This window comes from Sminthopsis crassicaudata, chromosome 3 (assembly GCF_048593235.1).
Source record: "Sminthopsis crassicaudata isolate SCR6 chromosome 3, ASM4859323v1, whole genome shotgun sequence".
In the NCBI taxonomy this organism is placed as follows: Eukaryota; Metazoa; Chordata; class Mammalia; order Dasyuromorphia; family Dasyuridae; genus Sminthopsis; species Sminthopsis crassicaudata.
Window position 1 is genome coordinate 74,327,137 of NC_133619.1, and position 144,179 is coordinate 74,471,315.

At 32.6% G+C, this 144,179-nt stretch overlaps 1 protein-coding gene across 1 annotated transcript; it reads left to right on the forward strand.

Moving 5' to 3' along the window:
• The first annotated feature begins 6,729 nt into the window (after nt 1-6,729).
• PTH2R (parathyroid hormone 2 receptor) lies at nt 6,730-114,859 on the forward strand. The gene is made up of 13 exons (XM_074307697.1): nt 6,730-7,012; nt 28,918-29,020; nt 42,353-42,463; nt 42,581-42,702; nt 45,335-45,432; nt 47,368-47,554; nt 48,678-48,831; nt 66,592-66,651; nt 79,693-79,781; nt 100,558-100,652; nt 110,610-110,748; nt 111,949-111,990; nt 113,894-114,859. The coding sequence occupies exons 1-13, from the start codon at nt 6,938-6,940 to the stop codon at nt 114,284-114,286; spliced, it is 1,668 nt and encodes a 555-aa protein (XP_074163798.1). The 5' UTR covers nt 6,730-6,937; the 3' UTR covers nt 114,287-114,859.
• The last annotated feature ends 29,320 nt before the right edge of the window (nt 114,860-144,179 follow it).

A 144,179-nucleotide genomic window follows, 5' to 3' on the forward strand; every position in this document is an offset into this window, starting at 1 on the left:
GGCAGAATTTGAGTTTCCCTACAGTTCCTTAGCATTCTCTATTCTTAATCTGATCTGAAATGAGAGATATTAGCCAACAGAGGTGTTTGGGCTATATCTATCATTAATAATACACACAACTGAGATACATTCAGGATTCTGGGGAGTGGAGTCCTTTAATACCTTCTAGGATACTTTCTCAAAGGAGCAGAAAAGAACTCTAGACAAAATAGGAGTCAAGGAGGATTAGCAAAAAGTTACTATTTACCTAGTTTTTTTTTTCTTTTCTTTCAGAATAGGGTAAATTCCTAGAATCATCCTCAATGATTAAGGAATTTTTTCTTGCAATCTTAAAATGACTAATTGCTTCCTAATCATTTTTTTCAAAATTTTGATAATCTGCTAAAATGTTGTTTTAACTTTATTTCTATAGCCTCCAGCTTGGCCAGAACTGAGGTCCACAGGAAGAAATAAGTTTTTTTCCCCCTTTTAAAGTGGAAATCAAGGATGTTAAGAAAACTTTCTTAGCATTCAACTACAGCATAGAAGTTTTTTCTTGCTGGTTGCATTAAAATTTTTCCATGTAACAAAATCTAGCTCACAGAACAAACATAACATAGACATTCTGCACAGAGATGCAGACACAAACAAAAATGACATGAAAAGAGACTGCCCCATTTTTGCTAAAAGCCATAAAATTTTGCCAAAAGCCATCCTATAACACTTCGTTTCCTCTGACATCCCAAAGGTGAAAAGGTGACAAAGGTCTTGGGGGGAGCTTTGCCAAAAATTGCAAGAATTTTCAAGTCTGGACATCCCTAGTCAAGGAAAACTTGCTGAGCAGGGAGCTCACAACAACCCAGACAGGCCTTCTCCCCTTACTTAGGATATCCCATCTATAGGATTGAGAGGGAAAACATGGGGGGCTTATCTTGACAAGGAAGGAATCAAGCCAAGGGAGGCCAGACTCTCTCTATACTAAGCCACCAAATGTTGAGATTGAGAAGGACTCCAAAAGGTTGGGGGGTCACAGACCAGTGTTAGGAGGTATCTAAAAAGAATTTGCAAACCTGAACCCATATCCAAGTCAAGACACAAAGTTTATTCTAATTGTAATACTAATTGAAGTGAGCTAAGATCCAAAAGAATTTAGCAAAAATACCCAAAAGAAAGGAGATAGTTTTATAGGATAAAAGTTAATCAGAGCTTCATGTTACTTATTTGCTAATTTTATGGATTACAAATAGGTTTGAGGGATGGGTGGCATCAGGAACTTGGTTATCACTGACCACAGATTATCTATCTGATAGTCAGTAATGTTTATAGGACTATACTAAGTCCAGAAGACTTTGAAATCGTTGATGGATAGATTTTTAGAACAATAGCATTCTTAGGTTAGAGGGCCTCAGGATCACTGATATATCTTCCCTAACATCTAAAAGAAATATTATTACATTCCTAGGCCAAAGGACTTTTACAATCATTGATGGTCAGATTTCCAGAACAATAGCTTTCTAAGCTTGGGGTAAGGATAAGGCTTGGGATCACAGATTCCAAAGCCAGACAACTTTAGAATCACTGACAGATTGTTAGAACCAGAGGCACCCCAAGGTCAGAGAGATCTCCCTACTACTGTCGCCCATAGAAGCTATATTCCATCAAAGTCATTTACAACTCAGTATAAATTCAGTTTTTCCTGTAAGTCATTCGCCAAGGATCACATGGCTATTAGGTATCTGAAGCTGCATTTGAATTCAAGTTTTCCTGACTCCAGGCTTAGTAGTAGTAGACTTCATCTACTTGCTGTGTCATGTAGTCTGCCCATGTTTTTTCCCTGATATATTTCTTTATAGTCTTTAAATAATTTTGCCTTAGCAGTTTCTTCTTTGTAATATATTGTAGCTTGCTTATGTCCACTATGCACTCCTGCATTGCCCTTGAATGATACTAAATTTTCATTCTAAATGTACCCAGACACTTGCTTCAGATATCTATTTTGCTTTCTACCAATAAATAAGACTTGGATATTTTCTGCAATTCTTTAAATGAACAGGCATTATATTGTTCCTCCATTTTCCTGTTTATAAATGTGACAACCTCACTTTCCACCTTCCTTAAGCAATTTTAAGATTTGAAGTTCCAACATCTCAATAGAGCTTTGATTAAGAAAGTTTCTGAAACAATCTTGAAGAAAGACTAAAGAAATTCAGCCATTAGCAATATATCCTAACACTAAGACTCTTGGTTAATGAAATAATCAAAGCAAAAAAAAAAATATATATATATATATGTGTGTGTGTGTGTGTGTGTGCATATATATATATATATATATATATATATATATATATATATATGAAAGGAATCAACTGGTTGAAGAAACTCTCATGTGAATATAGCCTTAAACTGTACTTTAATTGTGACTTGAGACTTTATAATAACAAATAGAGCTATAGCCAAAAATTGCAGGTGATTATCCCCTCCTATTACCCACTATCCCTTAATCTGCATTTAAATACTTCTTTTAAAGGTGATGATGGCTTTGAATCATATTTACTTTTATGTCAGTTCTCTAGGGAAATTTAAATTAAGAGCTTATTATTATTGACTTATTTTCTTTAGGGGTCAGAATTCCAAAATTAGAATGTAAGTCTGGACTCCCTCAAACAATGGGAGAAAAGGCCAGCTTGGGGGGGGAGCATTTAGTGAGGGAATGCTTCTGCTTTTAGATTATTTAATTTGGTGTTTTGCACTTTATGCTAGACCTGCTTTTCTCTGACAAACATCTTGCCAAATGGGAGATCATAATAAATTGTTTTTTGCTTTTTCTTTCTCTGAAAATCTCTGATTGTTTTTGTGGATAATACTGTCCCTGTCCCACATATACACAATGACTACAGCTATATAAATGGAAAGTAAAAATCTCACAACAAAAAACCAAAAGTGAATATAAAAATTTTCTTAAGATTAAGCAGAATTCAAATGATACCACTAACCCACCTCTTCATGGAGAAGGAAGGTCCACAAATATTACATATTGTACATTCAGATTTTTTTTCAACATATTGATAAGTTTATATACTTTATTATTAAGTATACTATTTTTTTGGCTGAGGCAATTGAGGTTAAATGACTTGTCCAGGGTCACACAGCTAGGAAGTATTAAGTGTTAAGTGTCTGAGGTCAGATTTGAACTGAGGTCTTCCTGACTTCAGGGCTAGAGTTCTTTCTACTGCATTACCTAGCTGCCCCAAATATACTGTTTTTTATGTGGAAGGGCAAAGGGGAAATTACTAAGATAACTATTATGATGTAAAAAGCAGATGATAGAAATATAGATGCTTTTAAAAACTACAGTAAAACCATTGGGATACCCTGCATATGTCTACATCCTCTTCTTTTTCCATCCTCTACCTCTCCCATTCCTTGTCTTCCCCTCTTGTTCCCTTCACTTTTAATAAAAATTTCCTTTTATCCTCTTCTTTTCTCATCTCTTTTCCCCTCCTCTTATTTCTTCTCCTATATCTCTTTGTCTCATGTTGATAGAGTTCTAGTGGCAGTCAGAGAGTTGTGGGAATCCCCTTTTGGTTGGCACAGGTCCTTCATGAAAGAATTCATGAACCCAAAGAATTTTAGGTGGCAAAAATGGAAGTTTATTGTTGGATGAGAAGTAAGCTTTGCTAGAAAAACTGACTTATTCAGTGGCAAAGTCATATTAGGGAACTGAAGGCTGGCACTGAGAAGAGAATGTCTTCACAGGAGGCAAGGTCCTGGCAGCTGTGCCAAAGAAGCAAAGCATGCTACTTTGGACATTTTGCAAAGAAATGAGATAGCAGAAACTTATTTTATAAGCAGATCTTGGAGGGGGGCTGGGGGCAGTTTGAGCTGACCAGATCAAGATCTCCCAACTAAAAGTATTTTGAAGGCTTTTTCAGCCTGAATTTAAATGGAGATCCTGCTATCAATGGGTAGGGGTGATTTGCCTTAGAAATGGCCCAGCCTGAGAAACAAATTCTTTCATAGACTCTCTGGAGTTTGGGAGGCCAGGAATCACAGGGGACAGAATTTCAGTGTTAGTTTTTCAAATCAAAAGGGAACACAGTTTCACACCCCCAACAATGTCAGTTTACCAAAAATATATGGCATTTCCCCCCTTTTTTTTTAAATTTCTAGCAGAATGTTAAAATAGGAAGGAATTGTAAGGATTATCTAATTTAAAGCCTCATTTTACAAGTGAAGAAAGTAAAGTCCAAATAGGACTAATTTTTTTTTCTTTCATCTTAGCTTTCCTCTACCTAATTTTATATTCTTTGAATGTTTGTTTTTGTTGCATCCATATGAATTTAATTGAGAAGGATTTGTAGTACTCTGGGGCTCAATGCAATCACCATAATGCTTTCTCTTAATAGGAACATTTGGGAAATCTTATCTAGATCCAGCAGGATATCATGTATAATAGTAACTATAAGTGAACATGTGGGTAAAGTTTTCTCAGTTTGAGACTGTCACATGGATCCCTATTCCAGGGATCCCTTTAACCCTGGGATGCAAGAAGTCACATGAAGTTAATGAAGTCACAGGAAGTCTCATGACTTGTGGGAAGCAGATAATATTGGTGAGCATTGGTCTAGGATGGTTATGTCCTTTTAGTCTATCCAATGAAAAGGTTTGGGCCTTTTCCTATTTAAGGAGTATTCTATTTCCTGTTGGTCAGGTTGAGCACATGGCAGGAGCTAGGATACATCCTGGGTGTGCTGGGTCTCTCCATGCAGGGACTAGATAAAAACCTTATTTTTGTACCTGAAGATGTCTCTGATTAGTTAATTTGGGAAAGGAAATCTACCACCCATCCCACACAGAGTCAACAGTTTTAACATGGTTATTGCCTTATCATGGGTAAGGTCACTGATCTCAGATTACCTTTGCCATTTCTCACCTTTGTCAATTTCTACCATGCTCCTCTGAGAGTTCACATTCAATTCTTCCTTTAGTCATCCTTGTGGGCTAACCAGGAAATGAAAATTTACTCCAGTATATCTCAAGTATTAGGACTATTAAACATTAAATAATTGTCCTCAAGTTTAGGACTATAGGAGAAAGAGCACACATGACAATGAAATGAAAGACTATAAAAGTTTCTACTATTGTGGAATATGAAGAAATCTATTTTCCAAGTTATTGCTAAGTTATGGGGGAAAAAAAAGAAAAGACCAGATAATTGGCAATATTACATTATTAAGAGATTATAGAACTTAGATAGTACAGTAGCAAATTAATTTCAATATATTTAATTTAACTTAATGTACACAGTTACCATTTTAAAAACAAACATTTTATATGTTTTAATAAAATTCCCTTTATAGGAGGGATGACAAGACAAACATATTTGGAAGGGAAAAATGGATTGTTTTCATGATATGAAGGCCACACAGTTAATATTTGCAGGCATTTAGATGGATCCAATTCAATTGAAAGAACACTACTAATAAACTTTTGGACATAAATACTGAAGAGACTCATTGATCCCAGGGAAATAAAGAAAACAATTTAATGTGTCTGTATTTAAGGAAGTTAAATTTCATTGTCTAGATATAACTCATACATAAGCACAATGGATGCTTAAACTCCAAATAAGAGGTACCCCCCCTTTTTTGTGGTCAGAATTCCAGCAGCATAGTAGTCAAAAACCTAATGGACTATGAAACTTTAAAACCAATCCTCCTTATTCGCACATTTTCAGTATGACAATCTGTCAGTATTCTCTGCAGGCTGGTTAACAGGACTAGTGATTTGATGAGAAATTTAATGTCATAGCTGGCAATTAGTACTTGGGTAAATCTATTTGCTTGAGATACAGAGGATGATCAGAACCAAGCATTTTCCCCCAAAATTAGTTTTACAGACAATGTTAGCTGCTGGGAAACCAATTTATTAAAAAACAAAAAACAAAAACAGCAACCAATCTGACATGTCTACTATTATCTTGGCTCACCTCCTGATTTCTGATCCTTAGAAAAGAAAATCTGCTTTCTTGACAATAGAATTGCTTTGATCTGCCAGAAAGTGCATCTTTTATTTATATTGCATGCCCCTACATATGGAGAATTTTCAGCTAAAGCTTGGAGAGATTGTAACCTACTTCCTAGTAATGAAGAGTACTCATATCAATGAAATCAGGGATATTTAAACAGCATAGGGAAATGTGAAAATTCAGAGGACTTTAAGATACTACTATAACTAAACAGCCTGGGAGAGTCAGGATATAGATTTACTAGAAGATTTCAATTTATAATTGCATCTGCATGCTACCTCAAGTGATTAAGCAGGTTGTGTGGTCATTCAGGGAACTTTCTGGACCAATCCCTGAGAAGAGAGGGTGATAGTAGAGAAATAAAGCAGAGGGACACCCAGAGGAGGTCTCAGCTCAGTTTTCTGACTTAATCCAGTCTGGTCTACTGCCTGAGGTGCTAAGAGAACTCCCGGAGGGCAAGGGCATTTAGGAGAGTTTGTGGAGCTACCTGGCACCAAATACCCGCGGGCGATCTGCGGAGCGATCCACTGGGTGCCACACTTTCCCGCCCTCCCCATTTTCCACCCACCCAGGCACCCTTCTGCTGGCTTTTTCTAGATTTCAGCAAAAGCAGAGCTTTAGGCTGTTTGCTTGTTTACAAACCCTGGGTATGCGTTTCCCGGAAGATGAGAGATCAAGCTAGTAGCTACTGGCTCTGCTGCATACAACGTGGTCCAAAGAGCGAGTTACTAGGGAGCCCAGGCAACTGGGGAAGCAGCGCCTCTACCCACAGTCTGAGAAAACTTGGGCACCGGCTACCCTGGCCCTCTTGGCAATAGGACTGGGGGGCTGGCAGCGCTCCCGGGGGGAAGCACAACTTTGACGACAGTCAAGAAAGTTGTCAACAACCGGGATTGTGGTGAAGCGGAGCTCCTCCTCTAGCTATTAGCCATGGTCAAGCCCCGGGGGTTGCCCTTTCTCTGGGGCTGGATGGCCCTCAGCAGCTGTCTCCTGACTAAAGCACAGGTAAGGGGGGAGCGCCTGTTCACGGAATTCCCTCAGTCCCATGGACTTTAGACAGAGGAGATGAAAGAATGGGTTATTAGAAGGGGATTACCTCCCTATCCTTGAATCTCCAAGGTCTTTTGGAAACTGGGGACTTGAAAACATTGAAACATTCAAGAGAGTAGTGATGAATTGGGATCTGTCCAGGTGCTGACCAAGTACTTGTCCTATGTAGCAGTCCTTGGAGAAAAAGAAGGGGAGAGGGCAGGATATGAGGGAGTTAACATTTCACTTCTTAGGCAACTTCAGTACCAGAGACAGCGATTCCAAAGATCTTGCATATGACTGATCCAAAGAAATCACTTGGAGTTTGGAAGAGTGATGGTATTATTTAAAATCTTAATTATTTTTCTCCTTTTCAAATAGTCACTCTCTAAAAATTAGAGAGACTTGTCAGGAAAACGAGTTTTATTTCTAGTGGTGGCATGTTAAATTGAGGACTTTTGCTATAGTCTAGAGCCTAGAGGTCAGTTTAGGGATTTACTTTGTTGTTTCCTGGTATTACCATGCAGATTTATAGGCCAACTGGATTACCTGCCCAGGACAAAATATCAGGTTTAAACCCAGAGCTTTATGGAGGAATGTGATTTATGTGCTGGTAAGGGCTATGAAGTGGGAACTACAATAATTGTAAATTAATCCTCCGTTCTTTGTCATTTCCCTCCTCAAAGCAGTAGAGGGAGCTCCTTTACTTTCCTATGTAGTGTCTTCACTCACCTTTGCTATTTTAGAAAAACAGTTCCTAGTTCTTGATATAAATCTTTGTCAGTGATAACTAGGCACGCTTGATGACATTATGTTCTCTAATCTCTGATGAGTTTTCAAAAGCCCAATAATTGTAGAAGATCTATTATGGTCTGTTAAAGTAATTGTCATATTTATAATCTAATAAATTATGAACTGAAGGATGGGGGGAGGATTTTGAAGTTGTTTGACTGCTATGCTTTAAGTCTAATGCTTTAAACAAAAGTCAGATCAGTTGTCTCTCACATATTTATGTAAAAATTAGTGAAAATTTTTATAAGGATAGAAAACTTAGAATTCATTGAGGCTTAATAATGCCACCAAAGTTCCTAAGTGGAGTCTGATAGCAGAGATTGCCTGGAAAGTGGAGTAGGCAATAAACTGTGGTTTTGAAAATTGTTAAAAATCATATTTTTTCCTAATGAGACTCTCATTTCTTTTGAAATGTTACCTTCTTCCTAAGACACATTTGATTGTTTATATGGCAAATTAACTGCAAGAAAGGATTATTAAAAATGTCAAGTGCACTTTTTTTATGTTTCTAAAGTGATAAGGAGATATTCTTTACTTTAGTAAATAAGAAGAAAATCCCAGTAGGGTGCTCAATTAAAATGTTCTGCGTTAATAATTGAATTCTGTTTTTAGATTAAATTTTTTTATAACTTGTAGGCTACTGAATTTTAAAGCAAGGCATCAGTTAAATGCTATTTGTGTTTTCTGCTTCAAACTATTAGCCATTTGCAGCTGGAATTAAAATAATCTTTAAAATAATAATCTATGATGATATGAGAAGTTGAACCAAAGATCTTTCCTTTAGAAAAAAAAAATATATTCTAAATATTAAACTGGGACAGTTAAGTGAACAGAATAATGGGCTTTGAATCAGAGAGACTTATATTCATAAGTTCAAACCTGATCTTAGACCCAGATGAGCTGTGTGAACCTGGACAAAGTACTAAACATTGTGGGACTCAGTTTCTCAACTGTAAAATGAGCTAAAAAAAAGAAAATTGTGAACTATTCCAATATAATTGCCAAGAAAACATAACTGAAAAAAATAACAAATAGTTAACTAAAAGATCATATAGAATTCTTATGTGGAAAAAATATATCTAGAAAATGTAAAGATTAATAAACTAAAAATCAGGAGACTAGAATTCTAATTTCAGCTCTGTCATTGTGTAGGTAGTCAAATAATTTCATATCTCTGGGCCTTGGTTTGATTATATGTAAGATAAGAAAACCTCTATTATCCTACTGACTTACAGAAAATGCCTTAACCTGTGACTGATAAAATTTTATAATGCTAATATAAAAAATGAAAAAAGTTGTAAGAAGCAGATGTTGAGTATATTAGAGTTGAGAACATCCTCTGTGGAGAAGTGAGACATTTCTGAGGATGCTAAACTAAGAGTTTACAGAATTTACAAAATGGAATTTAAATGCATTTATGCAATTGATCAATCCTGACTTCTATCTATTATACAAAGACAAATGTAATTAGAATTCTGAAGGTCTGTTTGTCTTCGTTCTTTTCTAATGACATCTAGGACTTTATCCATTTATCTTTTTGTAAGAAATTTATATCCTTGGGGATGGGAGTTGAAGAGGGAAGGGATGGTCTGTGATAGCTAGACCTATTGTTGGCTAAGGCTTCATTCATTCCAGCATCAAGATGAAAAAGAGCCAACAGAAGCACTTTCTCAATTTATTCATGATTTTAAAAATATAAGCCTTTTTAAACAAACATTCATGTGCAATGGGGATTGAAAAAGAGTGTGGTCTTATTTTCCAGTGTGGCGCTTGAATTAGTTTAGAATAGCTAACAAAAGGTCATTGACTTGTTTTTCTTCTTTCCTTCTCTAAGCCTTTTAATGGATCATAATGACAATTTTCTGTGTTTGTATTTTGTTTCCTTCTGATTCCTAATTGTTCTTATCTGATTTTTTCTAAAGAAAAAGTAGTTTTTAAGGAAAAGTCAACCAAATGTTCTAGCTATAATAACTCTATTGATTTTCTTTTTTTTTCTTTTGTCTTTGCAGTTATAAGTAGATTGTGAATTCCCTGGGAGTGGGACTGCTCATTTTACCTTTATTTATTTATTTATTTATTTATTTGTTTGTTTGTTTGTTTATTTATTTATTTGTTTGTTTTATTCATTCATTCATTTATTTATTTTGCTGAGGCAATTGGGGTTAAGTGACTTGCCCAGGATCATACTCATCATAATCAGAAATTATTAAATGACTGAGTTCAGATTTGAACTCAGGTCCTCCTGACTTCAGGGCTGGTGCTTTATCCACTGTACCACTTAGTTGCATCCCCCCTTTACCTTTTTTTTATCCCAAATACAAAACATACTACTTGTCTCATAGAGCATTGATAAATGCTTGTTTATTTAACTTACCAGTCATGATTTTTAAGGTCCTTGAGGATAGCAACTGTCCTTTGCCTCTTTTTGTATTCTGAGCATTTAGCCCATTGCTTGCAAAACATTGCTTTTAAACATGCTTTTTAAAAAAAATGTTTATTGATTGATTGATAGTGTGCTTCAGGATTATTTTTGTTGAAGGATCTGACTATTTAGCTTTCCTTGATCTAAGAACTTAGTCTTCATACCTGGGGTGATAAGGTCCATCTGGCCAACTCACTCTCCAGATTCATAGTAAATTGATTCATAAATCATTCCCTCATTCAAGAAGTCTTTAGTGGAACACAAGGTACACCACAATTTCTCTTTCTATTGGAGATAGTTATCACGATCCCTGCAAGGAAACTGCTGGGACAACTGAATTAAAATTGTGAGTTTTCATAATAAGTAAGGAAGAAAGACAAAATTGAGCATCTTAAGTGAGGATCTGATTGCCTTGTGGCCTAATCAATTATTCCCCCACCACACACTTTAAATTAGCAAACTCCAGTGCATCCTGCTTCTACCATCATTGATTCTTTCCCTGTTCTTTCCTTCTCTTTCCTATGCTTCAAAATATTATGCAATTATTTTCCTTTTTTATTTTTGCTATCGGGATTTTGCTCAAGTTTCTGATTTACATTATTTTTGTCTGGGTAAAATATGTTCACTTCTAGCATAATTTACACTTTTTTTTTCATTTTAACTTTGAAGTACCATCTTAATTTGTATCCATTTCAAGTAAAGAAAATTCTATTTTAGTCTATCTTTTTTAATATTTTGGCCTAGTTTCCAGTTAGAAATTATACCTATAACCTTCTACAGTAAAGGCTCTTAATTAATTTGGGGGAAAAGAGGTTTGTGGTTCTTTTTGACAGTTTGAAGCCTATGAATAATATCTTGGAATATCTTTTTTAAATGCATAAAATATAATTTGTAGGATTAGCAAGGAAACAAATTATATTAAAATATTACCATAACAAGTTCATAGAGCTCATATTCTCTAGTGTTTATCTTAAACAGGGCATCATCTATTTTTCTGGGAAAGAGAAGAGATATTTTGTGTACCAATCATTCTTTTCAGGTGGAATTCATAGTATGGAAAAATAAGGAAAGGATGGTATACATTGTTTGCTCAGTAACACTATAAGAGAACTCAATATTTCAAAAATCCTGTTGTCTATCAGGTAATACTTCATGGAGCCATCATTTTGTATAGTTACTGAATTATTAGTTGATATGGTATGTCATGTATTGTTGATCTTTTAAGATCCCTAAAAGAAAGTTAATCACTTTGTCCCTGTCTTCTCAGCCCCAACTTTTAAGTTTACTATGCCCATATAGAGAGTTAGAATTCCTGTATTATCACTATATAAACAGCACTCTATAGTGGATTTTAAATAAGAAGATAAAGGATTCAAGTGTTTAGTCCATTACTTACTGTATTAATCTGTCTTAGGTTATTTTATCCCAGAACAGAAATGTCAAAGCCACAGCCCACTGTGGCCCAAAATGTAATTAATTGGGAAATATTTAACAAAATTAAGATGCAGTAAAATATTTAACATTAATATGTGAATTTTCTAAGGCTGTAAATAGTCTTCATGGATCCTTATATAGAATTTACTTATTTCTATGTGAGTTTGACCTCACTGCCCCCGAACATCAGTGAAATGGGATAACTTTAATACCCCAGAGAAAGATCAGAAACAATTGATCCTGGCAGGCCTAAATTAAGCCCAGCTCTAAATCCAAGAAGAAAAGCAGCAGACCTAATCCAGCACTCTCAACAATATATCTAGGAAACATTAGCTTCACTTTTAATTTGCCACTCACTATTTATACCTTTGGACTCTTCTATTTCTCTTCCTATCTCTGTACTAATAAATATTGATCATTTAGGAGAAAACTATCCTTATCCTTTCCTACCATTCTATCATTTCTATCCTCCTCAACCTTACTTCATCCATATCTCATTCTAACCCTGAAATCCTCTTCTACTTTGTTCTCTGACATTTATGTCCCATAGGGAATACACTCCCCTTCAATTTGGAACTTTTGATTTCATTCTTCCATCTATTAGCCTTCATTGAGGCCTAACTTCCATCTGGCAATATTGCATGGCTGCAGATCTTTCCCCTAGATGTTCTCATCCTGAAGAGAATCAGAAGACTTTTTCCTGCGTATTGTTACTTTCAGGCTCTTCTTTTTTTTTTTTTTTTAATTTTCCTTAAAAAGCAATCTGTCCTTTTAAATTTACTCAATCAAAAATTTCCACCTAAATGCCATCCTCATACAGACAGAGAACTATGGAGACTTAATATGGATTAAAACATAGATTTTCTTTTTTGTTGTTTATTTCTTTGTTTTTCTTCCTCAGTTTTCTCCTTTTCGTCTACTTTTTCCTCACACAACCATAAAAATATGGAATTATGTTTACAATAATTGCACATATTAAACCTATGTCAAATTACTTGCTATTTGGGGAGGGAAAAGAAATGTAAGGGAGGATGGGAGAAAAAATTTGGAACACAAAGTCTTAGAAAAATGAATGTTGAAAACTATCTTTATATGTATTTAGAAAAAATGAAATACTATTGAAAATCTTACAATAAATAAACAAATAAAGCTTAGAGGAAAAAATTTCCGCACAGCCTAAATTATGCTGGCTAATGGTATACTTGTACTTGTCATTCTCCCTTCTTTCTCAAGGAGATGATCACCTGAATCATCATCTTTCTCTTTCCCATTTCCTGCCCTTACACAAGGAGATTTTAATATCAACTATAAGCCCCTTCAAATTCTAACTTTCTGAATTTTTTAGCTTCCTTATATCCCATTGTCTATAATTTCTTTAATTAGTAACTAATATTTTACTGTTTAGCCATAATGACCTATTATTCTTCCTTTTCTTATGCTTTGCTTCTCCTGAACCTATACTTTTAAAATTGCCATTTTCTTAGCCTTCAGTACTTTATGAGAATATTGCCCTGATTTAAATTTCCCTCCTCTTTAATCTCAACCCAATAGTTAAGGCATCTCAACTTTATATTCTCCTTTACTCTTGTTCCCCCATGTATGTATGTTAAGCTTTAATATTTAAGAGAAAGAACATTGTAAAACCTTAATAAGTTATTATGTAAGCTAGGTAAATGTAAGCAATGATTTAAAAAGTACATATAGATTTTATTTTGAACAAATTGAATGTAGTGTTGCTCAAAAAGTTTATGAATTATATTTACATTAGCCATTCTATTCTTCCTTATCTCCTAATAAAAGCAGCTGGTGAACTTATGAGAAGTTTTTGCAAGAAACTACAGAATTCTTAAAAATAAAAGAAAATAATCAAAAAAACCCAGTAATAGGCCCTGTCAAGCACATTCTAGTCTATTGATTAAAGATGAGCTTGCTACATCTTTAAAATTGCATTCAGATTCTAATTCAAATTACATTTCAAACATCTTTATTGGCATTTCCTAAATGAGAACACTATTGGAATGCTGGTGCCCCTAAGAAAACACTCTTTGCCCTATTTCTAAAATTAGGTTATTGCCATTACCCACAACTGAGAGTTCTGGTTTTGATTTTTTTCCCATGTACTTTTTCAATAAATCATTTAAAAGTCCAAACAAAATTAATGAGTAACATTTTTTTAAGAATCTAGCTAAGGAGTATTTATATGCCTTTATATGCTATGGTTCTTCTACCAAATAAGAATATAGAATTTTATGGTTTCAAAAAAAGGTGCATATACAATGCAATCTAAGAAGTTTAAACTACTACTACTATAAGCCCAGTAATTATATTACTTAAACTGATAAAATATATGTTTTTTAGCTTATTTTTATGATAGTAATGACTCTACAAAATGCCTTACATGATGCTTTAGAAGGAGAATGTGCTTATATGTTATAGATAGGATATATAAGACTCTAGAAATGTTTTTTGGTCCAGATTAGTTACACTAGTTGTCCCCCTTAATATTTGTTACAATTATAGTAATTAGTAAATATTATTTATTATATTACAATTATATTTTAATAATAATTAATTATTTAATATTTCTTACAATTATCATAATTAGTACCTGCTATTTTTTAATCATCAGGAGAGGACAGATGTTCATTTCCAGTCAATATTTTTAAAGAGGTAAACAAAAATGGATGGAGCATTAAATGCCCAACTCACTTTTGTCTGCCTGGATTTCTTTAACTTAAAATGGAAATAATAATAATAGTACCATAACTCTTAGAGTTGTTGTGAGGATCAAATGAGGTAATATGTAGTACAATACTTAGCACTATCCCTGACACATAGTAGGCACTCAATAAGTACTTGTTTCCTTTCTTCATTTAATAACAAGATTTAAGTGTCTTGGGTCCATTTTAATGTTATTTTATATTTCTTTTCCTAAAAAATTCTGCCAATGAAAATGAAGAGTAATTTGAGTTTAGGAGACAAATGGTAGAATAGGAAATGGCACTGCAATTACATTAATATACTACAGTTGCTTATACCAATGCAATTGACAATTTCTCTGCAATGGATAGTATTAAAGAGTTGCCTAGAGCATCAAAAAGTTAAGTATTTTGTGTAGGGTCATATAGCCAGTCATAGGGGTAATATTGTCCAAAGCAATACTGTAGCCTATGACTTACTAGCTTCAAGCTTTCTATTCACTATACCTACATTGCTTCTCATGAATATCAAAACTACACTAATAATACTTTTTTTACCTGTCATTAAATCATTCTTCTTCCCAATATTATTAATTTAGTCATATTTTATAACTGGACTCTGCTTTATATGAAAAAATAATGCTTTGATAGGGGTTGAATTTTTCAAAATCGTACTGATATTTTCATTAGGTTGGAACTAAGTGCCATATTTTACATAATCATAATTTTGAATAGTAAGAACTGAAATTCATGCAACTACTTCAGGGGATTTATTAATCACACTTGTCAAAAATTGTATGCATTGCATGTGAATTTTAAAATTCAGGATAGCTATAAAGGAAAGGTTTAACTTGGGAATCTAAATATTGAAAGTCCCAATTTTATATTGATATGGCTTTAAAAGGTTTTCATGCTAATCTTGGCTATGGAACTATGCAGTCATAGCGAAAATAGTCTATTTAGAATGAAGATTTATTTTCATTATCTGCACATTGAGTGGTTTGATTTAAACACTTTTTACTGTAAGCTCATTGAGGACAAGGACTGTTTTTATTTATTGTATCCTCAGCACTTAGCACAGTGTCTGGCATGTCATAGGCAATTAATTAATGTTTATTGGATTAGATTAGATTGATCTGCACAAAGCCTAAAGGCCCTTCCCTCTGTTATTCAGCAACATTATAAATTGCATAAATTATGAGGAGTAATCATCTAGAACATTTGCTTTATGAACAATGATTCATACATTCATCTTCAATTTTCTCTCATATAACTTCAGATTCATTTTAATCTTCTTTCATGTCCTCCATTTAGGTATTATTCTTTCTGTCAAGCAGAAAGTTCATATCTCAACTTTTTAGAGTTGATTTACACGTGGAGAAAAGAATCAAGTTAAGTTTGAGTCATGATATTATGTCTTTGACTTGCTGAAAGTACAAGTGTGCTGACCATTCTTCCTACAATTTGTTCTGTCTGTAAAGTTAACAGCTATACCATTTCAAATTTTAGATGACAGCTAATAAAACAAACTGTCATATAAATAACTATGCATTAAAGACAGCGCCATAATTGCAAATGCTTGCTTTAAGAATTATTAGAGGAAAGAAATAACTACTGAGTAGGACTAGATATGTAAAATCTATGGCTATGAAGTACTGTTGAGGAGTATCCTCATGAACATGCAAAAATAAAACAACACCTACATGTTTCTATGCTTCAGAAAACATGAAATGAGAATGGCAAAAATGGTAGTTTTAATGACAATGGTATTTGCCTCCACCTCTTTGCTGCCATAGAAACACAGCCTTTTCTGGTTTGCCCATGAATTCCTTTAGTAATCTGCCTGTAAAACAAGTTTTTTTGCATGTTACTGACATAGAAAGATGACTCTTCGTACACATGAGTCATTGTGTTAATTTGACATTCATTTCAGGAATTGTGTCATATTTTGAATCAGCGTTTTTAATGAACTGAAGTATTAAGAATAAATGTTAATTAACCATTTCTTGACTTATGACTGTAAAAATCTGTTATACTTGTTGGATCTAATTGATATCAATATTAACATTATTAAATATTAATAATATTAACACTACTAACTACAGCATCATTGTCATTATTAATTATAATTGTTATATTAATTATAGTTATAATAATTAATTACAATATTAATATTACATACTCATATTAATAAGTATATTTTTCATTTAAAAATGATTTAAGTTTTGACTTTAAGAACTTTTTTCTGTTGTGTGATAACTGGTTTACATTTTTAAAGCTTTTTTATTTCCAAAACATATACACTAGTGTTTTTAACATTCACCCTTGGAAAACTTTTTGTTTCAATGTTTTTCTTCTTCCCTTCTCCTCACCTCTCTCTTAGATGGCAAGCAATCCAATATATGTTAAACATATGCAATTTTTCTATACATATTTCTTCAATTATCATGCTACACAAGAAAAATCAGATCAAAAATAAAAGGAAATGAGAAAGAAAACAAAATGCAAGCAAAAAAAAAAAAAAAACAAAAAAAGTGAAAATACTATATTGTGTTCCACACTCAATCCCAACAGTCCTCTTTTTGAATACAGATGGTTCTCTCCATTGGAACTGGAAAAGAGTCTTGAAAAGACTTGAAAAGAGTCACTTCTATCAGAATTGGTCATTATATAATCTTATTGTTGTGTATAATGTTCTCTTGGTTCTACTCACTTCACTTAGCATCAGTAATCTCAGGACTTTCTGAAATTATTCTACTGATTGTTTCTTATATAATGATAATATTTCATAACTTCTTCAGCCATTCTCCAATTTATGGGCATCCACTCAGTTTCCAGTTCCTTTATTAAAAGGGATGCTACAAACATTTTTACACATATGAGTCCTTTTGGGTGACATTTTTGAACTAACATTTGTTTTCTTTTTTTGTACAAATATAGATAATTATGGGAGAAAACATAAATATAAAATTTCTTTTCCCTTTCTTAAAGTAGCTTTACATGTTTGTTATTTCAGTAATCAGCAGTGTACAAAAATGATATTTCTTTAATATTTTTTCAGGCCATTTTTCTACCTACCTTAGACTCTGTAGAAATCCAAATTAGAGAATATTATGAGTCATACTTCACCTTTAAAAATGGTACTTTTATGCTGCCTGTCTTTCAGTATATCTAGAGAATTCTAAAAGCATTGTTTTATGAGATCTTATAAACTATCTCCCTATTTTCCCCTCCATATAGCCTATTCATATTCACCCCAACCTTATTCTGTGGAGTAAGAATTAGCTTCCTACTTCTGTACTGACCTGGTATAGTACCTTAATTTCTTCATGAACCCTAGACAAGGAACCAAATGGATGGTACTTTTATCTCTACATTATTGATAATGGAGGTTCCTGAGGACTTGGAACAAGGTAGTCCATTTCTCTGAGTCTGATTCTTCATTGGAAAATTCCAGCAGTTCAGTGGAACACCTCCAAAGGTTAGCTACATGTCATGCTAACTGACTCACATGTTCTCACCACCACCACCATAAAAAAGGCCAAAAAGTCTAGCTAAATTCACTGGGGGAATGGTATGTCCTTTGATGAGATGCTGCAATACTATTTTAAAATATCAAATGTCATAAGCAAAGTATCTTTTCATTCTGAAAATAAGAATCTTTTCCTAGGATCCCTTGAAATATCTGGAAGGATCACAAGTATTCTCCTTATTCTCCTTATGTTACATAATGGGAATTACTAAACCAGATCATTAATTAAAATTTATAACCTTTATATTCTTAGCTTTAAAAAGCACAAGCTGTACTATGAAGAATAAATAAATGTTCAGTAGAAATCAATCCCCCCCAAAAAAACCATCAATGTAAAAAAGTTACAAGGTTAAAGGGTTAGGTAGTTAGCTGAATAGTCCTAGATGTGTGACATAGCCTCTTTTCATTTCCAAATGATGTTGCTACAGTGTGAATGATCAAAATTGTTATGGGTATGCTCTGTCCAATTATCTTGCACATGCTGTTTCTACAGTAGGAGCTGTACACATTGCTTTATTCTGAACACTTTTCTAATAATTATGGCTTGATAATTATAGCTCAGTAGTAGTTTAATAAAATGTTCTAAAATGAACATTTTTTTCTCATTTCCCTTTAGTCATGGCCCTCATTTTCTAAATAAATGCTTCCAGAGCAGAGAAGCATTATTTTACTATCCTGTTATTTGGCACATTTTGAAATGCACTCAAATTTTTGGTTCCTGAATTCCAATGTGAATTCCCTCAAATTTCCACTTTTTAAAATGTATATATCACTGTAAGATTTAGGCATTTGAAACTGGTAAAACTCCAAAATTTGGTAAAGAGAGAGGGGAGAGGAAGAGAGAGAGAGGGAGAGGGGCAGAAGGAGAGGAGGGAAAGAAGGAGAAAGAGAAGGAGAGAGAGAGATGGAGGAAAAGGAGAAAGAGAGGGAGAGAGAGAGGGGGAGAGGGAGAGAATAGAGGTATTAGGTATTAGGTATTAGGATCATCAAAAATGGCTTCATTTTCTTCTTTATATAACAGCAGTCACAATTCTAGGCAACATCAAGAAGGAATTTGATCAATTTAATTTAATTTGTTCCAAATATTATTCACATGAAATGAATTTTATTTCTAGGCAATTTATTAATCAGAAAAAAAGAGGGAACCCCCTCAGTGTTTGCTCTAATACTATAGTAATTATATCTATATAATTATATTTGTATAAAAATATATATTTATATATAATATATATGACATATACATGTTATGTATATACATCTGTTATATATGCACACACACATGTGCACGCACACACACACGTGTGTGTGTGTGTGTATGTGCGCGTATGTGTGTGTGAGATAGAAAAGTAGATAAAAAGGGGAAAAAACTTAAAATGCATGAAGCAAACTCACTGTGGTAATGACCGAAGTCTAATATCATGTAATTTTCCTCATTTAACAAAAGAGATTAATTGCATTAAGGTGGCTAAACTGAATAAAATACATATTTAGGGAAAGTTGCCTGCCATTCTACCAAAGTATTATGCTAAACTATAAACCTTTTCCTAAAAGATTCTAGCTGGAACTAACTTTTGTAAGTAATGTATAGTACTTATGCATTTCCAAGTTTTCTCTTATATGATTTTACTAGTAAGTAATGTAGTATAATTTTCAACATATATAACAGATACAACATCATACTATGAAATTTTAATATTATATCTGCTATTTCTCTCCACCATAGCCATAGGAAAATCAACTCCTCTTTAATTTTTTCATTTTTTAAAATATTCAAAATGAGAAATTTGAACCTGATGAACTCTTGAGTTGTTTAATAGTTTTCATCTCTTCCACTTATTTGATTAAGAAGTTGTGCTTTTGTAAATATCCATGGAGATTTTCTCCATTTTATTTTAAAGGGAATTGGGTATTTATTAAGTTGTCACTTTTTCTTGAAGTAAAACTATGTTGTGTGTCAAGAGACAGGTTCAGGATTCACCTTCTCATTAAATATAACAAATTACTTTCTCCTCTTCTCCTTACTCTATATCATTTTAGTAAAGATATTATGAAGATTAATGTACTAATATATTATAAGTGAAGTCAATACTCTGAAAAAATAAAGTTATTATATAAAGGCTGATACCTCTATATAATCTTTTTTTTAGAATTAACTTTTCAAAAGTGTTGAATCATTATATCTAAAAACAACCTATAATATGTACTTTCTCACTTACATTCAATAGTGTTACTATATACTTCTATCTTTGTCCACCTACACCCCCCCAAGCTCCTATTCAGAAACTAAGAATGTTACATCTTGCAAGTAGATTTTGAGAAAAAGACTCAATGAATCTAATAGAATATTATTATTTTATAAGAAATGATGAGCAGGCTGCTTCTAGAAAAGCCTGGAAAGAACTGCATGAAGTGGTGCTGAATGAAGTAAGGAAAGAACATTATACATGGTAACTAGACTCTGGTCAACTGTAATAGTCTTAGCTCTTCTCAACAAGGCAATTTCAGTAAACTTGAATTGGAAAATGTCAATCACAACCAAACAGAGAACTATGGAGACTGGAGCATAGCATTTTCATCTTTTTGTTTCTTTTTTTTTTCTTCCTTTCTTGTGGTTTTTCTCTCTTTAGGTAGGATTTTTCTTGAACAATATGACAAATATGAAAATATGTTTAAAAGGATTGCACATATTTAGCCTATGATTACTTGCTGCCTTGGTTGGTAGAGATATAAAGGGAGTGGGAAAGAAAAATTTAGAATGCAAATTTTTACAAAAATAAATGTTGAAAACTATCTTTGCATGTATTTGGAAAAATAAAATATTATTAAAAATAAAATAAAAAGAAGGAAAACTCCCTCCTCTCCCCAAAAATAAGTGGCTTACCATGAAGCCAATTATTTTTAGCCATTATTTACCCTATGTTTATATGGATGTGTATATATTAGACTCTCCTTGATTTCCCTTAAATATAGTATTATGTTTACGTTGCTAGGAGATCAATGTTTTTTAAAATATATATTTACAGCATTACCATTCCCTTAAAAACCATTTGTTTGCCTATAAGCAAAACATTGAAAATAAAATCAGGAGATATTCTCATAAAAATATACCATCATATTTATAAAATGGCAAAATACCATAGTTAGTGAGTTCTTGCACTTTCGATGCCATCACAATGAGCAATACAAAATTTTTGTTGGTTTCCTTAAGAAAATCCTTAAGAAAAGTGTATGCTTTTAATAGTCTTTAACAAACACCAATTCCTAACCATGCTAATATTAAAAATCATCTCTTTTCCTCTACTGCCCATTGTTCTTTGAAGGAAATTTTCAACAGTTTCCAAAGAGAGTAAGCAGCTAAATTAATATATTTCTATTCATTGCAGAGATGTCCCTTCTTTTAAAAGCTCAAAAAATTTCTTATGTGTGTAGTTTTTAAAAGTGTTCTTATTTGGCAGAATTTTCAATAGGGTTTCTATACTTCAACATTTCAAACATCTGTAAATTTTGTGAAGTGAAGCCTCCAAACAGCAAATGCTAATTATCACTTCTAATTTAGCAGATTGTCTTTTAAGTTTTGTCCTGTGGCCAACCTGATTATGAGCACCTCCAAAACAGAAGTGGAATTTGGACAAAAGAGGTTTTTGGACTGTTGCTGAATATTGGTGGATACGCTCAAAATGTTTCCAGGGCTTGTGTTATATTGGAAAAGCGTCTGAGAATGGGAGTAAGGATAGGGAAGCCCCACCACACTATTGAGTAAAAATGAATATGAAGGCTACTTTACATAAGACCAACATTTTAATGCAATCCCTTGTGTTTTAATTTTCTTTTTTAATTTAAAATTTTCTAAACTAATCTGAGTTCACTTATTCAAAATCATTAAGATAATTTTGATGTTTCTGTATTTTATTTAGAGTAAACAAACAAAACCTGTTTGGGCTCATTGCACTTAATGCAAATTTTAACTAACATTTTTTGCCATGTTAAGTAAATATAAGCAATTTGGTTCTTTTTGAACTTAAACTCTGGGGAATAAGACAAAGAGATTTTCAAATGACTCAAATAGTCAATTTCTAAACTCCTGGATGGAGTCATGATTCAGAAAGATTTAGTGAGAGACTAAAATAGTCTCAAATCATATCTACTTCCATTGGTTATGGAATCTGGTATCCAAATGATATGTGTCATAAATCTGATTATCAAGTGAAGCATAAATATGGACACCTATAATTCACCAAAGCTATTTGCTTGTCATGATGGCTATCTCAATGGAACAGGAATTCTATAGATCAAGTGGGATAATAGTTATCCCTAAGCAAAGTACCTGAATGCCACTTAATAAACATTTGTTCTTCCCATAGAGTGAACTCTATTTGCAGATGAATGACATATCCATGGTTACTATATAATTAAGAGATAGACCAATAAATGAAATAATAAGTTAACCTTATAAATCTGTGTACTCCAAATATAGTGTTAATGAAATGTAAGAAATATCCACATGAAGAATGAGATGTTTTTGGTAGTAATGAATCATACTTTCATAAGGTTCTACAAACAAAGGACAAATTGGCAATCTCCTAGTTGGGTATGTTATGGAAGTGATCTTTGTGCAGGTATGAGTTCAAATGCTAGCCTATAGTTCATTAAAATGTGTCTTCTTTTTTTTTAAAGCAGGAATTGTCTTTTGTCTTTCTTTGTGTCCCAAGTGCTTACCCCAGTTCCTGGTATGCCATTGACATTTAATAAATGTTGATTAATTGTAGGTTTTTATCCAAAAGAGATTTATTTTAAAAGGACCTCCTCGTACAAAAATATTTTAGCAGGTTTCTTTGTGGTAGCTAAGAATGAGAAGTCGAGCAAAAGCCCATCAATTGGGGAATGGCTGAACAAGTTATGGTATGTGATTGTAATGAAATATTATTGGATTATAAGAAATGACAAGCAGGATGATTTCAGATAAACCTGGAAATACTTACATGACTTGATGCTAAGTGAAGTGAGCAAAACCAGGAGAACACTGAATACAGTAATAGCAATAGTGTACAATAAGAACTTTGAATGTCTTAAGTCTTCTCAGCAATGCAGTGATCCCAAACAATCCCAAAGGACTAATGATCAAACATTCGAACAGTCTCCAGAGAAAGAACTAATATTGTCTGACTACAAGTTGAAGTATACTTTTTTCACTTTCTCTCTTCTCCTTATCTCTCTCTTTCTTCACACTTTCCTTCTTTCCTTTCATATATTCCTATACAAAATGATTAATTTGGAAATATTTTACATGATTGCACATATATAATCTGTACCAGATTGCTTAATATTTTAGAGATGGGGAAGAGGAAGAAGGTATAAAATTTGGAATTCAAAACTTTTAAAAATATGTTAAAATTGCTTTGATATATAATTGAAGAAAAATAATATTTAAAAATAAATGCTGTTCTATTGATTGACTTGAAATAGGGGGGCATGTTCACACAGTAGATAGAGGATTGGCCTTAGTCTTGCTTCTGATATTACCTATGTGACCATGAGTAAGTCACTTACTCTATCTGGTCCTTATCTTCCTCACATGAAAAATGGAGATTAAAATAACTGCTTCACTGCTTCACATGTTTGTTGCAAATATCAAATGAAGGGGCAGAAAATAAGCATTTATATAGTACTTACTTTGTTTCTGGCACTGTTCTGAGCACATTACAAATGTCATCTTATTTGATCCTCACAACAATCCTGCAAGATCAATCCTGACATTATCCCCATTTTTCAGTTGATGAAACTGAAGCAAAAAAGGTTGTTACTTGCACAGATTTATAAGTAATTAAGGTCAAATTTGAACTCAGATTTTTCTGGCCCCAGGCTCAGTGCTCTAACACTGTGCTACCAGCTGCCTGAGACATTAAACATGATGTTCTTTTCAAACTTTAAAACACTATAAAAATATCATGCTTATTGTTATTGCTTATTCATTCCTATTTCTTTCTATAAAGTATAGTGATAAATGATTCTTGGATCAATTCTCACATTACTACTACAACTACTACACACACACACACACACACACATATATTTAACATTCTTGGAATATTGAACAGGAAAATAAAATGATTGGGTTTTGCAGTTCAAAAGTGCATTAGGACAAACTCATTAGCTAAGTAAACCTCTTCAGTAACAAAAATGACAAAACAAAGACACACACCTTCCTTCTCTTCATAATTATACATAATCTGCTAGATTTCATTATTTTGAAAACTTTTCATTCTACAAAGTTGTATATTATGAATATTTGATAAGGTGACCAATTCATTAAAATGTTTTTATAAGCTTTGATGAATGTGTTGTGTCCAATTGGATAAGATCAATATTTTGATACATGATGAAGGTCTGATTCTAATAAAGAACACAAGTTAGATATGCTAAGATATTTTGAGGTTGATATTTGTGGTAGTTTTATTGTATGTTAATACCTGAAAGATAGTGAGTTTTTCATGTACAAATCATGTCTTGGATATTTAGTAGATACTAAATTTTTATGGTGTGCAGATGTGTTATACATTTTGCTGTTTCTTGGAATAACCTGCTTCGATCATAAAATCTAGATAGCTTATGGATAATTTCTATAATTTTGGTGGCAATGTCCTAGTACTAATGCAACATCCAAAATCCTTTTATTTCCCCAAGCAAAACTGCATGAAAGACATTAGTTTCATTTTTTAAATAATTTATTATGAAAACCAGAAATTTTGATCAAATCAAAGAAAAAAAACTAATCCATTACTTACAGGCAAAGGATGGGGAATGAGGTAGATTAAACATTGGTAACATATTGATTCAGTTCATGCTAACTATAGAGAAGGCTCTTTTGACTGCCTTCCTTGGATCATAATTCTCTTATCAACTCTATGCAGTAGTCAGCTATTTTCAATCATATTTGATGAAGCCAGTGGCATGTGTCCCTTATCAACATTGGCTGGGCAATAGCTCAAGAAAGTGATGTCAGATTTTTTTTCCAAAAATATTTATATAAGGTAATTTCCCCCCAATTTCTCATTTGTTCTAAGAATGTCCATCAATCTTCCTGTTTTTAAGTGAAGGGATGATATTCTTTCAATAGCTATCTTACTATGATGGATACTGAGATAGGTGAATATTGTACAAGTGTTTACTAGAAGAGTTTCTAATGCTGTTAAAGTCTAATTTACAGTACCAAAGTTTATATTAAATTCCGGTAATACATAGCTTTTAATTGCTTTAAATGTGTTCTTATTCAGTTTTGACTTTAGGATGCCAGTAATTCTCTACCTGTATTCAACCATAGCCTTCTTTTTAATACCTTTATGCTTTTGGTGTCTTTCCTGGATTAGAATAGGATATTTATAGATATTACTTTTACCTATCTGCTCAGTATAGCCTCAAGATTCACACATGGTACCTACAATCTTTAGTATTCCTTGTCCATTAAAGATTCTGCATTTATTAAGCAGAAATTCTATTTTTATTTCATTGGAGGATTCCATGTTTTTAAAAAGCTATTAACATATTTTTTTTCTGTAGACACATATAACTTGATATAATCATATAATCAATTAAATGATTCCTATGATATTTTGATTCTCTCTTTAATTTGGAAGCCATATTCAATTCTTTTTTAGGAAAAGCAATCATGAATTTAAAGGCTAAGCACACTTAAATCATGTTATATTCTTAAAATTATTGTATTGGTAGCATATTCTAAATAAAGAACAGTTTTCTATGTACTTACCAAAACTCTAACAATCAGTATGGCTGTGTTTATTTTATATATTTGTAGCATACAAATAAGTCATGGGCATGGAACTTTATATAAGTAACACCAACCTGTGGGATATTTTGCTCAGTATTTACGGAATCACTAAATTACTCTTCCCTTTCCTACTCAAGAACTCATTTTTCTTTTTATCATGCCTTTTTTTTTTTTACTCCTTAGGCAATGTATTATTTTAAGTGTTCCTAGAAATTTTAGTGATACAGACTATTAATTCTGTTTATGAGCTACACAAACACGTAAATTTTGGTAAAATGTCTTGCTGAGAATTCATTATCCTTATTGCTATTATGATAAAATATAACATTTTATTATGTAGTCTTTAATTATTCGTGAGTTTCAATACACTCAAAGGTAACCCAGTATTTTCCAAAATGTTTTCAGTAAAAAGGAGTCATTGTTTATTAAAGTAGATAGGTTTTTTTTTTAAGTAGGCTTTTGGGAACTTAGTTCTGGAAAATGCAAAGGAAAAACAATTTCCTTGCCATAATCTCTTGAAATATTGTCAATAATGTCTCATTTTCTTCTTTCCACTTGACATGTGGAATTTGGGGCATTCTTTAACATGATTAGACTGACACTTCTCCATCTCTATATAACAGTGTGGGTTGGTGTCTTTATTTGAAAGCTAAACATGTTAGGTATTTAAACATACTTAAAATCCATAATTGAGTTCACTTTTTGGACTTTTTTAATCAAACATTTTTATGAAATGTTAAAAGTAGAGTCTGGTTCAGAACTACCATTAGAATTTATAAAATCTATTAAATAAGTAGGTGTTTGTCTGTTCACTGAGTCAATTAGTCTCACACAAATTCTGAAAAGAATTTTTATTATAATAAAGTTGTTTTATCAACTATAAAATGAGGAGGTTGGAATTAGCTGAACTTCTAAGTTCTTCCAGATTTAAAATTATATGAATTTAATATTCATCAAGGCACAAAGTTTTCTTTTTCCAAAACTGAATTTTGTAATTTCTTCTTTCTCTACTCATATTTCCAATTTCAGATATATTCACTATATTTTATCCTTTAAGTATAACTTTAATATATAAGAAAACTAATTAACTTTGCTTTATTATTATACAACATACACCACAACTACTTCCTCAAAATCTCTCTCTGCATATATACACATGTGTGCTTATATATATATATATATGTATATGTATATACATATATATATATATATATACACACACACTATTACCATCCTTCTTAACAATGTGAAAACCATGACTGACAAAACATGTAACATTTCATTTGCATAACTTCTTACTTCTCTAATCAAAGGAGGGATGTTTATTCTAGTATCTGCAATTTGGAACTGATATCAATCACTGGATCAATATTAAATTCTGGGATTTTTTGGTGTTATCTTCTTATATCTTATAGCAATTGTGCATATAACTCTTCTGTTTTCTTCACTCTGCCTCACTCTATAGAAATCTAACTTTTAAAACTAGATCACAAGTTACTTTTCCAATGTTTTTTTTTTTTTTTTTTTTTCCCCTTTATTCTCTTAACCATAATTTATGGCTAGGCCAAGTTGGCCTTTGTATACTGCCTCATTTAGCACATGCTGCACTTGTGTTTTTGCATGGGCTGTCTCTTTTGCCTAGAATGTAGTCCATTTAATTTCCTCCTATTTCCTTCAAAACTATTGAAACAACACTTTCTACATGAAGCTTTTCCTGATTTTTTCAGTTTTCTTTCCTCCAAAATTTTCTTTAGATTTATTTCACATATACCATGTTGCTTCTGTCATATAATTTAAGTTTCTTGAAGAAAGCGACTACTTCATTTTTGTTTTTATATTCTTAGGAATTACAACAGTTTGGGTACATAATACTTAATAACAATTTGATTTCTATATTTATCTGAATTCCCCATATCTGTCATTTTTCACAGCATTATAATAATCTACTACCTTCATAGTCTACTATGAATTTATTGTGCTAGGTTATTTCAGGCATATTCTTCTCTTTGTGACTTTATTTTGAAGTTTTCTTGGCAAAGATACTAGTTGTTTTCTATTTCCTTCTCTGGCTGATTTTATAGATAAGGAAACAAAGGCAATCAGGGACAAATGATTTGTTCAAGATCACATAACAAGTAAGTGTCTGAGACTTAATTTGAACTCTTGAAGAGGAGTGTTACTGATTTCAAGTCCAGTACTCTATTCACAGTGCTACCTAACTGCCCTACAATGTATTTTGTCATTTCCTAATTGATGGTCATCTACTTTGCAAAAGAGTTTGGTTTTCCTGCTACAAAAAATGCTGCTAGGAATATTTTTATATGGTTGTGTATTTTCTTTCAATATTGATCTTTGGAGAACATATGTCTAGTGCTGGTTTAGATGGATCAAAGAATATTAATTTAGTAACATTTCTCACTTAATATCAAACTGATTTCAAGAGTGGTTGGATAAAAACACATAGTCAGATCAAATGAACAAGTATTTAAGTGCCCACTATGTGTCAGGCACTGGCCTAAGCATGCATTAGTATGCCTGTATTCTAACAGCAATTTCAACATTGACAGTTTTTTTGCTTCTGGAATGGAAGTCTTGATTTTGGATCTGTTGAGCAATTATTTCCCATGGCTTCCTTTTCCTTTATGCAGACAATCTCAAAAGAGTGGCCAATGTAGCCTGCCTGAGATAGAGGACATATTATAAGTTTAGGGTTTTGTAGTTTGATATTACATTAAATAATTATCTTGTTTCTTTGAATTATACATAATACCTAGGATAATGCCTCTACATTGGATAAGCTGAATAAATATTTACTTGGCTGATAAATGGATGAAATCAAGGGAAATCACTCCCTCACAAACACATCCCTGATCAGGCATTCTGTTCTAATCGACTGATACTAACATAAGTCTGAAAATCATAAATTTCATGTTACTCTTCATAAATAAAAACATTTTTAGTTTTTAATAAAGATTTAAGTGTTATCATCTACATATTGCAGTATGAACTTTTCCCCACTTGAAGCTAAAAATCAAAAAAGCATAAAGTCTTTATTTATTATGGCGTCTTTTGACTTTACATTAGATAATGAATACATTGAGCACCAAACTGAAAAACAATGAATAACTCTCTTCCCCTTTTTGACATTGAGACAAAAACAATGCTATTTCTCTAGGGAAATGTGTCCTTCATTTTTTTTCATTCATTTACTTCTTGCAGATCGATTCTGATGGCATGATTACAATGGAGGAACAAATTGTCCTCCTGCTGAAGGCTAAGGTGCAATGTGAACTGAATATCACTGCTCAGCAACAAGAGGGAGGTAAGGATGTTCAAAATACTTCTGTGTAATCTTAGAATACATACAAGTTGCTGTCTTCCTTTCAGTCTCTTTAAAGTGGGATAAAAATTCTGAAATTAAATTCTCATTCATATATAATATACACAGTTTAGATTTCAATCCACCAAGAATGCACAGAATTATTTGAGAAAATTTTAGATATGATTAAACCAGATATAGGAAGGATTGGGAAAATTTATATTTTTAAATAAGGAACTTAAAATAGCTAAATAACTTCACATGCTTTGGGGGGAGTGTAAGGAAAATATGAAATGATAAGCATCTATATATTATAGACACAGTATAAACTAGAGATCAAGAAATCTAGAATTAAGCCCTAGTTCTGCTTCTTAACTGTTATGTGATTTTGGGTAAATCATTACTTTCTTTAGGATTTTGTTTTTATATCTGTGTGATTATTTTGTCATTTTTCAATCAGAATCACTTATAGATTTTTGGGGAGCAAAGATTCTGAAGTGGTTTACCATTTCCTTCTCTAGCTCATTTTGCTAGTGAGAAAAAAGAGGCAACCAGAACTAACTAATTTGCTCAGGATCTTACAGGTAGTGCCTATGACCTGATCTGAATTTGGATCTTGCTGATTCCAGGCTGAGTACTTTATCCACCGTGCCACTTAGTGCCCCTTTTACATCTGCAAAATTGAGGCAATGAAATGAAACTATCTCAAAGAACTGTGAAGAACAAATGAAACTGACATTGTATATGAAAACACTTTTTACATTATTCAGTGCTTTATGAGAGAAAATTATTAATGGTGAAATATAAATTTCTGGAAAAGATACTTTAAAAAAAAGAAATCTTCCAATAAATTAAAAAACTGAAACATAATTGAACATGGGAAATTTTTACACTGATTTTAAACAGATATTTTTGTTGTTATTAGCTGGGATAAATTATTTAATCTCCCCTATTCCTTCCTCAGTTTAGTCCTTTGTAAAATGAGAGGATGAATAGAGCCTTCAAGATAGGACCAAATCAGTATGCAGACAATCCATTTTCCCATCTTTTTCCTTTTAAATAATGGGATAGAAAACCAAAAGAGGGACAACTATAGGAGGGAAGATTGAAGGCAAATACACAATTTAACATTTAAAACCATGACTATGAATGAGATGAATTCACTCACTGAATATAAAGAAATAACACAGTTGAATATAAAGCAAAATCCATTAATGTGAGAACAAAAATATGCATATGACATTAAAATGAGAAGCTAGGAGAAAGTATTTTACTTCAGAAGAAATAAAAAAAATTATAGCTTTGAAAGTTTTTGATGAGGGAGTAATAAAAATAAACCTGATTAAAAACAATAAACAGTGAAACTGGTAAAACACTATCAATAATTTATGTGCACTAAAATAACATCTAAATATATAAGTAAAAGTTAATCAAAATATAGAAAGATACCTGCGGTAATATAATAATAGTGGAGGACCTCATTGTGTGCCTTGTTCAGAAAAATCTAAAAGACAGATGGGAAAGAAGTTAAAGATGCAAATAAATTTTAGAAAAGTTTTATATGATGGACTTCTGATAATTACTGAATGGATTAGAAAGGATAATATAGATTTCTTTTTTGTGTATGAACTTTAAAAAAAACTGGTGATTTATTAGAACCTAAAAACTTTGCAAAGAAATTTTTAAAGTAACTTTATATTTTGCTGATCACAAGTCAATAAAAATTACAAATTAAAGACTACTGAAGAAAGGATTAAAATGTATTGCAAACTAAATAAATCATCTTAAAGAATTGGTGAAGAAAAACCGAGCTATATGATTCTCCTTTTCTATTCTTCTTGGTATATGGAGATATTCTTTATTCTCTGTCCTATTTTGGTAGTGTTAGCTAGGTGAATAGAGTGAATAGAGCACCAGTTTGAAATCAGGAAGACCTGGCTACGTGTGTGAGCCTGGGCAAATTACTTTATATCCATTTGCCTCAGTTTCTTCATCCATAAAATGTATGTATGTAATTGTTGTAGCAAAGAAATAAAACTTAAGGAAATCCATACCAAATGAAGAATGAATAAACCAGTTTTGGTACTTAAATGTAATGTAATTTTATTAGCCTATAAGAAATAATTAAAGGGAATAATTAAGACAAGTCTTACAATACTCAATGAAGTGATACAGTGTGAAGAGGAGAACAATGTATTCCACAACAAACTTGTAAGGAAAATTAACTTTGAAAAAGATTTAAGAACAGGTAAAGAAAAGAGAGGAAAAGAAAGAGAAGGGAAGGGCCAGTGCAGTGGGGGAGAGAACAAAAAGGAACTTTTATCAATGTCTACCATCATGCTAAAAACTTTGCAAATATTTTATTTGATAATCAGATATCTGATAAAGAAGCATTCTTTCTTCTTCCTGACAGAAAAGTGATGGATTTAAGATGCTGAATGTGATATACATTTTATGACAAGACAAAAATGGGAATTTGTTATACCTGACTGGATGTTAGAAAAACAATTTCACTTTTTTTTCAATTTTGGGAGAGAACTGAGAAAAATAGAAGATATGGTGATAGGGTTTCCTTCTTCCTCAAAAAAACAAGAAAAAAAGAGGGTCATTGAGGTTTTGAGAGGATTGGAAGATAGGGATTATTAATGTGTAGAACTAAACAGAAGAAGCATTAATTAAGCAGGATAGCATTAAAAGTTACATGTTGAATTTATTATATATTTAAGAAAAAACAGGCTGTATATACAGTTTCATTTAAGATCTTTTTCCAGTTTAATTTATATACAAAAAGGCTCATTTCATTTGTTATTTACTAAATAATTTTTTACATCTGAAGAGACTATTTTTAAACTTTTTTTTAATAAAGCTTTTTATTTTCCAAACATATGCTTGGATAATTTGACAACATTAAGCCTTGCATAGACTTGTGTTTAAGATTTTTCTCCCTGCCCTAGATGACAAGCAAAACAATATATGTTAAACATGTTAAAAATATATGTTAAATCCAATACATATAAACATATTGATACAATTTTCTTGCTGCACAAGAGAAATCAGATCAAAAAAGAAAATAAATGAATAAGAAAACATAATGCAAATGAACAACAACAAAAAGAGTAAGAATGTTATGTTGTGATCTATATTCGGTTCCTATAATACTCTCTCTAGATGGCTTTCTTCATCACAAGATCATTGTAACTGCCATCAATTACCACATTATTGAAAAAAGTCATGTTCATCAGAATTGATCATCGTATAATATTGATGTTGTCATGTACAATGATCTCCTGGTTCTTCTCATTTCATTTAGCATCAGTTCTCTCCAGGCCTTTCTAAAGTCATCCTCTTGATAATTCCTTATAGAACAATAATATTCTATAACATTCATATACCATAACTTATTCAAACATTCTCCAACTGATGGGTATTCACTCAGTTTCCAATTTCTTCCTACTACAAAAAGGGCTGCCACAAACATTTTTGCACTCTTGGGTCCCTTTTCTTCCTTTAGGATCTCTTTGGGATATAGGCCCAATAGAAACATTGCTAGGTCAAAGGGTATTCACAATTTAATAAGTTTTTTGAACTTAGTTCCAAATTGCTTTCCAGAATGGCTGGATCGCTTCACAACTTCACCAACAATGTATTAGTTTTCCCACATCCCCTGCAACATTTGTCCTTTCCTTTTCCTGTCATCTTAGCCAATCTGAGAGGTGTGTGGTGGTATCGCAGAATTGTCTTAATTTGCATTTCTCTGATCAATAGTAATTTAGAGCATTTTCTCATATGATTAGAAATAGTTTTAATTTATTCATCTGAAAATTGTTCATATCCTTTGATCATTTACAAATTGGAGAATGGCTTAGATGTTTGTAAAATTGAGTCAATTATCTATATATTTTAGAAATGAGGCCTTTATCTGAACTCCTAAATGTAAAAATTATTTCCTAATTTATTGCTTCCAGTCTGATCTTTTCTGCATTAGTTTTGTTTGTACAAAAACTTTTTAACTTAATAAAACCAAAATTATCTATCTGGTATTCAATTATGAGTTCCAGTGCTTCTTTGGATAATAATTCCTTTGTTTCTGAGGTAAACTATCCTATATTCCTCTAATTTGCTTATAATATCACTCTTTATGTCTAAATCATGAACCCATTTCAATTTTATCTTGGTATTTGATGTTAGGTGTAGGTCAAACCCTAATTTATTCCATACTAGTTTCCAATTTTTCCAGCAGTTTTTTGTCAAATAGTGAGTTCTTATTCCAAAAGCTGGGGCCTTTAGGGTTATCAAGCACTAGATTGCTATAGTTATTGCCTATTTTGTCCTGTGATCCTAACATATTCCACTGATATAGCCAGTACCAAATGGTTTTGATGACCACTGCTTTATAATATAGTTTAGATATAGCACAGCTAGGCCACTTTCATTAGCATTTTTTTTCATTAATTCTCTTGAAATTCTTGACCTTTTGTTCTTCCAGATGAACTTTGTTACTATTTTTTCTAGACATGTAAAATAATTTCTTGGGAATTTGATTTGATTCTAAATAAGTATATTAATTTAGGTAGTATTATCATTTTCATTGTATTTGCTTGGCCTATTCATGAGCACTTGATATTTTTCCAACTGATTAAGTAAAGGGCTGAAACTCTGAGCAGATGTACTTGGACAACTTAAGGATAATTACCAATTGGACAATACTCTATTAGCATATGCTTGGAGAATGGCCCTGCCCACTATTCTGTGCTGGCTCAATCTGTTGGTTTATACAGAGAATTGTAAGAGGCATTAGAGGGTAGATTAAGACAAGGGAGAGTTACTTTTTGGTGTTGGAGAGAGAGAAAGAAGGTGTGGAGATTCCTATGTCCATTCCCCTCACTGCTACCCCAAAAGACCAAGAATAAAGATTAAGAACTTTTGCTTATCCTGACTCTGGCTGATTCTAAGGTATCCAAGGTGCTAACACAGTCATCACAGATCTGACTTTATTTGTGTAGAAAGTGTTTTGTAGTTGTGTTTTTACATTTACTGACTTTCCCTTGGCAGAGAGATGCCCAGATATTTTATACTATTGACAGTTATTCTGAATGGAATTTCTTTCTGTATCTCTTGCTGCTGGACTTTGTTAGTAACATATAAAAATGCTGATGGTATATGTGGATTTATTGTGTATCCTGCAACTTTGCTAACATCATGAATTGTTTCTAGTAGTTTTTTAGTTGGTTCTCTAAGGTTCTCTAAGTATATTCATATGATCTACAAAGAGTGATAATTTGGTTTCCTCATGACCTACTCTAATTCCTTTAAACTCTTTTTCTTCTCTTATTGTCAAAGCTGGCATTTCTAATAGTGGGCAACCTTGTTTATCCCCATTAAATATGATGCTTGCTGATGGTTTTAAATAGATGCTACTGATCATTTTAAAGAAAAGTCAATTTATTCCTATACTCTTTAGTGTTTTTAATAGGATGGGTATTGGATATCAAATTTTTTTCTGCATCTATTAAGATAATGACATGACTTTTGTTAGTTTGGTTATTGATATAGTTGATTATACTAATCGTTTTCTAAATATTGAACCAGCCCTGCATTCCTGGTATAAATCCTATTTGGTCATAATATATTATCCTCAGGATGACTTTCTGTAACTTGTTGCTAATAATTTATTTAAGATTTTTACATCAATATTCATTAGGAATATTGGTCTATAGTTTTCTTTCTCTGTTTTCACCCTACCTGGTTTGACTATCAGCACCACATCTATGTCATAAATGGAATTTAGTAGGACTCCTCCATTCCCTATTTTTTCAAATAGTTTATATAGTATTGGAATTAATTGTTCTTTGAATGTTTGGTAGAATTCACATGTAAATTTATCTGGCTCTGTAGATTTTTTCTTAGGGAGTTAATTAATAGCTTGTTCTATTTTTTTTTCTAAAAGAGGATTATTTAAATGATTTATTTCCTCTTCTGTTAACCTGAGCAATGTATATCTTTATAGATATTCCTCCATTTCATTTAGAATATCAAACTTATTGTCACATGTAGTTGGGCAAAATAACTCCTAATTATTGCTCTAATTTCTTCTTCATTGATGGAAAGTTCTCTTTTTTTCATTTTTGAGACTAACAATTTGATTTTCTTTTCTTTTTCTAATCAAATCAACTAAAGGTTTATCTTTTATTTTTCAGGAAAAAACAGCTCTTTTTATTTATTTATTTTATTAATTATTTATTAAATTTATTAATTCAATAATTTTCTTATTTTTGATTTTGTTAATTTCCCATTTTCAGAATTTCAAATTTGGCATTTAACTATGAGTTTTTAATTTGTTCTTTTTCTAGCTTTTTTAGTTGTAAGCCCAATTCATTGATCTCTTTATCTATTTTATGCAAGTAAGCATCTAGAGCTATAAAATCTCCCCTTATAACCACTTTCACTCTAACCCACACATTTTGGTATGTTGTTTCATTATTGTCATTCTCTTGGATGAAATTATTGATTGTGACTATGATATGCTATTTCATCCATTCATTCTTTAGGATTAGATTGTTTAATTTCCAATTAACTTTTTGGTCTCTTTTCTCCTGGCCTTATATTGCATGTGATTTTTATTGCATCATGATCTGAAAAAAAAGTTCATTTACTATTTCTTCCTTTCTGCATTTGATTTTGAGGTTTTTAATGCCCTAATACATGGTGGATAAATTCCATGAACTGCTGAGCAAAAAGTAAACTCCTTTCTGTTTCCATTCAATTTTCTCCTAAGATCTATCATACTAACTTTACTAACATTTTGTTTACCTTCTTAACTTCTTTCTTATTTATTTTGTGTTTTGATTTATCTAGTTTTGAAAGAACAAGGTTGAGATCTCTCACTAGTATAGTTTTGCTATCTATTTCTTCTTGAATCTCTTAATTTTTCCTCTAGGAATTTGGATACTATACTATTTGGTACATATATGTTTAGAATTTATATTTCTTCTTTATCTATGGTACCTTTTAGTAAAATATAGTTTCTTTCCTTTTCTCTTTTAATTAGAGATATCTTTGCTTTGTGTGATATGAGAACAGGATTGCTACCCCTGCTTTTTTATTTCACCTGAAGCATAATAAATTATTTTCCAGTCCTTAACCTTCACTCTGTATGTATCACTATGCTTTAAATGTGTTTCTTGTAAACAACTTATTGTAGGATTCTGGTTTTTAAACCAGTGTGCTATCAGCTTCCATTTTATGGGAGAGTTCATCCTATTCACAATCAAAGCTAAAATAATTAATTCTGTATTTCCTGCCATCTTATTTACCATACTTTTCTCTTTCCTATCCCCCTTCCCTCCTCCCCAGTATTTTGCTTTTGATGATCACCTCCTCAAACAGTCCTGCCCTTTTAGAGCCCCTCCTCCTTTTTTACACCATTCCCCTATTACTTCTGTTTTCTCTTCTATTAGTCTTTCCCTTTCTTTTTCCCTTTTCCCTCATATTTCCTTATAAAGTGAGACATGTTTCTCTGTGAAACCTAATATGTCTGATATTCTCTCTTAGACCCAAATTTAATGAGAGTAAGATTCACACAATGCTCATCCCTCTCCTTTTCCCCCCTCAATTATAGTAGGTTTTCTTTGCCTTTTCGTGAGATATAATTTCCCTTATTTTACCATCTTTTCCATCTTTTTCCAGTATAATCCTCTTTCCATCTCTAGTTTCTTTCTCATATTATTGTAATAAGATCAAATTATGCCTACATTTTCTAAGTATACCCATAACAAAAATACAGTTCTCAAAAAGTTTTATCTTTGTATGGTTCTCTTGAGTTCTGTGTTTAGATTTAATTAACAATTAGACTCAATTAACAAATAAATTTTTTGTTCAGTTCTGGTCTTTTCATTAGAAATAGGTGAAATTCACTTATATCATTCCATCTTCTTCTTCCTTAAAAGATAATGCTCATTTTATCTGGATAGTTTATTCTTGACTGTAATCCAAGTTCCTTTGTCTTTTAAAATATCAGATTCCAGGCCCTTCAGTGCTTTAAGGTGGAAGCTAGTAAGTCCTGGGCAATCCTAATTGTGACTTCTCAGTATTTAAATTATTTCTTTCTGGCTGCTTGCAATATCTTTTCCTTGGGGAGATAGTTCTGAAATTTAGCCATGCTATTCCTTGGGGATTTAATTTTGGGACCTCTTTCAGGAAGTGATTGTTGAATTCATTCACAAATTCAGATGAAAATTGAGAAAAAAAATCTGAATTAATAAAATAAAAATATAAAGGGAAAATGAAAAACAGTTCATTTCTAAATTTCTCTCAAAAATTAAAAAGAAAAACAGAAAAATCTCAAGCCAAGGAAAATGAATGGACATTTCAAGGATTTTACAAAACAACTTTAATTTTGGTCATAGCTTTCATGTCTAATCCTGTCATCCATTCTACAGAAAAAGCTGTGACTTGCCCAGTCACATCAATAGTGAGAAAGTCAAGATTTGAACCCAGAATCTTTAACTCCAAAGTAACAGCTCTTTCTTCTATGCTAGTTATACTATGCATTATGATGGCCAGCAATTATATTACTACTTATACAATTTTTCTTAAAGTAATAAAAGACATAAATATAGCAAGAATGGATGTTCTATTCCCAAGACAGAATATTTCTTTTGATGCCATAGCTTAAAAACTTATATTATTAGTTTTTGTGCTGGCACATATAAAGGTAAGGGTATGATAATTAATGATATAATTTAGGAAGTAAGAATGGTAAGTCATTATGCAACTAATTATAAGAAAGAAGCAATCCATTTTTTCTTGTGATAAGTAATGAATTATAGTTTACTCTTATTGTATATGAAATGATGATGACAGAAAAATTTATTAATTAAAATTTGCACTTAGTTGAGCATTTTCTATAAACTCTCTGAGAAACAGGATCCTCAGTTATAGAAATATCTGATCTTTATTAAAGGGTCAATGTTAGGTTCTTACTAAGTGCTAATGAGATAATGAGATATTAGGTTCTTACTAAGTGCAAAGTCCGTACTTGACAATTCTCTAGTTCCGGCCATGACTGGGAGTTTTACTTGTGAATTTCTGGGGAAGAGCTTGCATGCTTAGGAGGAGCAAGTTCATTGGTTGAAGTAACTTTTCCCAGAAGCCTTTGCATTATCTCACACCCATTCTCTGGGAGGATAAAAGAGAGCAGCTCTGGAGGAAAAGGGAGTCTCTGCTCTAGGCCAGAGTTGAGTCGGCTCTCTACAGGAAGAAGAATCTGTTCGAGAGATTTGAGTTGACACAGCAGATCTCCTCCAAGAGAGCGATTGGCAGCTTCTGGAGACCACAGCACATTACAAATTGGCGCCCAACATGGGGCAAGGACTTTTGCTTATCCTGACAAGGACTTATTCTGAGCCCTTCAGAGGAGCTAGCCCAGACCTTGAATTTAAGGACTTATTCTGAGCCCTTCAGAGGAGCTAGACTGGACCATCGCAATTTGGCGCCTGAACAGGGACAGATACGATCCTGATTCCAGTGGGAAAGCCTCTGATCCAGATCTCAGTCTCTCTGAGCCAGAACTGTGAGTAACAAGGAAACTTTGTTAAAGATTAAGTGAGCATTCTAATAGACAAATAAGGAACTTAACTTGTCAAGGGCTAAACTAGCAATCTCTTATAGTGAAATGGAGCAAACACCTTCTGTTCAAGGAAAATGTTTAGAGAGCATCATCAAGGTTATGAAAAGCCAAGGATTGATTATAATTTTGGAGGATATTACTGAACTTTTAAAAACTGTAAAGGTCATATGTCCTTGTTTTTCTCTGGAAGAAGAATTGGATCCAGATGAATGGGAATTAGTAGGAAAGCAATTAGGTGAACACTACAATTGCCCTTGTGACATTTTGCCCTTTGGTTCCGGACCAAACTCAATTTCCAAAGATACACTTCATACCTACAATTTAATCCAAATGGCTTTAAAAAATGTTATTCTAAAGGAAGAGAAGAAGGAGAAAAATGGGGAAGTGTCAACTAAACTAGGTGAAAAGGATGAATCAGATAATAATGAAGTTAAGTACAATTCTGAGCAACAGGAGCATTTCCTATCTCCTCCCTCAATTAACCCTTCAAGGGTGGAGCAAGAATGTGGAAAGGAAGAGGCAGAAACACAAACAGAATCGCCTGTGAAGCAGCGTAAGCCTATGACAAGATTAGAAAAAGCATTGGTTAAAGCTAAGAGAGAAGGACAGGATATAAGTGATTTTATACATGCATATCCTGTGATTGAAGATATTGACTCTGTAGGTCAAAAAAGAAGAAGATATGCACCTTTAGATTTGAATAAAATTAAAGATTTGAAAAAAGGTTGTACCCTTTATGGAGCTATATTAGCTTATGTTAAAATGGTACTAGATGGTTCAATTAGTCTTTTACCCCTATACCCAGGTCGGATGACCGATTTGCACGTCAGGACCGCTACGGACCTCCACCAGAGTTTCCTCTGGCTTCACCCTGCCCAGGCATAGTTCACCATCTTTTGGGTCCTAACAAGCACACTCATGCTCCACCTCCCTGGCGAGACAGGCTGGTAGTACACCCTTGGCAGGACGGGAAGAAGGACCAAGGCCTCAGGATCCCATCTTGGCCGGCGGAAGCCGGCCTTCACCTTCATTGCGCCACAGGTGGCTTTTGTGCAAGCCCCTGACTCGCACACGTGTTAGACTCCTTGGTCTGTGTTAAATTAAATTAAAATATATTGTTAAGTAACCTTGTCTGTGAATTATTTTGTTTGAAGAAGAGTAACTTTTTGGAAATAGACAAATGTCTAGGAAAGAATTATAGCTAAATCCTTTTGAATATGTTGAGTATCATTAAAAAGTAACTACTGGTTGTAATAGCCATGTAATTAACAAATAAACCAATAACTTAATTTAATATTTATTTGCAGCTTTAAGTACTCATGTAAACCTTGTAAAACGTGCCCCTGCCAGAAAATTTTATGTGACCATGTCATACAATTTTAGAAGGGAAAATAGCTGATAAGAGACATAATTCATAATAATGAATTATGTGGTACAGTAGATGGAAGACTAGAATTAAAGTTAAAAAAGACCTGAGTTCACATCAAATCTCAAGCACTTAATATCTGGATGACTTTGGTCAAGTTATTTAACCTTTCTATCTTAGGTTTCTCATCTGTGAAAGGGGAAAAATAATGGCACCTCCCTCATAGGTGTAGTTGAGAGGATCTACTGAAACAAATGTTGAGGCAACTAGGTTGCACAATGGACAGAGCACCAGCTGTAGAGTCAAGAGAATCTGAGTTCAAATTTGACTTCAGATACTTCACACTTACTAGTTGTGTCACCCTAGGCAACCACTTAATCTTTACTCATCTTGCCAAAAAAAAACAAAAAACATGTCAAGTGCTATGAAAACTTTAAAAGATAATATAACTTCTATTATTATTATCATTATTATCATTATTATTACCATTACAGGTAGAATGTATACAGATATAGTAAAAAAAGATTTAGATAAATCTTGGGTGCTATGAAATAAGTCAGTTATAAATAATGAAGGTGAAAGGATATAATATTTTGTGTAGGAAGAAATTGAGGATGGAGGTTGTTACTTCATAAGAAGCATTTTGAAAGAAGGCAGTAAATCCAGAGTGGGTGGAAACAATGAGAGCATTTCATACAGCTGGAAATAGATGTAGGTGGGTTTGGGCACAGAGAAGGAGGTAGGAACAAAGGTATAAAAATTTGCTAAAGAAACATATTTTAGTTTGCCATACATATTTAGTAATGTCACAATCATTATTTCTTAGTAGGTTAAAATGAAGCTTTCTTCAATAAAATTTTATTTTCTTGGGAAAAAATACTGAAAATAAATTCCCAGAAATAAAACCAAATCATGTTCTTAAGATATTGTCCAAGAAATCAAGGAATATTCATGAATGAACCCTATCAGTAATATGACAGATATCAAGGACACATTTCCTAATGAGAAGATAAATCAAAAGATATTTTTTACATAAGATTTAAGTTGTAAGTAATTTTAAAATTTCTCTTCATTCCACTCCCCCATTAAATTACTAGGCAAACACAATGTTCCCTTCACTTTGAAGCTCCAGTTGTTGTGCCTTCTTAATTGTCTTTTCCAGTTAACAATGTTAGAGTTAAACTTCAGTGTGCTGACTACCCAAAATATATTATAGAGTGCTTCTTCATTTTAAATGAATTAAAAGAATCCAGTTATTAGTGGAATAGAATCTGTGATATAGAGTAAAAATTAGACACTATAGTAAAGTAGATTATTGAGTTATCATTTCAGGTAAATTGTGGGTTGACAATGTCTAAGATGATGTAATATGTGAACAGATGTTTAAAGCCTGTTGTAAATTAGCCCAAACTGTCAGCAAGGATCCTGGGTTCAGACAAGGATACAGTCTATCTTTAAGATGAAATGTTGCATTTCATGGGATTGTTGAAATGACCAGCAAGAAGTTAAGAATAGATTTTAAATCTTAGATGGGATTATTAATCTGTCCCACCTTTTTCCGACATTTCCCGACATTTTGTTTATACGCTAGAAAATAAAGAATTAATATCATAGAACTACAAGTTTAGAGCTAGAAAGAGCCTTAGCAGTCATCTTATCCAGCTTACTCACTTAGATGAGAACAGTGAGGCCAGAGAGATTATGATTTGCTCTCATGGCTACAAAGTTAGTGAGCAATGCTTGGAAGCATATCTAATGGACTCTCCAGTAGATGGAGTTCCTTTGCCAAAAGGATATTTTGAAAATAGTGAGGTCTGCTGCTCATGTTTTAAACTCAATAATAGATATCAAGCAAGTTATTCAGGAATTTTTTGCATCTGGAGCTGTAACCATATCATCTTTGATATTTCATATACACAACTTCCCATTCCTGCTAATATAAAGTTAGCAGTGGTTATGCTTTTAAACAAAAAATCAAGTAGTTTTAGGAACAAGCAAGAGAAATACCTCTATTTCAGAGCAAGAGCCTTTTGGATAAGAGAACTTCATTTCAATATTTATAATATGTAACCCTCGGCTAATTCTTTAACCTCACTAACTCAATTTCTTTTGTCATAAAATAGAGATGATAGCATTTTCTCTGCCTAATTGATAGGATAATTATGTAATAATTTATCAATGACTACTTACTATGATTTCTGCCTCATCCTAATATCCAATATTTTACATCCTCACAGTTTCCTGGATTTTTAAGTAGTCCTATAGATGGCTGCAAAAACTGAAGACCTAGGTTTATATTGCCTAATGTTTTCATTGTCTTATTCTTTCACCTTTCTTCCAGAGGGAAATTGTTTTCCAGAATGGGATGGACTAATTTGCTGGCCCAGAGGCACAGTGGGGAAAATGCTAGCTGTTCCATGTCCTCCTTATATTTATGACTTCAATCATAAAGGTATTAAACTTGTCTATAAATGATTGATCAAAAACATAAAAAAGCTATTTGTTTTATGTTTGTAACAGAATTGATGGGAGATGATCAGACTAAATATGTTTCCTTGCATTTTTACAGGAGTTGCATTCAGATACTGTAACCCCAATGGAACCTGGGATTTTATGCACAGTTTAAATAAAACATGGGTCAATTACTCAGAATGTCTCAGCTACTTCCAACCAGAAAGCAACACAAGAAAGGTATCTGGATGTTGGGCTTTTGAAATATATAATTCATTGACCCTATGACTATTTTTTATATCACCCAATTACATGTAGAACTCATTTTTCTTCTTCCTTCATTAAAAATGTGGAAAACAAAGTAAGAGCAAGAATAAATTATTAGATTCATTTTATTCAATTACGCAGACATTTAGAGCCTACTGAATATAAAAATCACTGTTTTTCTAGATCATGATCATTTCTGACATTGTTTATACTGTATGAGCTTATTTTCTCTTTCATGTATCAATCTCAGAGAACAGGAAATTTATGTTTCTTCCTCAGGTCAGGACCATTTCTAGATATCAACCAAATGGAAAAACAACAATGGCAAATGAATAAATTGAACTATATAGTCTTTTTAAAAGCCCCTTTCTAACCTTTAACTCTATTATCCTATGCTTGCTTCTTATCTCCTCATGAATAGTCTTCATCTACATTCTTTGAAGCTTACAATATTTTAATCTCTGGCTACCCCTCTACCTACCCTGATGGATAAGTCATGATTCCCTTTTCTCTCATTTTCCTTCATACACTGAGAGAGGTCCTATTTTCTATCCACAGAAGACAGTGGGAATACCTTTTGATTTTATAGCCACAGCATATTTTTAAATCTTAGAAAGAATGACTATTTATTAATTTTGTGAATATTTGAAATATTAGAGGCATCTTAGGTTAATGTAGAGTTAGCCCCCATAAAAGTCAAGAATAGCTAGATTCAAGGCTTTTATTCAGAAAAGTACTAGTTGACTGGTTCAGGAATAGATTTGCTTTTATAGAGTTATTTCACTGAAAGTTCTCTAAACCAATGAAATCACAGTTCTGATTGCCAGATTTTAAAAAGTTACAATTGTGAAAACAGAAACTTTCTTCAGCATCTTTAAGATCATCTATTCCTACCCACCACTCACCTCAGCTTTAAGGTGAGGAAACTGAGTACCATAGAAATGAAGTGGTGAAATACCAAGTCATTGGCAGAATTATGAGTGAACCTTGACTTTTTGCCTCCCAGCCCAGTGTTATGACAAAGGAGTGAGTAGCAAGACCTCCAGAATGTTTCACTTCAAATAATATAGTTTGCATATTGTAATGCAATTTATTGTTTTCTCATACTTAATAAAAATGCATATAGTGCCTAATTTATTTATGTAAATGTGATGGACTTCAGTTTCATAAATACCTATTATGTAGAAGGTACATAGAGATGGAATGGAATTAATAAAAGGTATAAATGATATTTTTTTAAGAATAGTGAACAAATTTAAAATCTCTTGCCAATTAAGAAGTCAATTTAATTTGGTAATCTTTTCACAAATCATGACTCAGATGCATTTTGACCTTAACAAATTCATTTAACTCTCCTAAATCTTGGTTGCCTCATGCTATTATAGAAGGATCAATTGAGCCAATATTTGTAAAGCTCTTTAAAAACCTTAAAGCACATAGATGTATAACCAAAAATAAATCTTGTTTTTTTAATCATGTAACTGAGAAAAATACAAATTAAAATAAAATTTTAAAGGTAAACCTTAAAGTATTATATAAGTGTAAACTATTGTGTGATTGGCATTTATTTTTAAAATGTTTTATTTTTTCCCATTTACATGTAAGATAATTTTTAACATTTGTTTTGATATTTAATTTTTAAATACCCAGAAGCTGTTTTTTTACCTCACCTCTTCACAACAACAAAGGATTCTATTCCATAAATTCTTTGGAAAGTTGCTAAATATTTGAACCTATATTTCATTACCAAATATCTCTTTTTAAAAAGTTAGTCTCAGAATTTTTCACAGCTACAATAATGTAATATTCATATTAATATAAGGTACATAAAAAGAAATTTTATCTTACTAAATCCATGATTTTGAATTTTATGTTATACAAATATCTTTATAACAAACTATATATCCATTGCAAAACCATTTTTATTAATCTCAGAAAACAGAGTAATAAGAGGTAGTAAATACACAATGATATTTATTATTTTTAAAAGAATTAAATTAGTTGTAGTCCTAACCAATTTATTCAATTTATTGGTTCAACTGTATTTTTAAGGTTTTCTATATTCTCAAGGTTGAAAATATAATCTCTAAAAAGATTAAAAAATTATTTCTCCTCAAAACTTTACGTTTTGAAATGCTCTGAAGAAAATTCTGGTATAAGTATCATTTATTATTTGTTGTTGCAGAAAAGATATGGCCTTAAGTAATTAGTTTAGAAAAAGAACAATGTAGATTTTGAAGGTTTAGGGAACATCTGTTTTTAAATTTGGGGAAAGATTAGTAAGAAAATGTTTGGCATCTTCCTTCATTCTTTGAAAGATTTCCAAGTATTCCCAAATTACGGGCAAACAAAATAATGGAGTAATTATTTTTAAAAATGGAAAAGAAAAAGGATTCTTTAGATTGAGCACAAGGTGATTAAAATTGTTTAAGGCACAAAGTTCAACCCTGTTTTTAGCATACCAGAAGGTAACAGCATATATTTTGTGCTTTCATATCCAAAGAAAATGTGTCATATTTTCTGGATATATTTTGATTTATAAAGGAGAGAAGGAAAATAAGTAGGGAATAATTAGATAACATAAGCTTGTTTGTTTCTCCTTCAGCAGGAGTTCTTTGAACGTCTCTACATCATGTACACTATTGGATATTCCATCTCCTTCAGTTCCCTAGCTGTAGCTATTTTCATCATTGGCTATTTCCGGTGAGTAGATCAGTCATGATTCCCCTTTTACTCATTTTCCTTCATACACTGAGAGAGGTTCTATTTTTCTATTCACAGAAGACAGCTCAGGGCACTCTATGTTGAAATACATTTATCTCACATGTTATTTTATGTATTCAGTCTTGCATGGTTCTATTATTCAATTTTGGGAAAGCTCTTATCACAGAAGGAAGTTGGTGAATTTTTCAAAATCAACAATGGAGGAAAGCAAACCTACAAACCAGAATATCAATATTGCAACATATTTGTTTGCCAAAGCTGTGTGAGTCATGAAAATTATTATCTGTGGCTTATTGGTATCACTGAACAAATCTTGGGCATACATAAAGTAAAAGCACATGATAATAGTACACAAGGAATTTAATCTGTTAGCATAATACTTGAAGGATACCTGATTTCATTAGTGAAAAGATCATAATTATTCTGCTAATTGGTACATAATCTTTAAGAAATATCAAGGTTAAAAAATTCATCACTCTGTTGCCAACTTTGGAATGGATGAGCTTCTGAATTTACCTGTCTGTCAATGATTTGCAGATCCCTCTTCCATCAGCAGGTCCAAACATGAAGATTTTGTGGCTTAGGACCTATCAAATACTGTGATCTACTAGTATAGATATCAAGAACCCAATGTTACCTCTGATTAGCATCAGAGAAAAACTTCAGCCCTTAGAAGACGAAATTCAAGGACTTTGGAGTAATGGAATGGAGAAAATGTTATTTCCTCAAAACATTATTTTTAAAGAATAATTTCTTAATTAATCTCCTAAATACTCCCTTAACTAGTCCCATAGGGTGCAAATTAGTCCATAGGATGTCTAGAAGACAGGGCTCTTTTTAAATTTTAAAATTTGGATCGATCCCTGCCATGTAGCATAATGCTTGGTATAATATAAATGCTAAATTCCTTGTGTATTTCTATGGTAATTTTCCTTCATGTATAAAATAACAAGTTTTCACAAACACGAAATAATTTGTTCAAACCAACTAATATTTATTATCTACTATGAGTGAAGCAAAAACAATACATCAACCTAGTCTACCAGCATCTGAAGTGTTGTACATTCATAGTCTCACATCTTTGCAAAGATGAGAAGGATGAACTCTTTCATGTATCTTCTTTGGGGACAAATTTAATTATTATAAAGTATTCTTTTTATGTTTTGTTCTTTCCACATATTGTATTATTATTATTACATATGACTTTTTCCTGATTTTATGTCTAGTTCACTTAGCATGAGTCAACAAAATTTTTACCATGGTCCTCCATATTCTTAATTTCCATCATTCCTTATTGCTCACTAATATTCCATTATATTCATCTACTACAATTCACTTGTCTATATGCCAAATAGTGGACACTTTGTTTCCAGTTCTTTGTTGTTATAAAAATAAAACCTACTATAAATATTTTTGGCATATGTAGAATGTTTCCTTCTAGCTTTGACCTCCTTGAGACACATTCCTTTCATTGGGATCTCTAGGTCAAAGGATATGGACATTTTATTAAAGTTTTAACATGTTTCCAAATTTAATTCCAGAATGATTAAATCAACTCACATTGGCTTCTTTTCAAGGTAAATAATTTATTGACTTCAAAGCAAAATTTTGTTTGGATAAATATGAGAGATTCAGTAACATTTAGTCCACATAATTTTTCATTGGACATGATATGAAATTCTTGTTATATTTGAATTGGGGAGATGATATAAATAATTCAAAACATGTAATTAAATTTCAAATAACCCCCAATTTAGTAATGACCCTGCAGTTATATTTAGTATCATAAGCTAAAAGATTTGAAAAAGATTCCATCTTTTTTTAGATTCATAGTATGTCTTGTTTTCTTTTCTCCTTTGTTGTTCCCTCAGTAATTCTTTCCAAATCTTTCACTTTTCTGTTTTCTATTTGCAGGAGACTACATTGTACCAGGAACTATATTCACATGCACTTATTTGTTTCATTCATGCTGAGGGCTTCAAGCATCTTTATTAAGGATAAAGTGGCCCATGATCACGTGAGCATGAAAGAGCTGGAATCATTTATGATGGTTGATCCACAAAATACAATGATAGCACCTTCAATGGACAAATCACAATATGTAAGTATCATCTGTTCCTGACTAATTAGAACCACTTTCTAAACATATATATAAAAAGACACAAGAATGCCACCATTGGGCTGTTACTTGGCTTATCTTGACTGTTTGAAAATACTTCCATGAATACAAAGAGAACATCCAGCACATTTTCTCTGTCATTGATTTTATTGCTTCATCTAATCTCTTTAGATCTCTACTTTGATTTACTCATCCCTTGCTCATTTCCTGCGCAAAAAAAAAAAAAAAAAAAAAAAAAAAAATGGATGGAATTTTCCATTCAGAAAATCTCTGGGGTAACAATAACAAAACAAGACAAAAAAAAAAAAAAAAAAAAGACTGACTTACCGAAATATGTTTCTTATGACATGTATAGAAAATTCAATATCATTATGTGCTCTTTATTCTGAGCTGCTCATCAAATCATAGGACTTCTGGGCTGATAGTGACTGCTCTTGATTAACATGTTCCTATTCTCCTAAAGGTGCTTTCCCTCTCTATTCCATTGTTTCTATATCTATTCTCTAAATAGGAAAAAAAATCTCTAGTCATTACCTAGTTAACATAAAATTAGTATATTGCTCAAATAATGAGCCTGAATTTTCTCAATTAGTAGAGAGTAAAAGCACTCACTCATGAATTCATAATGTTGGGCTTCTGAAGCAATAGTGTGTCCAGGAGAATTCCAGAAATCTGATCCTTAGCAACAAGAGTGACAAAAAGAGATCTTTTTTCAGTCAACACCTGAATTTATTCATCAGTTTGTTAGTTTCCTAGGGGAATGATTTTCTCTCTCCTCACTGATGAATTTGTATTACTAAACAATTAGAATGTAAACTCTTAGGGCCAACACTGTTTCTTCATATCCCTTGTTTATCACAGCGTCAAGAATAGAGTAGGAGCTTAATAAATAAATGCTTGATGACAACTATTATCTTTGAATTTCTTAGAGAAAATATGCTTAAAATGCAATTTTGGTATACATTATTGTGTAAAATGGTACAAAAAAAGCATAAAAAGAAGACCTAGTCCTGAAGGTAGAAGTTTTGAATCGTGTTATGTTATTATTTAATTCAGCTGGGAGTTCTGGCATGAAAAAAATAATCCTTTTCATTATTTTCTACAGGTGTGGTGCAAGATTGCTGTTGTGATGTTTATTTACTTCTTGGCCACAAACTACTATTGGATTCTAGTGGAAGGCCTATACCTACACAGTCTCATCTTTGTGGCTTTCTTTTCAGATACCAAGTATCTTTGGGGCTTCACCTTGGTAGGCTGGGGTAAGGTTTTAACTTTCTTTTTTCATTTGATCTCTAAGATTGAATAATTGTGCTCACACATTTTTTCTCCCTGTCCCTCTTTTCCTTTATCACCTATATGGCCTTGCATCATCTTTCTCTCTGTGATCTCTACCCCCCCCCCGTCTGTGTGCATATAAATATAGATATAGATATAGACATTTGTATATGTGTACATATTATATGTAGGTGTGAATATATATAAATATATATGTGTGTGTGTGTAAAACACCATATATATCCACAGATATGTATTTCTATATCTCTTTGTCCATTTCTTTCCCTAACTTTCTCCTCTGTACTCTTTTTTTGTAATATTTAAAGATATGTAAATACCAAAGAGAAATGAGTCAATCTTTCTTTACAAATAACACAATACTTTTTTGTGTTTCATTTTTAAATCAATGAATATGCTAATACCTTTACTCCCTAATCTGATTAATTAGTACTGAGTCTTTCTAAAGGAAGGAATTTTTTCTACCCAAGGCCATTGAGCAAGAATTTTTTGTAGTAAATATTTGACCGAAATGTTTGCAACTTCTAAATTTGCAAGTTATAAATCTGGTATTTCTTGAGTTATCAAATTAATTCATTCCAGAATCTCAGCAGTTTGTGATGCTAAATCTAGAGGAATTATTGAGAAAGTCCCTCTTTCATTTGTAGACTCCAACAAATAGATTCCCATATTCCTAGGTTATTAAGTCATAATGCCAGAAATTATATTATGGGATTATTTGTCCCTTAAATTACATGAAGAGATTCAAGGAAGACAGTATATAAACACATCCATTGTTGTTGAAGAGAAAGAACAGAATAAAATTTAGTGAAAGGAAGGGGGGGGGAACCAGAGAGAGAGAAAGAGAGACAAAGAGAGAGAAGAAACAAACAAATGAAGGAAAGGAAAAAGAAAGAAGGAAAGAAGAAAGAAATAAGTGATAAAGTAATAAAAATAAATTATACAAGTTATTTCTAAGTGATACAGTGGATAGAGCACTAGGCCTGAAGTTAGGACAATTAATCTCCATGAGTTCAAATCTGGCCTCAGACACTTAGTGGCTATGTGACCCTAGGTAAATTATTTAACTCAGTTTCCCCATCTGTAAAATAAGCTGGAGAAGGAAATGACAAATCATTTCAGTATCTTTGTCAAGAAAATCTCACCTGGTGTAATGAAGAGTCAAATATGATTAAAAAGAATCTGAACAACTTATTGTCACCTCCCCTAAATTATAAGGTTAATGGTCAAGTAATGGAAAGGTAGATGGTTAAGTTACACTGCATAGGACGTGAATTGAAAAGAGAAATCACATATTCCACTATTTCTAAAATGATCAGTTTTTTAAAAAAAGATTATTTATTTATACTTAAATAAGGTATTTAAAGGGATTAGCATAAACCCTCTTCATGACTGATTAATTTTCACAATGAAATTAGCTGGATGTTAATTTTAATAGAAAGCTTAAAAATATCCTTCAAGACATATAGCCTGTCAGTACCTTCCAAAGAATCCTCAAAATAAACTCACCCATTTTATTGCTAATCTTGCTAATTAATTAAAAATCATTAACATAAAATAAGATCAATTGCATGGTTCATTTTGCTATGATACTACATTCATGAAGAAATGATAATGATATAAATAAAAGTATAGTTCCAGAGGCACTCTCCCTTTGTTTAAGAAACCCTCATGAGTTTCATTACTAGGTAATAAAACCAAAGAATATTGCTTTTTATTGTAGCCAAACCCATCTAACCTCTTGTGATATCCTTAATTCTTTCAAACAATTACCCAAAACTCTTACAGTCTCTTACTAATATGCATTCAGTTTGTAGGCTTTGTAAAGAACTGTGCTAATCAACCTGCCTTACTATGATGTGGTTTTCATTAAAACTTGAGATAGATTTTTTTAAAGTGTTCTCAATTTTATTTCTGATTAATTTAGGGTTGGGTTAGATTTCCTGTTGTTTTTTGTTCTTGTTATATGTATTGTGTCTGTTGGTAGCCAATTTGCTCTAGACTGCCTGAAGTTACTTTCTAAGAAAGACTACATTCTGAGAAAGATTTCAAAAATTAAATATACTCCAAAGTGGCTATAAATGATATTTTTAAATTATAAACACAAATGAATACATAAAAGGACACTGTAGTCTAAAGACTTCCCTGCTGTTCAGGCTATTAGCTGTATTGTATGATTATCCTCACCACTTGCTCCTTGGAAAAGTCCCATGATCATATTGTTTGGAAATAAAGTATATGCTTGATAATTAAAGGCATCAATAAAAATATTAAAAACAAATGCAACAAAGGGTCTACTTGTGGAATATTTTATGCAAATTAAACTTGGTTTTTAAAATGTTTATTTTCATTTAAATCTTTTCCTTATTATGTCCCATTAATTTTTAATCAATCCATGCCCTATCCTTGTGAGAAAAAGTAAAGAGAGAGAATTGAATTTTTTTTTCAACAAAACAAAGCAAAACTATATATTGTAACATATGCTGTATCCCTAGTCCTCCATTTCTTCAAGAACAGCAGAAAGTAAATTTTTCTCAACTTTTCACTAGGGCCAATGTTAGTCATTAAACTTACTTTGACTTCAATTTTGGGTTTTGTTCCTTTTATTTATATTTTTGAAGTCACATTTCATATTGCTTTCCCAGTTTTGCTTACTCTATCTTTTTTTTTTAAATGAACACATTTTTATTTAAGGAATTACAGTATTCTGAATAATCTTTCAAGACATAGAGCACTTATTGCTACAGAATATAATGATATGTTTTTCCTTTTACAATTTTGTTGTCAACATCAATGATTTCTATTTATACTTTTCCATACTTAGAAATAAAGGGGGGATGATAAACATATTCCTTGGTGATAAAAACTTTCCAATTACACGAACATCTTTGGATTCCTTTTTTTTTGAATGAAGCATAAACTCATGCAAAATACACATCAGTTCATGTAAATCTTTCCAGGCCTTTCTAAAATCAACTTCATCATGATTTCTATAGAACAATAATATTCCATTACCTTCATGTCAAACTTCGTCAGCCATTCCCCAATTGATGGGCATATACTTCCAATTCTTTGCTAGCAAAAAGAGCTGTTACAAACATTTCACTGTGAGAATGGAAATTTCTCTCTGATTTTAAAGGAAGCATTTCATTTTTTCATAATTGTATCAAGATTAGTATTACTCTTTTTTTCTCTAACAAATTTATTTGTTTTTAAAACATTGTTTTATGAATCATGTTGGGAGAGAAAAGCCAAAGCAAAAGAAAAAAAATCATTGAAGAAGAAGAAGAAGTGAACATGCTTGTGTTGATTTACATTCAGTCACCTTAGTTCTTTTTCTGGTTACACTTGGCATTATCCATTCAAAGTCTAATGAGATTGCTACAGATCATCAAACCAGTGAGAAGAACCAAGTCTTTCATAATTGATTATCACACATTCTTGCTGTTATTGTGTACAATGTATTCTTGGTTCTGCCTGTTTCACTCACATCAGTTCATGTAAATCTTTCTAGGTCTTTCTAAAATTAACTTCATCATGATTTCTATAGAACAATAATATTCCATTACCTTCATGTATCACAACTTCTTCAGTCATTCCCCAACTGATGGGCATATACTTATCTTCCAATTCTTTGCTACCAAAAATAGATGCTACAAACATTTTTGCACATGTGGGTTCTTTCCCCCTTTTATGATTTCCTTGAGGTATAGACACAGTAATGACACTGCCGAGTCAGAGAGTATGCACTGTTTTATAGACCTTTGGGAATAGTTCCAAATTGCTCTCCAGAATGGTTAGATCATTTCACAATGCCACCAACAATGCATTAATGTCCCAGTTTTCCACATCCCCTCCACCATTTATTTTTTCCTGTCATCTTAGCCAAGCAGAGATGTAAGGTGGTATCTCAGAGTTGTTTTAATTTGCATTTCTCTAATCAATAGTGTTTTAGATAATTTCTCATAAAGCTATAGATGGTTTTAATTTCTTCATCTGAAAATTGTCTGTTTATATCTTTTGACCATTTATCAATTGGGGGATGACATATTCTTATAAATTTTGCATAGTCCTTTACATATTTTAAAAATGAGACCTTTAACAGAAATACTGGCTGTAAAGATTTTTTCCCAATTTTGACCTTCCCTTTATCTTGTTTCCATTGGTTTTGTTTGTTCAAAACCTTTTCAATTTAATGTAATCAAAGTTGTCAATTTTACCTTTTATAATGTTCTCTAGTTCATCTTTGCTCATAAATTCCTCTCTTCTCATGATAGGTAAATAATCCCTTGTCATCTTAATTTGTTTATGGCATCATCATTTATGCCCAAATCATGTGCCCATTTTGATCTTATTTTGGTATGGAGTGTGAGATGTAGGTCTATGCCAAGTTTATGACATATTATTTTTTCATTTTCCCAGAACTTTTTGTCAAATAGTGAGTTTTTATTCCAGAAACCAATGTTTGGGGGTTTATGAAATACTAAGTTACTACAGAACTTGATGATTGTGTTGTGTGAGTACAATTTATTCCACTGATCTACCACTCCATTTTTAGCCAGTACCAAATGGTTCTAATGATTGCTGCTTTATAATATGGTGCTGCTAAATATTTTTTTCACTAATTCCTTTGACATTTTGTTCTCCCAGATAAAGTTTGTTACTATATTTTCTAGTTCCATAAAGTAATTTTTGAGTAGTTTGATTGGTATGGTAGTGAACTAGTAGACCAATTTAGGCAGAATTGTCATTTTTATTATATTAGCTCAGCCTACACATAAGAAATTGATATATTTCCAATTGTTTAGATCTGACTTTATTTGTGTAGAAATGTTTTGTAATACCCCAAAGTATTTTATTTTGTCTATAGTAATTAGAAATGTAATTTCTGTATCTCTTGCTGATAGACTTTTTCAGAAAGATATACAAATGCTACTGATCTGAATGGGTTTATTTTACATCGTGCAACTTTGCTAAAAGCCATTAAATGTTTCCGGTACATTTTTGGATAATTATCCAGGATTCTCTAAGTATATCATTAGCAAAGAGTGATAGTTTTAGTTCATCATTGTCTATTGTAACCAAAATTTATAATACAATAGTGAATAATAGTGGTGATAATGGGCATCCTTATTTCACCCCCATCTTATTCTGAATGTGTCCAATTTCTTTTCATTACAAATAAATGCTTGCTGTTGATTTTACATAGATACTACTTGTTATTTTAAGGAAAGCTTCCTTTAACCCTATGCTCTCTAGTGTTTTTAATAGGAATGGGTTCTGTTCTTTGTCAAAAACTCTTTCTGCATCTATTGAGATTATCATATGATTTCTGTTGATGTTGTTAATGATATGGTTGATTATTATGATAATAGTTTTCTTGATATTTAATCAGCCTCCTGGCATAAATCCCAATTGGTCATAGAGTGTTATCCTGCTGTAATCTCTATGCTTTTAGTTTATTTAATATTTTTACAACAATATTCATTAGATAATTTTTCTGTAATTTTCTCTTTCTGTTATGGTTCTTCCTGGCCTGTGTATTAATGCCATCTTTGTGTCATAGAAGGCATTTGGCAGTACTCCTTCTTTACTTGTGTTTGCAAATAATTTACATAATATTGGAATTAATTGTTCTTTAAATGTTTGGTAGAATTCATTTGTGAATCTATCTGGCTCTGGAGATTTTATCTTAGGGAGTTTGTTAATGGCTTATTCATTTTTTTTCTAAAATGGGATTATTTAAGTAGTTTACTTCCTCTTCTGTTAACCTGGGAAATTTATATTTTTGTAAACATTCATCCATTTCAGTTAGATTGTCAGACTTGCTGCCAAACAATTGGGTAAAATATCTGCTAATTGTTTTAATTTCTTTTTCATTGGTGATAAAAATCACCTTTTCATGTTTGGTGCTGGTGATTTGTCTTTTTCTTTCCTTTTTCTGAACAAATTAACCAAAGGTTTATCTATTTTGTTGATTTTTCATAAAACCAACTCAGTTTAATTAATAGTTCAGTAGGTTTCTTAGTTTCAATTTTATTAATCTCTCCTTTGAGTTTCAGAATTTCTAATTGGTAATTAATTGGGGGGGGTATACTTTGTTTTCTTTCTAGCCTTTTTAGTTGCATTTTAATTGCATTTCATTGATCTCCTCTTTCTCTATTTTATTCTTGTAACTATTTAGAGATACAAAATTTCCCCTAAGAACTGATTTGGCAGCATCCTGTAGGTTTTGTTATGTTGTCTCAGAATTGTCATTCTCTCGGATGAAATTATGAATTGTTTCTGTGATTTGTTGTTTAACTCACTCATTTTTTAGAATTAGGTTATTTAATTTCCAATTGGTTTTTAGTCTATCTTTTCATGGCCTTTTATTGAATATAATTTTTATTGTATTGTGGTCTGAAAAGGAAACATTTATTAATTCTACCTTTCTGCATTTGATTGTGAAGTTTTTATGGCATAATATATGGTCATTTTTGTGTAGGTGCCATGTACTACTGAGAAAAAGTGTATTCCTTACTGTCCCTATTCAATTTTCTCCAGAGGTCTATCTTATGTAAGTTTTCTAGGATTCTATTAGCTTTCCTTGTTCCTTTCTTGTTTATTTTGTGGTTAGATTTGTCTGATTCTGAGAGGAGAATGTTGAGATCCCCCACTAGTATAGTTTTGTTGTCTATTTTTTTCTGTAACTGGATTGATATTTTCTAGAAATTTGGTTGTCTACCAATTGATACATATACATTTGGTATAGTTACTATTTCATTGTTTATGGTACTCTATCAAAATGTACTTTCCTTCATATCTATTTTAAGATCTATTTTAAAATTTGCTTTATCTCAGATCAGATTTACTACCCCCGATTTTGTTACTTCAGCTGAAGCATAATAAATTCTGTTGTAGCCTTTTACCTTTACATACATACACACACACACACACACACACACACACACACACACACACACACATACACACACACTCTTTCTCTCTGTATATATATAATGTATCTATATATGTGTGTGTGAAATGTGTTCTGTTAAAACAACATATAAGATTCTGTTTTTAATCTACTCTGCTATTCCATTCCATTTTATAAGAGTTCATTCCATTCACATTCACAGTTATGACTATTAGCTCCATATTTCCCTCCATCCTATTTTTTGTTCTGTCTTTCCACCCTGTCTTTAGTCAGGTTTTGGAATATTCTTCTCTAAAATGTAATCTTCTCTTATTGAGTTTTTCTTGGGATTCTCTGGAAGCAACTTTTCTTTCAAGTTCAGTAATCACCCCAAATGCAGCCAGGGGTTAAACTCCAAATCCTTTATTGTCTCTTTCCAAGTTTTGTTTTCTTTCCTGTGGCCCTTTTGACTTTCTCAGAGGCCTTCTGTAGTTTTGATTCCAAGAGCTTGAGCTCTGACTACTGAATCTCCCCAACTGAATCTGGTTGAGGCTCCTAGCTTATATATGCTCTCTTAAAGGTATGAATCTTATGGAACTATAGTAAGTACTAAATACATGTACTGAACTAGAGAACTATTAAGCACTATGCTAAATTAGATAACTATTGTCTCTATCAATTTCACTGATTTAGCACCTTGTTTCAAGTTCTGGCCCATAACAAGTTTTGTTCATTTTTTTTTTTACCCACCCCACCTACTACCTTATCTCCTATCACCCATCCCCCCTTCTCTTAGTAGTATTTTTAACCCACTCTTCCCACTACATTTCCTTCTATAATACCTTCCCCCTTTCTTTTACCTTTTCTCCTTGTGTTTCTGCCCTCCCTTCTATCCTGTCCCTCGATTTTCTTTCATCTTTCTCCTCCTACTTCCTAGCTTACTTTTTCATTAATATTCCCAGTGACTGATTAGCACATGGCTTTATACATAGCTCATAACTAGAAAATGCTATGTTCATCTATATTCATTCATTATTTTTGTTAGATTTCCACATATCTTGAATATTTGTTTTAAGGACTTATTCCCAATCAATGGTTTCTTTTCAAATCCTAACTCCAATGATTTTTTTAAAGCAAAGGCCCTTCATTTTCATGTGACTAAGATGATCTATTTTATTTTGATATTGCTTCTATCCCTTGTTTAAGTACTCAGACTTAGCCACAGTATGAAAAGTATCTATTATAATTTTCTTCTGTGTATATGTATAATCTTTAATGTTTAGAATGTGAATAAATGTTTATTTTATTGAGGTACATGGTGTAAGATGTTTGAGTAAATTTAACATTGGCCAAATTGTTTTCTATCAGTTCTTATCTTCCCTGAAGTAGTTATTTTCATTGAACAACAGATTAGTGAGTTTGATTTTTTTCAAGAAATTGCATATTTAGTCTGCTCTTCTTTTTTTATTTTAACTGGTATCAAATGGTTTTGATGATTACTGAGAACTGAGGTATTTTTTGTCACCCTATTAATCTCTCTTTTGTTTCATTAGTCTATACCTATCCAATGGCCTATATAACATAACCCAGGTTAGTCATTGTGTTCCTTCCCAAATCAAATGTCACTCTTTCTGTTATATAGACCACTATAAAACAGATCTGAGAATCTGAAGATAATGAATAACTTAAGTACCAGTTAGTTTTTAATTTATCATATCAGCATCACTAAAGAAGAAACCAAATTTTTGAAAGAAAAAAAATCAAAGAAATCAAAGTTTGAGTTCTGCCACTAATTGTCCATATGACTTTTTATAAGGCTTTTTTTAGCAGCATGGAATCTATTTTCTCTTATATTAAATGCAGAGTTTACATTAAATGCACTAAATGCATCAAATACTCCTCTAGTTCTAAAATTTCTGATTATTGCTTCTAGATAACATATAAATTCCTCATTTTAGCTTTTTGTGCAGCTAGATGATGTAGAGGACAGAGTGCCAGGTCCAGAATCAAGAAACCTCATTCTGCTTTACATACTTAATAGTTGTTTGACCCTAGCCCTTTTTGTCTCAGTTATCCCATTTGTAAAATGATCAGGAAAAGGAAATAACAAATCGCTTCAGTATCTTTGTCAAGTAGAGACAACAGAACAATAAAAATTTACCTTTTTAAGCTCTATACAATCTGGTCCCAGTTTGCCTTTCCAGGCTTGCTGGACATTACTTTCTTATACATTGTGATTCAGGTAGATTTGCTTTCTCTCTGTTCTTCATATAGAGAGCTCTATCTTTTGTTTCTAAACATTTATGGAACTGGCTGTTGCACATACCTGTAATACATTCCCTCTTTACCTCTACCTAATAGTTAGCTCTTTCTTAAAGTCATAATACAAGCACCATATACTGCATGAAATTATTTCTGATCTCACCCTTATTAGTACTCCCTTTCACAAACCACCTTCTATTCATCTACTTTTATACATTTGTATTTATTTATTTAAATTTATGCAGTATAGATATATATGTATGTATGTATGTATGTATGTATGTATGTGTTACATTAGAGTATAAGTATAGAGCTGTTTCATTCTTTTTACCTATATTCCTGGAATGCATAGGGTCTGACAATACATTTAATTGATGTGGAAGAAACATTAACCTTAAATAAAACAAACAATATTTTCATTAAATTGTTTTTTTTAAAGAATGTTAAGATATGAGAAAATGTATCATTTTTATCATTATATAATTTTGCTTGCCTTTCACAGTTTCTGCCCAATATTTTGCAATGTGTTAAAAGGTGGGAGTGACTGGGATAAAAGCAAAATTATTCCATTTATTTAGATATTGGTATTTTCAGAACAGAAATACAAAAATGATCAAATACATGGGCAGAGATGTGAACATTAGAAAAGAACAAATATATTTCTTCCTTTGTAAAAAGAGGAATAAAGATGATATGTGTGTGTGTGTGTAATAGAGAAAATCAGCCTTTCCTACCCTCCCCATATACATACATATATATATATATATATATATATATATATATATATATATATATATATATATATATATATATATACACAGAGAGAGACAGAGACAGAGACAGAGACAGAGAGACAGAGACAGAGACAGAGACAGACTGACTCTAAAATCCAGGGTAAGTAGGAAATAGGGTCATCAACCATGGTAGTAATATTAGGAGGTGTTAGGGATCAAGGCTAGGAAATTGAGAAGGGAAGAAAAAGGTTGGGGAGAATTGATATGAAGTACATAGTAGGGAATCAATAAGAGTTCAGTGTCTTGCCAGACACTGAGGTTTTCATATCTCTAACAATTGACCAAAAGTGGAAAATAGACAATTCATATTTTTGTAATATACTGCTTCTTTGCCTCTGCCTGACAGACTTAAAATCTTTCTATGTCACAATCCAAGAACCATCTACCACATGTTTTCCCATGAAGAAATATTTAATATGGTTGTCTTTTGGATTCATTGAAAATCTCTGGGTAAATGGAAATGTGCATCTCTATTGAAGACCAAAAAAGTACACTGAATTTGGGAAACTGGCCAAATTTGAGAATCTTCATATTAGCTTCATAGGTCCCAGGTTGCTAAAGAACAGAATTATAGCTTTATCATACTTTTGACACTTGTTTATGATATCCTTGAAAGCTTCATCAAGAAGAAAAAGAAATTGTTTTTAAAAGCTGAATATCAAAATAGATTTAGCCAAAGTTGTTAGAATGGGGAAGAATAACTTCATTTTACTCTTTAATTTTTTAAAAATTACCCAAAAAAGTAGTAGGTCTACTAATTAATAAATAAATAAGTGTTTAGTGACTAAGTTATCAGACTTCTTAAAACTAGCTAAAAGACAAAAAGGCCATTAGGAAGTAATAGAGGCTTTTCTTTGGGAGCAGAAATCTTTGAGAAATTTGCTTATGGAATACCTGATCAGATGCTTGATATCAAGTTCTAAAAAAAGAACTAAACTTGAAGAGGGACAGAGTCTAGATGGAGGAAAATAGACAGGACATTGCCTGAACTTTCCCCAGCTTCCTTCAGAATCAACATTAGATCAAGCCTCTGAAGAGATTTTGGAGTGACAACACCCACAAATATTCATAATGTAATAATTTTCCTGCTTAAGATATCTCAGAAGGACTTCAGGAAAGGTCTGTCTCAACTGTGTAGAGGAGAACATGACCTAATGTGCATCAGCAGGCCCAGTGAAGAGGCCTAGTGAGGGGAAGCTACCAGGAAGCTCTTAGCCAACATATAGCAGTGTTGGCTACTCTGTCTTGGTTCAGCAAGCCAGTGGATTTGCATCACAGTGGTGAGACCACTCACATCACTACAGGAGACAAATTGTGATCCTCCAAACCCCAGCATAGTGAGGCTCACTAAGTGCAGTGGGGAAACCTGCAGCACCACCAGCCCTAATGCAGTTAGTGAGAAGCCTCTGGCACCCTAACACCCTGCAAAGGAAGCAAAGGACAAATTGCTCTGTGCCCTAGGAGCAGACCTCAAACTTTACAAATGAGAAAAAAGGCAAAAAGAGTTCTGACCATAAAGAGCTACTATAGAGACAAGATCAGAATACAAAGTCAGAAGAGGGCAAGAGAGGCAAAATGCCTTCAGGTGAAGTCTCAAAAGGAGATATGAACCGTTTTTTAGTTCAAAAGACTCTCTCAGAAGAGTTAAAAAAGGATCTTAAAAGAGAATTAGAAGTGAAATGTAGAAAAGAAATGAGAGCTATGTAACAAAGTCATGGTTTGAAGAAAAAAGTCAACAGCTTTACTGAAGAAAACAGCTTTCTTAAAAAATAAATTTGGTGAAATGGGAAAAAATATACAGAAGAAAACAACTTCTTAAAAATAAGTTTGATGAAATGGAAAAAGAAAACAATTCCTTAAAAAATAGGACTGGCCAAATGGAAAAAAATCCACTGAACAAAACAACTCCTTTAGGAAAGCAATTGGCCAAATGGAAAATAAGGTAGAAAAGCTAACTGAAGAAAATAATTCACTAAAATTTAGAATTGGACACATAGAGGTGAATGATATAATAACATATCAGGAAGCAGTAAAACAAAGTTTTTTTAAATTAAAAAACAGAAGAAAACTTAAAACATCTCATTAGAAAAACAGCTGGCATGGAAAATAGATCCAGGAGAGAGAATCTAAGAATTATTATATTACTTGAAAGCCACAATGAAAAATAAAACAGTCTAGACAACATCTTTCAAGAAATCTTTAAGGAAAACTGCCCTGATATTCTAGAATCAGAGGGTAAAATAGTCATTGAAAGAATCCAGCGATTATCTCCTGCAAGAGACCCCAAAATGAAAACTCCATGAATTATAGTATCTAAATTCCGTTATTATCAGATCAAAGAAAAAGTATTGCAACTGCCAGAAGGAAACAATTCAAATATTGAGGAACTATGCTCAGGATTATCCAAGACCTAGAAGATTCCATAATAAAGGATTGGAGGGCATGGAATGTGATGTTTTGGAAGGTAAAAGAGCTTGAGCTATAACTCAATCAATTACCCAGAAAAATTTTCAGGAGAAAAGATGGTCATTCAAGGAAATGGGGAGTTTTCAATCATTTCTGATGGAAAGACCAGAAATGAACAGAAAATTTGATCTCCAAATGCATGACTCAAGAGAAGCATAAAAAGGTAAACAGAAGGAAAAAAAAAACTGTTTTATAAAGTTTAAAATGTTTACATCCCTACCTGAGAATTGTTTCTATATCACGGTATACTTTGAGAAGAGGTATACTTTGAGAGTGTAAGTACAAGTTGATTTTTATAGGACTATATTAAAAAGAAACTAAGGTTGGAAAAGGTATTTTATTGAGAGAAGTGGAAAGGAGAGATAAAATGAGATAAGAAAATAAAACTATACAGACCTGTTCAATCTTATCTATCTATACTTCATATAGAACTTCTTTCCTACTATCATCTTTATAATCGTAGAGTTGGAATGGATATGTTGTCCAAGCCATATCTGAATAAAAACTTTTTTTTATTTTTATAACCTGCCCAACACTTGGAAGTGTTAAGTAAAGAGAAATCCCTGTCTTCTGAGATAGCTTGTTGCAATCCTGAAGCTCATTTTTTGCTCCTATTTGAGTCTTCTGGGCACAAGCAGAGCAACCTAAATACTTTTTCTACATATCAAGTCTTCAAATATTTGAAGATAACTTTTATAGCATCTTTTCTCATCTTCCTAACTCTTCTATCCTCCAATTCAAAAGTTCCCAAGTCCTTCCACTTTTCTGTCACCTAATAATTTTTGTTCACTATAGACTTCCAAACTTTTTCATCACTCCTCAAACATTCCATGGTTTTCCCTTCCTCCATCCTTTCAGCTGAGAATCTTGATTGTCAGGCTATTTGTTGAGAGCTCCTCCTTCTTTCCTCCTTATCTCATATCACTTAGATGCCTTTCGTCAGAGCCTTTTTCCATAGTGACCTTTATGTAGTCTCTATCAATCACCCTCATCAATTATACCCTTTTCTCTCTAGGTTTTTATCATTATTTTTTCCTTATTTTCTCACTACTTTCTTACTACTCCTATGTTTCTTTTGCTGAGTCTTCATACAGAACATACTTGCTAACCAATGAACTCCCTCAGGGTTCTGTCCTAGATATTTTTTTCTTCTCTCTATATTATTTCACTTGTGGATCTAATCAATTCCCATGTATCATCTCCTTGCTGATGATTTTCAAATCAGCTCAGAACTGGCTCTAACTTCTTTGCAGACTTCTAAGGTCTCACATCTTCCACCTCTTATTGAATATCTCAAACTAGGTAGTCCATAGACATCTTAAAAACAGCACGTCCCATCTGAATTTATTATTCACTTCTCCCCCCACCAACAAAAACAAAAACCCTTTTCCCAGTTCCTACCATTCCTTTTACTTGGAAGGCACTACTCCTCTCAGTAAGTCTGATTCAAAACCTAGGTATCATATTCAATTCCTCTTTTCCTGCCTGCTCTGTGTATATGTGTGTGTATGTGCATCTCTCTCTCTCTCTCTCTCTCTCTCTCTCTCTCTCTCTCTCTCTCTCTCTCTCTCTCTCTCTCTCTCTCTCTCTCTCTCTCTCTCTCTCTCTCTCTCTCTCTCTCTCTCTCTCTCTCTCTCTCTCTCTCTCTCTCTCTGTTTCTTCCTCCCTCTCTTCTTCCCTCTCCCCCTCCCCAACTCCCTTTTTCCTCTCCCCTTCTTCCTCTCCCTTTTCCTTTTCTATCTCCCCCTCTCCTTTCTTCTTCTTCCTCCCTTCTACCCTTTTCCTCCCCCCTCTGTCCCTCTCCTTCTCTCCCTCCAACTTCTCTGTCTCCTTTCTCTCTCTCCTCACTTTCCCCTTATCTCTTCCTCTTTGCCCCTCTTTCTCCTTTCCTCCTTTTCCCCTATTCTCCTCTCCCCTTTCTTGTTCCTCCCTCTTTCCCTCTCCATCTCCCTCCCCTCTCCTCCTGTCCCATTTCCCCCTCTCCTTATTTTCCTCCTTTTCTCCCCTGTCCTATCTCTCTCTGTTTCTCCCTTCCCTTCTCTCCTTTCCTTCCCCTCTTCCTCTCTCCCCTTTCCTTCTCTCTTTCCCTCCTCCCTCTCTCCCTTCCTTCCTTCCCCCACCTCTGTCTCTCTTCTCTCACTCTCTCATCTTGCACCAGATCCAATCTATTTTAATTTTAGCTCTATAATATCTCCCATATGTCCCCATCTCTCTCCTGTCACTATTACCACAACAGCATAGGCTGTCATCATCTCATACCTACATTAGTACAGTAGCCTGTGTATTTGTCCCTGTTTCAAGTCTCTTCCCATTCCACTTCATCCTTTATTCAGATGTAAAGTGATCTTTCTAAAGTACTGATCTGACTTTATTCAATATTATTCAAAGGCCATTGATTCTCTCTAACCTCCAGGATCATATAGGAAATCCTTTGTTTTTCAGTCTAACCTGTTCCTCTCCATTTTTCTAGTTTTCTTATATCTTACATGCATCATGCCACTATGATACATTGACACTTATCTCTGCACCTCTAACAAGACTCTTTGTTTTTACCTTATAGTATTTTCACTAATATTCTCCATACCAAAAATGGAGGAATGAAGGAATATCTTCCTTATTAGGAAAAAGACTTGCTTAGATTCCTTCTGTGCATTTATTATTCAAGAGGAACTAAAAGTTCTTTAAGATTTCACTGGATGGGGATTTTATTCTTCACTTTCTGATGATTTGTTAAATGACTTTACTTACATCAATTTTGCTGATTCATAATGGTAAAAGTGGGGAAAAAAAGAGAATCAGCTCTTTTAGAGGAATAGATAGTATCTTTGCCTTGGGCTATCTTAATCTAATTAAAGAGAAATACTGAAAATGGTTGTTATAAGACCCATTATCAGCTTCTTTTCATCATTCAACTTGTGCTTATTTTTATCTTTACATAAAATTATTATAGAATAAAAGCAAATGGTTTATAATGACTAAGTTTCTATATAAATATATGTGTGTATATGCAAGTGTATATATATATATATATATATAATGTATCATTTTATAACATATGGTTTTTATATATATATATATATATATATATATATATATGCATATAAATATATGAAATATATAATTATAGGGCATCTGGGTGACATAATAGAGCAAAGGAAAAAACCATGAAAATTCTTCCTTAATTCAGATCTAACCTCAGACACTTACTAGCACCTATGTGACCCAGGGCAAATCACTTATCCCTGTTTGCCTGAGTTCCTCATCTGTAAAAATGAGGTGTAGAAGGAAATGGCAAACTACTCTAGTACATGTGTATATGTATGTATGTGTAGTATATATTTATGTATCTATATCACTCTGTACCTACATCTGTAATCTCTATCTATCCATCTTTCTTTCTAATATATCCCTTTTCCTGTGGTCTTTTTCACTTAATTCTCATATAAGAAGTATTTCTAATTAATTGGTTCCACCTTGAGATCTTGTTGTTGTTATTTAATACATGATGCAAACTATGTAGTTGATATAGAATCTATAGGACATAAGTTCAAATTTAGGTCTGGCACTTTCAACCTTTGTAACTTTGGACAAATCACTACTTTTCTGAGCCTCCAAGTGAACCTGGACAAATCAATTTAACCTCGTTCTACCTCAGTTTTCTCAACTATAAAATGAAGATAATAATAGCTCTTACGCCAAGAGTTGTGTGAAGATCAAGTGAGATAACTTTGAAGTATTTAATATATTGCCTGGAACACAGAAGACAATATATGGATGTTAGCTATTACAAAATATTCAAAAATGTTTTATATAGAAAGTCAGAAATAAACATAAAAAGTGAATTAAATATATTTAAAAAAAAACTCTTCCCCCTTCAAATTAATATATGAGAATCATAAAATCATGTGACCTTAGTTAGGACTTATTTTATTTAAGGAGAGAAGAGATTGAAACAAGTGAAACAATTTCCTCAAGATCATATTGCTAGTTAGTATCAAAGACAGGACAAGAAAGCAGTCTCCCATTTGCTGGCCATTGTTTTCCTCTATACTAGTGCTTCTTAAACTTTTTCCACTAATAACTTTTCTCCTGATAATTTTTTTACACAATCCTGTGTATATAAAATAGGTATACAAATCAGACAGTTACTGATAACAGATCACAATCTCATGACCCCCACATTCAGTTATATGATCCCATCTGGCATCACAACCTACAATTTAAAAAGCTTTGCTCTATACAATATTGCTAATCCAAAGGAGAGATTATTTTATAGTATTTACACTGAAAACCATATTTTCAAGTTTAGGCAAGATTTGTTGGATATTTGTATGTGTTGGTTAATAATTCTCTTGTTGACAATTTTAATGACTTTGGCTTCTCTTTTAAAAATATGCAAGTTTTAGAAAGATAGTAGCTGCTAAGAGGGAAAAAAAGATTTGTCTATAAGTATGGAAAATAATTCATTAAAACATGGCAAGCATTATGGTTTTACAGAATATTATATGAGCCCATAAAGGAATATAAATTGAAGATGGTACCTTTTTTTGAAGAGTTTCTAACAGTTTAGTGAGTTTAAAAAATAATGTCTTGGGACAATTCCTTGACAGGAATTATTTGTGCTTATATTTACTATCTAGAATTTAACTCAATACCTGGTAAATAGTAGGTATTTAATACATATCTGTTGATACACTTGAAAAAGAAAAATGGAAGTATTTAGAAAGAGCCTGCCAATAGATAGATAGGAGAATACAAACTAAGTCCATAGAGACGGACAGAGCATAAATATAAGGCACAATCAGAATATGATTGAAGAAGTCATTAATATCCTCAAATGATAAAAAGTAAGGATTGCTATATTAAGTGAATCTGTAATGCTTTTAATCATTTGCTCTTCTTTTAAATAATGGCGCCTATTCATATAAAATTAGAAGCAAAATGTTGAGATCCTACCAATGTTTTTGCCCTTGGTCCTCTTAGTTATTTTCAGATATAGTTTTATCCTATAACTTCTCATACTTCAACTAAACCAGCTCCAATCTTAGGTTATCAGTTACAAGAAAAGCAAATGTTGGTGATATATTCTAGAGAAAGTGGTAAGTCATATGCATATAGTAGGGAGATTCAATATAATTTTCTGAGTGATATAATGAGAACCAAAGGAACTCTTCTAAAGCACAAGCATATCTTACATCTTTAAATTTGAGCCCAGTAAATATTTTTAATGGTAATTGTATATGGTTAAAAAGTCTAAAAATCAATATTATCATAAACAACTTTGTTGCTGTTGTTTTTACTTCTAGGATTTCCTGCTGTGTTTGTTGTGACCTGGACAGTGGTACGAGCAATGGTAGCAGATGAAAGTTAAGTGTAAAAAGAAAGGGGTAGGGGGGAGGAAATGTAATATTTTCAAAAGATGTATCTTTTAACACTTAACATGAAATTAAATGTTCTACAGAATATGCACCTAGTCTATTTGAGGCCTTTCCCTAAGTCTTGTTACAAGAAATATATATGTATTGCTGAGCCTCAGTTCATTCAGCTAGTAAAGGGAAACTGGAAGCATTTAAATAATAGTTAGCTGATTATCTCTCTCTGTGTGTGTATACATATGCATATACACCTATATACATAAATATAGCATCTGAAGGAAACTAATTATATTGTTTTTAATTGTTAATTTTTCTGAAGTTCAAAGTTCCCAGTCTGAGGTTTATAATACATGGAGAAGATAATGCTTGAGATTTTTTTTAATACTCTAAAACTTGATGATTCCTTTTTTTTTTTTAAACAAAAACACACTATTGAAGTGTAACAAAAGATACAATATTCTGAAAATTTCAATAAGTTCCAGTATAATATAGCATGCAATTTTGAAAGCACTTTCCTACATCCCTTTTCTATACAATTTTCCCTAAATAATTCAGGCTATATGCTCCTTTTTGTAGCTTTAATAGCATTGGTCTATAAGGATGTAACAGTAATTAGTCAGGGAAATTGCAATAGTTGAAAATAAATCTTTCCATGCTAAAGTGAAAAAAAAGTTTGAGAATCTTCCTCCTAAATTGTATACTATTGGAAACAGTGGTAACAAGGAAGCAGTAGAAATGCATTGTACTTGTGATTGTTATCAGCTATCCTTTACCAGACTGCTAGTCACTTGGTGAAATGCTTTTAATTGGCTTCAGGTGAACTTTTTGAAGACCCTCTCTTCCCACTTCCATGCCTCCCTACATCCCTAATTTGTGCATATTTCCCTCTAGGGGATGAATGATGGATGAAATTGAATTGTTCATTTTTCATCTTATTTCTCTGCTGAGCAATTATGAGTCAAAAAAGAAAAGAAAGTTTTATCTGGTACATGCACTTTGCTGTTTTTGTCTAAATCATTAGGGAAAAGACCATAATCTATGATTGTAGTTTTAAATGAGATGGATGGGTTTTTAATGTATTTAACATTAAGTGTCATGTCAAAAGCAGAGTATAATTAGTGTCTGTACATCCTATACATTTTATTATATCTATTTATATAGAGTGGATATAAGTATATTATAATATATAATACAAATGTATGTTATATAATTATATGTACCATAGTGGGATAATAATATAATAAAATAAATATAATATACTTGTATTATATCTAAATTTTAGATTCAAAACTAAAATCTAATTTCTTAATTAACTTAAATTCAATTATTACTTATTAGTTGTACACAGATTTGTAAAAGATGCTGATAGAGAAACAGAGTTAAAATAAAAGATTGTTCCTACCCTCATGGACCTTACTGTTCAATAGGAAGACAGAACACATACTCTAGTAACTAAACTAAATGGGGGGGCGTAGAATTGGTAAGTCAATATACATGGTGCAACCAAAGCATTAGGTGAGGCAAAATCAGAAAGTTATTGCCTTTTGATTGGTATTGGGGCAAGCTTCATACAGAAGTTTACATTTGAGGGTAAAGTTAAGAGTTTAAAATCTCCAATAGCAGCCATAATGATCATTCTTTGAATCAATGATTTCATTAAGTTCCATCCAAAAAGTCAAGATTCTTTTACTTATGAAAGCATAATTCACTCTAGAGCTACTAAATATTGTCATTTTCTTTTTGTATAAAATTGTCACTAATTTTGTCACTAGTAAGATCATTAATTTTATACTGCATTATTTTGTCTTGCAGCTAGTTTATAAACATAATAAAAATAAGATAAGCTATCATGATAAATAAATAGGTAAGATTTGAAAAGGGGGAAATGATCTTAAGGAAAGCCTAAATACCCATTATAATTATAAGGAAGGATATTCATTAAAGCATACAGCCAGTCATAAGTCATGAGAAGTCATGACCTTGCAAATAGTTCATCTTAATTGAAGAGTGTCGGTGATAATGATTAGGGAGTTGTATCAGATGAAGTTAAAAATCTAGAAGAACATTGGTTATGGGATACCTAATAACCAGACTAAGGAGCTTGGGCTTAAGAAATAGAAATTCTGAGTTCAATTCCAATCTTTGACACTTACTAGCTGGATGACCTTGGGCACTAAATCAATTAACTTTTATCTGTTTTGGTTTCTTCAGCTTTATAAGAGTGACAGTAATAACAGTTACTACTAATGATTTTCAGGAGGATTAAGTGAGATTGTATTTGTAAAGTTCTTTGCACAGTGCTGGCACATAATGGGCACTGTGTGATGTGTGTGTGTGTGTGTGTCACACACACATACATACTGTTACTATTATTGAATAAATGAAAGATTTTGATAGAGAAATGACATAAAAAGTTCTAGACATAATGAGAACAAGGTGGAAATAGTGTAAAAGATGGAATTGAATAGACTAATTAAATGGTAGTAATATTCCAGATTAAGAATTAGTGCTCAATGGAGACATACTCTAAATGTCTTGGCTCATGTCAAAGAAGAAAAGCTAAGATTCCCTTCTCTTTAAGTTAACTCACCAGAACCACAAAATGATGTTCTTTTCATACATCATCTCATTTGGTGCTTAGAACAACTCTGTGAGGTAAGTATAATATTTAAGATTATCCTCAAGTTTTAGATGAGGAAAACCAGGGTCAGGGAGATTAAGTTATTTGCCCAAATTTCCACTGCTGCTGTCATAAGTGGGATTTCAAGTCAGGTATCTCAGCTCCAAATCCATCAGTCTCTCCTCTATTAGGCCAAGTAGAAGAGAGAACATAGGTAGGAGAGGAATTACAAAGTTAGAATCAACAAGGTTTAGTTATAACTGTATGGGGATAGAGGTAGAAGCAAGAGGGGGTTAAAGGTAGAACTAGGGAGACTGAATAAATAGTGGTACTGTTAACAGAAGCAAGGAAGTGAGGAGGAGTAGGTGAGGGGCAAAAAGATCAGTTTTCTTTTAGAAATTTGGATTTGAGATACCAATGGAGTTACAAAGAAACAAAAAAGTCTGATAATTGAAACTATAGATGTGAGATAAGGATTTAGAGATCATTTATAAAAATTTTGATGAAAGCCTTGGGAATATAAGATTGATAAGAGAATATAGAAGGAAGAAAAGGAAAGAACCTTGGAAGACACTTAAAGGATACGGTTAAAAAAACAAATGATAAAACCTCAAATAAACTTCCACAGGGGGAAAAAAAAAACAAAACAAGAAATGTCAGTAAAATTCCTCACTTAGGGTTGATTTTCCCATGTTTTCCATAGGGTAATGAAAGCTATAGCAAATATTGAATTACGGTGATGTTTGTACCCAAAAGCTTAATGCTTTGAATTGCTTAAAAGATATGCAACCTTTTACTTGCATTAAAGTAAATTTTTGTTCAGCATAAAAATTCTCTAAAGAAGGAAAAAGTAGCTCTTATTGAGACACTAGTAATTGCTCTTCTCCTAATGAAATTTAGTCACCCAGTAGCAAAGAGCCATTCTGAGAGCTTTCTTAGATAACACATTTTCTGCAGATATGTAATAAAAATAGAGTGGGGATTTTTCTTTAAAAACTTCAATTCTTCTCCAGAACTCTCAAATAGGAAGGAAGGTATCTTTCAGCTCTTAAAGAAAAATTTACTCCTTCCTTGATCTAATGTTTGAGATTAGCAAATGCCCTTGATCAATTTCAATCTAAACTATCTCAGTCATTTTTTTCTTGAATTATGAATTATTACTCTGAATATGGACAAAAATGTGTCACTTGGGAAAAAAATTCATTTGTAAACCAGAACTGCATATATCAAATATGCTATGAATATGCTCTGAGCAAAGAAGAATAAAATAAGCTTCAATGTATTAGTTCAATTCCAATAACATTTATTAAGTGAGTACTATATGGTAAATGCTAAAGGAAATATGAAGATAAATGAAGCAAAAGCCCTGCCCTAATGGAGCTTATAATTTACATAAGGAAATATAATGTAAAAAAATAATAATTAGTGTTCTTTCTCCCTTAAAATGTATTGATGGAATGCAACTTTACTGAAAATGAAGTTTTAAATTTAGCTATTCAGGAGGAAGAAAAATACGTTATTGGGGGGGTACAATTTTTAATATATATATTGGATAAAATATTGAATAAAATGGGATAAAAAAGATATATTGGATCCAAACTAAATGTCAAATATATAAAACATATTATGATATAACTAAAATTATTGCACAAATCTTAAAGAATTTTCACACTCCCCCCCAAAATGATCAATTCCATATAGCACTGAACGAGTAAAAATTAGTAAGATATAGCACTCTGAGTGAGATCATTAATTTTTAAGGAGGCAGGTAGGTTGTTGTAGCCTTCTTTCTAGAGCCCCCAAGTTAGGATGACAAAACATACTGTCCTTTCTAGATCCTCCATGCCAGGGTGACTAAAATATACCTTCCTGAAATGGAAAGGGGGGGACTCCTAAGGATGGTGGGGAAATGGAGTCAGTCTATTTCAAAGGCTTTCTCCTTTTAATACCCTCATACTCTTATGTAATAAAAACACTGAGCCCAGTATATACTGCCCATGTGGGACCACATAAATAACTTGCTATTGTATGTAGTTTGCCACCTGGTATCACTCTTCTACCTTGTATCATTCTATTTCAATCACAACACAGGTTGTCACCACCTCCTGACTTCTCAGGAAGGCCGAGAATCCTTAGGGGAGATGAACCAGACATTGTTAGCAGATTCCCTCTGGGGTGAAGGGTCTTATACCTCACTCAGAGTTTCCCTACTGTCTGTGACCCTCTACAGTAGGTGGCTTAGTCTACAGAGCCCTGGGCCTGGAATCAGGAAAACCTGAGTTCAAATGCAACCTGACATTTATTAGCTATGTGATCCTGGCAAATCATTTAACCTCTGATTTAAATATAAGGAAGAAAAAAAATGGCAAATCATTCTAGTATCTCTATCAAGAAAACCATATGAATAGTATGCTCATTAGGAACATGAACAGTCAGATATGTCTCTATGACCAACAGCAAACTAATTTTTATCTGCTCTTTAATATAAGGAATTGATCTTTTGGGACAATAAGGAGGCAATATGTGGAAAACATTTAAGGAAGATGCTTTATAACAAATAAAAAAGTAGCAAGATGCAATTTTTCAATTATGCATTCTTTCTTGGCTTTTATTCTTACTTTAGGCTTATGTCAGAAACATGGAGTACACCAGTTTGCTGGCAGATGTAAAACCAACACTCCACTCCCTAAAAAATCATTTTGAGTAATGATGACACAAAGTAGAGAGAAAGAAACTTATAATTGAATGTTACCTTAAAAATCAGTGAATCCAACTCCCTTGTTTTAGAAGAATATTAAGTCAATAAAGATTATGCTACTTGCCCAAGGTCACTCAGAAACTTAGTAATGGTATGCAAAATAGAACCCAAATAATCTGCATTTCCAAGTACTTTCTTACTACAGCACATTGCAATCTCATACACAATTAGTTTCTTTTGTGTTTTTATTATTGGGTTTGTGGTCTTGGTCCAAATCTATAATTTCATTGCTGTGGAGAACTCCCCCACATGGAAGCTCCTTCTATTTAATATAGTCCAATAATTCATGTGGAAATTATAGTCTAATAGGAACACTGGGGGACAGAAAAGCTCAGTAAAGTCTATGGTCATACAGAAATAGAAGTCAAAGCTGGATTTATATACGGTTTACTACTTAACTATCCACTAAGACGAGACTGATTCTTAATGATCTAAATTGTTATTAAACAGTTTTCTTAAACAATTGGAAGCTTATGTGATGAAAAAACCAAAGGAGAATTATAATTATATGGGTAATTATAGTTGTATCTACTTTAAATTTTAGGCTGTTACTCTCTTCAAATACATTTTTTTGCTATTCCACTAAGACAGTGTTTTAAAATGTCAGTCTTTAAAAAAAAATAACACATTAGCATGATAAAATAGTATTAATGGAATATACATATTATGTTTGAGAAGAAAAGTAGAATTCAGACATATTGCTATAAAGAAGAAAAACTTATAAAACAGAAGGAACTGAACAGTTTTTGTGGTTAATGAATTGCTGAACTATATTTTCTACATCCTTCATATAATCTGTCCTTAAGCCCCAGGGAAGGCAGCTTTTACCAAGTAAATTCTGGATAGTTAATTTCAGACATACATACTTTTATTTTTCTTTATCAATCTTGTATAATTTGAAAAATAGTCACATGCATATTGTTATCAGCAGAATTATTCTCTATCACCTACAATTTTAACAAAATTTGTTGGGAAACTTTAAAAGATTGTTCGAAGGACTTGATAATCCTTTTTTTTCAGTTTCATTCTTGTGAACATTTCTAGTAGCTGTGAAAATGTTTTCAGAATGATAATTTAAACAATTATTTTAGCACACTAAATAGATTGATTTGCACACTGAATGACATTATTGGTGGGGACTAATTTCAACTTGTTACCTGGGCAGAAAATAAATAGCATGAATTCAACAGGATAATTTGCTCCAACAGAATGCTACTACTGCCTTGGTCAACAAAATACCTAGAGAAATTTGAGATAACTTGAAAGGAAAAATCATGGAAATTGGGGAGAAAAACCTCTTACAAAAAGCAGGTATTGAGCTTGAGTATTGACAGAAGCCAGGGAAGTTAAAAAGCAAAGGGAAAAATGCAGACTATTCCAAGTATTAGTGCAAAAGCAGAACAAAGTGACAGGGACAGGAGATGTGTTTGTTTTCAAAAGAGAACAAGCCTTGTTGTTAGATCACAAGATATGTGAAAGGAGTAAAATGCAAAAAGACTAATAAGGTAGAAAAATATCAGGTTATGAAGAGCTTTAAATACCAGTGGTCTTTACAGTAGCAAAAAGAATGCTTCTCTGAAGCTGGAAATTCTGAGTTCTAGTCCTGATTTTACCAACTGTGACCTTAGAAAAGTTATCTAAAAAATTATCTAATCTCTATGGGTCTCTATTTCTTCAACTCGATATTCTTGTAAATAATCTCACATTATTCTTGTGAATTCAAGATAAAAAGATGTCTGTAGAAATATGTAATAAATTATAATATATCATCAAAATATTAAATTATTTTTATTTTAAGTTATTGAATCATTGCTGTCTGTAATGGGATACTAATTTCATTTAAAGTCTCCCCAAATCCCTAAAAGTTTAAATGCATTTCAGTCCAAAATTGGATCATGGATGCATGTGCTGTCTTTCTTTTTATCATATTCTTTATTTCCTAGCCTGATAACATACTATTGTTTTTTTTTAAAAACCTGCATTCATATACCACCTTAAGTTTACAAACCACTTTCTAATTCCCCTATTTTAGTAATGACTATACTGGTATAACAAGATTAAAAGTAACTTTTTCCTGGTTAAAATAAAGCAGAGATTTGAACAGAGAAATTTTGTCCCTTTCTTTCCATTATACCATGATGCTGACTGAATTGAAAATTGCAAGGTTAACATTTGATAACATATCACTTAAGAATGGAGGGTGGATCCTCAGATGGAATCAGAAGCAGTTATTTCCCCCTCATACTTTGACTGCTTTTATTACATCTGCTGACCCAATCATTATAGGCTCATGCTACTTTTGAATTGGTAATAAGAGAAAGCTTGAATAGAACAATGAGAGAATTTCTTAAGTACTAATAATAATAAATCAGTGGGTAATACATCAACATTAGGACAAATTAAAGAATCCTTTTGTACTTGGCTGTCCATCAACTCTAAGAGAAATTTTCATCAATGTATCATCTAAGCTACAAATCATTTAAAGGATGCCCACAGTGTTCTCTAAAGAGTTATCCTGTATGCCATCCACAATCTCTATTATATTCAGCTTTTCCAGGATATATACTGGCTTTTCTAATTAAAAATGCCAAATTTTATGAACTCTCCAAAAGAGTCTTCCAATTGCCAGACAGATCAAAGACTTTTTTTTTATTAATTTTTTATTAATTGTAGTTTTAGGGTTTTCTTTTTTTTTTTTTGCTTTTTTTTATACTAGACCTCTGTTTCATTATAAGGAGCTCACATAGAGTGATTTCCCCTTCCAGTATATAATTGTATCTTAGAAGAGGGCTCCTTAAACATTTTTTGCATCATAGATCCCTGTAGTAATCAGGCAAACCTATGGCCCTTCAAGAGTAATATTTTTATATGCATAAAATATATAGAATTTCAAAATAGCCCAAATATATTGAAATACAGCTTAAGAATGTCTAGGGCAGGGGTTCTCAAACTACAGCCCACGGGACAAATGCAGCTGCTGAGGTCATTTATGCGGCCCACAGGGTTATGGCAAATAGGCTGAGGGTCAGAGACAGAGTGTGAGGTTTTGTTTTTACTACAGTCCGGCCCTCCCACAGTCTGAGGGACAGTGAACTGGCCCCCTATTTAAAAAGTCTGAGGACCACTGGACTCTAGGGTATTGAGAGTTTAAGTAATGTACACAGGATCACACAGCCAATATGTGTCAGATACAGGATTTGCACTTGGATCTTTCTTGCCTTTGAGTGCAGGAGCTCTCTATTATACCAGCTCTTACTTATAACTTAGGATCTTTCAAAGTCCTGCTACAAGTTCAGTGAGTTTATCCTATAATTTAAATTTGTTTTGTTTTAACCTCAAAAGATTATAGAGTTTGGTCATAGAAGGTAGGATGAGGTAAAATTGATATGGCTTAAGGTTTATTTATAAAATTTTAACACCTTGGACAATCATTTTCAACATTTAGCAAACTACTATATTGCAGAAATGTTATGTTAGGTTAGAAATCTGGGACTAAATGATATCTATACATGAATTCCTGCTTCACCATACCCAAGAAAAGTCCAATTTTGGATAGCTTTAATCAGAAGTTAACACACACACACACACACACACACACACACACACACACACACACACTCACACACACACTCACACCTCACACCTCCCTCCCCCATTAAGCCTGAATCTTTACTTCTGTAATTTATACTCATTGCTTTTAGCTGTGGTTTCTGGGTCCAGGAATAACATATATGTAATCTCTCTACCACATGAAAGGGCTTGAAATATTTGAATATTATTACCTTTCCATTCTCTACAACCTAATCTGTACAAATAATCTCTTTGCGAGGCAAAAATATATCTATTTCCTTCAACAGATCCATTAAAATTCCTAGCTTATAGCATTTGCAATATCCTTTTAACATGGGGTCAGAGTTCTCATCCCTGTATTAGCACTATAAATTTTGGCCTTTATCATGTGGCTCTGTTCATAATGTCTGGAGAAAGAGGGTCTCTTGTGCAGAATTTGTGATTAAATTATTGTTTAGCTTCACCTAGGTTTAGTTCAGCAATTCTCTCTCTCAAGTAAGATTAAACTTGAGCCTAGGGTGGAGAATAGGTTCTTTTTCTCATGTCATCCTAAGGGTGGCCAAAAGAAATTAACTCACTTTTATTCATTTAAAACTATTTATTGACCAACTATTTATGTCTAAATGAGATCTCAAAAAAAGTATGAGGTATGGATCCCTGCCCTCTATGAGCTTAACAATATTTTCTATTCCTTCTTTAGTGATTAAATTTTCATCCTATCAGTTCATGTGTCAGGGATTTTAATGAGTAAACATCATTATTGTGTTAAATCAAAATATTAATTTTTTATTAATTAGTATTAATATTTCATTGTGAATTTTGAGAGTTTGTTATTAGGATTTCCTTTAACAATTTCTCAAAGAGACAATATACAGATGGAGATTTTTACCCGTATTTCAATTTATAGATCGTCTTTTTAGAATCAATAATATAGAAAAATGTCATCTATGAATTCTACTCATTGAAAACTAAAGGAGTAGTTAGGTAATACAGTGGACAGAGTACTACCCCTGGAATCAGAAGAACTTTTGAGTTGAGTCTCAGACACTTGATACTTACTAGCTGTGTGACACTGGGCAAGTCACAATCTTGATTGTCTTATCAAAACAAAAAAGGCCAGCTTAAGCATTTTTAAAACATCTAGTATGCACCAGGTGCTGTAATAGACCATAAAGATAAAAATTTAATGATCACTTCCCAAGAAGTTTATATTCTGTTGAGATAGACAACCTGCATTTATATAGTTATATATAATAGATTCAAGATCATGTTGAGAAAAGACACAAGCAGCACAAGAAATCAGAAAATAATTCAGGCAAAAGAAAGTGGTCCTTAAGTGAAGTCTTAAAAGAAAGTAGAGCTTTCTAAGAAGTACAAGTAAAGAGGTTTCCATACATAGGGGACAGCCAATGCAGATATACAAAGAAAGGGAGATGGAGTGCTAGATAAGAAAGCACTTCCAATTTGATTGGACTCTAATGTGCAAGGTATAATAAAGTTGAAACAGTAGTCTGGGGTTAAGTTGCCCATATAATTAAATGCCAAGCAGAAGAAGTTTTATGTGAGCCTTAGAAGTAAACGGAAACACGGACATTCTCTATAAAATGATGTGGTCAGACCAAAGCTTTGGGAAAATCATTCTGATAAAATGATCTTAAGAATATTTCCATCTCAAGTTTATAATATTAGTTTCTAGAACAATACTATTTCTAAATTTCTGTAATTTTCACTCTCAATCATTAGAAATATTCAAAAATAAAGATTTGAGGACAAATATTTGACAATCTTTTGAGGTACTAGTGACCTCCTTACTTCTATCTATGATCCTTTCCTTTTTTCTTATTCTAGATTTATCAATTCCAGATTTTTCCTTGTTAAGTTAGGTATTAACAACATAGTCAAAATGAAAGGAAGAAAAAGCAGCAATGGTTTATGCATATAAGCTTTCTTTTTATTTATTTTTTTTAATTAATAAAATGTCTAAACAAAAACATTGTATTTGCTCTGTCCCATTTCCATCTGGGGTGGGAGGGAGAAGAAAATAAAAAAAAATAAACCCACTATATAGCAAATATAGAGAATCAAGCAAAACAAATTCATGTATTAAATAAAAGTTCAAAATCAACTTCAATATAATAAGAGCATGAGAAAATCCTGAAAAAGTCAGTTAGAGATAGTAGACTTGATTATAGGCTTGAATAAGCCTCTGGTTCAGTCTGAGTATATAAGAGCAAAGGCAGCTTACGTGTTAGGTCAGCAGTGACAGTGATAAACACAATGAGATGAATGCCTTGATGATCAGGCTCTTCAGCTGTTTTGTTCTCTAAGCAAAGCTAAAACCTTCCAAAACTTTGCATGGTAATGGAGACTTCCTTATCTGAAGCCACTATATTAAGCAATAGTTTATTTTTTGAGATGTCAGTATGAATTATGTGCCAAAATAAACCTAAGGAATCCATATTCATCTACGATTTGGAAAGAGCCAGGGAATAGGCAGAGAAATCCATTTTTGGTAATATGTGGGCAATTAGGGGAAGGAACAAGTCAAAAATGAATGCAAGGATCTGATCCTAGAGAAGGTGATAGTTTTATTTCAGTGAACTACAAACATCTATTAAATATTTCTTATATATTAGAAACTGTTTAAGGTGCCGAGATATAAAGATGAAAAATGATGTAATTCTTGCCTTCAATAAACTTAAAGGCTAATGGTGAATTGGTGTAGCTGGGGAGAGGGAAAGGCATTATCTCTCTAACCACATATCCTAAAGGTAATGCTAAAAATGGGTCTGCTTTTGCTTGTATGTGCAACAGCCAATAAAGAGATCAGACAACAAAAAGTACTGATTAACAGAGAAAATAGTTCAGATTTCAGAAGTTGCTTCCAAAACATAATATACAACTACTTAATGTTTAAAAGATAATTCAAATAGATTATTTTAAAAGTGTGCAAAATATCTAATTGCACAAATGACGCACTTGTCAGTTATTTGTTTGCTTGATTTGTTAAAGATGTGCTCATTAAGGGTTTTTTACTCATACATAGTACAATTAGAATTTGAATGCAGTAATATAGGAAGAAGATATTAGCAAAGGGTTTTTTAGGCTATATTTCACAATGGGGAGTTTGTTGCTCTCTCTCTGTATCATTTTTGGGAGTTAAGTGAAATGTTTTTCTTTTTGTTTTATTTTTCTTAGATATAAACAATAAATTCCATAGTTCTCTACTATAAAAGTTCCAAGATGAAGGCCTCTTTTTTATTTTTTTGTTGTACTTTTTACACCTCACACAGAAAACTCCATGAAACTTTTTGTTAACATTTTAACAAAAAGGCAATTATTCTGTCAACAAGTTTTGATAGTCATTCAATGAAGAAAAAATCCATTTATTTCATGTTCAAAATATCTGTGTGTCCTTTCAACCTCTGATTGACTATTGAGACAAAAGCCAATTTTTCATTAAATATGAAGGGAAAAGGCACTTGACCTTCTTATTAGAAAAATGACTAATTTTATTTTTTAAAATAAGACTTTATTACTTTAAGTCAAGTCAGTCAATAAACATTTATTAAACACCTATTATGTGTCATCATTGTGCTAAGCACTAGAAAGACAAAAAGAGGCAAAAGATGGTCTCAGTCCATCACACAATCTAATGTGTAAAGCAGTAGAACAATGAATAGAATACTTGTCTTGAAGTCAGAAAGACATGAATTCAAATTTGATCTCAAATACTTCTAGGCTGTGTGCCCCTGGGCAAATTACTTGACTTCTGTTTGTCTCAATTTATTCAACTATAAGATAAAGATAATAGTAGCACCCACCTCAAAAGATTGTTGTAGGGATCAAATGAGATAATATTTGCAAAACAAGAATAATACCTTGAACAGTGTCTGGTATGTAATAGATACTATATTAATATTTTTCCCTTCTCCATATATTTCTCTTCCCTTTAGCTAAAATATTAATATGTCTAGTCCTTAATCAGTCATCAAGGACTAATCTCATGAAAAATCTTGAAAAGAGTTAAAAGATCTTGAATGTTTACTTAATAGATCTTATTCCTCTACTGTCTTATTTATAGAACATCTCTTTTGGCTTTACAGGTGTTGGGAGCTTAGTGCTGGGGACTTCAAGTGGATTTATCAAGCACCTATCTTAGCAGCAATTGGGGTGAGTTTAATGAAAATTAACTTTTAAAAAATAACAAATGGTGGAGAATAAATTGATATATAATCATTTTATTCCAGAGCAGATTATTAGCATAAAAATTGCTACATGAGAAAAATCCAATTCAAGGACTATTTCCCATGATATATACAGAACAGGACCCTGAGTATCCTGAAACATCAAATAATAACTGAAATAAATTCTCATTGTTTTGTTTGCTGGTCCCTGTGACTCAGGCTTAATAAGAGATTTAGAATGTTAATCTTAATGTTAAATCCTATATAGTGTTAAATACCTATATAATAGTAAGATTAGTATGTTTTGAAACTGCTCCATCATCATTCCCTGCATTTCATTTTCCCTCATCACCTCTATTTAGCCTACTAAGCCCTGTCATTAGATGATATCTTGGATAAGTTACCAGTTGCCCTTTAATGTTAGAAGGATAAGAAACAAATCTAGAAGCATTTATTAAATAGGTGCCAAGCTCTGTACTTGGGAATACAAAGAAAAAAGAGAGATAATATCATTGATATAGAGCTTGGAACAACCTTAGATGTCATTTAGTCAAATTTCATCATTGTATAAATAAGGAAACTAAGACAGAAAAAGGTTGAATCATTTTTCCAAGATCTTAGAAAATAGCAAACAGTAGAATTGAGATTCAATCAATTCCTTCTTGATACAAATTCAGTCCTTATTCTGTAGGTTGCTGAAGGTCAAGAGTTGGATTTTTATATTTTTGTAAACCTTCCCCCTCCACAATACTTAGCCTAATTCTAGCACATACTAAATGGAGCTATTTATTTATTTATTTGAATTTAACTTCAGAGTGCCTTCATTACACATTTGGCCTCTCTTTTTAAGAGTCTAATTTGGTTTTCCTCAAGAGTTACAGTCATACAATTTTATTTATCAGTAGAAAAGCTTATAGGCTTAAGGATAAAGAGGAGAAAAGAAAAACATTTTATATATATATATATATATATATATATATATATATATATACACACACATATACACACACATATATATACACACACACACATATATATACATAAAATTTTTTCTTGCTTTTTTTATTTTAACCTTAAATACAAAATGAGAAAAAAAAAACATTTCCATATACACAGGAGCCCATAAGAGAAGATGCAATATAAAAAATAACTTTCCATTTCAAGAAAACCTATATGTGCTATTTATATATAAAATTGTATAAGTACTATATATAGATATATATTATAATAAATATAAATACTAATAAATGCTACACATTGTTTAAAAACTTCCCAGTTTTTCTGCACTTCATTGTTGTTATTTTTGTTCTTTAGCATTCACTAAGATATATTTATTAAGGACAAAGTTCTGCAAAGTCTTTTCTATAAGAAAGATAAAAATGCACAGGAGAAACTCAGATCAGAAATAAAATCCTAGAAAACCAAGAGTAAATCCAGGGTTTTGAAGCTCCTTAGTTTAACAGACAGTCACAAAATGGACCACATTTGTGATAAGGCCTGTGTGTTTGTTGAGGCATACTGAGTGTTATCAGACTAAACCAGACTTCCTAAGAAAATCTAAGTGGATGAATTTTGGTCAAGAAGATGGATAACTAAAAGGTATGAACTTCAATTGATAAATGATCAAAAGATATGATTGGTGCCCAAAGGGCTACAAATTCATGCATACCCTTTGACTTAACAACACTACTACTAAGCATCAATACAAAAAGAGATTTGGAGGGGAAAAAAGAGCCAAAAAAGGAAAATGACCTATATGTACAAAATATTCATAGGAACTCTTTTTTAAGATAAAAAACATAGAAATTGAGGGGATGCCCATCAATTGGGAAATATCTCACTAAATTGTGGAATATGTTTATGATGTAATATTATCATTCTCTGGAAAATGATGAGTAGAATGTTCTCAGGGAAAAAAGCCTGGGAAAGACTTCATGAACAAAGTGAAATACATTATATGCAAAGTAACAGCAATGTTCTAAGGTGACCAGGTGTGAATGATTTTGCTATTTTCAATAGAACAGTACTACTCTTAAGACTTATAATAAAAAATCCTATCCACACCCAGAGAAGAATCTGATTATGTCTGAATACAGATAAAGGCATTCTCTATTTCTCTCTCTCTCTTTCTTTTTAATTTAATTTTTCTTAAGGGTTTTCTTTTCATTAGGATGGCAGATCAAACTTGACTTTCATGAAAATGTTTCACATAACTTCACATGTGATTTCCTAATTGTGGGCGAGAATAAGGGAAAGTATGCCAAAAATCTTGAAAGCAAATTAAAAAAGTATTTTTAATGTAAATTGGGGGAATATTTAATTATTTTATTAATTAATTTTAAAAGAAAGTTATCATGGAATGGATATATGTGAAATACTGAGTAAAGAAGGTGAGGCAGGGACCTCTTTCTATCTACTCAGTAATTTAGAAAATGGCAAGATGTAAAAAGGACAGAATTGAAAGGAATAATAAATAGGAAGGAAATAAAAAAAACAAAAACCTATGAAAAGCAGTGTTTGAAAAGACATGAAAGAAATGAAATGAAAGAAATGGAAAAAGAAATGAAATTAGAAAGGGCTAGTGATTTTTAATACTTGTCTTAGAAGGGAGGGGGAAACACTAATGAGAAAGGTTAAAATTTTGAGGGCAATATATGGAAATTGAACAAAGAAATGTCCCAGGAAGAAGCTAAAATTTTGAGAAGCCCCTAAAGAATCATTTTATGTATTAAAATTGATAGGAACTTACCATGAGATGACTATGAAAAAAAATGAATACCTTAGAAATAAGGTAGATAACATAAGAGGAGGGAAAATAGTAGAAAAAGGAAATTTTAAAAATCAGAACTGAGCAAAGAAGGAATTTCTGCTCACTTCTGTGCCAAGTTAGTAATTCACTATTTTAAATGAAAAACAAAAAATAACCAAAAATAAAATGTGCTAAGACTGATAGTTTGGACAGATTAAAATGGAACTGCAGTATGTTTCCCTTTTAAACAAGGGAGGGGAGGAGAGAGGGAGGAAGGAAGAAAGAGGGAGAAAGAGGGAGAGCACACAAAGCACAATGCACTTTCATTTGATACAAAGAAAAGCTTCTTTCTATAGAAGTCATAAAACAGATATCATATGTTTACATTTATATAAGTGCCTTACTGTTTATAAAACACAATTGTGAAATGTAGAGGGCTGGAACTCTGAGAGAAGTATACTTGAAACAAGTAGAATTGATGAGATGATGGTTCTCTAGTTCACATATATACTTAGTACTTAGTATGGTGATGCAATGGTTCTATAGTTCACACATATTCAGTATGCTGTAATGATGTAATTGTACCAAGGTATATAAGGGCTAAGGTCTTGGAAAGGAGACATTTCATTTTTGACCATTTTCCTGGTGGCTCTCCTGCCTCCTGCACTCCTGCACTAGGATCAAGACTGGTCCCCAGGTCCTCCAGAAAACTAGTCCGAACATTACAGTGAAATTCAATAATTTCATTTGATTCTTACAACAATTATGTGAGATAGATGAATCAAATATTATTATTCACAATTCACAATTTAGGAAACTAAAACTAAGAGGTTTTTAAGTGACCATCTGTAAATAAACAGGCATTGTACTAGGTTCCATTTATATAAGGATAAACATGAAACAGCCTCTGCCTTTTGTCTATATAAATTTTCCAGAAAATTTGTATAAACTGCCTAGATGAATAAATAAAACACCCTTAAGCAATTTGAACGTTCTTTGGCATTGTTCTTATTTAGGATTGGAATATAAACTGATCTCTTCCAAATCTGGTGGTCATTGTTGAGCTTTCCAACTTTGGTGGATATATTGAATGCACCATTTAGACAGAATTGTATTTTGCAATTTCAATGATCTCATCTGGAATTCTATCACCTTCAGTGATCTTATTCTTAGCAAATTTCCTAAGGCTCACTTAACCTTATTCTCCAGGATGTATGGGTTCTAAACCAGTAACTATACCATCATGATTATTAATGATGTTTAGATCTTTAATGTACAGTTTTTCTATGTATTCTTGCTACCACTTCTTAATTTCTTCTGCTTCTGTTAAGTCCCTAGAATTTTTGTCTTTTATCATATCCATTTTGCATGAAATGTTCCTTTCATAGCTAATTTTCTTGAAATGATCTTTTGACTTTCCCACTCCAACATTTTCTTCTATTTCTTTAGATAGTATATTTAAGAAAGTATTATCCTTCCTTGCTGTTCTCTGGAATTCTTTATTCAGTTAGCTTTATCTTTCCCATTTTCCTTTATCTTTCACTTTCTTTCTTTCCTTAGCTATATATTTGTAAACCCTCATCAGACTCTGCTTTCTAGTTCTTCTTTTTTTGTGAATTTTTTGTTGTTGTCTCCTGTACAATATCACAAACCTCTGTCCATAGGTATTCAGACATCCTTTCTACCAGATCTTAAATCTATTCATCAATTCTATTTCATGTTCATAAGTATTGTTATATGATACCTATACAGTCCAATGCTTTCTTCTACTTTCTTCAAATTAAGTCTAAATTTTGCAATAGCAAGTTCACGATCTGAATCAAGTAAGCTCCAAGTATTGTTTTAAGTGACTGCAAAGAGCTTTTCCATCTTTGGCTACAAAGTATATTATCAATCTGATTTCATGTTAATAAAAACTAGTGATTTCATGTAGAGTAACCTTTTGGATTATCAAAAAATAGTGGTAAGTGTGTTATAACCCACGAGTTATTTAGACAAAACTCTTTTAAACTTTTCTCTACTTCATTTTGTATTATAAGGCCAAACTTGAATGTAATTTAAATTATCTTTTGATTTCCTACTTTAGAATTCCAATTTTCTATGAAGAATGTGACATCTTTTGGGGTACTATTTCTTTTCTTTTTAAGGTGAATTTTACTTTGATTTCTTTTAGCATGCATTATCTTCATAGCATACATTTTTATTTTGGCTTTTCATATTTTGGTTTTTTCTAATTACTTGAAAAAGCAATTTTTAAAAATTTTTTTTAAATTTTGAGTTCCTATGCTCAAAGGCTATCAAAAAGTCTTTTACCCAGCAGTGTCTCTATTAGGCCTATATCCCAAAGAGGTAATTAAAAAGGGGGTGAGACCTATATGTGCAAAAATGTTTGTAGCAGCCCTTTTTGTAGTGGTAAGGAATTAGAAATTGAATGGATGCCCATCATTTGGAGAATGATGTTGAATAAGTTATGGTATATGAATGTTATGGAATGTTATTTTTCTATAAGAAACAATCAGCAGGATGATTTCAGAAAAATCTGGAGTGACTTGTATGAAATGATGCTAAGTAAAGTGAATAGAACCAAGAGAACAAAATTCTCTTGTACACAAGAACAAGATTATGCAATAATCAATTCTTATGGACGTGGCTCTTTTCAATAAAGATGTGATTCAGGCCAATTCCAAAAGACCTGTGATGAAGAGAGCCATCGGCATTCAGAAAGAGGACTGTTGGGACTGAATGTGGATTACAAATAGTATTTTCATCTTTTTGTTGTTTTGTTTGCTTTTTGTTTTCTCTCATTTCCCCCCCTCTTTTTGAGCTGATTTTTCAAGAGCTATATAATTGTGGAAATACAGATAGAAGTACTACACATGTTTGGTATTTATTAGATTGCTTGCTGTCTAAGACAGGGGGTATGGGGAAAGGAAGGAGAAAATATTGGAATACAGGGTTTTCATGGGTGAGTGTTGTAAAAAAAAATAAAATTTTGAGTTTCAAATACTTTCATTCCTCTCCCTTTCTCCTTCCTAAGGCAGTAAATAATTTGCTATAGATTATATATGTTCAATCATATTAATCAGGTTGTGAAATTAAATACAAACCTCCCCCAAAATATTAAAAATAAAGTAAAACTCATATGATTATATATGCATTCAGACTATCAGTTCTTTCTCTGAAAGTGAATACATTTTTTCATTATAAATTCTTTGGCATTATCTTGAATCTCTGTACTACTGAGGACAGCAAAGAAATTCACAGATGGTTATCATACAATACTCATATGTATACTGTTTTCTGGTTGTGTTCATTTTGTATAAGGTCATAAGCCTTTCTAAGTTTTTCTGAGAGCATTCTGCTCACTATTTATTTTATCACAATAATATTCTATCACAATCATACACCACAATTTATTTAACCATTCTCGAACTTATAGGTATCCCTTTAAGTTCTAATTAATTTTCAATACAAAAAGAGCTGCAATATTTTCCTACATATATGATCTTTTCCTTTTACCTTTCTGAAACACAGATCCAGTAAATATATTGCAAAGTCAAAGTATGTACATAGTTTTCTTAGTCCCTTGGTCATAGTTCTAAATCATTCTCCATGATAACCAAATCAGTTCATAACTCTTATCAACAAAGATTGTGTCCCAATTTTCTCACATTTCTTCCAACATTTATCCTTTGTTCTTTTCCTTGTCATATTAAGAAATCTGATAGATGTGAGGTAGGTTTGATGTTGTTTTTAAAAGATGCTATAGTTCTTCATAGAACTGATCAACTTTGACCTCTTCAGCATCAAGGTTTGGAATACAGACTTGTATTGATTGAACTGTTTGCCTAGAATTCAAATAGTTATCATTCTATTCTTTTTGAGATTATACCTCAGTACTGCCTTTTTACTCTTTTATTGACTATGAGGGCTATTTCATTTTTTCTAAGGAATTCTTGTCCATGATAGTATATGTAGTAATCTCTTAAAATTAAATTCAGCTCTTCTTATTCCATATAAGTTTACTGACATCTAAGATGTCAATGTTTAATCTTTCCATCTCCTGCTTGACCACATCCAGATTGCCTTGATTCAAAGATCCTACATTGCAGATTCCTATGTAATATTGATCTTTATAGCATCATACTTTCTTCTTGTCATCAAGCACATCCATTGACCTGAGCTTCTAACTCCAGTTCAACTAGGCTTTGCAGCAACCATTTGATTAGAATTGGAGCTATTTGTGGTTCTCTGCTATTTACCAAGAGTGTGCAGGACACCTTCCAACCTGAGGGGCCCATCTTCCAATATTATATGTTTTATCATTTGGATACTCTCTGTAGGACTTTCTTGGCAAAGTGGAGTGGTTTGCCTTTTCTTTCTCCAGTAGATCATCTTTTGTCATGACTCTACCAAGACCTGTTCATTTTAGATTACCCTACATGGCATATCTTATAGTTTCACTGAGCTTGCAAGTCCTCCTGCCCCAACAAGTCAGTAACTAAGGAGGAGTTAAGCATTACTAGTTGGCAAGAACATTATGTTCCAATTCTCCAATTTTGACAACCCTTTTAAAAATAATTATATTAGTTTGTAAATGGGAGAACAACATGTTCATCTTTATTAAATCACATGTACTATTCTTTTATTTAATTTGTTTATGTTGGTGGAAAACACTTTAAACAGCAAAACTCTTCCTCTTCTTTACAGTCTTTTTTATCTTTAGGATAATTTTATTTGGACTTCTCTAGAAAAAAAGTGTCATTAATATCTACAACCTAGCTGTGCCCAGTTGTCTGAAGAGTCAGAAATAGTATAGGTAAGCTATAAAACAAGTCTAGACACCTAAAGCTCATTTTCTAGAATCCCAAGTTAGCTGGGAATTGTGTGCTCATTGGAATACATTTGATGGAGAATCTTAAGTGGCATGGTATAGTTGATTGAGGCCAGCTTTGGAGACCAATCCTGTCTCAAATACATACTATCTATAGGACTTGTACAAATCACTCAATCTCTCAGTGCCCCAAAGAAAGCTTTCAGACTGCAAGTTGCAAAGCAGATGGAGTTTTTTACTGAAGGATACATATACTGAAAAAATAACAGGTTTACTTTTTTTTACAAAGCTAATTAGGTATTTGACTGGTAGTTTTGATGACCCTGAAATGATAGTGGGGGAAGAGAAGGAGACTAAACTTACCAACTTACTCTACTTTAGCAAGAACTATGTCCTTAAATATTTTCTTTAAGTTTGATCTCAACCAATTCAAAATTTTGGCTTTTTCAAGTATTTGAAAGAAATTTTGCTACTTAAACTTTCATCTTTAACAACACTACAGCTTTACCACTCATTATAACCACCGCAAACTAGTATGAAATCAAGGGATGTCGGTGTGGGTATGAGAAATGGCTTTGGCTTGAAGAATTTTGATTTGTTTTTCTATTTTCTAGTTAAGTTTTAAATAAATAGATACATAAATATACTCCCTTTTTTTGAAAAAAAGATTGGAGCAGAGGGAGAAGGATAAGCTTAGGGAACAAATTTATTTAGTACCTACTATGTTCTAGGCATTGTACTAAATGTTGTTTTTGTTTATTTGTTTGTCTTTTTAAAAAGCAATTATCCCATTTGATCCTCACAACAATCCGGAGAGTAAGTACTAGCATTATTCCCATTTTATAGTTGAAGAAACTGAGGCAAAGATTAAATAACTTGTCCTCAGTCTGAAGCTGAATTTGAATTCATGTTTTCCTGACCTCAGTTTCAATTCTATGTCCACTCATTATGCACTTAGCACAGAGCCTAGAATATAACAGTTGCACAATAAGTATTTATTGACTGACTGTACTGCCTAGTATGTGGGGATAGGCTAGTATCATCAGAAGTGACCAAAGAGCACAGGCTCATTTCCATGTATGTTCCATCAGATAGCCCCATTCAGAGCAATCCTTATGTGTGTTCCATGAGGTATGCTAGGCCTACCATTTCCATTGTAGGGATCGGAGTGGGAAGGAATCACAGAGGCCTTCTAGTACAGTCTGTACATTATTAATAGGAAAACTCTTTCCTACAGCTTTCTTGATATGGTCATCCAACCTCTCCTTAAAGAGCTTCAGTGATAGGAAGCTTGCAATCTTCCCAGTCAGCCCATTCCACAACTCGGATTATTAGTATATCCTTAGGCTGAACTAAAATCTGTACCACCTACAACTTCCATAACTCCTATAATTCATATTCTTCATGTAAAAAGCAAGCAGAATAGGTATACTCTTTCTTTTCATGGTATCTCTTCATATGGCGTGTACTAGAGGTATTCTCTATTCCAAGCTGAATAGTCCCAAGACCTTCAACTAATCCTTATATAGGAATGGAAAGATTATCACTGCCTTAGCAGTGACTAAGGATGGACAATTCTCCTGATCCTGATACCTTTTTTGTCCTGAAACTAATTCCTACATATTGCTTAGTCAGAGAGTGTTGAACTTAGAATCAGGAGAACACTTACTTCCTAGATGACCCTAGGCAAGTCTTTTCATCTCCATCTGCCCAAGTTTCCTCATCAGTAAAATGGGAATAATAATAGCACTACTTCTTAAACTTGTTGCCAGGATCAGATGATGTGATATTTGTAAAGCACTTGCAAACCTTAAAGCATTACATAAATGCTTATTAGTTCCCACACTTGAGCTACAAATCTTGACCTTCAAATCTTGACTTTGACCTTTAAAAGAGATATCAGAATCAGACAGAGAAAAATCAGGGTTTGGAGGGTCAGCACAGAACGGACTAAATCTCACATGGATAAGCCAGGTAGAGACATAGGAAGGCAAAGCCTAGGCAAGGACAGGTAGGACAAGAAATGGAGCTGGCCAGCTTCATTTGGTGCTGAAGGGATGCTCATGGCACATACCACTTGCTCAAATAAATAGATTTGAGTTTTTAATGGGAAATGGAGGCCTTGTGATAGCAAAAATTAGAGGTTGTGTTTGAAAGAGTTTCTCTTCTCCAAGAGATAGGTATATATCCATATAATTTTCTATACCAGAAGAAAAAGAGGTCATCTAGCATCCAGAGTGAGAGGTAGAACAAAGAGCCAAAGAGGAAATGTAGTATTGGAAGTAAAGACTAAGCATAAAAAGAAGCATTTACTAAGTATTTACTATATGCTAAGCACAGGGGATAAAATTCAATCAAAAATAATTTCTTTGCTCTCAAAGGGATTGCATTCTAATGAGGGAAAACAAGTATACACTGTCATTATAATAACCAAACTAGGCCTCTAAGAATAGATTAGGAAAATATACTTTCTTCCCTTCATTGCAGTGATTAGAGCTGTAAAATGCTGGAAGAAGGAAATGCTGTCATACTTGATTAATATATTGGTCAATTTTCTGATTCAAATTTCTTTTCTTTTGAAGAGAGAAATCTCAATGTGGTGACTATTAGAGGAGATGCCAATATGAAATTTGTACAAAATGATTAAGAGTTAGACCCTAAGACTGTATGCTACAGTAGCATTTTTTTTCCATCAGTTATCTTTAGGGAAAAGGATCTACATATATTTGAAAATTACTAGACATTCAAGCTATATTGGAAACACAGTAGGGTAATATTTATAGGCCAATATGCCTTTGAAGATTACACACTTTTTGATAGACCTATGATGTTATTGATATGAGTATTTCTTCCTATAAATCTCAATCATCTCCAAGGCTTTTCCTGCTATATGTTTTTGTACATGCATTGACATAAATGTTCCATAGAAGAATGGTCCAGAGAAGACCTTCTTTTCATCCTTCTTCTCTTGGGAATACCAGTGCAGAATTTGGAATGTCTATTTTTTGTCTTTATTTTTATCATATGAATTCCCAATATCTTTTTCTAATCATACATATCTTCAATAATGCTTTAAATAGAAATTACCACACACAGTAACATTTAACCGGATTTTCTCCATGATGAATGGTTTTCATTACTCTTCGATCTTTGTTTTTGTTTTTGTAATTGAATTTCTTTGGGGTATGATGTGGCACAAACTATTACCATTTAGTATCATGAGAAGGATATTGATTTTAAAGAGCTGGGTTTTGCTAACTATAATCAATGTATAATCATTTCAATTAATGCATGATTACATATATACAATTCCATCCTACCTCTTTTTCTTCATCCATTCTGTGTTCAGCTCATTATTAGAAATGCCCTACTAAAGTAGGGCAACCTAAGCTTTGCTCCAAAACATTGGGACTTGGAGGACACAAAATTTTAACTACTTATTCAGCTTGAATCAACTGAGATCAGAATCTAATGGACAAGAAAAGTCAAATTAAGTCAACATCTTACCCAACAAGCATTGGTTATTCATTCATTTTTTTAGTTGTGTGCAACTCTGTGATTCCATTTGGAGTTTTCTTGGCAAAGATACTGAAGTGTTTGCCATTTAATTTCCCAGCTCCTTTTACAAATGAGGAACTGGAGCAAACAAAGTTAAGTGGCTTGTCCAGGGTCATTCAGTTAGTAAGTATTGGAGACCAGATTTAAATTCATGAACATGAATTTTTTTTTATTCTAGTCCCACCATTCTATCTAATGTGCCACCTAGCTTCCTTGAACATTTATTAGACACTTATTATGCTCAAAATATTATTCTAAATGCTAGGGGTATAAATACAAGGAAAAAGAAAGACATACCCTACCTTGAAGGAGCTTATAATACAGAAAAGAAAGTTGAAAGGAGGAAGAGAGGGGGAAACAAAGGTATCTAGACCTGGTGGAGAAAGTCTGGAGAGTTAAGGAGTAGAATTCTGAGAGGAATAAAGAAATGGTTGGTCTGAGAATTTTTTTAATGGAGAGGCTGAGAAGAGCTAATCAATCAGAGGAAGACCTAGAACATATTTCGAGTGTAAGGATATCAGGGACATACATAATGCTTCATGCTGCAGTAGCATAGAGGAAAAAGTCTTAAGAAATAGAGTTCAGAAAGGGAAACATTTAATAAAGTGTAAATTACAGTGAGAAACTACTAGATCTTTGTTAATAATTTCCATCTTTAAATGTTTAAATAACTACTTCTTCCTGCTCAATTGAATTTGTCTCAATTACTGCTCATTTCAAAAGTTTTTGAGAGTCCAATCTGCATTGCTTGCCAAGGGTGCTGAAATCATTAGTTATGGCTGTTCTGTGAATGTCCAGAATAAGCATATTGACAGAATAATTCAATAAACTACCCACCAGCTTTAAATCTATATTTAGGATATGTCATATGTTTCATTTACTTTGTTTTTCTAAAGTTTACAGTCAGATTTCTCTTTATTGATTCTCAAAGAACTTTACTGAAGAAATTTGGTAGTGTTCTGGTTCTTGTGTGACAAAGCTATAGAAAAACAGTTCTTTGCCTTGCCCATGTCTTAGACCCTTTTCACATCAATCTAGTGAAGCTGTAGATCCCTTCCAACAAAAATGTTTTTAAAAGCATAAACTAAAACACATAGAATTACAAAGTAATAGCAACATAAGTAACAATAGCAGTAACAAAAACAAGAGCTAATATTTATGTAGCACTTTCTATGTGTCAGTAAGTATGGTAATAATTTAACAATTATTATCTCATTTGTTCTTCACAATCATCATGGGAGATATATATTATCTTCACTTTAGAGATGAGGGACCTGAGGCAAAGAGTTTAAATGATTAGGGTCATAAAACTAAGAAGTATCTGTGACTGAATTTGAACTCAAGTCCTCTTGGCTCTAGGCCCAACATTCTATCCACTATGCTACTAATTATGTTAAAATAGAATTTTGATGATTAAAAAAGATATCAACAATTATGAAGTGCATGGACTTCATATTCAGAATCCTGTCTATAGAAAACTTTTGGTAGATCTCATTTTCTAATGTCTATTAAATGTTAGAAATATTAATGTATTCATTTTGATTTGCTATTATCTAGATATCAGGATTTCATTGTCAATCAATTGAGAAAGTTGTCATTCAAAGCTCAGTATATTGAATATGCAACTGAATGAAATCTTTTGGATGAAATTAAGTGTGTCTGGAATTGAAGGAGTGTGTGTCTGTGTGTGTGTCTATTTTTGTGTAACTTTTAAAAATTAAACTAAAAATAGCCATACTCAAACATAAGACTTATTGGACAGTATTGTGAATATTAATGAAGGGTTAGTGTGAAGTTTAAGCATCTGAAGTTATTTTATTTTCTAAATATGCAGAGGATACATCTTTAGCTACATTATTTCAGTACATGGATGTGAAGTCAGAACTTTTATATTACATTTTAACCAGCCTTCTTTTTTTTTCCAGATTACGATTTTTAAAAACAATATTAATAGAATTAATTTCACAACCATACACCAAGGGCCTTTCCTAGGCAGAACATTGAAAGAAATGAATTTTATTTGTTCTTGGAATGTCTTGTATTCATAATCTGAATGTTGGAAGTCATGACATTTAGAGGCACAAAAATAACCAATAATACATTTTGGTTTGACTTGTTTTTGATATGTTGGTGACTTATTTTTCTTGAAAGTAAGAAATTAACCATGTATTAACTAGACCTTAGTTAATTGAATCCCATCCTACTTGACTTCAAGGGACTCTCTATATTCTTTTCTTTTTTGAATTTGATTATGTACATTGTAGCTCAAAATAAACATTGGCATTGCCCAGGACATAGAAGCCTGTTTTGCAGAGATATTAGTTGCTGTGAGATTCTTTCCCTGTACTCAATTTTGCTGAGAGTAATTCAATTCAATAACAATTCCACTTAAACAAGTTACCATACTAATTTGTTGGCAGAATGGGGTAACTCTTCATCTGGAAAGAAACAGTAACATTTGAGGAAAAATCAAATAGCATTACTTTATAAACAAAGATACAATCAATGCCTGCAGTATTTGTGGGTGGAGGGTAAAGAGCAGGAGACAGAACAAAAAAACAATCCCATATTGTGTGCTAGCTTTCTTGGTTTTTTTTGGTTTTTTTCCTAATTCTAGCTTCCTTTAGGAAATTACAAATATCTTTTTTCTATGTCTGACTCTTCCTTCCAATATTTTACTCTTTAGAACAGACATGATAGCCAATATTTCAGGCAGATGAAAGACAGGGACTGCGGATGGGGGTGGGGAGGAAGGGAGGAGGTTGTGATAATGGAGAGCAGTTACCATTGTCCATAAGCAAGTGGTTAATTATGGACTCACAAAATCATGAACACGTTTCATTACATCTCTATTAATCATGTTAGGAAATCACAGATAAGTATACTCTTTATGTAGATATGTGCAAATTGCAATTGGTTTTTATTAATAACTTCGGGAGGCGGAAGGATTATCATTTCCTTAAAAGCACAAACCATATCATAGTTTTTTCTGCTTTTTAGCACCCATCAAATAAAAGGTAAAATCAATGCTCAACAAAAATATGCAATATACACACACTATCTTCAAATATATACTATATAGTAAATATTATGCCAGGCCATTTGGTAAAAATAGCAGGAAGATTTAGTCATAAATCAGGATGTTATTTTTAAAAAGCTAGAGTCTAATTGGGAAAATGAGACATTGATTAAAAAAAATAATAACAGTCCAAAAGAGAAACAACATAAAAACCTAATTCTAGAAAAGTGGGAGAGCAGCAAGAGCTAGTTCTGTCAAGGAAGGACTCATCATAGGATATGGCATGCATGAGCACATGTCAATTGTCCCAGTGTATGAATCAACTATTTAATTAGATCCCACTTCCTGGAATGAAGGATCCACCCACTTTATAGAATTTCTCTAATCAGAAATAATTCTTTTTTGTATTGATAACAATGACTATTTATATAGAATAAAAAGTTCTTTGAATAATCATTTCCTATTGATTCTTTCTCTGTAAGTCTCTCTTATATTCACTTCTTTTCACTTACATGGCCACCAACCCAATCTAAGCCCTCACAGGCTTTAACCTGTACTATTGCAATAATCTCCCAATTTTTCTCTCTGCTTTCAGTCTCTGCCCTTTACCAATCCCTCCTCCACTCAGCTATCAAAGTGATATTTCTAAAGCTCAGGTTTGATGATGTTCAATAACTATATTCCATAAATGCAAGTGGTTCCCTATTATCTCCTGGAATACAAATAGAAAAGAAAAAAGCAGGCTGTCTTGTAGTACCTCATACTTTTCCAGTAGATATATGTGCCAATGGATACGAGTGCTTTGGTACTTTAATTTCTCTGTGATCTTATGAATGGAGGTAGTCTTTCCAATAGTTTAGACCTCAAGCAATCCATGCTTTCTTATCTTGTACAGATGTTATTCAGAAAGTTTCTTTTCTATCATTCTGCCACTGCAAATTCAAGAGAGCACACATGTGAAAGGCTATTGTTTCTTTATTGCCTGGTTTGCCGTGGCTAAAGAATTTATCACCATACAATGCCAGACTACTTAGAAACTTGTCAGCATTTAGACTGGCTTTTATAAGACAAACATAATATGGTATTACATTTGAAAACTTTTCAATATGGTGAAAATTGATAAGAAACCTGTGCTTCATAGGTATAATTTTTAAGAACCCAGGATTACAGACATACCATAATTAGTCACTTAAAGGAGGGTTCTATTGAAGTAATAGGCAAATAAAAACAGGAAAACTTAGCATAGTGCCCAGCACACAGTAAGTGCTTTATAAATGTCTGTTGTTGACTCAAGTGTATTAAAAACTTGGAGGGAATGAGGCAAAATCAGGAAGGATGTCATATTAAAAGTTACATACAAACTGAACTTGAACCTGAAAAAAATTCTAAGAACTAGATGTCAGGAAGATGTGCTTTTCAGATATGAGAACAATGCAAAGGAAATAACATAGAAAATAGAGTTCAAGCTATAGCAAGTAGGTCATTTTTGCTATGGGTTGTAGAGTGTGTGGAGAGAAGTAATGTGAAATGTCTAGGAACATAGGTTTTAGATTATGAAGGTTTTAAAATGACTTACTGAGTAATTTTTGTGTCTTAAAAAAATAACATCTGCAGAAGATAAGAAGACATTGAATCCAGCTCTGTATCAACATGTTAAAAAAAAAAGAGGCCACTAGAAAAAAATAAGTAACACTAAGGGGCTATGATCAGATCTTTGGTTTGAGATTATTTTAATAGCTATACAGAAGATACACTGGAAAAAATGAAACTCAAAGAAACAAGATGAGTTAGGAAGCTAATGCTAATGGAGGTCTGAATTAAGATGATAAGCATAGGAGAAGAGAAAAAGTGGATGCATGAGAAGTTATAACAGAAGGATTTAATAACTGACTGTGTAAAAGAAATAAAAATAATGATGAATTGAAAATAACAATGGGAATTGGAAAGATCGTGGTACTTAACAGAAATTGGTAATACATAGAATAATTGATAGAGGAATATTAGGATAAATCATGAGGGGTTTTGGACATTTTCAGTTTCAGTTATCTACAGGAAACCTAGATGTACATGTTGATACAGGGCTGGATTTGGACATATATTAGATAAATGCATAGATTTGAAATCATTGTCTAATTTATGATCATTAAAGCTCATTTTTGGCAGCTAGTAACATAATTTTCTTTCTAAAAAGAACCTCAAGACAGCTAAGAGGGCTGTGGATAGAGGGCTGGGCCTGAGTCAGGAAGATTCATCTTCCCAAGTTCAAATCTGGCCTCAGACACTTATTAGCTGTGTGACTTTGGGCAAGTCATTTTATTCTGTTTGCCTCTGTTTCCCCATAAAGAAAATAAACTGAAGGAGAAAATGGTATACTCATTTAAAATCTTTGCCAAGAAAACCACAAATCACAAAGATTTGGACATGAGTAAAAATTATCAAACAACAACTATTAAAGAATCCATCTTTTCCCATAAGCCTATCACAAATATTTAGTTATCTTTTCCTTAACTATCTACAAGGTGACTAACCCACAACCATCCTCAGAATATTATTTTTATATTCAATAAGCCTCACTATAAAGGTGCTCTAAAAATAAAAAAAAGATTTTCTTCCATATGTCTAGCCAAATTTCCCCAACTTTAAATTAATCAATAATCAAAGATATCCCTATCTTTCTTTATGCTTTTCCAAACAACTCATATTTCTTCAGTTTTGCTTGGTCGATTATCTCATTTCAACAACTCTTGATTAAAGATGTATTATATTCAGATAATTATTCTATTATACTTCTCTGCACTCCATCTAGTTTCTCTACATTCATATCAAAATATTTATGGGTAAAAACTTTTAAAAAAATTAGCAGGAATAATTATTTATATCAATGCCTTTTGTTATAAAATTTGAATTTTGTAGATATTTGTGAAAACATTCTCTCCCCACACACACCAGTTTCTATATTTTAATCCCAACCATGACAAAAAGAATGAAGCATTATGACCACTTCTACTCAAGTAATCCAATAATTTTTTTGTAAAGTGAAGAGATAACCATTTAATTTTCTATTCTTTAGATTCTTTATTGATTTTTCAATTACTCAATGTTCACGTGGTCCAATGGGGACTTATGAGAAGATCTGTGTCTAGATATGAAAGAATGGGGTAAGATGCAATCATGAGCCTGAAACTATTCAGTGAGCAAGGAGCAAGAACAGAAGCAAGCAGTAGCTATATGACTCTGGACCTACATCAGGGCCTCAGATACTGCCAATTTCAAACTAAAGCATGTGGCAGATTTTCCAAGGCAGAAAGGTCAAAATAAGAGGGAAAACTATATTTCTGTACCTCTGAATCTACAAGCCTGCCAGCTATTTTTGGTCAGAACCAGCAGCTATCTAATAGAGTTCTATTAGAGACAAGTACATACTTGTAGTCCTGGACTTAAACCAGGTTCAGGAATTTGCAAAATTCAAGTAGAAGAGCAATTGGATTGCATGCTAGGTTGATCACTTTAGATTCATTGAAAATTTTTAGGTCTATCCACCTCAGTAAATGGTATTATGGAACAAGACATCATCACCTAAGAATACTTGGGCAGGGTGGGGGAGAGGGAATGGTCAAACAAATGATGACACATGGATGGATGTGATTGAATATTAGTACTTCACCATGATAAATGATAAAAATAAAATATTTAGAGAAGCATTGGAATTAACATGAATTAATGCAAAGTGAAGTGAGAACCAGGGAAATAATTACTGTTCTTCTGTTATTTCTGATTTTTCATTGACCATTACACACCAAATCTGTCCATGGGGTTCTCTTGGCAAAGATAGTGAAATGGTTTGCCATTTCTTTCTTCAGTGGATTAAAGCAGATACAGTTATATGAAATAGCTTGCCCAAGGTATACAGCTAGTAAGTGTCAGAGGTAGGATTTGAACTCATGCTCTTCCTGACTTCAGATCCAAAGTGCTATCAGCTCAATCCCTTCGCTTCCTCCATTTAAGTACTCCAACAATGTAATTGGAAATAACAAAAATGAAATTGACCATTGTGAAATTAAAATGATCTATATTGGTCATGGAAAAAAGTTGAGGCCTTATTTTCTTTATTACACATATGAGAAACTATTATACAGATGGAAAAAAATAATATGTTGGTTGGTTTTGCTGATTATATTATATATATATATATATATATATATACATTATTCTAATGAATATTAACATAATCATACATTTTTCAAATGACTTGAAAAATCTAATATATGTGTGTATTTGTATATGTGCACATATACACACAAACTCATAATTGTATATTTGAATTTTATATGTAAAAATTATAAAGGCCTGTGATATAACAACAAAAGATATTATACTTTAAATTTTTTATATTATTTATCTCATATATTGGTTTCATATATATCTTAGATGTCAAATGTATAAATCATGATTGCTAATACCCTTTTCTACAATTTTTTCTCATTTTTAGTTGTGATTTCTGTCTTGTGAAAGTTTTTTTTTAATTTTATGTAATTAATTTTCTTGTTTTTGTATGATCACATACATTGCATGTTTGGATGGAAGTTATCTACTTATTATAGTTAACAAGAGTTATCTTCTTAAAGTCTTCTTTTTAATTATATAACTTTTTCTATTCAGGTTGGAATTATTATTATATATTCTTTATAAGATGCAGATCTAAACATCCAGTTTCTGGCAAAATGATTACTACTTTTTCCAGTAATTCTTGTCAAATATAGAATCTTTTGCTACAATAATTAATGTTTTGAGTTTTGCCAAACTTTGTATCCTCATAGCTCCATTAGAAAATTTGCTTGTGTATACTATGCCTGTGAAGAATTTTAGAATGATATAACTCAATTAAATTTTTGTTTTAAAAGATAAATAACAGTGAGAAAATATGGCTCTGCAGTATATAGGGACATGGTGAGCTAATCTCCTAGCATCTGAGCTAAGAATTTGTTCCCCTTGTCCCACAGATAATTTATTGTATTGATAATTCATCCTGTAAGTAAAAAAATAAAGTTTGAATGGCATGAAAATCACATCATGCTAAAAATTATTTTAAGAAAAATATTTCATTTGAGTTAACCACATAGCCAAATTCCCAAGAGACAGCCAGCCATTTAGAATTCACCAGTAAATGGACTGTTTTGTATTGCTCAGGCAAGTTCTGATTTTTTCCACATAAGAGGATTTGTGCACAGCCTGTGGGATGAGACAAGAACTTTAATAAGCTGGTCTTTAAAATTGCAAGATGTGAAATCTATTCTTTCAGGTGTTTATTATTGTTAATTATAATTGTTTTGAAGAAAAAAGAAAGGGCAAGATACAGAGCCCAGACCTAGCACTGAAACAGCTCTTTCACTTCCCACTCATCTCCCATCAGTATTAAACTGTTAATCTATAGGAGCCAGAATTTATATGGCATTTTAAATTTTTCTGTGCTTTTATATGTATGTCATTTGATATTCATAATATAGCTATGAAATGGGAAATATAATTACTGTTAAACTTACTTATGAATAAATTGAGAATCAGAGGTGAAATCAGAGGTTTAAGTTTTCATAAGCAGAATTCAAATGCAAGTTGTTTTTACTGAACTCTTTTCATTATACCAGATTATTCTCTCATGTCAAAAATACTAAAGATGCTTGTGGAACATAGGGAATTCTGTGTGGACCAGCTAGACAATATTTTCATACACCAGGCATTGACTCCCTTCCCCCCACATATAACTATAGCTCCTTCTCTGAAGCATACATGATTTCCAAGAGAATCTATGTATATTTCTTGTTGTATATATTTTATATTTGCATTTACTTATATGTATTTTTTTCTCCAGTAGATAGAAAAATCCTTGAGGAAAGAATGTTTTATTATTTCACCTCTAATATCTAGAATAGTGTTTTGCTAAGGTATAGGGTCTTCCCAGTGAAAAATACTGCTCCTACCAATAGAACTTGGTGACTAATTTACAATTTATAGAGGTATCTTTTATTTTGCTGTGTTATGGAAGTGCTGATTTCATTTCATAAACTGAAAATAAAATAAATTTGTTCTATAATTTAAAAAAGAAAGAAAAACAATTAAATCACTGACAATAAGACAAAAACTGTCTATCAAAGGAAGACTTCACCTTCCCAAGTCAAAGAATATCTTTTTATCCAGTACACCATTGTCTTAATAAATGATTGCTAATGTTAAAAAGCTTGTCTATAAAATTCCCTGATATATTCCATTTCAAATGTCTCCTGCAAGTATTTATGATCTGTCAGAATAAAGTTAATACTTATTATTTAAATTAATCAGCCAATTTCATTTTCTAATACTGTCCTTCACTCTTTTAAAAAATATCTCTTACCTAATGCAGTGTTTAAGATGATGTGTAGCATGTCCTAAGTCCTAGTATATAGATTGGAGTTGAAATACATTGCATGGATACCTCTTATTTTATTCAACTAGAATGAATGATTTTCAAGCCTGAGCCCAGGATATATAACCAGAAGGATGGTTCATGTTTATTTATACAAAACAAATTGAAGCATAGCTGATTTTTTCCCTCATATTTTGTTTTTCAGCTGAACTTTATTTTATTCCTCAACACTGTGAGGGTCCTGGCCACTAAAATATGGGAGACCAATGCTGTTGGATATGATACAAGAAAACAATACAGGTAACACTAGGACAGGAATCCATCAAAGGTTTCTGAATCTATGTCAGAAAAAAAATCAGAAATCAAAGAAATAAACATTGTGACAAATGTCTAGTTTATTACTCTGTCCTTGTTTCATTGATAGAAAAGCTTGGATATATTTTATGAAAATATAAGTAATGTTTACAAACATAATTGTCATTTTTGTTGCTAGCATAGAATACTATTAAGGACCATGTCTAGGTGAAGGGACAGTCCAATTCTCCAAGAACCTCCACATTTATGAATCATGACACTTGAAGGAGTAAAGCAGCCTTCGCAGATGTTCTTTGTGGATTGGGAATGAAATAAATTGGAGGCAAGAAGGAAGAGGAGAGAGGTCAAAGAACGCAACTGCCTCTCAGTCTCCTTGTATCATCATCATCCTCTCACATGATCCATTGTACAGGTCTGAGTTAGACCTCCCACAGCCAATGGCAGTGGCTCCTGTGTCATAACAGAATACTATGAGTTTTCTTTCTCTTCATATGCTCTAAACTGACTTACTTCAGATAAATTGTGTATTATCTTGAATACAGAAACAGTGAGCATTCCCCAGATCATTATGATGAATCCATCTGCTTTGTTTAGCGACCTAGAATCTTAGTTAGAAGGGTCACTATTAGTCACCTGAACACTCTATATAATTACTGAATGAGAATCCCTGCAATAATGCAAAAGTCATCTTCCTTTTATTTAGGCGACAGGGATCCCAACTATTTCCAGAAGAAGCCCATTCTACTCAATAGTTAAGCAGTATTTTTCTTAAATCCTTTTATTTTATCATTACTTAATGGCATATACCATAATATCAATTCTTGGATACTTGGATCATATAAATGCCCTCCATTATGCATTCCCCTTCTAGTTCCTGGATTTTCTCATCTAAATATGCCTTCTTAATATATAATATTATTCTAAGTCCACCCTTTTTATCTTCTATTTTTAAGATGTACCCTTCTAAAGTCAAAGCTATGTAGAGATTTTATTCCACTAAATCTTAGCAACACCTAGCAATGAATTCAAATTTGTCTATTATCATTGGGGTCCATAATTCATCTTGTTTTTATATCAATTTTGTGTATTTGTATACAAATTTTAGTCTATGGCTCAATTATTGAAATACAGCCCTCCATCTCTTTAAGTCACCTACTTCTCTCCTTTCTACTATCCCAGGCTTTCTTTTTCTTCAACTTTAGCTCATTTTCTGGTTTGGGGTCTTTCTCAAATATTGTCAAATTCAATATCAGCTCTTTTGATGATTTCAGAGTTCCCCAAAATACTTTGACCATTAATTCTTTCTCCTATCTCTTCTCCCACAAAGTATGGTCAGGAAATCCAGTAGAACAAGTCTGAGAGTATTACATTCATTCTTTTATTTTAGTCCCACAAAATGTTTTTGTTTAAAACCCTTCAAATGTGTTAATCATGCTCTTCTCTCTTTGATAATAAAGTGGATTTGAGTATTTACTGCCATAATCAAGCCTTCAAGCCAAATAGAAGCTATAGATTCATCTTCACATTAATGGAGAATTTAATGAAAAACCTTTAAAAGAACATATGAAAATTGCATCCTCCTTCCATAGACTAAATGAAACTTGAAGAGATCCTGAAGATAATATTATCTAATCATGTCATTTAATAATGAGGAAAGTGACTATACAGTGACTATTGGTATAGGTGGGGTTAGAGCAGAGCTTTTCATGTCATCAGTATATTAAGCTTCTCAAAAAATGTTTAAATGGACAAATACACAAAAGACAAAAAAATGCCCTTAATCATCACTAGATAGGTCAGTATCTATAATCAGTCTTTAGGGTAATGTTTTGTTTGGTAGTAAAATCTTGACATCTCTGAAATACAAAGAAAACATGAAATATTTTCATACCTATAGTCCCTCCCCATGATAGTCACATAGTAGCTAATGTAGGGTGTGAGTAATAGATTTCTGTTCTTCACTAACCCCTTAGATATGAGGCTAACATTATTGTCAATAAAAACATCACTAGCAACTAAAAAAAATATTAACTTACTCCAAACCTCATAAAAGGCAAAGGACAGCAAACATATAGCATCAGATCCACCTTTTCAGTGCTTACTCTGCCATCTTCTTCCTCATGTCCACCTATGCCCAATCTTCTCTGCTTTCTCTAAAACTTTTTCTCTTACACCCACAAAAAAAATGAAGTTTCAGTAATATAATTTTAGCTAAAACAAAGAATTTTACATCTAATATTTGGTTTTGGATGCTGGTTTTTGGGGAGAATTTGATTACCCCTTCCTACATATGAACCTGGAACTAGAATAAGAGATTCTTTTCCTAAACGGAAACTATTTGCCACCATATGGATACCCTTTTTAAAATAGTGATATTTACTACTCTACAGGCCCCTCAGTTTGAATTCCAACTTTGCAATTTACTAGCATTTTGAGCAAATCACTTCATCTTTATAAATCCAAGGATTCTCCTCTTTGGACTACCTTATCTACAAGATTCCTTCTACCTCTAAATTTCTGGGTTTCTTCAAAATGCAACTCAAATATTATCTTAGATAGATGGTCTTTCCTTGTCTCCCCTTCACCTCTCTCCAGTTACTATTGCTTTCCATTCAAAGTTAATTTTCATCTAATCTACATGTTTTATATATGCCTATTTACATGTTCTCTTGCATTAGTATTCAGACTCTTTTAGTTCAGGGATGACACTCATTTTTTACTGGAACTTGGTATAATGTCTGAAAAAAAAATAACCACTTATTTTGATTGTTGATTGTTAATTGGTTGTTTGAACCTACAACTATTTCATCATCTCTTTATAAACAGATAAGCATCCTAACAGCTCCTGATTTAAGTCTTCAAAATTAAATTATTCCTTGTCATTTAATAAACACTAGTAAATAAATATTTTTCAAGCAATCATGAGCCAGACATTGTGATAATCACTGGGGATACAGAAAGAGGGAAAAGATAGTGTGCGCTCACAATTTAATAGGATCCAAATACAAAAAAATAAAATAATCTGGACTCTAAAGAAATTTATTTAACAGACGAGAAGTAAATGTATAAATGTATGCAGAAAAACTACAATGAGAATAAGTACAAATACAATATAGTTAAATATGAGATGGTTTGGAAGGGAGGGTACTAGCACTTAGAAGGAATCAGTAAAAGCTTCATAAAATAAGATGATCTTTGAGTTAATTCTTATAGAAAAAGAGACATCCTTAGAAGTAAAAAGGAAGAGGGATATCATTAAAGGCATGGGGAGTGGCCAATTTGATACAAATATTATGTTTATGTTTCATTTAACTTCTAATTGACTTTTTCTAATTAGAAAGTATTCTTGACTCTGTGAGTTACTAAGAAATATTCATGCCATTATTTGTTCTTTCTCCTCCTTTTCTTCTGTTCTCCTATTTTCAAGGTTTCCTTGAGATGATCCTTTTTAAAAAGTGTTTTGTCTTGGGTCATTGATATAGTCATTATTCTCTTGTGACTGGTAATTTAGTGACTGATCCTCCCTCCAGAAGTCAGTCACAAAACATATGCTGTCAGATAAAAAATGAATTGAGAATTCTAAGGCACTGAAAAATGGGATTCTCTTTTTTTCTAATAAGGAATTTGCTATAGTTATGTTTGGATGGTATGAGTAAACTTATGAGTAGTAATTATGAAGAACAGATTGATTTTTCCCACCCTTTTCTCTATATTGACAATGAAAACCCATTAATTGCTTTCTGCTATCTTATCACCATGTATTCAGGAAGGTTTCATTCTACAAATAAGGAGGCAAAAGTTCTGATCCAATTCTTGCTTTGAAAATAAATAAATGCATAAAAAGATAGATTTGTGCTAACATTAGTTAAATTTAAATTTGAACCAAAAATTATATTTATTTCAAAATATGTGTTCACATTTTCATATAACTTAGTTATGTTAAAAATAATAATGCATGAGATTAAATCTATTGATAATGAGATTATGAAATTATGAGATTAAATCAGTAGATAAAATCTATTTTATAAATATTTCCCACTTAAATACTGTTCATTTTATAAGCATTGATCTGATCTCTGCATCAAAATTAAGTAGGAGCATATAAACAATGCACAAATTGTCACTCCTAAAAATAAACATTTCCTTCTTCTTAACAGTACTATGTTATTTTAAAACTGACTCTAAAATGGAATTAATTAACTCAGCTATTCTAAAGTTGCTATGCTAAGATCAGAGGAATTTGTAAAATTTGAAAGTTTTTTTTTAATTATCTTGTCAGTCCTTTGGCAAAACAATGTAAAATTGGAATCTTTATCTTTAGATTTATAAACTGCCATGGAAAAATAATCTTAAAATTTTTCAATAGTTTTAAAGCATTAAATCATCCAAGTAGTAGAAAGCAAAACTGTCCTTTTCTAAGTTTTACTTGGACAATGTGATTATCCACATTGTCAAAAGGAACCCAATAATTTTAATTTTATGCATTTTCTGATTCTGTTAGGCCCTTTCCTGATTATTTTGCATGAGCATTTCATAGATGTTAATTCCTTCTTGTTAAAAACTGTCTATAAAGCCTGGCTATATTGATAATGTATGCTATGCAAATATTATGTATTTGTGTAGAGATAGGCCTGCCAAGCATGTCAGCATACTGTTTCTAGGATGTTATAGAAACAAATAAGATCCAAAGTCAATCCTGGAAACTTTGATCATTAAGCTCCATCTTAGTGGCATCCATTAGGAAAGAATGAAGATGAATGACTGATTGTGATATGTGTGAATTACACAAATTATTATTATTTTCACCTTTTATTTGGAGGCTAAAGTGGAAAATATTATTAAACAAATCAAAATGTGTGAATGCAATAGATTTATATTGTGCTATAATAAACAATAGCTATGAAAAATTCAGAGAAGTATGAGAAGACAAAGGAAATGATGCAAAGTGAAGGCATTAAAATAATATTTTTAAATCCTTAACTGGAAGTGGAATTTCTGTTAGCAATAGTTGAAAATAAAGCTATAATTTTTCCCATCATCTTCTCAGATATGCAAAAGCATTTCACAAACCCTTTAGGATTATGTGAATCCCAGGTTAAGAACCCTTGCCCCAGAGTAATAAAATCCAATTTTTTTTCCCTTTCAAACTGGTATTATAAAAACATTCTAAGGCACTAAGGGTAAAGTTAATGTGATTCCTCTCTGCTGTAGTCAATTCAATTAAAATGTACTGAGTGCCCACAAAATAGTTGGCACTAGACAAGCAGCAATTAGGTGATATCCCACAGAGAGAGTAAAGCCTCTGATTCAGAGGGTTGAAAGCTTCTCACAGATGAGACATAAAATAACAAGCTTCAAATAGTTAGCATAGGAAATATCAAATAATATTCACATTTATTCCAGAGAGTCCTTTTGAAGAAAAGAGTTCTAAAGATGAACTTGGAATAATAGAAGAAATATACTTTGCAGAGAATAGAAGATGATGAGGATGAGATGAGAGAACTAGGGACACATAAGAAAAGTTAGGATGATCTTTAGTAAATATATATTCAATTAATTTTTCAAAATTCTATCAAAAAGACATCAATCATCAAAAAAAATTCACTCTGAACAAATTGGATTTATATTAATAATGGAAAAATGATTCAACAAATGAAAAAATGGAACACAGCCATGTTAACTTTTTTTCAAAATTTATGCTATCAATAGATTCACAAAAAGCCTTTGACAAAACACAATGGTTATACTTTTTAAAAAGCTCCCTACAGTACAACCACTGAAGGACTTTTTCATGTAGAAATCCTTTGAGGTATAAGTATATCATGTAGGATGTAGAGCAATACCTGTAAAATGCTTCTAAAGGCAAATATTACAAATTCCCTTTCCCCTAATCTAATTTACATTTTGTGATTTTTTCTCACTGGGATCAAAACATAAAAATTAGTTATTTATAATATTATAAATATACAATCTAATATATATATGTACATATATATATTAGAAAACCACCCCTAAATTCATTAATAAATAAAGGATGCTCACCTTTCTTCACTGTAATTTTACATGGTGTTAGAAATGCTAAAGAGAACAAAAAGAGTTAGAAAAATAAATAAAAGACAGAAACAAAGGCAAAGAAGACATGACACTATCTTTATTTGCTGATGATGTTATAATGTATTCAGAAAACCCTGAAGAATCAGCAAAGAAACTAATTGAAGCTATCGACAGATTCAATAAAGTATCAGGTTATAAAATAACCCTATAAAAACCATAGCAATTCTATGAAGCAATAGGAAAATCCAAGAGGAAATAATAGAAAGGGAAACTTCTTTGAAAATAACTTCAAAATATATTTTAAAATCTGGAAGTCAATCTACCAATGTCTACCTAAGATAAGCATAAAAGAAAATAATTATGGACATTACTATAATGTAATAAACTAACAGTACTATATAATCTAATAAATATATAGTGTCAGACCTATCAAAGTATCAGGAGGATACCTTAAATGGATATGAAAAAAATTATAAAATTAACTTGAAAAAACAAGATATAATGGAGGGAGGGGGTATAAATTCAGTGGAATTCACTCCCAAATGTTGAACTATATTCTAAATCAGTGATTATAAAAATTAGTTGTGCTGGTTATAAAAATGGAAAAGTAGATCAGTGAAACAGATTATATACACTATTATAAGAAACATACAATAACCCAATGCTCAAAAAACTCCAAAACATAAATAATTTGGTGAAGAATTCCATATTTAACATTATTATTAAAATTACTAAGAATTTCTAAGGAGCTATTTGGCAGAAATTAGATTTAAACAAACACTTTACACTATACACCACAGTAGTTTCCAATTGATCATATAACTTGGATCTTAAATGTCACAATATTTTTAATAGAAGAAAAATTAGATTGATCTCTTTTACATTTGTGGCTGAGGTAGAATTTTTAACTGAACAAGGAATAGATTAAAAGAGTAAAAATAGGGAAATTTGACTACATGAAATTGAAAATTTTTGCACAATCAACACAACTAAGAGAAGAAAGGCAGTTGTTTTTGAGGGGGAAATCATCCCAAATGTTTCTATTAAAGGTCAAATAGCTAAGATATACAGTTAACGAACACATATAAATATATAAAATCAAGGCCTCATTTCCTCAGAAGATAAATGATCAAACAATATGAACAAATAGTTCCCAAAGAATTGAAAGCTACCAATTAAATGGCATTTCTAAATAGTTAAAAAGCATGACAGGGTGATTCAAATTCAAATTCACTTCACAACTAGCACATTGGCAAAGATGGCAAAAACTACCAATGTTGGATGGAGCTGTGCAAATTCCAACAGAATCAGTAAAAATGTGAAGCAGTAGGATAGTATGGAAAGCAATTTAGAATTATACTGTCACTAAATTGCTGGTAAACTTTCACATTCTGTAATCTCTCAGTTATACATATAATTGGCGCCCAACGTGGGACTCGAACCCATGACCATGAGATTAAGAGAACTAAGAGAATTAAGAACTTTAAAACCAGCAGGAATCATTGGATTTCCTAACACAAGATGAGACTAATGGACAATGGACTTATGGACACTTATAAATTCTCAATTTATGATTATTTGATCATGTTATTTGTTACATACTTCTAGCATGTATTATGTTACTATGTTACTATTTGTTTTTGTAATCTATGTAATTATGTGTAATACCTCCCATATTGATGGATTTATGTTTCAAGATCATGACCACCCTATGTTCTAAATCAAAAGAAAGGGGGAGATGTTAGGTTCTTACTAAGTGCTAAGTTGGTACTTAACAATTCTCTGGTTCTGCCCTTTAAGGGGAGTTTTACCCCTTTGAACTTCTGGGGAGAAGCTTGCATGTTTAAGAGGACAAGTTCATTGGTTGAAGTATTTTTTCCCATAATCCCCTGAGTTATTCCATGACCATTCTCTGGGAGGATAAAAGAAACTTTGAGCAAGGGGGAGAGTCTCTACTCTAGGTCAGAGTTGGCAGCTGAGAGATTGACTTGAGACAGCAGATCTCCTCCCAGAGAGTGATAGGCAGTTTCTGGAGACAACAGAAAATTACATATACACATTACATATACTCCAAGAATATTAAAGATATATGGGTTTCACTGATACATTGTTGGTGGAATTGTGAATGCATTCAACCATTCTGGAGAGCCATTTGGAACTATGCTCAAAAAGTTATCAAACTGTTCATATCCCTTGAACCAGCAGTGTTACTTCTGGGCTTATATCCCAAATAGGTCTTAAAGAAGGGAAAGAGACCCATATGTTCAAAAATGTTGGTGGCAGTCCTTTTTGTAGTGACTAGAAACTGGAAAATGAATGAATGTCCATCAAAAAGAGAATGGTTGAATAAGTTATGGTATATGAATGCTATGGAATATTATTGTTCTGTAAGAAATGACCAGCAGGATGATTTCAGAAAGGCCTAGAGAGACTTACATGAACTGATGCTGAGTGAGATAAATAGAACTAGGAGATCATTATACACCTCATCAACAATACTATATGATGATCAATTCTGATGGACTTGGCTCTCTTCAACAATGAGATGAACCAAATCAGTTCCAATTGTTCAATAATGAAGAGAATCAGCTACACCTGGTAAAAGAAAGTGTGGGAAATGAGTGTGGACCATAACATAACATTTCCACTCCTGTTTTTGTCCACTTGCATTTTTGTTTTCCTTCTCAGGTTATTTTTACCTTATTTTTAAATCCAATTTTTCTGGTACGGCAAAATAACTATAAATATGTATACATATATTATATTTTAAAAATACTTTAACATAATTAATATGTATTGGTCTAACTGCCATCTAGGGGAGGAGGTGGGGGTAAGGAGGGGAAAAGTTGAAACAGAAGATTTTGCAAGGGTCAATGCTGAAAAATTACTCATGCATATGTCTTGTAAATAAAAAGCTATAATAATAAAAAAGATATATGGGTCCCTCATACAGGAAAAAAACATTTTGGAGAAATAGAATTATCATTTAAATAACACTTTCACCTTTGCAAAGTACTTAAAAGTATTATCCCATTTTAACCTAATGAGAACTCTGGGAGATAGATGTTATTAATTTGATTTTACAGATGATAAAACTGATGCAAACAGAAGTTATATGACTCATCCAAGGTCACACAGCTAGTAAATGTTTGAAGCCAGATATGAATATTAATATAATGGAATATTATTGTACCAAGAGAAACAATAATTATGAGGAATTCATAGAATTATGGGGGAGATTTAGCAATTGATGCAAAGTAAAACAAACAGGAAATACACATATATGTGTATTGTAAAGATATGGAAATGGAAAAATATTTTACATGAAAACTGGATTATTATAATGGCTATACTTGGCCTGACACTTAACCTTAAGTTCCTAAGTTCAGAAATCAGGGATGTTTAGGACAATGTAAAGTAATTCATTTTATGACTATTACCACAAAAATTCATATTGTGAATTTTAAAAGAATTTTCCTCAAGAAAATTCAGTGAATTCGAGTTCTCATTATAGCCATTTTGCAGATAAAAAATTGGTTTAGAGAGTTGACGTGATTTGCCCAAATTCCCAAATTTTAATATTTTTACTCCAAGTCCTTAATGCTTGAAAAACAAGTCTATTAAGTTGAAGAAATAAAACAAGATTAAGGAAAAGTCAATGAAAATAATTAGGGGAAATGAATCTGTAGTCCACTTTATGATTTGGAATTAAAAAGAAGGAGAATAAGAGACACTGATAGCTGGGTTGGAAAGGGGATAAGTCAAGATAGACCAAAAAACAAACAAACAAACAAACAAAACCCAGAGATTCATTATTTCTTCTGCAAACAGTGTTTACTTTAAAATAATATAATTAATTCTAAGAAAAATCTTGTCTTTCTTTTTCAGAAAACTTGCAAAGTCTACTTTTGTTCTGATCTTGGTCTTTGGGGTCCATTATATTGTGTTTGTGTGTCTGCCCCACACTTTCACTGGATTAGGATGGGAAATCCGGATGCACTGTGAACTCTTCTTTAACTCCTTTCAGGTATAAAGGACAGAAAGGTGATAAATGTTTCAGTTTTGCCCTTATTTTGACCAGTTTCCCTAGTTTCTTGCTTCTCTTTTGACTAGTGTACATATCCCCACAACCATGTAAGAGCATAATTCTAATCTTTTTTTGCTGACCATTTCAGGGCTGGCTTGTTCTTTGTTCATAAGAGCTCACCTCTAAGAGCCCTTTGACATAAATGAAACCGCAAACTCAGGATATATAAAGATCTATTTGGTGTAGAATTAATTTGATGTGATTATCAGATGTGATTTTCAGATGAAGCAGAAATTAACAGCTCCTTATATTTGCATAAGGTTTTACAAAGTTTTCATAGAGATTAACTGATTTGATTCCCATAGTGATCCTGAGAAACAGGTAGGTAAGCAAATCAAGATTTTGTTGTCACTGAGTTAGTATTCAGAACTGTGATTTAATAAGTGTGGGAAAACCCTCTTGTAATGCAACTGGACAATGTTACTCTATCTTAAACAGAGAGTTGTCTGAGGCACTAAGATGTTAGAGTCAAAGATGTTCTAACTATTTCTGTCCATCAGACTGCTCTGCTTATCCAAACAAGTATAATCATTCCCATTTTACATAGAAGGAAACAAGCTTAGAAAAGTAAACTATGTGACAGAATTGTGATTCCTTCTCAAGTCTACTTACTCTAAGTTCAATGTTTTTTTTCATTATGCCATGTTGGTGTTGAGTATGTTGAAACTCTCAACACTGATCCTGATTCATTACTCTACCTGATTGTTATGCCATTATTATACCTTTTTAGGTACCTAAAAATTATAATAGGATATCATGTAGACTTTCAATGATAACATAGCTGGAACTAGTGGAAACAAATTTAGAAATGAAATAAGTTCTACCACTTGTCTTACTTAGATGACTGAGAAAGAAATAAATACCCCATGAAATAAGAGTGGCAAAATGCAAAGAATATTAAATCTTGAGTCAAATGATCTGAATTCAAATTCCAATTCTCACATTTACTCTCTATAAACTTTTTAGGTCTTTGAAAGAATTGGACTAAATATTCTGTAAGATCCCTTTAGGCTTTAAATGTATGCTCCTATGGTCTGGAAATTTGTGAATCATTTTTATATTTATATATCAACGAGATGATAATTTGTTCCCTTCTTTGAATACTCAAGTGTACTAACGTCCTGATTTTTCATTCTACAGGGTTTCTTTGTTTCTATCATCTATTGTTACTGCAATGGAGAGGTAATTTGAAAACAGCATTTGTTAAGGATGTGATACCATTCAATTCACCTCATAAAGGTGATATTTTTTCCAATGTTAAGAGACAGAGAAAGAGAAGTCACAAGTCCAATGAAAATTAGCAAAGTTTGTTAGATGTTAAGATTTCTTCATGACATTCTACTCAAGTCAAATTCAGGATTCACATCTTGGATCTGTCATTGACTACCTGTGTAACCCCAAACAGGTCTCTTTACCTCCCTAGGTTTTATTTTCTTCATCTATAATATGATGAGATTGGATTTGATGATCTCTAATATCCCTTCTAACTTTCAATCCATGAAACTTTGGTTCTACTCCACTGAGGTCATAAAACTTCTCAATTCCTAGTATAATTCAATAATAATTTGATTTATTAATCACCACTAAGCATCTGCTTCATATAACACACAATGCTAGGCATTGAAGAAAACCAGTCAACAAGCATTTGTTAAGTGCCCACTACATACTTGTCTAAATGAAATTTGATCCTTATCCTCTTGGGAACTAGAGTTGTGTTTCGTGTTCAGTCATTTCATCTGTGTCCGACTCTTTGTGAATTCATTTGACATTCCTTGGCAAATATACTAGAGTGATTTAAGATTTCCTTCTCCAGCCCATTTTACAGATGCAGAAACTGAGGCAAACAGGGTCAAGTAACTTGCTCAAGGTAACACAGCTAGCAAATGTCTGAGGTTGGATTTGAACACAGAAAAATGTCTTTCTGATTCCAGGTCTGACACTACTACTTTGTCACCTAATTGCTCATGGGGTCTTTTAGGTAGGCTTTAAGTACAAAATAATGATAATGTATGATAAAATCGTTAAAGAGGTACCACAAAGTGTCTAAGTTTGCCAAACAGTGATTTAGAACCTCCAAGAGCAATATTAGATAACTTAGCTTTTCTTTTTGATATTCCACGCATTTAAGCCTAAATTTAGTCCACATTCTCAAGAAATTCCAACAAAATTGGATGTACAAAAATCCATTATGTTAAATGCTCCTGTTACAATTTGGTGATGGGCAAGGTTAGGTAGTTTCAGTTGACTAGAAGTAACAAAAACTGGTGGCAAATTATGATCTAAATATTTTAAGGTAGTTCTGCTGATGACCTAGACTGTTACAAATCTGATATAAGCCCTGGAAAAGAAATTGTGGGGAAAAATAAATCTATAACTATGGCTCCTATTGATGCTGACTATTTGTTCTGGACATAAACAAGGTTTTGAAATTAATTAGCTCCTGTTGTCTTAAATTAAAAGGACACTTATTGAATTTTTAGGGAGAAATTTTATACCTTGAGATATGTATATTTGTATATGTGTGTTTGTTTATTGTTTCATTTTTTCATTTTTTCCCTAGGAGGAAACAGTCATGGCAAATGTTATTTCAAATATCTTTGAGTTTCATAAGCATTTTAAGAATGGGGTGCACCCTGTATTCCTCTTCTAAAATGCCACATCAGTCCTTCCTTGGAGAATGAGCATGATGAAACAAAAATCTGAGGATAAGTTCTAATCTAATGAAACCAATTTCTCATTGGTTGATGCTCTTAATACTTTCCTCCTTTCCACTTTTCTTCCATCCTACAGTAATCCTGGGGAAACAATGATGAATGTTTTTTTTTTCACATTTCCATCACTTCTATACACAATGAGCATTGAACATATATTACTTACTTTTTAGATTGCTCCTTACTGTGTCTACTTTCAAGAGAAGCTTTCTTCTCCTTATCAATAAGCAATTTCTATTTGGTTCCATATACACTTTTGGCAAAGAACTTGAAACTGTCAAATACTTTTATAAAAACTGTAATTTTATTCACATAATATATATATCAATTAATATATATACATATTATATAATAATAAAATTATTTTGCTTTAGGTTCAAGCTGAAATCAAGAAGACATGGACCAGATGGAATCTGGCTGTTGACTGGAAAAGAACAACTCCATGTAACTATAGGTATGGCACTGGTCTCACCAACATGACTCATAGTACCAGTAGCCAATCTCAGATGATGGCAAGTGCTCGCCTGGTATTAATCTCTGGCAAAGCTCCTAGGAATGTCAACAGACAGCCTGATAGCCATGTGAATTTACCAGGCTATGTCAGGAGCAACTCAGAACAGGACTGTCTCCATCAGGGGAACTATGAAGAACCCAATGAAAATGAAGAGAAGCAGGTGGATGCCATATCATTGAAGGAGTGTTTGAAGCCAGTGGGAACTATCAAGGATGCTGAAGAAAACAAAAGTGAAATTGAGGATGCTGTCTGAGTGTCTGAAATTAATTAGGTCATTTAGTTTTATTATGAGGGGGAAACTTTTTTTTTCCCCTGAGCCAAATTTGTTGACAGTTTGATGGCAAAGTATTAATTCTAAAAGTTATCCACCATTCTCTTAATGGATAATTCAGTAATCATTAAAATCATTAAATAAAAATTATAAATGTTTACTTTCATATAAAATGCTCCTTGATTTGTACATTGTTTTATAAGAATGTTGTACCTATTTAACATATTTGTAAATTTATGACTGTAGTGTGAAAATATTTCACTGAATTGGGTCAGTCCCTGTGCAGAAAAGATCACCAAAAGTTCACTTTTATAGACTGAAGCTGAACCCAAGAAGGTAAAGATCAAATGGCATCTGATTGTTGCCCCTTAAAAGTAAGATGTTGTATCTCCCCTGCTAACCCCTTTGGTGAACTTTTACCATTGTCCTCATCTGAGCTATATAATAATACTATTAAGAGGATGGAAAGATAATTTGAAAGATCTGAGAATATGAAGAGCAAATAAGAAAATAAGTTTGCTGAGATTTGGGGAAACAAACAAACAAAAAAAAAAACTAATGGCCAATTGGAGCTCTTTTCTTTATAAGAATAAGGAAAATTGCTACAAAGCTGGTGCAGAATATAATCTCTTATTGCATGACACTTCTGCAAACCAGCAAGAGCCCAGTGCTTTATTTCTCATGCTCCACTCAAAACTGTTACATGAGGGATCATGTAATGAATGAAACTTTGGAAGCTCATATTGGGAGTTATCATTTATCTTTGTACTCAGTTGCACTATTTCAATGATGTTTCCTGAACCTGCTTTATTATTGAATATTGTAAAATGGCATGTGGAAAAATTAAAAGCTTATTTCCCTTCCTTCCTATGTCTTCTTCTTTAACTTTATTGAAGCTCCACCACTTCTTCCAGTTTTCCTTCTTGAGATTGTTAGGCATTGACTTTTCCCATGGATGTTTTTACTCATTATTAAATCTCAGGGTGCTTTACCTTACTTTCCAGTCAGCTCAAGCCATAACTACACTGTGGTATTTGTTGGGAAGCACTATTTGGTACTACTTGAACTTAAGTAGGCTCCAACTGGTCCCCTCAATTATCCTTAGGGACCTCTTTACTCCACAATTACTGCTTTCATCCTAAAGTCAAACTGCCTGTTATAGAGTTAAACTAAATGATGCTCACAAAGAAATTAAAAGAAAATAGAAAGTATTCTCCCCACCCCATTATAAAGAGCTTATATTGAAGAAACCTAAAATCTATCAGAAATTAAAAAGTCAACAAGCATTTGCTAAGTACTTCACTATGTTATAGACATTACAGCAAGTTTTTTTCCAAGAAGTATCAGCATATCAAAGATAAAATAAAGAAGTTTAAGTAAAATAAAATGTTCACTTATCTATAATAAGTAATCTAAATACAAAAAAGTTACACGACTAAAATGCCCTAATATATAGTACCATTTCCACATTTCTTTGCTGTATAGTTATGTTCTAGGCAACATTGGCCACTTCTATATTATTTACTCCTTAACACACACACACACACACATACACACACACACACACACACACACGCACATTGTCATACTCATTTCATTTGGATGGGATGCACTGTAGTATTATAACCAGGATTCTAATTCAGCTTCATTAATAACTAGATATCTAGTCTCATGAAATCATTCAACTGTCCTCACTGCCTCAAATTTTCCATCTATAAAATGGGGATAGTATCTGCCTATGTCATAAATATTTAAGGGTAAATGAAACATTTGAGAAAAACATTTTACAAAATGAAAATAGTATAGAATAGAGGGGTTTTTGCCATTTTGTTTTAAACAAAAATTTCATGGATTTTATTTATAAGGGGGTCACATATGTTTATAGAATATAAATGCCTTGGTTAAACAGCAAGAACCTAAAATTATGCCTAAATTGACACCCAAATTTAAGGACTAAAAGTCCTCAGAAATTTAATATATCTCATTAGTGTTTATAATACAAGTCTAGATACTAAGGTTAATTTAATTTTAGAATTCATCTAGCATTTCTGTTCTTCCACCATACCTAGATCCACTTTGTCTAACTTTCTTAGAAGAAATGAAAAATGAAATTTTTGTGATGTTTTCACTAACCTAGAAAACTTTATACAGAAATGTCAATAGGTTCCACTGTTTCATTAGTTTTAGCAAAAAATATCAGGTGTGTTGATTTATTTTTATCTTTCCAAATATTCTTCACAAGTGCTATTCTCATCACATTTTGCCTGATTTTTTTTAAATCACTTAATAACAAGTATTTTTCAGAAGGTAGTTATATTTAATTTAAACCTGGAATAATTATACTTAGGAATTTTCTCCAAACCTCTAATGAGCAGATTTAAACTAATTGACACTGAAGGGAAATAAGAAGACATTATGTATGATTTTTATATCTAATTTTCAGATTTCAGCTCCAATTAAATGTTCTGAAATATTTCTTTCTAAAGCAACAAATTTTCTGCCTTTGAGATATGCAATAGATGCTAAATACTAGTGACTTAATGTGTTGCCTTAGGTAAATCAAGGCTGCCCAGCTATGAATGTTTTCTTTATAAGGCTTGCTTACATGAATATTCCGTTCTATTACTGAAATTCTGCATCAGTCAAAAGACTGGCATCACTGATAATACAATTTCCCATTGTCTGTATGGGTCAGACTGCTTTCTCTGATACCGAAATATTCTATTTTCTAATTATGCTCTGCTTTTGGAGTGAGATGAAACCAACAATGCTTGGCAAGCAACAGTGATGTTTACTCCACAGGCTCTGATGTCCATGACTTGTTGTGAAATGACTATTTGTCTAAGAGCATTGGATTTCCTATACCTTTTCAAAACAAATTAGCCATAATACAGATAAACAACTATGTATCATTTCATCTAAGGAGTGATATCTCAAATGGTATTTTTTTTATTTAGGATTTCTCTTCTAGATTTGTATGTAGTTCTTCAATGTGAAAAATTCTAATGACTATAGATAGCTAAATTCTGTATCAATGGTTTGCTTAATTACTTCCCCAGACAGTAAGCTTCCCTCAGCTATTATGAAGCATATATGTGATGCAGAGGTGATCCAAATTGGGAGTGAATTGTACAACTTCTCCCTATTCTTCTCAGAAAGTATTGTTTTCTAGTAATATATTTCAGAAAAGAATATTCACTTCTAGAAGCAGGTAAAATAGTTTAATCAAGGATCTAAAGGTACTTACTTCCTTTTGTAGAATTATCTCTGGGGTTCTAACTTTTCTCTTATTGTTTATAATTAATTTTCTAATTAATAATCTCTGACTTCAATTAGTATTGGCAGGTTGAGTCCCCAGGAAGCAACTGCCACTGTGATAGGGTTGCAGGGGTAACTCTGAGGAGCTAGGTTTCTAGAATAGTCACTCACAAGCCTCCATTAATATGCTTCCAATTCATGTTAATATGACTTCAATAAACTTCTACCAAAAGCTAGTTATTAAGATGGTGAAACAAGAACAATTACTATCATAAATTCTAACATCAATACGAGTGTGGAGAGATAGGATATTAAATAATGAAATGCACAGACAACATCTATGACAAAAAGAGTACCTCCTAATTTCTGGTCACTGAAGTCAATTTGTAGTTTTCCAAAACAATATGCTACTCACAAGGATCATTTCTATTTGAGTTTGACACTACTGCAGTACACAAAATGTAAAGTCCTTTCTACCATTAATTCTAATGATTATAATAATGATGACCCATCAGTGCTTTGGGGACACCTCAATGGCACAGTGGATAGAGTACCAGGCATGGTACTCAGACACTTATTAGCTGTGTGACCTTGAGCAAGCGACTTCACCCTGTCTCAGATTCTCATCTATAAAATGAACTGGAGGAGGAAATGGTAAACTATTCTTGTATCTCTATCAAGAAAACTCTAAAGAAGGTTGTGGAAAGTAAGATACAACTAAGAAACTACTTAACAAAAACCAGTGCCTTCATAATAAATTGGTCAATAAGAGCAGAGAACTATGTTTTAATTGGGGAGAAAGTAAAGGTCAGGAGAGCTAGATCAAGTAAAGCATTATGGTAAAAATTTTGGTTGGGTAATAGGTAAGATAGGCTAGGAAAAATGAGAAGAATCACAAAAGGTCAAAACAAAAGAAGGAAGAGTAATACAAATTAACATCATCCCTAACAAGATTTTGCCAAAACCAGCTCTATTCTTTGACAGGAAAAAATAAGACAGAGAACAGGAAAAATACCTGTAATTAAATTTTCTCACCAAAAAAAATTGCCATCTAGGATATACAGACAATTAACAAATTGTTAGGAAGAGGAGAGGAGAGACTTTGATAGTCACTCCCAAAATAAATGGTCAAAGGATAATGAATGGTTCTCAAAAGACCTGCAAATTATTAATAATCATCTGTATTACTGTTCTAAAACATTAATAATAAGAAAAATTGCAACTCAAACTATCCTATAGTTTTCACCTCACTCCCAATAAATTGCAGATATTTTTAAAAATGAACATAGGTAAAGTTGGAGGAATTACAGAGAGTTGCACTGGTCCATTGTTGTTGGTTTATCTTCAACCAACAACAATGGACCAGTGTGCCTGTTTGTAATGTACAATTTGTACATATTTGTAAAATTTATACATATCTATACACAATTTAGAATTGTACATATATAGTTATTAAATTATCCATAACCTTTGAGCCATAGATTCTGCCACTAAACATATATAACAAGAAAGTAATTGATAAGAAGAAAGTACTCATAGAACACAAAATTGATATAATAGTACTTTTTTTATAGCAACAAATAGTTACCCTTTGGTAGGAAAATGTCTAAGCAGGTGGTGATATGTGATTGTAATGGAATAGGGCATTTATTATGTAGTAAAAAACAATGATCATGATGAGCACAGAGATACAGGAAAAGAATCATGTGAACTGTTGAAGAGTTAAGTAAACAGAAGAATAGATAGATATGACTACAACAATGTAAATAGAAAAAACTACAAAATAATTGAAAATGCATGTTGTACAATTACAAAGAAAAAGCTTGACTTCAAAGAAAAGAAATTAGACACCTCATCTTGCCCCTTTTGGCAAAGGTAAGAGGTCAGTAGGTATAGGAAATTACATTTATTTTCAAGATTGTTTTTGATGTAATGATGAATTGGGTAATTTTTTTCCTTTTTTATATCTTTAATTTTTTTCATTAAAATATTCTCTCTTAAATATTCATTCTTAAAATTTTTTTCTCTTTGGGAGAAGGAAGAGATGGATATTGAGAGAAATTTAGACAATATCATAATTTAAAAGATATCAATGTTATTTTTAAAAAGAAATTGTAAAAAAGGTGACAACTATCTCATTCCTTTCCCATATCATCTTTTAATTCTCTAAAATTCTCATTTTTATCCTTTTATGAATAGAATTGCTAAACATTTTTAAAAAGAATTTTTTGCATGTTTTCTTAAGACATATCTAAGTATTTTTTGCTTGAATCAAAATCTTTAAATGATAACCAACATTTTCATATGAGATAATATGTGATGTGATAAATTATTTTATATTCTTTCTTAACAGCTTAGTAAAATTATGGATTATATAAAGTGCTATTAAAAATGCACACACATGCACACTTTATTCTATCATTAAATTATCAGTGCATTGAAAAACTGAAAATTAGTGATGATTGGGGCAAAAAGGAAGCTTTAATTCCTTCCATGCATTAAATGGATTAACTCATTTCATTATAATAACTTTTTGACGTAATTTTGCCTTGTTATTTTTTTCCTATCTGCCACCCCCAAGAAAAATTTTCAAGTTTTATTGCCAGACAGCCTAGTCAGATTTTTTTCCCATTTGCCCTAGTATTTTGTTAATAATGTTTCTGAAAGAGTCTATCTTTTAATGAATCTTGGATTACTTTATCTACTGTGACATTTGAAGCTAACCTTTATGTAGGTCTCCATATAATCAAAGACTAAATCAATTCTCCACTGATGAAAATGCACAAATAGCTGTTTTTAAGGATGGTTAAGAGTCCAAAACATAGTGAGATTTTTTTTATCTCCGACTCATTATTAATTTATAATTAATAGTTTACATCTATGAACTACTTGACCTTCTAGTTTTTTTTTTTTTTACAATCTATTTTTAGGTAAAAAACATATATGACTTTTTCCTAAGAAACCAATCATCTTGTTTTTCCCATGTGAATATTTAGGTCAAAATCTTTTGAGAGGCATACATCTATCCCATACAATATGATAGGGTGCTAAAAATAACATGCTATGACCTCACTATTATTAATTGACCAATTGCAATAACTCCCATCACTACCAAAGAATAGTAGCAAAGATAAAAACTTCTACCTGACTTAATGAAATATAACTATTACAGACAATACAGCCACCAAAATTTTCAAGGGACTTATTTTCAGACAACTCTTTTAGGATGTATCTTTTTTTATCTTTTTAGGATGTATCTACAACAAATCTTTTAGGATGTTTCTACCTTCCTTCACTAAAATCTTATTTTGTTATTTCATTATATATGCCAGTGAAGCACAAGAATTGGTAGGTCCTATCAAACTGAGAGATATCAATTATAGAGCTAACATCAGATTATGTGTTTTTTGACCTAGAATAAACCTACTAATTCCACAAAGGCTCATCACCAGATTGGTCAAGGGACACTGAATCTTTCTAGTATAGCAACTCTGGGAGATAAATCATCTGATATAAGAGAGAGTTATGATTTGTATCTATAGAGTACCTACAGCACCAAAATTATAGATCCTTAAAGACCTGATATACTAACATTAGAAAGCCTTATTTGTCTTTTAGAGCAAAGATCTATCTTAGTAATTGACCATCAGGGAGTCAGTGTGGGAATTAATGTGTATATTAGGTCATACGTCATCTGAATTTCACATAATCAGAAACTATGTAATATATGTGCGTGTAAGTTATGTATGTGTATGTACAACAGTTTTCCCTTGCCTGATTTACTCTTTAGAGAAAAAGTGTCAGCCACTATCCCCCACAGTCTGCAACACTTTATAAGAACTGATGAATCAAAGAAAATTTAATTGAAAAATATTTAATAAAATAAATAAAAATACAATAAAACATTGATAATATTATGATGTGATTTTCTCATGCAATATATGGTCTACAGGAATTTTTATGGAGTGTTTAGTGGCCTCCTTTTCTATCTGAATTAGACATCATAACTCTAGAGCAGCTTTGTTAATACAGGAATGATCTCTTCAAGTAGTATATAACCTTAAGCATTATTTTCCCCAAGAAGTCTTTCCCAGTTCCTCAAGCCAAGTCAATCCTACTAAGATTATTTTCCATCTCCTCTACATTTATCTTATATATTGATTTGTATATGTCATTTGTTTTTCCTTTGTATCCCCAGTTCTTTACAAAAGTGTTTACATGGTAAACACTTAATAATTACTTACTTATTGATTGGTTGCTTGGTTTAGACAACAGACTATGAAGCTAATCTTACAATTTCTATGACAAAAATCTTAGGCAGTTTCTTGTCATGTCTTGCCAGGAATATCTTCTGATAAGTGCACTCATCATAGAAGTAGCATAGACAAAAAATGTTCATAGACAAAAAGAGGGCTCTGTATTTTAGTCACTTTTTATCCTTTATAAGTCGTATAGTTATAGGACAAATCCTAGGACATCTCTGAACCTCTTATGAACCAACTTCCCAAAATGAAAATGATAATTTCATTAACTTCATTAGTAGATTTTTGTGGTGATCAGAACAATTAATGTATACTACCAAATGAGATAATATTTGTAAAGAGCTTAGCATAGCACCTGGAATGAAGTAGGTGTTATATGAATGGTTCTTTTCTTCGTCCTATCAATGAAACTAAATAAATGTCTATATCTGATAAATGTCTAACAACTAGCTCTCTTGAAAAAAACACTTTTAATTTGTACCATTAAGAGTCGATTATCAGCAGATATTCAACCTCATATGAACAGTTCTTTCATTATTTTCTTAAGTTTAGCCCACCATTACCAATTAGAAGTTCAAGGAAAGAATCAACAACGAATACCATCTCCTCACATTACTTTCAAGATGGTATGATAAAATTGATTTGAAGTTAATTTTAATATAAAAAGGTTCATACCATTAAGTCAACCAATGAAACCCTTTTGTGAATAATTCAGTTTATCAATAAAACAGCTCAGCTACTGATTAGTAAGCAAGCTAATCAGTGGAATGGCCAGCCACACACACACACACACACACACACACACACACACACACACACACACACACTGCCAGAAAGAGAATGCATTTCAACAGAAATTGAAGAGCATACTCTCTTTTTCTTTCCCTATTCTCCTGTTACAAAAAAAGTAACTGATATATTATTGTGACATTTTTAAACAGTATATTCTGATCAATATCAAATGGAGAATGAGTTAGGAAAAAACTGTGAAAACATCTCTTTATTTGTTTATTGGCATGGCTATTCAATTTTTATTTCTGTATTCTATTGCTCATCCACATATATACCCATATATGTATGTGTACAATCTCTTTCTCTTTATGTATGTTTAGCATATGTATTTAGATTAAATATGTATATATACGTTACATGATACATATGTACATATATGTAATATGTATAACTGTATCCTAATAATACATATTGTACTATGCATATGAATACATATATATGTAAGCATAGCATCATTAGTGTGTGTATATAACATATATACATATAGTAGTTGAATAAATTTAGATAACATACACATATGTATTTAGACATGAGTATATATAGGTATATGTATAAATAAATAGGTATAATGTATATATAATATGCATGTATTACTATCATAAAAACAAAAAAATCTTGCCTAATTGGGAGGGGTTTCATTGTTTTTTCTTTTATTATTCTGAAATTATATATTATAAATTTTATACACATTCTTGGGAAATCTATATTGTTAAATATGGATAACACAATTCTAATCCCTGAATAAGGTCCATGAAGTTTGTGTCAGATACAGCACTGTAATAACTGTAGGTGAGCTTCTTTCCTTCTGGGAGTTACCACAAGGAAGTCTAATGAAAAACGGTTTAAGTCTAATCCCATTTGATGAAGAAGTATTAATTCATATTTTTTCATAGTAAAGGAAGAGGCAGTAGCACCTGGTGAATAACCAGCTTTCCTCTGAGTCAGAAAAATCTAGGATCATATCCTGTCCCTGCCACATACTGATTTGTGACCCTATGTGATTCACCTAACCTCTCAATTATTCAGACTACTCTCTCTAAATTTATCAATTACAAGGAAGGTGCATTGGAGAAGAAATTATCTTATAAAGAGGTTCTCCGTATTAATAAAATCACTTCTTGTTGATGGGAAAGATTTCCTCTGATTGAAGAGATAGAATTATGCTATCAATTTGTTGGGTGTTTTTCTTTTATACTTTACCTGTGCAAACAAAGAAATAAACATTTGAGACCCAGGCAGTTATTGGGGAAGTAACACATAAGCAAATTCCTCTTCATCTGTAAAGATCCTGTTGGCCTAGGAAGCCTGGGACCCTATCTCCAACAAAATAACCCTAGTTTTAGTTTCATATAGGTTAAATTTAGTCTTAGGAGATGCTGATATCTAAAAGGAAATGTATGTTACAAGTTAGATGCTTAAATAGGATTTCAGTGGGTACTTAATTCACATTAGAACTATTTTCACAGCAAATACACGAAATGCTCATTTTATACATGGTCCAGCAACCTTTTGTTCAGGTTAATTCATTATTTGGTCTTTGTGTCCAGTGTCCAAAGTGTTCTTATAAATATATATTATGTATTTACATTCTTTAGACTATGGCTAGGCTGCTGAGTGTTCTGGACTGACCAAGTTCTGTTATATATTCAAAACAAACTTTTTATTTTTAAACTCTCTATGGAATTTCCAGATCTTTGTCCTCATTAATATCATGTTGCCCCAACTAGCATTTTCAGTTCCACGATACATAACACACAAAATAGAAACTGAACAGATGAGGAGAGCCAAAGAAAGACTGTGGAGAGAAAAGAAGGATTTAGAAATCTGAATGCCCAAGATATCTACCACCCTGAAAACCTTAGAAGTCCCCATAGGACAAATCTGAATCTAACATGTGTACTCTTTGAAACCACAGATGTTTCTTTATATCATTTTTATTTTAGTTAATGCTATAGGCCAATGAATTAGCCTTCTTTTCTATTACTATTGTTATTGTTCAGTTATCCTCAGGAATCTCTCACAAAGGAGTGATACAGGGAAGGAGGGAGAAAGGAAGGAAGGAAAAGCAAACAGTCACCTCAATTTTCAGATGAAGATATTAAAGCCATTTCTAACTATATGAAAAAATGTTCTAAATTACTATTGATTAGAGAAATGCAAATTAAGACAACTCTGAGGTTACACTTAACACCTCTCAGATTGACTGAGATGACAGGAAAAAATAATGATAGATGTTGGAGGGGATGTGGGAAAACTGGGACACTGCTACATTGTTGGTGGAGTTGTAAACTGATCCAACCATTCTGGAGAGCAATTTGGAAGTGTGCCTAAAAGGCTATCAAACTGTGAATACTCTTTGATCTCTACTGGGAACCAGTAGAGTAAAATAGAGAAAAGGACCCACATGAATAAAATGTCTGTTTCAGCTCTTTTTGTGGTGTCAAAAAAATTGAAATTGAATAGATGTCCATCAATTGGCTGAATAAGTTATGGTATATGAATGTAATGGAATATTATTATTCTACAAGAAATAATAAGCAGAAAGATTTTAGAAAGGCGATGAGAAACTTTCATGAACTGATGCTAAATGAAATGAGTAGAACCAAGAGAATATTGTATACAACACCACAAGATTATACAATGACCAATTGTGATGAAATTGACTTTTTCAGCAATAAGGTATTCAGCCCAGTTTCAATAGACTTTTAATAAAGAGAATCATCTACATCCAGATGAGGACTATGGGGACTGAATGTGGATCACATTACAATATAGTATTTACACCATGTTGTTTTCTTACTTGTTTTTTTTTCTCTCACATTTTTTTTCCTTTTTAATGTGATTTTTCTTGAGCAGAATGATAAATGTGGAAAGATATTTAGAATAATTGCATATGTTTAATCTAGATTGAATTGCTTGATGTTTAGAGAAGATGGGGAGAGAGAAAGAAATATTTGAACACAAGCATTTTGTAGGGTGAATGTTGAAAACTATTTTTGTATGTATTTTGAAAAATAAAAATCTATTGTTATTTTTAAAAGCAGTCTCCTGCTTTCAAGGAGCTCACAGCCTTAGTGTTAGCTGTCTATCATACAAATACTTATTGCATAGATAGATCTATATACCATGCAATAAGAGGATCAAGATGAAGTTTGTCAATTAAGCACCCATGCCAACTTTCCCATGTGTCATCAAACATCAGAACATAATCAGAACTCTCAGCCTAGCCCCCAGATTTCCCTCAGGAACTCAGAAAACTTCAGAGATTGCCCTCACTCCACCTTTGATTCCTGGTCCCTGCATATTGACCCATATCCTTTCTGTCAGACTGTAAGTGATGTGTGTTACCCAATCAGGTCATATTCTACTCTTAAGTCACCACTCATTGAGTCAGTTACAAAACATAGTGTCTAAAACTTAATAAGGATATTGGGAATAAAGTAGGTAACAGTATTGCACTAAAGGACATCTTCCTATGTCCTAAGTGATCTTCTGAAACTCAAACCTCCAAGCCTTAGAGATCATTGATTCTCTGAGCATTCCAACCGGAACAAGGCAACTACTCCAAAAAAGTGTCTCAGCAAAACATTCTGGGAATTTTAACCTATGGTGTTTTAGAAACACTCAGAAATACTGGTTATCTATGCTGGTCCCTCTGCAAAAAGGCTCTATCTCAGGAGATAACCCCAGTAACCTTCTAGTCTGCAATCTGTAGCACATTTTTTATCACTTTATTCTTTTATTTTTTTTTAATTTTTTTTATTTTTAAAACACATGCATAGTTTTCAACCTTAACTCCTGCAAAGTCTTGTGTTCCAAATTTTTCTCCCTCCCTCTCATTTCCCCCATCCCCTAGATAGCAAGCAATCCAATATAGGTTAAACATGTGCAATTCTTCCAAATATCTTTCCACATTTATCATGTTGCTCAAAAAAAATCACATCAAAAAGCAGAAAATCAATCAAGGAAACAACAACAAAAAGGAGAAAATACCATATTGTGATGTGATCCATACTCAGTTCCCATAGTCCTCATTCTGGATACAGATGGCTTTTTCTATTACAAGTCTATTGAAATTGGCCTGAATCACCTCATTGTTGAAAAAGCCAAATCCATCACATTTGACCATTGCATAATCTTCTTGTTGCCATGTACAATATTCTCCTGGTTCTACTTATTGCATTTAGCCTCAGTCACTAAGTCTCTACAGTTCTTTCTGAAATCATCCTGCTGAACATTTCTTATAGAACAATAATATTCCATAACATTTCTATACCATAACTTATTCAGCCATTCTCCAGTTGATGGGTATCCACTGAGGTTCTAGTTCCTTGCCACTACAAAAAAATAGTTTTTCCTGCTACACTCCTTTAGAATTATCTCTACCTTTTTCTTAATGTTAGCATATTTATTTATTTATTTAAATTAGAGTTTTTATTTACCAGATATATACATAGGCAATTTTATAGCATTGGCAATTTCCAAACTTTTTGTTCCAATTTTTCCCCTCCTTCCCACCCCCTATCCCAGATGACAGATTGACCAATACATGTTAAATATGTTAAAGTATAAATTAAATACAATAAATGTATACATGTCCAAACAGTTATTTTGCTGTACAAAAAGACTCAGACTTGAAATAGTGTACAATTAGCCTGTGAAGGAAATCAAAAATGCAGATGGACAAAAATGGAGGGATTGGGAATTCTATGAAGTGGTTCATAGTCATCCCCCAGAGTTCTTTCATTGAGTATAGATGGTTCAATTTATTACTGCTCTATTGGAACTGATTTGGTTCATCTCATTGTGAAGATGGCCACGTCCATCAGAATTGATCATCATATAGTATTGTTGTTGAAGTATATAATGATCTCTTGGTCCTGCTTATTTCACTCAGCATCAGTTCATATAAGTCTCTCCAAGCCTTTCTGAAATCATCCTGCTGGTCATTTCTTACAGAACAATAATATTCCATAATATTCATATACTACAATTTATTCAGCCCTTCTCCAATTGATGGGCATCCACTCAGTTTCCAGTTTTTGGCTACTACAAAGAGGGCTGCCACAAACATTCTTGCACATACAGGTCCCTTTCCCTTCTTTAAGATCTCTTTTGAATATAAGCCCAATAGTAACACTGCTGGGTCAAAGGGTATGCAGTTTGATAACTTTTTGTATCTCTACCTTCTTAAACAACTGTGAGTGAGAGATTTTCCCCTACAAGAATAGCCTGAGTCTCAGTTCCACCCAAGAAAGAAAAGAAAAGGAATGTTCATTTTCTCAAAGGAAGATAATGTCCTTAATCTGGCTCCTCGTGCTCATCATCTTAGCGCCTTTTAAAGCATACATGCTTTTGGCTCCATAAAGGCAGTGGGGTGGGGAGAAGCAAGAGTGTGGGATGTCTGTTACATGTGTATTTTATAGAATCATAAATTTAGAATTAGTAGAATCTTAGAAATTATCTAATTCTAGGATTCTTAACTTTTTTTTTTGGTATAATGGATCCCTTTGGTAGCAGTCTAAAAAAATCTATTAAACCCTCCTCAGCATTTTTAAATGCATAAAATGAAATACATCAGATGACAGAAGAAACTAATTATTTTAAAATACAGTTATCAAAATATTAAAAAGTTCATGGACCCCAGAATAAGAACCCTTGGAATAGTTCACTCCCCTTATCTTTTAAAATGAGAAAACAGAGGCCATTACAGGTTAAGTGACTTGTCCAATACCATACAGATGGAAAATAAATCCAAAAGAGTTATTGGAAGGATAAAAGGAGAAAGTATATCAGAAACACATACTCTTAGGAAAGAAAAGTTCAGTTGGGAACATGAAGGCACAGTGACCTCCAATCACTTCAGGAACTGGACAGATGTGAACTTTGCCCAGTTTCTCTCTTTAGGGTTATCATATTTCTTGCTTCCTGATGGCATCCACCCCCAAAATAGTGGTAACAATTCTCTTTCAGCCCATACAGTTGACCTCTAGCTTCCCTATCTCACTAAACTAACAGACTTTTCTCCCTTCCATATTCAAGACCTCTCATCTTTTTGTGCTATTTACATTAAGGTGCTATTTACCCTAACTTCCTCTCCTCTGTTATTTATCTCCTCTTTAGCCCATATAGATGTTGTTTGTACATGTGCATTTCTTCCTCATTTGATAACTACTTAAAAGCAAGGGGTTTGCTTTTTTGTGTATTCCAAGAACTTGACAGTTTCTGACTCATAATAGACACTTAACAAATCATTTTATTAACTAACTGCCTAAGTAACTATCTCAGAATCTAAAGGCACATTATCAGACTCCTAATCTGGCCCTCTTTCTTGTTTCTATCTTTCAAATTTAAGATGGAAGTAATCAGGCACTGTATTAAGAGGTTATGTATATGAAGTTCAAAGCACAATTTTCAACTAGAACAATATGTTTATGAAATTTTGAATAACTAGGTTTCTTTTCCAAAATAACTATAAAAATACGTAGAACATGACTGCTAAATGTGATGATGGAAAAGTACTGTAACACTCGAAGGATTTGTAATTTCTTTGGCATTTTCACAATATGTATCCATGCAGGTTATTAAATGAGTTTCCTTGGATGAAAAGATTCATCTCATTAATTTAACTTAATGATATGCCTCTTTGCATTTGGCTCAGCTGGTCCTCAAATTATGGAAGTAACTGTTTCTACTAAGGCCTATTTATAGCTTGTTGGGAATGATCTTCTTTTTTGAGGAACTAACCACTCTCCCATACTACCATGAGGTATCAGAGGAGGACTCTAGTGAAAACTAATCAAGACACAATATCATGGGCCTAAATCAGGAAACAGTTGTCCATTAAAGGACATTATTCATGTCCATCATCATCATGATTTTCATCATCATCAAGCATTTATTAAGTACTTATCATATGCCAAACACTCTGCTAAATCCTAGGCACTTGAAGAAAAATCAAAATACTGTCCTTGCCCTCAAAGGCACACTGCATTCTCAAGACTGTGTTAGAAAATACTGATAAAATTAAGATGATTTAGAAAAAAGCTATAAAGCCATCAAACATTGATAGAAGGCTAACCATATATAAGTGCCTGAAATGAGAAACATGAAAATGAATGAATCAAAATGGGCAACATTTGGCAATTATTAAATTGGTAGTTGAGAAAAGGAAATGAAATCAGAAGGTAGTCTGAGATTATCTATAAGTTTCAAAAGCGTACATATGCCTAATAGTCTTTTATCCAGTTGATTTGAAAATGTTCTGTTAAAAATGACTGCCCAGATATGTTTTAGAGGAGAAGAAAAAGCAGAAAACTAGTCAATCAATCTTTCTATAGTTCCCAAAATTTTGAAGTAAATTCTTAAAGTCATAATATTATGACTCCTAGCTCCCTGTATGCCAGAATCTAATTCACATAATAACAAATTTAGATTGAATCCTGGCTTTTTGTTATTGATATTTAGCCATTCAGTCACGTTCGACTCTTTGTGACCCCATAGTCTTTAGCACACATGATGTTTATAAGGTTTTCTTGGCAAATATACTGGAGTGGCTCACTATTTCCTTCTCCAGTGGATAAGGCAAATAAAAATTACTTGACCTGGCTATACAGCTAATAAATGTCTGTGGTCACATAGACATTCATGTTTTTCTGACTCCAGGTTTAATATTTTATCCATCAAGTCATCTGGCTGTCTCTGATCCAGGAATAGGAAGATTGGAAGGTCCTTTTACATTATCCTCTAATGTACTAATATAAAAAAAAATCTTTTTGAGATGGATGCTAGAAAATAGCAGTTACTATCATTTATCAAATAAGGAATACAATGTGAGGTGAATGAGCTCAGTGGTCTTTTTAATATTAGGAACAGGGCAAAGAAGATGGAAAACATATTGAGAAGATATAGGAAAGAGAAAGGGACTAGTTTGTTTTTCACTTGGAAGATCCAATCTAGGGAAGGCAAAGGATGCCAGACAACATATATTAGAGGGCAAGTATGGTCATTAAAGCCTAAACTACTTCTTGGAATGATTTATTCTAGATTGCAGAAACTTTGGGGGACAATCAAAAGAATTATATTAGGAACCATGGGAACATCATCTGACTTCTCTGTGCCTCACTTTTCTTATCTATAAAATGAGAGATTTTCAATAGATAATCTCAATTCCAAATCCTCTGATTTGGCTTTGCTAAGTTCTTATCAACCCAAATCAATATACCATACTATCAATTATCATTACTATTTTAGAAAAGAAAAGAATAAAAGAAATAATTGTGGAATAATTTTAATAAATGATATAAATATCTTTAATCTATACAAAACTCCCACATGATTTCTAGTAAGAACTTGACTCTTATGTGCTTTTTTTTGCTTTTGAGAGTTCTTTCTCCATGATAGTGAGCAACTAGAACTACTGTTTATACATAGGAAGACAACCCTAAAATTTAAGGAAGAATTAAGGGATAGGAACCACTTCTTCAAATCATTAACTATAAGGGATGGAGAATAATCAAAAAGCAGAAAAATAATTCTCTTCTCCATCTCAAAAGTTAAAAGTTTCTAAAGTTTAAATTTCAAACTATTAAAAACATGGGGTTCTTTTCACAATTTGAATTCATTAACTTTTTTTTAAACCAAATTATTGGTTACATTAGGGGCAGCTAGGTGGTGCAGTACTGTACAGTACAGAGAGTAAGTACCTGTCCTGGAGTCAGAAAAAGTCAACTGAATTTAAATCTGACCTCAAACACTAGCTGTATGACCATGAGCAAAACACTTTACCCTTTTTGCCTCAGTTTCCTCATTTATAAAATGAGCTGGAGAAAGAAATGACAAATTACCACAGTATCTTTGCCAAGAAAACAACAAGAATGAAATAACTAAAAAGTGATTTCATTAACATATGGATTATCTAGGAACTCTTAACAGTATAGAAATTCTTCAATATATCATTCAACAAAATTTTATTAATTTCCTACTATGTATTAGTCACTGTGCTAGGTGCTTATGATATCCATATCAAGAATGAAATAATTCCTACTCACCAGATAAGACCTTGGAGATATGTTCACTTTATATACTGCTACCCAGTCATTTTGACACAGAATATCAAGGTCTTTTCACTCCACATATGGGGCTCTAAGGAGACAAGTACATAATAAGAATATGCTTGGTAAATGAAAAGAAAAGAAATACAAAGAAATTCAATACAAAGTAGTTTGGAAGGGATGGTATAGATAATATAGTTGGAGCAGATGATGCAAAGCTCCATATAGCTAGTGATATTTGAATTATGTCTTAGAGAAAAGAGGATTCTATAAGGAAGAAATGCATTACAAGAACAGGGGATGGCTACTATACAAACACAGAAATGGAAGATGGGTATTATGTGTGAAGAATAAAGAAAAGATCAATTTGGCTGGAGTACAGTCTTCTGTTCTCATAGAAGTATGGATATGGCAAAAGGATAAGTTACTTGTCCAGGACCATACAACCAAAATTTATCAGAGATAGAAAGTGAGGCTGAGTCATGCCTGCCACACTTCACTGATTCTCAACCAAGCAATGTGGGTCCCAAAATAGTTGTAATAGTGCAAATCTCAGTATTCAAAAATGTTTCTTATATCCTATCATGTGTCTAATAACAATGCCAATTACTGAGGGAACTTATAAGGGGTGTAAGAAACATTCCCTTCCTTCAAGGAGTTTACAGCAGGGTAGGAAAGGTGGGATACTCACTTAAGACAAAACTGGATAAAAAATCAAAATAATATATGCGATTTATTATAGCATTAGTACAAAGCCCATATGCATTCAGGATGGGGGCTTCAGAAAAGATAGAGATTTGCAGAGAGGAGAGGTCAAAGTAATCAAGTAAGACTTCATGAAGATACATGAACCAGGGTTTGAGACACACGTAAAGTTGGAATGGAATTAGATGTATGAGTGTATAGTGTAAACTGGATATATAATACAACTGGATTTAAATGAAAACTATTTAGGTGACAGTCAACACCTGTTATACTTCTTTGTGTCTCTCAATTTTCTCCTCTGTAAAGTAAAAAGGATATCTCCAAGTTCCAACTTTATAATCTTATGATCCTATAATTTAGGGAGGGACAAATATTAAAGAAGCAATTGTCATGATCTGTAAGTCCTGATAGATATCAAAGGATGACATATTTATTTAGTCCTTGAAGATCTGGAGCATCTCAATTCCACTGTAATATTACTGATATATTTAATAATATAACTTTTGTGCAAGAGCAGACAACTATTCACATGGGAAAATACAAATATGAGGCCATATTTAAAATCCTTAGCTTCCAGAGATGTCTGACATACATATCAAAGCACTGTTTAAACAGCAAATGATAAAACAGTACAGAGGAAGAATCTAATGTCAGTGATGCAGAGAATTGCAACTATAGAAAATAAATGAGAATTCTGCACTTCTGTGCACTAGTCTCAGTTCCAGTCTCTCCTCACACATATGCTCTTCAATGAGCAATGACAATCAAGGCATCTATCCTTTCTCACTTTCTTTTCTTTTTTGGTCTCAATAGAGATTATTTAGTAGCAAGTCAGAGACTCGGTGACCCCAACAAGAATGAAAAACAATTTGTAATGGCTTAAATGGTTCCTGCAGTTAATCAGGGATGCATAATTCACACTAGAAATTACAAGATGCATCCATGGAAAGATAATAATTCTAATAAAAAATTGAAGCCTAGTGGATATTATGAGAAAGAAAGAAAAGGTACAGGAGAGGATTTTCTGTTCTCTATTCCCAGGACAAGCAACTATTAGTAATGCCATTCATTCAATCACAATAGTAGAACCCATTTACTTCATCAAAATTGTGCAAGGTGCATTGGAGAATGGGGTAATGTGGGAAAAGATAGGTATGATTCTCAATCCATAAAGGTCTCAATTCCAAAAATAAATTAAGCAAATAAATCAACTTTTTATAATGTATCTAGTTTTTCCTCCTTTTTCACTATTTTTTTCCCTTTTTCTCTTTTTTCATTAGTAGAAGACAGGGAAAAGTAAGGACAGAAAGAAAAATTGAATTATAAATGTATATTCTAACTCTCATATTTTTCATGCAAGAGATAAAAATTATGAAAAACTACATATTATTTAAAATATTAATCAAAGGTACCACAGAAAGAGATTTCTTAGCATTCATCCCTTCATTCATCCATTAATCCATTCATTCATTCAAAAGTTGCCATTTTCAGTTATACCTGTCAATTCTTTGAGAAATAAAATGAGTTTCTCAATTTTGATATAGGTTAAAAAGGAGACCTGAACTTCTTAAAGAAAATATGCTGTAATGCTATTACACTGGCTAATAAGGTAATCTAGAATATTGTGTACAATGCTGACTAAAGAAGAATTTTACTAATGAAATTCAAAAAAGAGTAAGAGTGAAATGAATAGAGGTATGAAGTATATAAGCATATGAATAATATACACACATAGATAAATATATATGCCTATGTATATTCTTTAATAAACTAGATTCATTTAATCTTAAAAGGTAATATGGGGGGGGCGGAGCCAAGATGGCGGAGAAGAAACACACGACTCATTGAACGTCCTCACTCCCTCACAACCAATTAGATAAATTAAGTCTCAAAATTAGCTCAGGACTGATAGATACCACAAGGACTGGAAGCATGACTTACCAGCTGAAGAGAATCTGGAGTTTCAACAGGAAAGGTCAGTTCTCAGGGGAGGAATAAGAAAGACCAGCACAGACGGTGGGGTAGGGGCACACTGCGCCCATTGCGCTGGGAAGGGCTCTGGGATCAGAGAAGCCACTGAGGTAAAGGAATCTGGCACAGGCTGTTAGCTCTTCTCTGCTAATTATTTAGCAGTTCAGAAGAGAAAGCCAAAATATTTTAAAACTCAGATTAGATTTTCCCCGATCCTGGGGGGTGACTCAGGCACAGATCTCGGCACCAGGGGGTGTGGCCTCAGCTACCTCCTGAGAATAGTTAAGAGACTGACAAGTGGGTGGATACGGCCCAAGGCAACACACACTGCCTAGCTTAGCTGGAGGGAGTGGAACTCAGCTCCAGGAAGTCCCAGAGAAGCGGAACCTTTGAACTAGGGACCACGGTTTCTGGCAGACACTTCCAGTTTGAGCACAGGGGCTTCTCACGTCACCTGCTGCAAACATCCACTCCCCACCCGGACACATAGCCTGGGCTTCCTGCAGTCTTCACTATTCTACGCCCTCGAAGCACAGTAGTGCTAATCACCTCTGAGGCACTTCCAGGGAGGGGGTGGGGAACTCTCTCCCAGAGCTCTCTCTTAGCTCGGGCGCAGGGGCCGCTGCATCCATCCGGTCTGGGAGGAAGCTGGTAAAGAAGTAAATAATTTCCTACCCCAGGGACAGACCCCAAAAGATTTTTTTTAAGTATGAGCAAAAAAGCTAGAAAAACTATAGATTCCTTCTATACAGAGAAAGAGCGGGTATCCAACCCCGAGGAAGTTAACAGCAAAGATTCAGAAGATAACAACCTAAAGGGGAACGATTCCTGCCCCCCATCACATAACTCTCTCCTAGAAGAAGCTCTTAAAAAATTGAGGGAGATCAAAGAAAAATGGGGAAAGGAAAGGGAAGCTATGAAATTGGAGTTGGAAAAAATAAAGAATTCACAGGAGATGCAGGGAAACAAAATTAGTGAATTAGAAAAGGTTAAAAAACACAGGAAAGTAGGATTTCTGAATTGGAAAAGATAAAAAAGTCTCAAGAAAATAGAATTTCTGAATTGGAAAAAGAAAATAATTCTCAAAAAAAAAAAATTAGGGAAATGGAAAAAAATTCAATAGAGCAAAATAATTCATTTAAAAACGAAATTGGGCATTTACAAAAAGAACTAAAAACTGTGAAAGAAGAAAATAACTCCTTAAAAGTCAGGATGGAACAAATAGAAATGAATGATTCACAGAGAACCCAAGAATCAGTCAAACAAAACAAAAAAAAAATGAGAAGCTGGAGAACAACGTCAAATACTTACTGGGAAAATCTATAGACCTGGAAAATAGATCTAGGAGAGATAATCTGCGGATTATTGGACTTCCAGAAAACTATGACCAAAAAAAGAGCCTAGATTCTATTTTACAGGAAATTATCAAAGAGAACTGTCCAGAGATAATAGAAACAGAAGGGAAAGTAGATGTGGAAAGAATTCATCGAACTCCTTCTGAAATAGACCCTAAAAAAAGAACACCACGGAATATTGTGGCTAAGCTGCAGAATTACCACACAAAGGAGAAAATCCTGCAAGCAGCTAGAAAAAAACAATTTAAATACCAAGGTGCCACAATAAGGGTCACCCAAGATCTGGCTGCCTCCACATTAAAAGATAGAAGGGCCTGGAACCTGATATTCCGTAAGGCAAAAGATCAAGGACTGCAACCAAGAATGAACTACCCAGCTAAGTTTAGCATCTTTTTCCATGGAAGAAGATGGTCATTCAATGAAACAGAGGAATTCTATATGTTTCTAAGAAAAAAACCAGACTTAAACAAAAAATTTGATCTACATCCACAAGACTGAAGAGAAACAGAAAAAGGTACACAGAACCCTTGAGAACTGTAACTCTGTTGTGGGTATATAAAAAATACTCAAAGATAATTTGATTTTACTGATATAAAAGAAAAAAAGGGGGGTGTAGTAAAGGGAAGGAGGTCGGTTCAGAAAAAGGGGAAGGAGTGATAAAAAGAGGGAAACTACATCCCAGGAAGAGACATAGAAAATACACCATATCTGAGGGAACTTAGTGAGGGGGAGAATCATTGTGTGAATCTTACTCTCATCAGAAGAGGCTCAAAGAGTAAATAATTAACATATTTGTTTTTCAGAGAATTTTCTCTCACCTCATTAAAAGGGGGGAGAGGAAAAGGGAAAAGGAAAAGGAGAATAAGTGAAGGGACTTGGAGGGAGGGGGGAGGGATCCTAAAAAAAAAAAAAAAAAAAAAGAGGGAGGGTTGCGCGTCACAAGGGGGGTCTGTAAATTAAATATCGGGGAGGGGGATCAGGGGGGTCAAGGGAAAAAAGCATAATCTGGGGATAATACGATGGCAGGAAATACAGAATTAGTAATTTTAACTGTAAATGTAAATGGGATGAACGATCCCATCAAACGGAGACGGATAGTAGATTGGATCAAAAAGCAGAACCCTACAATATGTTGCCTACAGGAAACACACTTAAAGCAGGGAGATACATACAGAGTAAAGGTAAAAGGTTGGAACAGAGCCTATTATGCTTCAGGTAAAGCCAAAAAAGCAGGGGTAGCTATCCTTATCTCAGATCAAGCAAAAGTAGAAGTAGATCTCGTTAAAAAAGATAAGGAAGGAAACTATATCCTGCTGAAAGGTAGCATAAATAATGAAGCCATATCAATACTAAACATATATGCACCAAGTGGTATAGCATCTAACTTTCTAAAGGAAAAGTTAAGAGAACTGCAAGAGGAAATAGACAGTAAAACTATAATAGTGGGAGATCTCAACCTTGCACTCTCAGATTTAGACAAATCAAACCACAAAACAAACAAGAAAGAAATTAAAAAAGTAAATAGAACATTAGAAAAACTAGGTATGATAGACCTTTGGAGAAAACTGAATGGCAATAGGAAGGAATATACTTTCTTCTCAGCAGTTCATGGATCCTATACAAAAATTGACCATATACTAGGACATAAAGATCTCAAAATTAAATGTAGGAAGGCAGAAATAATAAATGCCTTCTTCTCAGATCACAATGCAATAAAAGCTACATTCAGTAAAAAGTTAGGGGTAAATAGACCAAAAAGTAATTGGAAACTGAATAATCTCATCTTAAAGAATGACTGGGTGAAAGAGCAAATTATAGAAACAATTAACAATTTCACCCAAGATAATGATAATGATGAGACATCATATCAAAATCTTTGGGATGCAGCTAAAGCGGTAATAAGGGGAAATTTTATATCTTTAGAGGCTTATTTGAAGAAAATTGAGAAAGAGAAGATTAACGAATTGGGCTTACAACTTAAAAGGCTAGAAAAAGACCAAATTATAAACCCCCAACCAAAAATTAAACTCGAAATACAAAAATTAAAAGGAGAAATCAATAAAATTGAAAGTAAAAAAACTATTGAATTAATAAATAAAACCAAGAGTTGATTTTATGAAAAAGCCAATAAAATAGATAAACCTTTGGTAAATTTGATCAAAAAAAAGAAAGAGGAAAATCAAATTGATAGTCTTACAAATGAAAAGGGGGATCTTTCCACCAATGAAGAGGAAATTAGAGAAATAATAAGGAGTTACTTTGCCCAACTTTTTGCCAATAAATTTGATAACTTAAGTGAAATGGATGACTTCCTCCAAAAATATAGGCTCCCTAGATTAACAGAGGAGGAGATAAATTGCTTAAATAGTCCCATTTCAGAAAAAGAAATAGAACAAGCTATTAATCAACTCCCCAGGAAAAAATCCCCAGGGCCAGATGGATTCACATGTGAATTCTACCAAACATTTAAAGAACAATTAGCCCCAATGTTATATAAATTATTTGAAAAAATAGGGGATGAAGGAGTCCTACCAAATTCCTTTTATGACACAGACATGGTACTGATACCTAAACCTGGTAGATCGAAAACTGAGAAAGAAAACTATAGACCAATCTCCTTAATGAATATTGATGCTAAAATCTTAAATAAGATATTAGCAAAAAGACTTCAGAAAATCATCTCCAAGATAATACACTATGATCAAGTAGGATTTATTCCAGGAATGCAGGGCTGGTTTAATATTAGGAAAACTATTAATATAATTGACCATATTAATAATCAAATTAATAAGAACCATATGATCATCTCAATAGATGCAGAAAAAGCATTTGACAAAATCCAACATCCATTCCTACTAAAAACTCTTGAGAGTATAGGAATAAATGGATTATTCCTTAGAATAATCAGGAGTATATATTTAAGACCGTCAGTAAGCATAATATGCAATAGAAATAAACTGCAACCTTTCCCAGTAAGATCAGGAGTGAAACAAGGCTGCCCACTATCACCATTACTATTCAATATAGTACTAGAAACGCTAGCCTCGGCAATAAGAGCCGAGAAAGAGATTCAAGGAATTAGAGTAGGAAATGAGGAAATTAAACTATCACTTTTTGCAGATGACATGATGGTATACTTAGAGAACCCCAAAGACTCTGCTAAAAAGCTACTAGAAATAATTCAAAATTTCAGCAAAGTGGCAGGATACAAAATAAATCCACATAAATCCTCGGCATTTTTATATATCACTAACAAAATGCAACAGCAAGAGATACAAAGAGAAATTCCATTCCAAACAAATGTTGAGAGTATAAAATATTTGGGAATCCATCTACCAAAGAAAAGTCAGGAATTATATGAGAAAAATTACAAAACACTTGCCACAAAAATAAAATCAGATTTAAATAATTGGAAAGACATTCAGTGCTCTTGGATAGGCCGAGCGAATATAATAAAGATGACAATACTCCCCAAACTAATCTATTTATTTAGTGCTATACCAATCAGACTCCCAAGAAACTATTTTAATGACCTAGAAAAAATAACAATAAAATTCATATGGAAGAATAAAAGGTCAAGAATTGCAAGGGAACTAATGAAAAAAAACTCAGAGGAAGGTGGTCTAAGTGTACCTGATCTAAAGCTATATTATATAGCAGCAGTCACCAAAACCATTTGGTATTGGCTAAGAAATAGACCAGTAGATCAGTGGAACAGATTAGATACAAAGGACAAAAAAGGGTACATCTATAGCAATCTAATCTTTGACAAACCCAAAGATTCCAACATTAGGGATAAAAATTCATTATTCGGAAAAAACTGTTGGGAAAACTGGAAATTAGTATGGCAGAAATTAGATATGGATCCACACTTAACACCATATACCAAGATAAGATCAAAATGGGTCCATGATTTAGGCATAAAGAGGGAGATAATAAATAGATTAGAGGAACAGAGGATAATCTACCTCTCAGACTTGTGGAGGAGGAAGGAATTTATGACCAGAGGAGAACTAGAGATCATTATTGATCACAAAATAGAAGATTTTGATTACATCAAACTAAAAAGTTTCTGTACAAATAATACTAATGCAAACAAGATTAGAAGGGAAGTAACAAATTGGGAAAATATTTTTAAAAACAAAGGTTCTGACAAAGGTCTCATTTCCAAAATATATAGAGAACTGACCATGATTTATAAGAAACCGAACCATTCTCCAATTGATAAATGGTCAAAGGATATGAACAGACAATTCTCAGAGGAAGAAATTGAAACTATATCCACTCACATGAAAGAGTGTTCCAAATCACTACTGATCAGAGAAATGCAAATTAAGACCACTCTGAGATACCACTACACACCTGTCAGATTGGCTAAGATGACAGGAACAAATAATGACAAATGTTGGAGGGGATGTGGGGAAATTGGGACACTAATACATTGCTGGTGGAGTTGTGAAAGAATCCAGCCATTCTGGAGAGCAATCTGGAATTATGCCCAAAAAGTTATCAAACTGTGCATACCCTTTGACCCAGCAGCGCTACTACTGGGATTATATCCCAAAGAAATACTAAAGAGCGGAAAGAGACATATATGTGCCAAAATGTTTGTGGCAGCTCTTTTTGTTGTAGCTAGAAACTGGAAGATGAATGGATGTCCATCAGTTGGAGAATGGTTGGGTAAATTGTGGTATATGAAAGTTATGGAATATTATTGCTCGGTAAGAAATGACCAGCAGGAGGAATACAGAGAGGGTTGGAGAGACTTAAATCAACTGATGCTGAGTGAAATGAGCAGAACCAGAAGATCACTGTACACTTCAACAACAATACTGTATGAGGATGTATTCTGATGGAGGTGGAAATCTTCAACATAAAGAAGATCCAACTCACTTCCAGTTGATCAATGATGGACAGAGGTAGATACACCCAGAGAAGAAACACTGGGAGGGGAATGTAAATTGTTAGCACTAATATCTGTCTGCCCAGGTTGCATGTACCTTCGGATTCTAATGTTTATTGTGCAACAAGAAAATGATACTCACACACATGTATTGTACTTAGACTATATTGTAACACATGTAAAATGTATGGTATTGCCTGTCGTCGGGGGGAGGGAATAGAGGGAGGGGGAGTAATTTGGAAAAATGAATACAAAGGATAATATTATAAAATATATATATATATATATAATAAAAAAAAAAAGAAAATATCTAAGTCAACAAGCATGTATTAAATCACTTACAATTGAAAAAAAAAAAAAAAAAAAAAAGGTAATATGGGGATAAAATAAGATGTTTCAAAATGGCAAAAGATTTAATGGAAATAGATGGGCTTCTTTTTATACAATGTCATAATTTAAAAGATTGAGGGTCATTTGGTTAAATTTATATGAAAATTGCATGAAGGGGTAATAATTACAAATGTAGCAGATGTAATGATTCAGCTAAATGTTGCAAAATAAAGTAAGCAAAATATACACAACATGAAAAAATTATTATTAATAACTAATGATTTGGGTAGATCCAGAATTCCCCTTTTTTTCTAAAATTCTCATTTTTGAGCTCAGTCTCAGAAGACTGTATTAACTTTCTTTTCAATCATGTTCAGACTCTAAGATGGAGAAGCCCATTATATTCTACATAGCTGAGTGGGGATAAATGACATGATTAAATTGCCCAAGACTGGGAGTAATTTAGAAGTAAATTAAAGTTTATTTGAATACATTCAGCCCTTCCTTGTAATATTCATTCTTTCTCACTTCTTGTTGACCAGAGTTGATTGCCATCCTCTGAAGCACTCACTTTTCCAAGTATATATAAGGCTTGAGTCTGCTGCTATAATGGGTATTGGCATTTGGGAGTGTCACTGGCCTCTTTTTATTAAACTGCTAGCTTTTTTGTAAAATGACTATCCAGAATATGTCTCTTGAACTTTTTATACATCAGTATGACTATTATATAAATAGAAAATAAAAAAAAAAGTTAAACAGAATGCTATGTAATTAGAATAAACAAGATATAGTAGAAGAATGCATCTGATCCCTTTTTTTCAGAGATGGAGAACAAGGAATATATTTTATTGAATATATTATTGATATGTTGGTTGGCTTTTGCGCTATTGCTCTTTTTTCTTTCTGATTGCAAAGGATGATGTACTCATTGATTTAGAGAGGGAGGAGAGAAATATTCATACATGATGATGCTTAAAATTTTTTAAAGTAAATAAAGATATGTTATTTTAAAGTTATTGACCAGATAATAATATGGAGATACAGTTGGTTAACTCTTTTTCTAACACACATTTAATCTTTCTGAATCTGTCTTCTTCCAATTATAGTCTTAGAAGATAAAGTTTAGATTTTCAGAGGTCAAACCCATCTTTGCCATTAAAATAATTATTTAAACAATTCAGTATTTCCATGTTTCTGCATATCAATGAAATTGTTTTCCTTCCAAGGGGACTATTTCTATAGTAGACATCCAGAAATAATGCAGATTTAGCTTTCTTCTCTGTCTTTTCAAAGCTTGAATAGAACCCCACCCATGGATCATTAAATTAGGTCTTAGATTTGTAACAATATATTAATGTTTTCTACATAAAGAAAAATATCAAACTACATTTCCAGGTCCAGTTGTAGCTGAATTAGAAAAAAAGTATAATTCTAATATTTTCTCAGATCAATTTTAACATAAAAGCAAAGAAAACTGGAATTTACATTCTACCTTTTACAAGCCTATATTAGACTCTCAGTGGAAGTTTGTTAGAGATAGGTTTATTAGAGGTATGAAAAGATGAAAACCAGAAGAAAGGTAATTTAATTCTCATGAATAAGAAAGAATGAAAAGCCTATCTTTATAATTAGGTGAAAGGATATCACTTTATGCAATCATAGGATCATAACTTTAGTAATATGTGTCCAACTTCTTCACTGATATGTTAAACACATGCTTCAAACACAATATGTCCAAAAAGCAGAATTCATTACCTTTTCCCCTAGCCTTCCCCTCTTTCACACTTCCCCACTAGTGGTCAAGGACACCACCATCCATTCATTTAACCAAGCCTGGAACCTTGCTATCATCCTTGACTAACCCCACATAAATAATCGGTTACTAAATCTTATCCATCCTATTTTCACATCTCTTGTACATGTTCACTCCTTTGAGTTCATAAGAGCCACAAATTTATTTCAGGCCTTCATTACCTCTAGCCTAGATTTTTGCAAAAAGTCTTAAACAGCAAACCTGCCTCAAGTCTCTTCCCGCTTCAGTGCACTCATCTAATTTTTTTTTCTAATGCATATCATGAAACCATGTCAAAGAATTCCTTTTACTTCTTGGATCAAATATAAAGACTATTTGACATTTAAGGCTCTTTATAACCTGACCTCTACATTTCTAATATTATACTTTACTACCCCCCCTACTCTAAAATCCAGTTATTATGATCTACTTACAGTTCCTCTAATATAGTATTCTACTTAACATGCTCCTTTGAATTGGCTGTCCCCTTAACCACATTTCACTTCTTATCTCCACCTCTTAGTTTCCCTAGATTTCTTTAAGAATCATTCATCTCATATCCACCTGCTGCCAGAGGCCTTCCCAAGTATCTCAAAAAATAATGCAGCCTTCTCTTCAGACTACCTTATATTTACTCTATATTTCCTCACTATTCATTGTTATTTTGTCCTTGGATTGTATGTTTCTTGAAGGCAGGACCTTTTAAAATTTATTTTGAATTTTCTTTGTATTCTCAGCACTTAGCACTGTGCCTGACAATACTAAATGCTTGTTGACAACATATTTTAACATATTTAACATGTATTTTATTACTTGCCATCTAAGGGAGGAGATGGGGAGAAGGGAGGGAAAAATTCAGAATATAAGGTTTTGCAAGGTCAATGTTGAAAAATTATCCATGCATATGTTTTGAAAATAAAAAGCTGTAATTAAAAAAAAATACTTGTTGACAGACAGTTAAAAACAGAAGATCAAAGACTCATGTTACAAAAGGAAGCAGATGGTATAGTGGATAGGGCATGGGGCTTGGAGTTAGGAAGAACTAAGTTCAAATATAGCCTTGAGCACTTATTAGTTGGGTGACACTGAGGAAAAAGGGGGATAATAACCACACAGAATTGTTGTGAGGATCAAATGAGATGATATCTGTAAAACACTTAGCATAGTACCTCTTGCATAATAGGTGCAATATAATCTTCTCTAAAGATGAGAAAGATAAGGTCTAGAAGGATGAAAGAACTTTCACTAGAGGTCACATAAATCTGATTCTTCATGTTTCTAGACTTAGGAAGACCACAGATGTTTCTGACATTAGGCACATCCTTAATATCTTCCAAAAATACATAACAGGGCAGAGCCAAGATGGCAGAGAGCAGACATGACTTTCTGTGACCTCCTCTAACCTTCTCTCAGACCAAAAGCAGATTAAGGCTCTAAACTGGTTTCGAAGTCAC

Bases quoted from the DNA above. Each gene is read 5' to 3' on its own strand.
- PTH2R (XM_074307697.1), top strand. From the start codon at position 6,938: ATGGTCAAGCCCCGGGGGTTGCCCTTTCTCTGGGGCTGGATGGCCCTC. The intron at 29,021-42,352 runs GTAAGGATGTTC...CCTTTCTTCCAG, and splicing joins TGCTCAGCAACAAGAGGGAG to AGGGAAATTGTTTTCCAGAA. The intron at 110,749-111,948 runs GTATAAAGGACA...TTCATTCTACAG, and splicing joins TCTTCTTTAACTCCTTTCAG to GGTTTCTTTGTTTCTATCAT.